This window comes from Ixodes scapularis, unplaced genomic scaffold (genome assembly GCF_016920785.2).
Source record: "Ixodes scapularis isolate PalLabHiFi unplaced genomic scaffold, ASM1692078v2 ptg000460l_1___fragment_1__unscaffolded, whole genome shotgun sequence".
Lineage (NCBI taxonomy): Eukaryota > Metazoa > Arthropoda > Arachnida > Ixodida > Ixodidae > Ixodes > Ixodes scapularis.
Genome location: NW_024609981.1, coordinates 1270684 through 1413487, shown reverse-complemented (window position 1 = coordinate 1413487; position 142804 = coordinate 1270684). Strand labels below are relative to the sequence as shown.

Below are 142804 nucleotides of genomic sequence, written 5' to 3'. Positions count from 1 at the left end.
GTAAAGAAGTGATGCTGGTTTCTCGTGAGTAAACAAAAAAAAAAATCTGAATGGGCGATTTCGAAGTGGCTCTATTTTATGTTATCAATGAATGTTGCCAAGGGGACCCGATGGATGACGCGTATTCAAGTTGCGATCTTACTAGTGTAGTGGAAGCTAGTTGTTTCACTGATGATGGTGCAAGTTTTTGATTCCGTCCTAGATAGCCAAGAGAGCGGTTAGCATTAGACAGCACGTGTGTGTATGCGTGCTCCATGAGAAATCGCCAGATAAGTGAATGCCAAGATATTTGTAAGATGGACACTTGGTAATTACCTCGCTTTACGGGGTGTAAGTAAAAGAGAGATGATTATGAGCAAGCGTAAAGCAGACGAGATTTGTTTTAGAAAAGTTAATTGTCCGTTTCCGCTGTTCGCACCAGTCGGCTATTAGGTTAAGGTCAGCTTGTAGGACTTTATTATCGTTCAGGTTAGATACAGATCGGTAAATTACGCAGTCGTCAGCAAAAAGTCGAAGACGAGATTTTATGTCATCTGGTAGGTCATTTAGAAATGTTTAAAAAAGCAGAGGTCCGAAAACGCTGCCTGGGGGACTCCGGATGACAAATGAGAACAAGGTGACGAGTGGTTGTTAATTACAGTATGCTGAGTACGACTGGTTAAAAATTGCCAGATAAGTGACGATTCATGACGTTACGAGTGGATGAATGTGAAGTTGATTAAGATTGTGCGTGAGTAAACATGGGATACCTTATCGAATGCTTTAGAAAGATCAATGTGTTTAGTATATTGCGTCTGTCTGTTTGTTATTATGGATGTTACTGTGTATTTCATGAACAAATTGTACTAGCTGTGTTTCGCAAAAATATGATTGTCTAAACCCGTGCTGGGTTGAAAAAAGGATGATAATATTTTCGAAATGGTTCATGACATTGGTATCTATTATGTGCTTAAGTAGCTTGCACGAAACACTGGTTAGAGATATAGGACGATAATTTGATGGTAAAGTTCGATCCCCCGATTTGTGTATGGGAACCACAGTGCCAATTTTCCAATCTGTAGGAAGCTCGCCAGAAGACAAAGATGGTTGAAAGATAATTAACAGAAAACGGGCTGAGTGTAATTTAGTGTTTTTCAGAAATTTGGAGTTAATTTTGTCTTCCCCAGAACTGGAAGACAACTGTAACCTTTCTATAGAGCGGGGGTGGCCAGGCTGGCCGGGCCTAAGAGCCGCAAACAAAACCACGGAACTTCTAAGAGCCGCGGAGGGGGGGGGGGGGGGGGGGTGAAGGGGTGAACCTAACTTTTGTTCACAGTCTGTCTGTACGTATGGGGACACAAGGCTGTACGAATGTACGTATGGGTGTACAAGGCTGTGAAACTGCAAGCCTGCAGTGTGCTTTATTCTGAAATCTTATCTTTTTTTTTATTTTCCTGGGGAAACGCGGAAAGGGGCGAAAGGGAGGGGGGGGGGGGGGGCGTCCCTTTACGAGGGATCCGCGAGCCGGACTTGGACCACCAAAGAGCCGCATCCGGCTCACGAGCCGCGGTTTGGCTACCCCTGCTATAGAGCTTATGATACTTGAATACATTACTTCAATGGCAGCCATGTCAGCCATGGGAGCATTCGATAATCTCGCTGGCGTATTTCGGCCTATGTGTTCTAACAGTGGTAGTGGCTCAAAACTCTGGTTCACAAGACGTAGTGTCGTTGCGGGATTCGTAAGCGAGCCCAAGGAGTACGGCGATATTAGGTCTGGGTCGTGCCAATGTCGGCCAAAAATCAACCTCACTATCGGCCGAATGTGCGATTTTGCACCACGTCCCGATATTGGGTACGTACTTGCGTGCTGTTTCGCTATCGGCCAACTTTTGGCGTGATATCGTGCGAGCACTGCCCAGACCAGATTAGACTGTCAGCCTGGTGTCGGCCAGATGTCGCATATGCTTCTGCTCTGTATTCGCCGTACGTCGCTTATGCGCCATCTTTGTATCCGTATTATCAGCAGCATAAGCTCACACATTATTTGCCGATGAATGGCGCACCTCGCTCTCATACACGAAGAAACAAAATTGTTTTAGATCGCTCCCTCAAGTTTATTAAACCAATATGGTTACACACAGCTTGTTCTAGACACATATACAAAAGTTCCACTTCATTGTGGAGACGAAAACAAAATATTAAATAGAAGTCCATATTAATGCCAAGCAAAACTGATAAATCAAACACGAAAGACCGTTCAAATTGATAGCTTTAGTAGATCGTTTCAATGATTCCAATAACAATACTCGATACTCCGCGCGTTTTCGCGTACATCGTATCGTTATCGGACGTACCGGAGGTATCAGAGCAATATACTAAAACTATCTATTGAAACGGAAGCAGGACTACCATCAGAATCCTGCTTGCAGTGTGCTTATGAATAAAACATAAATGTCTGGTAATCCTTTACAGATGCACAATCCAGCCGACCGGGGAAGCACAGAGCAACGTTAACATAAAGTAAAGGTAGAACTCCTCATTTGACGGAAGTCTCGCTGTCGCCGTTATAAATTTCTTGCTCCATGCGCGGTCAAGGAACACAGCACGAGAATTCTAAGGAACTCCGACGAAGAAAACGGTACAAAACTTGGAAGAATAAAACAGAAAGGACGAGGACGGGAAGAGGACATCTTTCATTTAGCGATATAGAATGGCACAACGAAAAAACCGCCCCCCAAGGTTCCACCGTTCTCAAAGAGGAAAAGGAGATACTAGTTATAAAGGAAAGGGAATACACTAAATATAAAAGTTCTAAAAGCGCATCACTAATCTAGTTATATCTGATCACTTAGAATTCGACCCTTGTCATTGTCAGTGATACTGCAGAATTATTCTTATTCGCGGTCCAAAAGGAAAATGCACTATAAATATAAGAGTTTAAAAAGCTGTAGCGTCACGACGAAATGTCAATAATCTAGCCATCTCTGGCGTTAAGAATTCGACCTCTGTCTTTGTCAATGATAATGAAAGTGCAGAAATGTTGTTGTTTACAGTCCCCATGACAAATGATTCAATGATCTCTCTTCCAAATCTGTTGTTGTGCCTTCCCAGTGTTTTAGTATCAGAAAAATGAGGAGTACAGTAATCGCATTTGCGGCTGTGAACGACAATGGGGTGATATGACTCATTTGAATCCTTTGATGCTTCCAAGTTGTGTTCTCTGAGTCGATGGTTGACGCATCTCCCAGTTTGTCCAATGTAGGTTGGACACACTGGGACAAAGGTCGAATTCTAAGGAATCAGATATAACTAGATTAGTGATGCGCTTTTAAAACTTTTATATTTAGTGTATCTCCTTTTCTTTATAACTAGTATCTCCTTTCCCTCTTTAAAAACGGTGTAACCTTGGGGGGCGGTTTTTTCGTTGTGCCATTCTATGTTGCTTGATGAAAGATGTCCTGGTCCCGTCCTCGTCCTCTTTGTTTTATTCTTTCAAGTTTTGTATCTATTAACCAATACGCTCGTTTTCAATTGTAAGAAAACGGTCATTACCAAAACGTTGTCGTGGACGTATTCCGGTCGCTCACAACAAAAAAAAATTGCGGTGGCTTAGCTCGGCTATGCCAGGATATACGTAGCCTGAGCTTATGCACACAAAATGAGAGGCGCTACCAAGCGGCTCCGGCGCGGCGTCAGACTTGGCTATTGCGCAACGGAGGTGCACAGCTGGGCACGCGGCGGCACCAGTACGTCTGCCGCGGCTATGACGTCACTCCTCTGGAATGTGCAGACCGGCGAGGCGCGCGCGGTGGCGGCAGAGAGCGCGGCAGCGGCGACTCCGGCGCGCCAGCTGTGCGCCGTGTGACGTCACTGCTCCTCGCGCTTGCGCAGCACGGCTCTTTGGGAGCCACGCGAAACTGCTCAACCTCGGCCAGTGTAGCTAACGCTACAAAAATGTCGGCCACGTCTGCCAGATGTAAAAAGAAGCAGACCACTGAAGATCGCATTTTGTAAACCGTTCCTTCGTGGTCCCCTACCCATCGCCATCGCCACTTGACAAAACGGCGAAGACTACGTCTCCAGTGAACCCATCAGCGCGTTAGAGTGAGCCACGAGAATACAAAAGAATTTGGGAGGGCTCGACAAAAGGCGAGGTCGAAGAGAGATGAACAGTGCAGCCAATTTCTCCCTGAGGCTTTGTGTCCTTCCTGGCTGGAAGTGAAGAAATTTAATTTTGCCTACATTTTTTTAAAACTAGGTTTCTAGTTATTCAGTGCATCGAAATACATCGCCAGCATAGCCGATTCACAAAGGATACTCTCGAAACTCAAACAAAAAGGGCGGCGGGAACCCTATATCAGGATGGCGTCGACGCGAACCAATATATACATCACAAATATCGGCTGGGTTAAATTGATATTGACACAATCTTTCCGATTTGACGCCAATATTGGCGCAATACTGCGTGCTGCCAGAGAAGGTGATGGACGGCTAATTGGTGTCCCAGTTCCCATGACTGACGAAACGTACATCGACAGCAGGGTTGGGCAGTATCGCGATACAAGCTTGTCGCAATAGTATATCAGAATACTTTTTGCGTCTTTTTATTTCTGTATCGCGATAAATTTTTTTCAATAAGTGTCTATATTTAAGCTTCGGAATACACTTTTCGTGTATTTGTTCTATTGATATAAAATCAAGGGCCAATCTATCACGTTAAATTTTTTTAGGAATAATTGACCTCCACGCGAAAGCTCGAGCGACAGTTTGCTTTGTACATGCGCTTCAACGGGGTGGCCCGTACTGTGAATAGGAACTTGATGCTATGCTGTCAAGCATACCATAATTTGTATCGAACATTACGTGCCGAATGTACAAATCTCACTCAAATTGAGGCACCACTCCACTTCCTCAAGGAAGGCGTGAGGGCCGACGCTGGGCCAATCGCAAGGACGGATAAGCAGCCTTGGCTGCCTATCCTTCGTCGCCTTTGGCCAGTGCCGGCCCTCGCACCTTCCTTGAGAAAGTGGAAAAGCGCCTCAATTGAAGTGAGGTTTGTGAATTCGGCGGTAAGTATCTGTAGGATTCGTGAACCCCTATTCTGCGAAGATAACATGTACTCCGCGGTACTTCACTTGGTCCACTATTCTGTTGGTTCAAAACGTTGAAGCCAGTGTGGGCACGAGTTTTACAAGCGTACATTGAACTCCCTATGCCCATCATTTCGATTAGGATAAATTTATGCCTTTATGACGTCAAGAAACGTGTTTATTTTAAGGCGACGTACCGAAATGACTACAAAAAAGGCACTTAAATCAAACTAGAGGGAGCTGATCTCTTGGGGTGCAAGATGTTTGAAGAAGAACTGTGCTCCAACCTCGACGGAATGTCCAACCTAGTAAAGACCCGTTTAGATGCCACAGCTCTATGTAAAAATCAAGCTCCCAATTCTATGCTAAAATTACTTGATGCTGAAGAACGTCCCTTTTTGATTCAAGTTAGATCTCACGGTTAGTACGTGATATTTTTTTTACTTGAGGGTTTACTTTTTGTATTCGAAGTGCAAACAGCGCCTACTGAACCTACGCTTTACTACACTCTAAAAAAAAACCGGGAGCGCGGCTTAGTCCCCGAGGGGAGCAAGTGCGTTGCCACAACCATTAAACCCCTCGGGTGCTAACGGGAAGGAAGTAAGAGTTGCACCCCTCCATTAGTCTCTCACACTAGCACCGGTGGGACTAACTGTTACAGCGTTTTAATTGCAACTCAAGGACCAACTGTTAGGCCCTTGCAATAGGTCCCCTGGGACCAACTGTTACACCGTTTTAATTGAACCCCGAGGATGAGCAGTTAGGCCCTTGCACTTGGACCCGTGGACTAACTGTTACACCGTTTCAAATAAACCCCGAGGACTAACTGGTATGCACTTGCACTTGGACTCCTGGGTCTAAACGTTGCGCCGTTGGATTTAGACCCCTGGGACTAAAGGTTTATCCTTTACATTTGATCCCGATCCACAAATCTTCGAAACGAAATTGTGCAGTTCAGGTTAAATGTAGCTTTATTGCCTCGTATTTACACATCGCATTTAAGGATGACTGAAGTCGAAGTTCCTGAGCGGTAAAATCCACGATAAGGCCAAATCCCGAAGAGTGCAGTTGCTTCGACGACGGCTTGAACACTTGGACGACTGTCCAAACCGGTCGTTGTCCAAGCACCGTTTATTGGGGCACCGGGAGCTTCTTGCCAGTTTGCGAGGAATTTGGACTATTACCAACAGGGGCAGCGTAAAATATCCGATCGCTCAACAAAAGTATGAGATATAAAACACACATAATATGATAACAAATAGGTGACAAGAGTGCTACAATGGTTTACATCTAACATGCGATCTGTTGACAGCAGACCAGCCCAATATTAGAATTTTAGTAGACCGTTCGCTGCGAATTACAGAACCAGCGCGTGCGTGCTCAAGATCGTGCCGTCAATGTGACGGCACGATCTCCCGCCATCAAGGCGAAAGTCTAGTGTAGAATTACAGTGTACTAGAATACTTGGGTAGTGTTGGGACCGGAGCGGCTCAGCAACGGGAGCTCGTGAGGGCGCGTGTATTGACAGTTCGTGGCGGCGCTGTAGTCGAGTTATCCGGAAAAAAATCGCGCAGCTTGAATTTTTCTTTTTTTTTTTCGCTTTGAGCGGTGCACGTGTCGGTACCATGATTTTATGCACTCCGTCTCACCTTATGTTGTACCGTAGCGAAGGCTAAAAGCGCGAGCTCATCGGGTTGGCAACTGCCCTTGGTGCACGAGAGCTTGTGCCGCCGAGATGTGCCCTAAAGCAAGGAGCTCGCGCTTGTAGCCTTTCCTGCCGTAGAACACAAGGTGAAACAGAATGTAGGTAGGGTTCCGTGTTTTCGGATAAAACCAAAAAACTCGGAAAAACACCTGCCGGTAAAATTTTGGTCCATTCGGATTTATTCGATAAACTCCGAATTCCAATTTGCCAAACTCTTCCTCTCCCCCCGCACCCCCCCCCCCCCCCCCCACACACACACACACACAAAAGCATTTTACAATTAATGGTTTAATCAGCGGCCCGTAGAGACAATGGTCCTGGGAGAAATGCCACCACACTTTTGTTTCAAATTTCGGTCAGGAAAACAGGTCATTGCACTTTCGGGTCACGATAAAAGTCACTGTTTATGTCTCCAGTTTGGGTCATACTCTTTGTGCTTTAGATGAAGGAGAGGTTGTGTTTTTGTAACAGTGAAAGCTATGGGCCATAGAGATTGCATGAAGTGGGGAAGGGGGACAGTTGAAACTTCTCTGTTACATACTTAGCCACTCTGCTTCGCGCGACCGCGCGGTAGGTTGATGGAATAGTATGCAACGAACCCAAGCTTCCCAGCGACTACCTCCAGGAGTTTATTGATTTAAGGTATCGACATTTATCGAAGCAACACTTGTGTCCAGCTTTTGTTGTAGCAGAAATTAGTATTGCCAGTAATATAATTGCACAAACGCCAAATACAACTGAAGAAAATATTAGTGAATACAATCGTGTTTTTCTTTTTCTCGAGCATACGTTTACACCCGGATATAATTTATTTATATTTAATAAAAACACTGCGAAATTAAACTCCGTATTTTGGAGAATTGGGAATCAAACAAAAATAAACTCCGATAAACTGCGAATTTTCGTCAAAAAATAAACTCCGAAAAGCACCCTCCGAATTTGACGAAAAATAAACTCCGAAAACACGGAACCCTAAGTATAGGGCACATAAAAAAAAAATCGGTATTTTCAAATCTTTTTTTTTAATGCGGTAGGCAAAGGGTTAATGAACGGTTTAATGGGCCATGTTGCAATTGCAGCTTTGAAGGGAGGCATTATTCAAGGCATGCACGCGAACAAACATCGAGCTTTGCGCGAAAGCAACAAGGCGCTCGTTTTTGTTGTGTTTGTACGTCCCTCCTCGTTTTCTTCCTCAAGCTTCATTATCTCTACCAACCCGCTCGTTCTATCCTGAGATATTCAACGCTCAAATTGTGCCTTTCTTCGCTTAATTAAAAAACCGCGCGCTGAAAGTGCGAATGAGGTTGTGCTGATATTGATCCGTAGAAGAATGACACAGTTATCTCTGTCCCGTAGTCACTAACTCGACAGCGTGTCTTCGGTGGACTCGCCGGCGCCACACATTAAGACGACCAAGTCACTATTTTACGTATTATTTTCATAATGCGGTTCCTGAATCAAGTGAAGAAAGGTAAACATTTACGATAAATTTCGCGAACCTCGCTGCTTTTTCGCGAATTGTCGAAATTGGGATTGCCTTTATTAATGACTCCTTTTAAAACTGGAATTGAACCATGGCCAATTAAGCCGTTAATAAACAAGGTAACTAACAGATTTTGGTTAATTATTCAACGATGCAATGGTTATTCGCCCATTTATTGTCCACGTAGCCCTAAAGATATAACGAAAGACGGCATCCACATATCTTCCACATCCTTTTTTCCTTGTAAAATCTGTAAAGTTCTGTAAAGGATAAAACAAAAACACCCTGTATGTCTGCGTGAACCAGATACGCCCCCTGAGGAAAAATGGGTCTTTCCCTTCGAATACCCAGCTCAGGCGAGACTTACCTGTTTGTCAGAAGGCAGCTGTCGGTTATATGTATTGTTATGAGCGTGTAGGTTTCAGATGGTTTACGCTCAAGAGGATAATGCTCTGCATATTGTAACCATGTATGCGCTGCACATTGTAACCATTATTTCAATGCCGTGCTGTAAACTATTACAACTTTTTCCTTGCCTGATCTACGTGTGCTCATGTTTTCTGCTCAAAATGATGTGGAATTGTTGCTTGTTTTCTTTGAATCTTATAAAGCATTACTTGTTCAGCCCACGTTGTCTCAGATTTTGGACTTCAGTTCAATGTTAAAACGCGTGATAAAATTGTCACGGCCTATAAGCCATATCTTACAAGTGAACGTCGGGTGGTCCTCGAATGGTTGCGGCAGCCATGAAGAAAGAAAAGATTCTGACCCCTTTGCGACCGTCGCTTGGCTGGTTCGTCGCATAAATGAACTCAAGAATGAGTGACAACTGAAGCGAGCTGATGAAGGTCAAGAAGAAGAAGACGGGCAGAAAACAAGACTGACAAGTTAACCTGGGGTATTAAAAACATACTAAAACAATCTCAGACTTTAGTATGTGCCGTTTCGTTTTATTATAAAATAAGATAGGAAAAAAAAAATATACTGCTTCCAAGTTTTAGACATCCCTTTCAAATATCTAATGTTCGGCCTTTGCGACCAAGAAACTGGGCATTTCATTTAAAATGCTCACCATCTGACAAACCGAAAGTCGCAGTTATTTCTGCGCTGAAACAACTTGCAATGCGCTTCTTCAAAGTCGCAATTGTTTTTATGTAAAGGAAGGGTAATGTAGCTTCTACCGCCGAATACATTGCAGCATCATGTTGCTAACGATTGGGCCGGAGCGTAATTGATGCCGCACTACGGCCGCTGGCAGGTCGTAGCTGTATCAGAAATCCTATGTGCACTCCACCAATGCGGCACCAAAGATTAATATTTTTGCGCGTACAGCGGCGCATGCGCACACCTTCTGGATAACGCGCCGGTGTCGACACCTGTCGCGATTAATACCACGCGCTTCAAGCGAGCCCCTCCGGTCCCAACACTACCCAAGTATTCTAGTACACTGTAGTAGAATCGAATAAATGTCTCCGTTAGTGTCAGTCCTCACACGCAGCGAAGCGCTGATGTAGCGCTGCTCACATGTCGTGAGCTACTTTTCGTCTGCCATGAGCAACAGTTTGACGGTGCGATACAAAGCTGGTGGTCGCTCCTGTCAGCACGCGCTTAGCGCAAGGTCAGCGCTATGATTGTAGCGCTCCGCTGCATGTGTGGACAGGCCTTTATGGTCAAGCTAGAGTTCCTGTATAAGGAGTATTCACTAAGCGCCATATTTGTAGGTGATGTCTAAAGCGCATGCTCTGAACGAGCCCACATTAATAGGCTGCTAAGACCGGCAATCTTGAGGGTGCGGAATGCACGTTGCGAAAGAACTGTGGAAGCTCGCCATCAGCACGCGCTCAGCAGCCGTGCACACAGCTATGGCCGCCATTGAATACTTCCTACAGACTCCCTACGGGAGCCAGAGTTGCGCATTCATGCATGGCATGTGGATACAGCTCCTCACGTGACTGAATTCGGCGAATAGCAGCGCCGCGCGTTCGAGGCGCGCGGCGCGCTCAAAAGCCGGGGAACGTATGCCGGGGCGCGTGCGACGTCTACTTTGCTGCACGACACTTGATACGGCTCCTCACTTGATCGGATAGCGGCGAATAGCGGCGAGGGTGGCACGCGACACGTGGAATCAAACGCGCCACTCTGGCTCCCGTAGGGAGCCTATACAGGAACTATTAGCGGCGAGATGTTACGGTGGCGCCCTCCTATGGTTCCCCCTTGTGACGTCATTACCTTGCGAACAACAAGTTCGATGATGTTTGTAAATAGCATGGTGGAAGCCTGAAATCATTGCGCTCTCAAAGCAACACTGCCAACACCGTCGAAATTAAAGTTCTTTCATTCCTCTTATTTCCGTCGATGGTATACCCTTTCCGACGTCATAGTCAGCTTTAGGGCCAATCGTGGAAGGCCGACCACAGCGACGCTTTCGGTCGCGCACGTCGCCAATACAGGGTTTGCAAAACACAAAAAAATAATCCTCCGGTAGAACTGGCGTTTCGCTCAATACGATTGAATATGAGGTCTCTCTGCTGCATAAAAAAAATCAGCAACCATGGTGCCAAAAACAAAAAAAAAAGAGCATGGCGCGCGCTTTGCAAGCTAGAGAACGCGCTGAAAATAAAACATTTTCTGAAGCCTCAATTAATGAATACGCCAGAAACAGAAGTGGTTCGACATATCTTAATGGAGTTCCCTTGACTTGTGACTTAAGAACAGATCAAGTGCAGTCCTTTAGCACCGCGAATCCAAACCGGATCCCGCCATTATTGGAGACGACACAAGGAGAAAAAAACGGCGACCAGCCTCCGACGAAGGCTGTATTTCAACTTTCAACTTACTATACACGAACTCAACTCTGTGACGTCACGGCTTGGTGGTGGCGCGTCGGGCGCACTTCCGGTCTGGGGCTGTGGGCAAAAGTTCCCATGCCAGACGTGTATCCCTGCGTTGTTTTGAAAGGAACCAGACAAAAATATGCCTTTCTTCAAAATGATGCGACTGGGGCTGTACCAAAAGTGTCGAGAAAGGTTTGAAGGTCAGTTTTCGTGCGCTCGGTTCGTCCGAGAATTTGGATATCTGCCGTGAAAAGGGAAAAAGCAGACGCCGTCGGAGAACGATTGCTTGGGCGGGAAGCACTTTGGGTTGAATTCACGGATACTTGTGGTCATCAGATTTATTTGTTTTGTTTCAACATGAACACCAGAAAACCGTCAAGTTGTGCGGACCACCTGCGGACTACGTTCAGTGCGTCTTCAGGTTCAAACGGCCGCCTGATCGTTCCAACTGTCGCGTGCTCTTTCAGACGTTTCTGTTGGTCGTCTGCTCTCTTAGACGACGCCGGCCTGTAGACAAAATGTTGGCTCGGTGCTTGTTATAAGAGGTAAGTGCAGGCCTCAAAAGACTTAAGTTTGAAAGTTGGTAAGCAGGCTCGATGTAAACAGTAAATACAAGTAGATGTTGATCATTGGTAGATACAAGGAGATGTTACCAGTGACCATCACTGACTTGCTATGCCTAATTGACTTGGTTCGATTCTGCTTGCGATTTTTAGTATCGACGTCGACCATCTCAGCTACGGTTCACGCTTTTGCAGCCTGAGTGGCGTCGCGACTGACAATCGCGAGCGAAATCTCCTCATGCGAATCAGGTCCTAGCCTACTTACTGCGGCGTCCACGCGGAATGAATCGCCACATGTCACATTATTCACGCGAAGTTTCGCGCTGTAACGAGCTTCGGTAATTTCGCTGACGCCGCTCAAGTAGTCAGACGTTCCCAGGACGACGTAGAATAAATGATTCGAACGCGAAAAAGAGCAGGGGGACTCGCACCGACGCCGACAACATCGCATTTCAATGGTTTGTTTATGGGCGACGGCGAGATTCTTGCCCACACCCCCGTCGCGCATGCGCGGCGACGGTGGCGTCCGCTAGGAGCTCTCCGGTTTGTTGGTAAACATTAGTTGGGGTTCTTTTCAAACAAAGACCCGTCCCATATTCCCGACGGACCCTCTCTACCCCATCTGCCCAACCCTCCGCGTGAGCGAGGAGCAGAAGAAAGAATTCGGGGTAGGGGGTTCGAGGAGGGGGAAAGGCGCGCACGTGAAAATCTCTTTTCCCCCTCCCACTACACACAACACACGGATGAAGCAATGCCCCAAGGACGGGAGAAGGTCGAAGGTCGCCACTTTCAACACGCCGGTCAAATGACGTACAAGCAAACACGTTTTTTTTCTCTCTCTCTCTTTTAAGTTTTCTCGGGGGCCTTTTTTTTTTTAGTTCGCATTTCTTTTGTATTAGCAGGGTGTTGCCATAGATGACGTTCCGGACGCGGTTTGTTCTTCGTTGTTCAGCTGGAATGTTATCTCAAACAGCGACGACGATCGCATGAAGGCGTCTAGATACTGCCCCATGAATGTGCTCTTTAAGTGGAAAGTGCCGTGCACCAAGTGTGTCGTTGCGGATTTTGAGTTCGACATTGGACTACCAAGAAAGGTTGGTTACGGGGAGGCACAGAGACGAAGCTCGACTTGTTCTCAGTAACTCAGTTTTAGCGATTAAAGTGGCCATTTATTCTGACAGCAAGACTCCGCTGTTGAAAGCGCGTCTTCTACAAACTCTTAAGTTTCATTTAGGAGATAAAAAGTGTTAGTATTTGAAGGTGTTGCGTTTGGATAAATGCTCATTTTTTGCGCGAATGCAAATTACGTGAATGGAACTTGTGAAATGTCAACAGATCATTTTTGACGAGATAGTTGGGCGAAGTAGAGTCAATACATTCGTTAACTCGCATTCGCACAACGCCGGAAGCTCCACCATGTAATGTCTGAACGTTCGTGGCACATTAAACCAATTCGCCAGTTTCGTCCGAGTTTTGTGAACACTTTCAGCCGTGCTGGGTTGAGACTCGCCGATACCAAGAGAAGCGAAATATTATCCGTCCTCCTGGCGAACATTCCGTTTGCCTTCGGGGACTAATCATACAGATGCACCCTGTCTGAGGGGGACTAGTGGGTACTTTTGTTCGCGCACGCCTATCAGTTAGTCCCAGTGGAGCAGAATTAGACTCCTGCACACGGTACCTAGCTTGAACCAGATGGTCCTTACGGGGAGCAACTGGGAGTTCAGAGGACCAAATGCTGCCGTTAGTCCCTTGACGCTAACTTTTTTCTTAGAGTGTACCTTCAAGCTAAAACCTTTATATGACTAGGCGACTAAAGAAATGACAGTATGCTCGTTTCAAATATTTCCCATTGTAAAGTTCCTCGTAATAGGAGCCGGTGTCATCGGCGCCTGTGCAAGCTTAAAGGAATACTTGAGCAAAATTTGACATATATTCGTCGCGTTAAAGTTAGGTTCAATATGGCCCACAATATCCGTAAATGACAATTGCACTTTTGTATTTTGAGCCTGGTGGCTGTATTTTTCGTTATAAACGGCCAGCACTGGCAAGCGCTCGGAGAGTAGCCAGCAGAAAGCACGTGACCTCCGACGCAATCGTGACGTACACTGTAAAAAAAAATCCCGTCAAATTACGAAAATTGCCAGTTAATTTTTGATGCCGGTACAATTTCCGTTGTTTTGCATAACGGTCACAGCATTACGTAGGTATTACGTGCATGACAGTAATGAGGCCCTACGGTTTTTGCCCGTAACTTGACCCGTAGAAGCATGGCAGAAAACCGTAACTCTCATGTACGTGATCCACAGATACGGGAATTGTTCCGGCATCGAAAATTAGCTGGCGTGTTGTCCGTAACTTGCGACGGCAAAAACCCGTAACAGTTAATAACTGAGCTTCACGTGATGTGCAACGACTGAAATTGTTCCGGCATCGAAAATTAGCTGGTGTGTTGTCCGTAACTTGCAGCGTCAAAAAACCGTAATTCTGAATCACCGAGCTGTACGTGATGTGTGAAAACAGGAATCGTTCCTGCATACAAAATTAGCAGGTGTGTTGTCCACACCTTGCAGCGTCGGCCACAGCCTGTTAAACTGCTAGCTGCAGTGACTTAACAAAATGGATGTCTAAGTGAACAATATAGCATTTTACTGCTTATTTATTGTTCACTGAGATATCGGTTTTGTTAAATCACTGCAGCTAACATTTTAACAGTCTCTGGCCATTGCTGCAATGTGCGGACAACACGCCAGCTAATTTTCAATGTCGGAACGATTCCCGTCGTCACTCATGATGTGCAGCTCAGTGATTGAGAGTTACAGCTTTCTGCCGCTGCAAGTTACAGACAACACGCAAACTAATTTTTGATGCGGGAACAATTCAAATAAAATATCTAATGGCCAGGGAATGTGACAAGGCTGCGGGTCCAAGTTCTTTCAGGAGTTAATGCCAGCTGCGCATCCCAGAGATTAACAGCTGCTTAAACACTGTGTTAGAAATTTCGAGGAAGTGCACACAAGATACAGTATTAAGTAAAACATGTTCATACCTTTATTCTTAAGAAATAATTAGTGGGCCATGTCCACCTTTCCTGTGAAAGGCAATCTCTAATTTTCTGAGCAATCAAGTCCATAGGAAGAATTACAGAACCTGGAAAACAAAACAAAAAATGTGGAATATGGTTAGGTTATGAACAGAATGTGATGACAGAATAAACCTCCCAATTTTCACAAACAATGAGTTACATGTAAGGGCATTGAAGGAGCCTCAGCTGAACTCTGGCGGGCACTAAACAGTGAAACCAACTTGTTACTTGTGATATGAAACCATTTTAACAAGGGAAGTTAGGAAAATTCCTTTGAAGACAGAATTTCCTTATTCAATAAGTTACTTCAAGTTTATTGTCACGAGCTAATTTCAGAAGTTACTGCCAGCTGTGCCTCCCAGACATAATTAAACACTGTGTATGTGGGGTTGTGCGAGTATTCGGAATTTCGAACTGTAGTTTCAAATAATACACTATTCTATATTCGCTTTGAGAAGAACTGTGCTGTTCGTGTTTTTTGAAGTGTTGGTTGCGTGCGGCGGGCTAGTCTCGTTGAGTGCGCTTCGTACCGAGCACCGTTGCACTGCGGACAAGCAATACCTGCGGAAGCGAGCTCCGCGGGTGTTGCTTCTCCGCAGTGGAACGGTGCTCAATAAGAAGCGCACTCAACAGGATAACCCACTAGGATAAACACTTGGGAAAATAGAAATATCGCAATTGCGTGGTTGGAAGAAAAGCATACATTGAACGCGGGGTGGTGCACGTGTGCCGGCTGTATTTGAAAATAAATGGAAACTTTGTGAACGTGCATATCTACTTTGTAGTAAAAGTTTTAAAATTAAACTGACTGTTATGCAAGAGTATACTATGTTAGGCAGAGATGCCCTTACAACCTGCGTTCCTCATGCGCGATTCATTCTTTTAGAGCACAGCTCTTAGGCGCCCGTTTCCGGCTTGAGCGGCGTCGCCGTAATCGCGCTTTGCATTATGGGAAGTTTCCCATTATGACGTCACGAAGGTTACCCTCGTGAGGGTTACGAGGGTTAGGGTCACGAGGGTTATCCTCACGAGGGTCACAAGCGTTACCCTCACAAGGGTTGCGAGAATTAGTTACCCTCGAAAGGGTTACCCTCACGAGGGTCACAAGGGTTACTCTCACGAGGATCACCCTCACAAGGGTCATGAGGGTTATGAGAGTTACCCTCACGAGGGTCACCCCCTGAAGTCCCGTGACCTGCCCCCACAAGGTCGCGCAACCTCAGGGGGTCACCTATCCCTCAGTACCCTTCCATCCTCCTCCCCAAGAGCTGCGCTCTTATCCGGTGTTACAGGGAGTCGTAAACGGCTTTCATTTTTTAACTCAAATTAACGAAAGATTATTTTATATAGCAAGATTTGTAAATTCACTCAATTGGACATTTCTATAGGATTCATTTTATGTCAAACCCATCGTTTACTTGCCATTCCAAGACATCAGAACTTCTGAAGTCACATTCATAAATATAGATAGATTAAACTTCGCGTATAAACAAACAAGTGGAACAATGTTCACAAGTTTAGCTGGGTTTTCGTCTAAGGATTATGCAGTGATAGTAAAAAGCATGGAAAAACTATTCGATATTCAAATCGAAAATATTCGGCCAATACCTCTATTCACTTCTAACTCAAAACCATCTATTCGCACAAGAATACGTGTTAGTAAGCAATTTCGAGGAAGTGCACGTAAGATGCAGTATGAAGTGAAACATGTTCATACCTTTATTCTTGAGAAATAGTTAGTGGGCCACGTCCAGCTTTCATTTGGAAGGCAATCTAACTTCCAGAGCAATCAAGTCCATATGGAGAACTACAGAACCTGGAAAACAAAAAATGTGGAATGTGTTAGGTTATGAACACAATGCGATCCCTACCGAAAAATCCGGTATAACTTTTCCCTATCCGGATTATGGAACCGGAAATTTGTTTCTGGAAACCCAAAATCCAGATTGTAGACAAAGGAATAATTTCTGAAAACCACTCCAGATAGAATCCGGATAGAGTCTAGATAGCTTTCCGGTTCCATAATCCGGATAGCGAAAAGTTATACCGGATTTTTAGGTAGGGATGACTTAATAAACCTCCCAATTTCAGCAAACTACGAGTTACATCTAAGCGCACTGCAGGAGCCTCATCTTAACTATGGCGAGCACTACAGTGAAACCAACTTGTAACTTATAATCCGAAACCATTTCTACAAGGGAGGTTAGAAAAATTCCTTTGAAGACAGAATTTCCACATCCAATAAAATACCTCAAGTTTGTTGTCACGAGTTAATTTCAGAAGTTACTGCCAACTGTGCCTTCCAGAGATAATTAAACACCGTGTTAGTAAGAAATTTCAAGCAAGTGCACATAAGATGCAGTACAAAGTAAAACATGTTCATACGTCTATTCTTAAAATAATTAGTGGGCTTGCTTTCCAGCTTTCACATGGAAAGCAATCTATAACTTCCTGAACAATCAAGCTCATAGGGAGAACTACAGAACCTGGAAAACAAAACAAAAAATGTGGTATGTGATTAGGTTCTGAACAGAATGTGATGACAGAACGAACCTCCCATTTCCTGCTAACTATGAGTTACACATAAGCAGAGCTTGAAGTCTCCCTTAGGTTGAGGGGGGTCCCTAAAAGAAGGGAGGAGGGCGGGAGGGGGGGTTCTGACGAAATGTATTAAATGCACATAAAATAACACCCACTGCTGACTCTGTCCCCACCGTACCTGCAACCCTCGAATTGCTAATCCCCAAATGTCACATTCCTGAAAAAAAGCTATTTTATTGCAAGATATGATTTTGATTTCACAAATGCTGGGGCTGTGGAGGAGGGTCCCAGACCATCCGTTAAAATCAGTGGGGGACCCCCTGAGACGACCCAGACTTTAAGCGCTGCACATAAGTGCAGTGCAGGAACCTCAGCTTAATTCTGGCAAACGTTAGACAGTGAAACTAACTTATGACTTATGCTAAGAAACCATTTTAGCAAGGGAAGTTTGAAAAATGCCTTCGAAGATAAAGTTGCCACATTCACGGAGTTTCTTCAAGCCTGCTGTCGTAAGTTAATTTCAGATGTTACTGCCAAGTGCACGTCCCAGAGATAAACAGGTGCTTGAAAACCATGTTAGTAAGAAATTTCGAGGAAGTGCACACAAGATGCAGTAGGAAGTGAAACACGTGCATACCTTCATTCTTGAAAATTAATAATTCATGGGTCATGTCCAGCTTTCATTGGGAAGGCAATCTTCATAACTTCCAGAGCAATCAAGTCCATATGAACAACTACAGAACCTGGAAAAAAAATGTGGAATGTGGTTAGGGTCTGAATAGAATGCGATGACAAACTAAACCTCCCGATATTCAAGCTATGAGTTACACATAAGTGCACTGCAGGTGCCAGTGTGATTTAAGAAAGTGCACCTCCCAGAGATAAACAGGTGCGTGAACACCGTGTTAGTAAGAAATTTCGAGGAAGTGCACACAAGATGCAGCAGGAAATAAAACACGTGCATACCTTTATTCCTGAGAATTAATTCGTGGGTCACGTCCAGCCTTCCTGTGGAAGGCAATCATCATAACTTCCAGAGCAATCCAGTCCATATAAACAACTACAGAACCTGAAAAAAAAATGCAGGATGTCGTTAGGTTCTGAATAGAATGCGATGACAAACTAAACCTCCCGATATCTGCAAACTATGAGTTACACGTAAGTGCACTGCAGGTGCCAGTGTGATTTAAGAAAGCTGTAAACCCCAAATGAAACTACTTGAAAGGGGCATGGACACAGAATTAGGCAAGTTAAAGTATTTGTTACATGACAGAACGGTAGCTTATCGCATATACACTACACAATTCAGAATATTTAAAACTCCAATAATTACAAAATTATTTTTTTTAATGTTCATCATGTTTGTCTGGGGACCAGGATACCTTGACACAACTCTTACTGTGGCGACGGCAGCTCGTCGATAAACCACGTGACTCTGATTAAGACGTTAAACAATCTCTCTTTCGTTGTTCTCTACCCGCGTTCGCCACGCCACGCCTGTCCGTTACACAGGCTCTGTACCTAAGCGACGTTGAATTCGAAGGAGCAAGCTGTGCCAGATATTCCAACTTCCCAAAAATTGGGAGGGAAAAGTGGGACAAAGGAGCTTAGTTGAGGCGAGGGACGCCTGCGCGCCTTCTGATCCATACCTGAAAGTGCATACAAGAGATCTACGAGTGGCACCGCCCCGCAGCTTGGGACTGACTAGAGACACTAAAGGGACAAGGCAGATGTCGTCACCAAGGCCTGGCTCGCTGAGTAGGTGGACCCAAGGGTCCCGCAACTAATTAGAATTTTTAGTGTGAAACTAATGCATTTTTTGATAAACTAATTTGGCAGCTTTATAGTAACATGTAATGGGCTTCGGTGACATACTTAGATTTCATTTTTTCCATTCCTGAAAAATCTAGAACCATTTGAATTCTAAAATAATACCTACAGCTGTTCCTTTGTTTTACACATACACGTAAACAATTGTTTGTGTGTACGTGAAATTAATGCTTAACCTATTTAGAATGTTGTTATTGCCACTACAAATTCTTGTTCCCCCCAATGCATTCCACGAGAATGCCCTTAAGGTAATGAACTTGAACTTGAGCTGAAGTAACTCCCATGAAACATAGCGTGGACTTTTATGGTACTCCAACAACCAAAACAGAGCCCAAGTGATCCTACTCGTCAATATAATTAGGATAAAAATGCATGGTGACTAAAATTGTAGACTGGCTTGTTGATACGTCACAAAGGAAACATAAAAAACAGGTACGGATAGAAGTGACTCGGCAAACAAAAGGATCTCTCAGTGGAGGTTGCTACCAGGAATTACAGATAAAACAAAACATAGAAGATAACTTAAATCATATGGCACCACCTACCGCCATGGATATCAGTTTGTGTATTGAACAGAGAAGAGGAGCAAAAAAAAAAAAACGTTGCAAGAGGAGACGCCAGGTGCATTGTATGGTAAGAACAATATGTGATCCACTTTTGCGTAGCCTATGCAGGTCAAGCAAAGCCCTATATAAAAGACAGCCCTCGGTGTCGTGTGAACATTTGGCAGTACAGTTACCAGATGCGGTTGCATGACCGAGTTCAATAAGATGAGATAACTGCAGGCTATCAGGATAGAATCGCAAGGATATGTGGAAGCTGGTGAAATTTTGGCTCGATACAACCACAACTGCTTCCTCATCCGGTCCATCCCTTAGTTAAAAAAGGAACTTATCACCTTCAACCAATAAACAAAAGCAAGCACCCTCAGCATTCAGATAAGGTAGGTGGCACAGGGTGATTCCTTGTTGTGTAGTATGTACTATAGAAATAAACCAGAGATGCAAATGGTGAACTGTGAGCTTAGAAATAATGTGTCACTTGTCTTTTTTTCTGTTTTTTTGGGAACCAAATTATTTACAATCGTTTCTTATCTGTGCCACTTATATATAATTGAAAATGGAGGGAACCAGATTTGTGAACATATGAAGAAAAACTATTTTCCTTGTACCGAATGACACTCCAAGTACAACTCTTAGCTACCGCAGAATACCATGCATCCGCCCATTCCACATTAAGTGCCGATATCCAAATTTTTAAGATCCGAGAAAATATGCATAGTACATTTATACGTAAAATTGATGACCAGGCAAACGCCCATTCTCCATTTTTTCGCGATTATCTCTAAATTTTGAGTGGGCGCTTGCCTGGTATTTTACAGTAATACAGTAGCCTACAATTGAAATAAAGTAGTGTTGTATCCTGCATGCCAAAGATACACAAAGGCTTGCCCAGTGTGATGCAGATGGACGCTGCGGGAAGCTCTTTGAGTTGAACATTGGAGATGCGTGTTACATTCTAAAAGTAAACAATGAAGCCCCCCCCCCCCCCCCCCACCCGGTTCAACTTCAAACCATATAATTATCTGAGCATGTTTCAAAGGCAAGAAAGCACAAGTGGCTAATTTTTCCATGCATTAACAGACAAAATGTAATCATCAGTGGTGAAGCTTACAAAAGAACTGCTTATAGCAGCTTCTGCAGCAAAAACATGGCTTTTGTAGCACATATTTCATTTAATTTATTTCACACTGCAAACTTAAGGACATGACGTCCCGAAACCAAGACCACACGCAACGAAAACAGCACAACCAAGCACCGGGGCAGGATACCACTAGCAGACAATAGTTGCTTGAACGACGGCAAGTTGAAGTATTCAAATAACGAACCTGCAGCAAAAAGATGTCCGAGCGTTCCTTCATGGCTGTGGTAGCGTGCCTCGAATGACTGGCGTGGGATAGCGGCTTCTGTAGAGGCATCGTAGCTGAAGACCAGTGCTGGCAGGCTCCTAATGCTCCCAACTTGAAACACACCAAGATGGGTCCCAGAAACCACTGTTTTCCCGTGGTCGGCTCGAGAACAATCAATTTCGTGGCGTCCTGTGGTTCGTCCAGCATATGGGCCCCGTCACTGCTGGCGATGCTCAGAAGTATAATCTGCAGCAAAAAGATGCGTGAGCGCTTCATCACGGCTGTGGTAGCGTGTCCCCCACATCAGAGCTTTTGGAGCAGGCGATTCCGGTTTATCACATTGTAAAAAGCGATGCAAGTACTATAGAAATTCCCGCAGTTCCTCACAGTGTCATAAAAACTATTATAATTGCAATTATGATACACAATTATTCACAGGGGATAGAAAGCAAAAACACAGAACTTTGGCAATGACCTCATTGCCTTTAAAGCTTGATGCAATAACTAAATCAGTCCCATCTTCGACAACTGCAAAGCAACAAAAGTATTTAAGCATAGCGAATAAACCACACGTCACAACAAGCATTTTTCCCTAAAATGAAAATAATGGGAGGAAGATTCATACGAGTGTTCCTCAAGTAATCGGTGCCACCGAAACAATGATTGACTCCGCTCTTCCTCCCACGCAAGGCATCAATAATCATTCCAGCCAAGGAGAAGCTACTACAAAAGGGAAACTAAGGGTTGGACACTCTTCTCGGAAAGTGGCCACGTTTTGCTTGAGCATATATTTTAATAGTTGCTTTTACGTAGGCAAATATAAGCGAGTAACTTGGGGTTCCTCAATTTCATGAAAGAAAAAAATTGTTTTCGTCTATGGAAGCTCACCGTGGGACGGAAGTGGTTTGTGTACCTTAGTCATATTTATTATCGAACGGTAATACATCATATCTACTGAAAGTATTTAATGAATCATAGCGGCCGAAGCAGGTGGCATGTCGTCATCTGCTTCCAGCCAGCATCTAATTAAGAGCCTCAAGTAAAAGTGTGTTCAACTGCTAGATCAAGGCATGTGTTCATGGGCACCATTAAAGTGCCAAATTTTGCTGTTGGTTACGGGAATACGGGTAGTTTTTCAACGTAAATCCGGTTAAAAACAGATGCTTGAAGATTTTATGTGAAGAATAAAATAACACTTTTCTATGGACACCATTTTTGTTCCAATAGTTTAAGCATTTTTTACACGCAGAAAACTGTATAATCTGTTATCTTTAATGCTGCCATTAAATTGCAAACACACTCCATGGTTTAAGTTGAATGCACTCTTACTTGAGGCTCTCTAGCGTCTTATGACGTCAGTGGTGCCACCCGTGGTGCCACCCGTGGTACCACCGACGTCATGCACGCACGACCGTCGTTCGCGCGGTAGGCCTACCTCACTGATCTCTAATATAGGGGCCTGGAAGGCGCTTAGCCTAGCTCGGAGTCGGGCACGAGTGAAGCCATCGGAAGTTCGATGCTTGTCCCAGAAATCGAGTGTTTGCTGGGTTTTATAATGGATTCAGTTAATGTTTTGGTTCATGCTTTCTTGCATTTTTACGTGGGTTTTAATAATACTTTTTAGGAATCAATCTTAAAAATGAGGCACTTGAACTTGGAGAGTGTACACTTAATCAACTAGAATCTCGAAATTCTCAGACATGAAATGGCTTCCAAGAAGACATCTCGGGCCTGCATGAACGCGACAAGCAGGCTCTATTGTTATAACAAAAGCAAATCAAGCGCCTTGGACACTGTTTCGACCACCGCTCGTAAGAGTAGGAAAGCCTGTCAAGCGCTCACTTCCGGGACAAGCTGCTTACTTCCGGTGGCTTTATACCTGTTCGCTCAATGCGCCATCCAACCCTCTAGTGGAGATTATTGGCCCACCTCAAAACAAACTGCCATAGACAAGAACTTTTTTTACACATAAACTCACTGATCTCTATGACAATTGTTCAATCGCGCATCCCCGCTCAGCGAGTGCGGCCACCAGACGGCAATGTTGCACGTCGAAAAATTGTGTTTTTGGAGCGTTGCCGAGGCTGGCTGCAGCGTGCTGAAGACACGTTTTCTACTTGTTCGTCGTCATTCGCCAGAAACGCTTTTTTAAAACCCTGCGTAAGCCGGATACTTGCTAATGAGAACATGTGTGAGTTTTTACGGAAGCGCAGTGCCGAGAGAAAAAAGCACAACTCGTCGAAAGCAAGTTTCGACGATCTTGTGGCATGATCAAAGCTTCCTTGGCATGCCGAAGCGCTGAGTCTCTGTGCCTTCGCACGCTAGATTTGTGAACATATGAAGAAAAACTATTTTCCTTGTACCGAACGACACTCCAAGTACAACTCTTAGCTACCGTAGAATACCATGCATCCGCCCATTCCACATGAAGTGCCGATATCCAAATTTCTAAGATCTGAGAAAATATGCACAGTACATTTATATGTAAATTTGATGACCAGGCAAGCGCCCATTCCCCCATTTTTTTCGCGATTATCTCTAAATTATGAGTGGGCGCTTGCCTGGTATTTTACGGTAATGCAGTAGCCTACAATTGAAATAAAGTAGTGTTGTATCCTGCATGCCAAAAGATGCACAAAGGCTTGCCTAGTGTGATGCAGATGGACGCTGCGGGAAGCTCGTTGAGTTGAACATTGGAGATGCGTGTTACATTCTAAAAGTAAACAATGAAGCCCCCGCACCCCCCCCCCCCCCCCAGTTCAACTTCAAACCATATAATTATCTGAGCATGTCTCAAAGGCAAGAAAGCACAAGTGGCTAATGTTTCCACGCATTAACAGACAAAATGGAATCATCAGTGGTGAAGCTTACAAAAGAACTGCTTGTAACAGCTTCTGCAGCAAAAACATGGCTTTTGTAGCACATATTTCATTTAATTTATTTCACACTGCAAACTTAAGGACGTGACGTCCCGAAACCAAGACCACACGCAACGAAAACAGCACAACCAAGCACCGGGGCAGGATACCACTAGCAGACAATAGTTGCTTGAACGACGGCAAGTTGAAGTATTCAAATAACGAACCTGCAGCAAAAAGATGTCCGAGCGTTCCTTCATGGCTGTGGTAGCGTGCCTCGAACGACTGGCGTTGGATAGCGGCTTCTGTAGAGGCATCGTAGCTGAAGACCAGTGCTGGCAGGCTCATAATGCTCTCAACTTGAAATCCACCAAGATGGGTCCCAGGAACCACCGTTTTCCCGTGGTTGGCTCGAGAACAATCAATTTCGTGGCGTCCTGTAGTTCGTCCAGCATATGGGCCCCGTCACTGCTGGCGATGCTCAGAAGTATAATCTGCAGCAAAAAGATGCGTGAATGCTTCATCACGGCTGTGATAGCGTGTCCCCCACATTTGAGCTTTCGGAGCAGAAATCACGGTTTATCGCATTGTAAAAAGCGATGCAAGAACTATAGGAATTCCCGCAGTTCCTCACAGTGTCATAAAAACTATCATAACTGCAATTATGACACACAGTTATTCACAGCAAAAAGAATTCTGTTGGAAATGGGGATAGAAAGCAAAAAGACAGAACTTTGGCAATGACCTACTAAATCAGTCCCACCTTCGACAACTGCAAAGCAACAAAACTATCTAAACATAGCGAATAAACCACACGTCAGAACAAGCATTTTTCCCTAAAATGAAAATAATGGGAGGAAGATTCATTCATACGAGTGTTTCTCAAGTAATCGGGGCCACCGAAACAATGATTGACACCGCTCTTCCCCCCACGCAAGGTATCAATAATCGTTCCAGCCAAGGAGAAGCTACTACAAAAGGGAAACTAAGGGTTGGACACACTTCTCGGAAAGTGGCCACTTTTTGCTTGAGCATATATTTTATTAGTCGCTTTTACGTAGGCAAATATAAGCGAGTAACATGTGTGAATTTTTACGGAAGCGCAGTGCCGCAAGAGAAAGGCACAACTCGTCGAAAGCAAGTTTCGACGGTCTTGCGGCATGATCAAAGCTTCCTTGGCATGCCGAAGCGCTGAGTCTCTGTGTCTTCGCACGCTAGGATACCGATCAAGAATTGGTGCCGCGAAAATGTTTTGAAGGTGTGTCGTGCACAGATGTGTTTGCATCTTATATCGGCTAAAGAGTTCTGGAGCATCCAGATGTCCAGGCGAGTTGCTATCAATAAAGGGGGGAAAGCAATCTGTATAGTTGCTCTTATGCACTATTAACCATGGCTGTGTTCCAAATCTACTCTAATAGATCACATAGCAGCACATATAGAGCAACGCTGTAGAGCAAGGAGGGTTTTCGAAGGCAAAAGTACAAGACGGCGAGAATGGAGATCTTTGAAGCGCGGTCCTTATGGTCGTGTGCAGTCTGTTGACCAATCACAATTAGGCGAGCCGTGCTCAAACGTCAAGTGAAATTAAGTAGGTTGATAATGAGACACCGCTGATCACTGATGAGGAGCTGTTGTGCGCGGTATTCTCTAAACCGTCTAGCAAAAAAAAAAAAAAAAAAACTTTTCCCCCCTTTTTTCGTCGCCACTTAGTTACAAATACAGTCGTCAGAGTAAAGTAAGCCGCTGCTCCAAAGGCACATACGGCTACAGGCACATTGCAGTCGCAAAACACATTCACACGGTGTCGATTCTTGACCGGCATCCAAGCGTGCGAAGGCATAGAGACGCAGCGCTTCGGGGTACCAAGGAAGCTTTGAACATGCCGCGAGACCGGCGAAACTTGCTTTCGACGAGTTGTGCCTTTTTTCTGCTGCACTGCGCTTCCGTAAACATTGTCACGTGTTTTCATCCGCAAGTCTCACGTCTTACATAGTTTTAAAGAACTTCTTCGGTGAATGACGACGAACGAGTAGAAACCGTGTCTTCAGCACGCTGCCACCAGCCTCCGCAACGCTCCAAAAGCGCGCTTTCTCAACATGCAAGATTGCCGTCCGGTGGCCGCACTCGGGCTGCAGCGATCAAGCGGGGGTACGCGATCCAGCAATTGTCCTAAACACCAGTGTATAAACTAGAGAAAACACGACATGCTCTTAAATTCAGTACGCGACAGCGCTCATTATGATTATTCAATGAGCGCGCTTCAGTCTTTCATGTTAAAATCTGATTTCTCCGGTTCTTACCGCGCCCGAAAGCGAAAGGGTGACGGCGCCCGAAAGCAAAAGGTACGAACAGAAGGAGTTCGGGAGAGCCCACTCACCCAGAGCAAACCAAACAGTCATGGCGATGAGCCCTGCGCCTGCACACGTCCATCAAGTCGAGTCTGATGCGTGGATAGGTTTCCCTCGCGCAACTGAGTCCGGAAGCTAAAGCAAAAAATATGGCGCGTTTTCTGACTCAGCCCGCGCCGTTGCGGTATGTAACGCGTCTTAGATTCCTTCTGCACTTCGGTTATCTCGCAAGGCGCATGCGAAAATGAGCTGGATTACCTTCTTAGTCCGGTTGAATGGTGAAAGATGATCGCGGCGACGACGAAGAGTGTTGCCGCCCTTCCCGCCCGTGGTGGTTCACGCGCGAGCGAGCATACAGACCGGGAAGTAAACATCACGTGATGGACGGCGCTCCTTGCTCGGTTGTCGTCGTCCGCGAGCTGAGTGCGCCGGCCTTTGGGTGGGTCTCCCTCCGCCGTTCGAAAGAGATTTTAGCATTGGCACGAATGGCACGTAACATGAGACATCTGCCAAAAAGAAAACTATCTCTAGAGCAAACGTGGCGTGTGTTATGTGTTTTTACTTAAAATAAAAGGGAACATAGACCTGAACTAAGAAATATGTGAAGCCGTACATTTACGGACTCGAGCCGTCATGTCGCTTCTACGGCGTTTTGTCCGTGCGCGCCTCTCACGGCGCTTTCCAGTTTTGAAAAAGGCTGTTAACTTACGGTTTTTTTTTACAGTGTAGTTCGTCTCGCGAAGAGCAAAGCTGCGGCGAGGCTGACGTCGACAGGATGGTCTAGTCGTTCCAGCCACCGAAGCGGCTGCTTTTGTACGAATTTGGAGTGACTGGTTAATCTTCTATAATCTTGAAGAGGGACAACAACAACTTCTGTTACACACAGAAGAGATTCTCGGGAAGCGGGGGGTTCCTCCTTCCCCTCTTCTCTCCTGGTGGCCGAAGGCGCGACAGTTATCGTCACTACTTGTCATGGTTCCTAGACGGGCATTGTAAACATGGCGTTAGTGACATCCCCCAGGTTCTCTTTGCTAATTGCTAATTGGTTTTAAAATTGATTTTCATGTCTTTTTTAACGAGATATTGGTGTGTTCGATGTGATACTGCTTCTTTGAGCACATATAGACAAAAAAATAAGCGCCTAAAGTTCGTTGTAGTATCCCTTTAATCGCGTGTGCTAAAGGCGATTTGCTTAAACCGGCAGCGCTGGACCAACAAGCTATCTGAAAAGCTACTCCTCTCAGGTGTACTGGAGTGTAGCAGCATTACGGTAGGTTTGTTTTTATCCCTACAATATTAAAGGTTATATTATGTAGCAGAACGAAATTTTATTGTCGCGTTATAAATAGCAACATATTAACGGTCTTACGATTGTTAACAACTTTAATATCTTTGCTTAAAAAAATGTTTTTCAGTATTTCTGTCTCGGCAAAATGTATTCGTGAATTTGTATTTAGAACTACTTTTTATTTCTTCAAAAGCATTTCTACAACCGTATCGCGATACACTTGCAGAAATGTATTTTCGTATCAGTATTTTCGATGTGTTTGCCATGTGTCTTAGTATTTGTATTTCCTAATACAATGTAGAGTATTTCTCACCAACCTGATCTACAGAACGTCCGCTATGGTTTGATTGCGGCGCTCTGTTAAACGATTTGTCTGAGTGTGAGAAGCACGATTTGTTTTATGGACAAATGAACAGAGAGATGTAGGATTTAATCGACCAATCGTGATGTAAATTAGCGTCCGCGGTCAGTTAGATTTTTCCTCGAATCACCTTGTTTCAGGTTCACCACTTATATAAAAAAAAGAAGCTGGGCAACATCGGCGGCTGCGGTTGTCTGATGAGCATTTGTGATGGCATAGTGATCAGTGCTAACAAGTTCAGCGATCCATCGGTTCCCGGCTGATGAAGAAGAGAAGAGGCCGAGATGGAGCTCAAAATTGTTGAAACGATATATCTGGAAGAGTTTAGGCTGCGGATCTTCCGCTGGCTGTTTGGGAGGCAGTTTACCGTCGTTGGCAAGTCATAAGATTACACAAATTCTCTTACACATCGGTACATTTCAGGCTAGTGCAGCGCAACTGATACTAGTCGCGCTACTTCGCTTTTGCGTGGGCCCAGAAACCACCTAGTGACTTGGAGATGGCGCACATGAAGATCTTCCAAAACCGTGCTCTTAAAATAGTTTGTGATAAAGGAGAGCCAAGGAAAGCATCAGATTGGAAATTTGGCGGTAGATGACATTGCCACGAATTGAAGAAAGTTACAAGGAAGCTTGCTCAGTTTGCAGTGACATTTGGTCAAATATTGTTCAGAGCATATGATCAACGTTTTTCTTGTCCTGTTGTTGAGAACAGAGATAAAAGGGGTAGAAATATCGGTGTCGTCAAAGGCTTGGTCGGATTGGACCCTTTGAACAACCTGTATAAACATGTATACAGGTTGACCAGTTTAATTCATATGTCGTTATGAGATACAGGACCGTATTCAAACTGGTATGCCCATATTCCTAGCGCACCTGTATTTACACAGGACCTGTAGACATACAGGACCTGTACGCGTACGGACCTGTATGCCTACAAGTTTTACTTTATGAAATCTGCTTCGCCTGTTCAAAGGATGGCAAAAAGCTACATAGGTGACACCACTTAAAGGGTTATTTCATGCAAATTTGAAATATACTCGTCGTGTTCAAAAATAGGTTGAATATGATCCGCGATATTCGTAAATAACAATCGCTCGTTTGTATCTTGAGCCCTGGTGACTATTATTAGTTATAAACGGCCCACTCTGGCAAGCGCTCGCAGAACAGCCAGCGGCGAGCACTTGACCTCCAACGCAATCGTGACGTAGTTCGTCTCGAGACGAGCAAAGCTACGGTGAGGCTGACGTTGAGAAGATGGCGTAGTCGTTCCAGCCACCGAAGCGGCTGGTTTAGTACGAATTTTGAGTGAAGGGTTAATCTTCTATAATTTTGTAGAGGGACAATAGAGACTTCTGGGACACACAAGAGGGATTCTCGGGAAAAGAGGAGTTTATCCTTTCCCTCTTTTCTCGCCGTGGACAGAGGCGGGACAGTTACCGTCACTGCCTCTCAAGGTTTCTAGACGGGCATCACAAACGAGGCGTTAGTGACATCCACCAAGTGCTCTTTGCTAATAGCTTAATTCGTTTTAAGTTTCCTTTTCGGCACTTTTGAAGAAGATATTGGAGTGTTCGATGTGATACTGCTCCTTTGAACACATATAGACCTTAAAATAAACACCGAAATTGTGTTGTAGTACCTCATTAAGAGGGTGATCTACAACCTACACAGAAACAAATGAGCCTATCAACAATAAAATGTCCAATAAAAATTAAAAGGTAAAACATAAAATCTACTTTTATTCTGTTTGATGAATATATCAAACCGGTATGCAACACCAAATTTTACGTAAGACTTGTCTTCTAGGTGCCTGCCAAGGCGCATATTTTGCAAATAGAGCCACACCTTCCTTTCCAAGAACTTTGGTATGCTGAAATACATCAAAACAATTAATGAAAACCCCGAGAAATCTTCAACTTGTAACGCGGGATCTGCCTTTCCAGAGCATCTAAACCTTCTTTTTCTTTTTTTGTGTGTGTTTTGCGTGCTCGCCCGTGTGTGTGTGTGTGTGTATGTTGGTTCGGCTTTAAAACTTTCACACTGCAATTGAACTCCCTCATCAAGTAGTCAGGGCCACGGCAAATGGGTACAGAGACATTGGCATACATTTATTCGCCCGTGTCTTTGTTTGAAAACCTTGAGCGTCTGGTCAGGAGTGCCAAAAATTTCGATAAGTCAGATTATATCTTAAATTCAATGACAAAAATGGTGGTGTACTTGCTCAAAGTAATGTAAATAACATGTTAACCTTTGATACGTGTATCTACTCTAGAAATTTATAAAACAAACTATAAACACGCGAGTTTATCTCTCAAGACATTGACATCCTGCTTTTTGTCGTAGTCTTTTGGTGGTAGAACTTCTGCTGTCGTGCCAGCAATTAAAAAAAAAAAAAAGAACAGACCGAGAAATCAAGTAGATTAGTGGTTAATCATACCTTTGTCAGAGTAGTATACATAAGTCCTAGCATTCCCCGAGATTTATTGCATCTGGATTTACAATATACAAAAATCTGTGCGTCTAAATGAAACTTTTTTTGATGTCGTCTGGAATCCCAGGCAAACCGTAACATTCACTCTCATTACACGTTTTCAGATTTTTGTTAGAGATTAGAACCGTTGATATGTTAGTTTTGTTTACCATATAGACTTTTTCATTTTTAAGTGCACATACAAATGGACATTGGCTGTGAGATACCAGCAAAGGAATTTCCAACTCAGATTTCAAAATGCTACATCGGTTTACCTGTATGACAAAACCGCCTGCCGGTACAGCTTACCAATACATGGTTATAGACTTATAGCCCATCTGCCCGTGGTTATAGGCCACCTTGTACGCAGTACACGTCAACAGTATAAAAACACTGGTACCGGTAGGGGATTGCGGCACTTAGCTATATAAGTTCGTCCACTCGTCACCTTTATTCGCGACAATATAGGAGGTTTAGGTTTCTTGTCCGCCATTGCCTACCCTCGCGTGTCGGGGCTAGATCTTTGGTGATGGCTTCCTTTTTACCAAGCAAACGAGGAGGACTCAAGCTTTTTGTTTTGATGAGTTTGAATATGACACGCAGCGTGAAAACGGCGACAAGCAACGTGAGGCACTGCATTTTGTAAAAACATAAGATCCAGAACTTGCATCAAAATGCTATTCCTCTTACCGTGTCTTCTCTAATTCCCAGTAAATTTTGATGCTCGAGCATTAATTAATTAGGAACATGTGCAGTGCCACGTAGCAATGATCATAAATTGGGATATCGGTATTTATACTGCAAAGTACCTGATATAATAAATACTTGCCCCGTATTTTTAAGTGCTCTAGGCAAGTTCTTATTCAAATACAAAGTTTGCGATTTGGATTAATTGAATTAGATGTTACCTTCCTTTCCCGCACCCAGGCCCGAACAACAAGCAGCGCCCGGTCACGGTATTCTAGAAGATTCGCGTTTATTCTTACTCGGGGTATAACTTTTACCATTTCGCCCTAGTTTCTTGTTCTCGAAAGTGCCTGCTCATTCTCACTCCGAACACTCAATGCGCAAACTTTCTAGGCCGACTTTTTGCGATGAGGACGTTCACTGCTAAGTAGTAAGCATCATTGATTGTGATGTCGTTATTTGAACTGCGAAGGTACATGATATTGGAAATACTTGCCCCGTCTTTTTAGGTGTTGTAGGGAAGTTTTAATTTACTAGACCGGATGCGAAAAAAATGCGATTTACACTTATTGAATTAGACGTTGCATACCCATGTCTCGGAAGTGGATAAAGTCGAAAATATTACCATGAATTTAATGACGGTCCTGCGGATCTACTGGCAGTGTCGCCGAAGGCTTGAATGCAAGGCACGCTCCCACATCATCAACGGTGAACATTCAAACGCACCCACCAGCTCTACTTGAACAAGAAAAAAAATTCGCCTACGCCGCCATGAAGAAAAGGTGTCGTCAGACGAAAGAAACCAACCATTGCGTCGTCGGCAATTTCGTGGAGGCAACGTCGGTGGAGTCACGGTGTTACCTACCTTGTCAAGCAACCATAAAAAAGCCTGAGGTGAGTTATATCTCGTCATCCTATCCTATAATAAAAGCATCGCCAGTCCTTTCACGTAAAATGAGCGTACACGTTTATTTCTTCTGGATAAATTAACCTTATATCAAATCAAAGCTTTATCCTCCCGAAACGAAGCAAAAAGCCCTTAAAGCATGTTGAGTTTACTGGGTCTGCTACCTTATTACATTGACCACCCCTTTATGTCAGATATTGAGAAGAAATACGTGTCCATTTGAGAAATACGTAAATATGGCTTCTCCTCTAATCATAAATAATATCTGCTAATTCAAGCGCTCCCACTAAAGGATCTTTTATTGTCATTGCTCTTATTCATCAGGAGACTACGGGCCCTCGAAACACGGCCTCGTCCGTTTCCCCCCCACTTGCAGGACGTAGTAATTCCATGCGAATACGCCACAAGCCAGGATGACGCTCGGTTCCTTCTTCATGACTCCGGTACAACCGACACTGAGCACTTCATTGTCTTCTGTAGCCCGGGCATGCTGGCGCTTCTCGGGTCTTTACAACAATGGTTTCCGGACGGAACATTCAAAGTGGTACCTGCGCTGTTCAACCGGCTCTATACAATTCACTGCAAAGTTCAGAGCGCAGTCATTCCTGCAGTGTATCTGTTGATAATACCTAGGACAGAAGCTGCATACACTGAGGTAATTCGGGTTTTGAAAAGCAAAAGTGCCGCTGCTGATGCCTCCGCCGTCTTAGTGGACTTGGAGCAAGCAACGTTTGATGCTATAAGGAGGGCGTTTCCCTGTTGTCAAACTCTTGGGGTTTTTTTTTTGTTTTTTTTCACCTGTGCGAATGCTTGTACCGAAGGTTGCAGCAGGAAGGTCTTTAAGAGTTGTATCGGCTTGAATGTTCATTCAACCTGATGGCACGTATGATCCCCCATAGCCGTTGCACCTGAAGGTGATGTCATCGATGCCTTCGAAGCGTTACGGAGGCGGCCCAAGTTTCCTCGGGTGCTGCTACCAAGTACTCGATTAGTTCGAGGACTATTTTTTGGGAAGGCTGAAAGCTCGAGGCCGAAGAGATCCAAGGTTTTCAGCCTCGCTATATAACCACCATGTGACAGTCCTCCGTGGTGATGCCAAGTCAACGAACTCCGTAGAAGCGTGGCACCGAAGTGTAGACTCACGTCAAATGTGATCAGCCGGGTCTGTGGACGTTCCTGGCTGTCTTCCCTACTGAAAAAAACCATTTGGCGCCCATATGAAAATAAACGGGTCCATACCGGTAACCGTTTAACCATACTGGTCACCAGTTTGTCAAAGGGGTCGCCCGTATGGCTCAAAGGGGTCCCCCGTATGAGCCATAACGGTCACCTATTTGGCAAACGGGTCGCTCGTCTGGGCAAATGGGCGACTCGTTTGGGCAAAATTGTCGCACGTTTGCTCAAACCGGCGACCATGTTGCAAACTGCACCGGTTTAATCAAACGGCTCTCCGGAGCCCGTTTGATAATGGACGTACATATCGGCGGCGTGGGCACGCCTAGCGTTTCAGCCGTGGCAGCCAATGTTTTCCGGAAGGCTGGGAGCGCCGGTTTATCGATTTCAGATCGTCCGCGTAATGCAAGTAATTATGTTTAAATTTCAATTGCGCTGATTTTCGATTATACTGCAACTAAAACTAACACCTTTTTTTTTTTTTACGTAAACGCGCGACGTTGGTGAGCCGATATTTTTGACAGACCTTTAATACTTTGTCCAACTTTGTTGCCTCAATTTACTTATTCAGCTCGAATCTCTCTCGCAGAAGACGCGACCGCGTGAAAGAATGTACGTCTAGACTCCGTTTCACTTTAATTCAAGACGCAGCGAAGGTAGCACGTGTACACACGGCTGCAAGAACATCGAGCATTGCGAGAGCACGCCCGCCATTGCAGCACTCAAACTACGAGCTTGCGCTGAGTTCTTTCTTCGCTCGGGTGCAAGCCGAGCTTCTGGCAGCCCCGCCGCCATTTCCAAAGTTCGAGCGCGCGCGCGCGCGCGCGTTTGTTCTTCGGGACTACAAAAACGCATCTCCCTGGAATGCCTGGGGAGAGGGAGAGGGGCTGTCCCGGTGGTCCCAGCGCCTTGACGTCGCCCCCTCCCTCCTCTCTTGTCACCCCTGTCACGTGACCCACAGCAGCGCGCGAGCTACACGCTGATAAGCATCGAGATCCGGAAGGGCGCGCCTTGCAGCCGCTTTTTTCTTTGTCTGCTTGTTGTCAGTTGCTGCTCGAAGTTCGCTCGTCCTACCTGCTTCAATCTGTCGCCTAACCCTGCGGTCTTATTGGGATGCCTCTCGACAACGTATTGGATGTGCACCAAAGCTATCAGTGTTCGAAAAGACCCACGTGTATGTCGGCAACGAGCGATTCTTCAAAGAAGTCGCAAATTCTCGCGGTTTGGTTGGGTTCGGCAAATGACAGCTTGTGCGCCGCATCGTGTTGAAACTTCCAAGGAGCCGTTCCCTCTCGTTTGTGTTTGTGTGGTTGTCCAGCTTTGTCCGTGTCGACAAATATGACGGATTACCTCTTTCAAGTCCGCTATTGTTATGGTAAGTGCACTGCAACCTACGTGTTGGCAACGATTGACCGTTCTTCTACGCGTACTCTTCTAAATTATCTAAAGAATTATGCAGCACCTATTCGCGCGGCAGCCAGGAGAATAATTTCCCCGAAAGTCTACCTGTATAGTGTTCACAGATCGCTTGCACGTTTGTACTTGTCTACAGAAGAGGTAATAAACTTCGAGGAGAATTGAAAACAATCTTTTGTGTCGGTTTTCCTGTCCACTTACAAGCACCTACGCGAGTGCATTTGTTCTTCGTGTTTTCTCCATGTTATAAATACGTTTATGAGTTTCGGGACGTCTTAAATATGTTTAAGATAACCAACCTCCCAGACGATACCCATTTAGGGCTAGCGCATAATTTGCCATTTCGAAGGGCACGTTCAAACGTGTGGTCACGTGCCATGTCGAACGGGTACTCGTACCATACGGCACCCGTATCAAACGGGCACCTGTATCAAACGGGTACCGTTTCAAACGGGTACCGTTTCCAAACGGGTACCCGTATCCCATAATCACGTTTGATCCAAACGGATCGACAGGTTTGATTCAAACGGGCGACCAGTTTGCCACCCGTTTGAATTTCAAATGGTTTTTTTCAGTAGGGTTACAAAAAGAAGACGCCCCGAACCTGCACCGCCTCGAACGTGCCGTCATTAAAGATGATGCAAAATCAGCAAAGAAATACAGATACTGTGCTGCTCGGCTTCAGACGCTTGCAGCGCGCTATACCAGTGCAGGCGTTATCGGGTATCTGAAAGGTGTGGGTAACAACATTTCGGTTTAGCGTACTATAGCACGGCGCAATCGTCCGTGTCAATAAATATTTGTGCCTCCATTGACTTGCATTGTGTTTTACCAGCCTAACTGATACTCTTTGTTGTGGGATAAGACTTGAACAAGACGTGGTTCAAGTATGGACTACTTCCACAAAATTCAATTCACCTTAGTCAAACCAATGAAAATCAGGTAATATTTGATACCAACTATTCAGTTTTTGCTGACATATTTCGGTAGTTATTGCCTGCTAAACGACCAAGATTTAAACTTAGAAACGCTCCAGCTCCCAAATAACAGAGAACACACTTATTTTTCCCATGGTATTACTGGGTGTTAATTTGAAGGGTTTGCCGACCTCAATTACTCAATTTCTAAGTGAGAGATAAAAAAAGGAAATAAACTGTTTCTCTCTACCTGCACCACCTGACGGTATAACAGGTTTGATCCAATATAATATAAAAAATGAGGGCCGTAATTGACCAAACGTTTCTTTAGTCCTTAAAGCCAATTGAAAAGAAAAACAGGGAGACAGCTGAACATTGGCATTGGAACGAACTTAGAGAATCTTGCGAGAAATTATGAGTAATTGTGTTTCGTTTTTTTCCTTTGGTATTAAGTTATTAATTATTGTTCCGCTTGGTCCTGCCTCTTGTCTTCTGTGTTCTTGACGACGAGGAAGTTGTCTTTTTTAAAATTTTCGTACCGACCTGTCATTATCGTAAAAATTGAAGCCGTCAGAATGTAAAACAGCTTTAGATCTTCTGCATTTTAAAATATATACTTTTGTAAGCTCGCCAAAGTTCCCTCTGTTGGAGAATCTCGATCATGGAAAGATGATGGAAAAGTCTCATACAAGCGTAACCGTAATAAGGGACATCCTATACCACCGAAAAAGCGGCTCCAGTATAGTGGATTAAGGCGGAACGAAACAGGCAGACGGATTTATACAAGCGTGTCGTATTATGAAACATACTATACCAGCGTAGTGGATCATGTCGGAACCATGTAGGCGGATGGCGCCAACAACCATAACGTAGTATGGGACATCCTATATCAGCGAAAAAGCGGCTCCAGTGTAGTGGATTAAGTCGGAACGACACAGACCTGGGGGAACCATACAAGCGTGTCGTATTATGGGACACCCTATACCAGCGTAGTGGATCATGTCGGAACCATGTAGGCGGATGGAGCCAACAACCATAACGTAGTATGGGACATCCTATATCAGCGAAAGAGCGGCTCCAGTGTAGTGGATTAAGTCGGAACGACACAGACCTGGGGGAACCATGCAAGCGTGTCGTATTATGGGACACCCTATACCAGCGTAGTGGATCATGTCGGAACCATGTAGGCGGATGGAGCCAACAACCATAACGTAGTATGGGACATCCTATACCAGCGAAAGAGCGGCTCCAGTATAGTGGATTAAGTCGGAACGACACAAACGGAGGGAACCATACAAGCGTGTCGTATTATGGGACATCCTATTCCAGCGTAGTGGATCATGTCGGAACCATGTAGGCGGATGGAGCCAACAACCATAACGTAGTATGGGACATCCTATACCACCGAAAAAGCGGCTCCAGTATAGTAGATTAAGGCGGAACGAAACAGGCAGACGGATCCATACAAGCGTGTCGTATTATGAAACATCCTATACCAGCGTAGTGGATCATGTCGGAACCATGTAGGTGGATGGAGCCAACAACCATAACCTAGTATGGGACATCCTATATCAGCGAAAAAGCGGCTCCAGTATAGTGGATTAAGTCGGAACGACACAGGCTGGGGGAACCATACAAGCGTGTCGTATTATGGGACACCCTATACCAGCGTAGTGGATCATGTCGGAACCATGTAGGCGGACGGAGCCAACAAACATAACGTAATATGGGACATCCTATACACGCGAAAAAGCGATACCAGCATGGGGAAGCCGTATGGCTCCATGATGGTATCGCCTTTTCACTCTTATACAGGGCGAATTTTTAATCCTGACATATTTGTTATAAAGGTAGTGAAAGCTACATTAATGCGGTTTGTGCAGACGAGTTATACGTCCAGGGGTACGTAGTCTAGGAGCCTAATCGTAACAATCAGTCGGATAATGAAATACAACTTGTAATTACTTTTAGATTAGTGAAAATAAACATATGATTTCAATTAGAAATTTGCCGAGTCATTTAAAACCTCTAAATCAACTCTTTTTAAAAGGGTATTATCCTGGTGTAGCATTTTACGCGTTCTGTAAAAATGCTTTGAATGAGTTTTTAGGTTGCGGTTTCTTATCGGAGCGTTCTTTGCGCCCATGGCCCTGTTCCCCAGAAGTTTAGACGCGGAACACACGTGCGACTTGCTTCCCTCCATCCTACAAAGGATGCGAGGGGGTGGCTTTGCACTGCGGCCAGCGAGCAGCAGCATCGCGGGCGCAAAGATGCCCGCTGATGAGAAACTGAAGTCTGGAAATCCGTCCACATTGAGAATTTTTTTAGAGCGCTGTAAAATATTGTTTTTATCTTATATCTTCACAAAAGTAGTTGACTTTTCGACTTGACTTTGGTTTTTCGATGATGCTAAGCAAGTTTCTAATTGAAACCATGGGTCTTTCACAAGTTAAAATTTTAAGAAACATATTATGCTTAAAGGGAAGCTGAAGCAGTTTTGTATTTGAGGAAACCCATTTAAATCTTCATTTGACCTCCAGAATCTCAAATATCAAACTTGTTTTGTAATTTGGAGAATCAAGGCTGCATAGAATCAGTTTCAAAACACCGCTGAAGGCACACTTTCCCGGAGAGTGACATCTTGCAAGGAGCTCCGCTCACGCATCTTCAGCGCCTATCGAAGGTATGCACGCACACGCTATTTTTAATAAAGTCAGAAAAAGACGCCACGACTGGTTGCAGTGTGAGAGAATATACCTAGAAAGCTTACGATTGCATGCGCGGCCCTCAAGCGAGACACGCTTGGTGGCCGAAAGATTTTTTTAGGATGTCACTTCTGGTCAGATGTTTATTTTTTTGTGTGTTTTCTCATGTCTAGGTATGTCTTTGGGGAAAACGAACGTAATATTCAGATTCACGTGACAAAACTACGCTAGAATGAACCTCCATCTAGTTTTCTGAAAGAAGTCTGGCACTTCTCTTTAATAAGCAGACTCATCATTACAATTAGCCCTTTATACTATGCCCCCTGGCCATATAGCTCACGTGCAGACTGCGTAACTGCAGTTTTTACGGCTTTTTAAAAAAAAAGAATGTAAATCATCCCAAAAAACACCCCGTAGAATGCCCCCTAATACAATCCGGTTGTAAGGCTCCTTCCCTGCTAGCATCGTTCAAGAAAAACTTCCGGACATCCAGCGTTCCAATGGAATGCTGGATGTCCACAAGTCACTACAATACCGAATGGTTTCAAATAAGCATGATGTTTGCACACAAAAAAGCACTTGTACGAGGTCTTCGAGGAACACTAATAGCAAATGCGAAATGTAGTGACGTAGTAAATTCGCTTGCAAGTATTTATTTCTAGAAGAATTGCATGCGGCAAAGCTTAACTTTGCTCAAAAGAAGATAATTATAAATTCAATACTGAACAAAGGTTTCCATTATGCTGTGAGACCAAACTCCCAGTCTTGCCGCTCAGGAGTTCCTAACTTGTGCGTAGAGGATCAGCTAAAATCAGATTTGTGCTGCGAGCGCACCTGCGGTATAAAAATTGAATAAACATAAAATGAAAAACGAAAGACGTTTACGATTCTCTGTAATTCGAAATTAGAGCGCAGATGTTAAGGAGGAGGAGGGGAGGGTATGCTACCCCCCCTCCCCTCCTCTTCTTCTGCTCCCTCCCATTTTGCAAGAAACTTCCCTTAATTTAGCGGGAAAATTTCCCCCTAAATTTAGTGGGTTAAGTTTCCCCACTATATTTAGCGGGGATATTGATGTCCCGTGACCTCAAAACCAATTCAGTTTTCCCGCTAAATGTTGCGGGAAAAATGACGTCGCATGACCGTGCCACATCACCCATAAACAAATTCAGTTCTCAGCTAGACTTAGCAGAAAAATTAACGTCACATGACCTCAACAGTCATTCAATTTGGTGCCAAGTTTGGTGGGGCAGTTATGCCGACCGCGACGCCGCAAAACGCAGAAACGGGTGCCTAAGAACTGCGCTCCAAGAAACTAAACGACTCATATGAAATAAAGTGACAAATTAGGAATAATACAAAGAAAAGAGGATCGAAGATACCGTTCTAATATCATTCCTTTCGTCCGTTCTCAAATGTTTACCTCTTTAATTATGCCTAGAGAACCCCACCCAGTTTCAGCATGGATGCCATAAATCAATGCAGACTAGATCTCGTAAACTATAATACACATAAAAATGAATGTTCACCACATAGTCATGTATGAGTCGGTGGCTCAGATCTCTAAATACATTTGTTGTGAGGAACATTCTTGAATAAAACTTCTAGGCTTCGAATTTGACAGTTTAAACATCCATAAGGAAGACTGTACGCCACTGAGGTTTTTGTCTTGAAAATTATGGTTTTCTCGGAAACGCTTAAGCGCATTTAACATCGTATCTAAGTAGTTGAAAGCAATTTGTACAATTAAATGGTCACTCCTTCGATATAAAACCAATTTTATCAGGTGTGCCGGAAGGGAGTATCCTGGGTCCGTTCTCATTTAACATATATTTGAACAATCAAATAAACTTCGATAACGTCGCCAAATATATTATTTTTGCAGGTGATATTAGATTGTTGTTCTCCGAAAAATGTCCCTCTGAACTAAATTTCCGAGCAAATGCAAGCTTTGTTATATTGGAAAGATGGACTCTAAATAACGCGCTAAAAATGAACACAACTAAAACTAAAGCTAACCTATTTCGCCCAAAAAACAAAAATGTATGCGTTTATGAAGATATTAGTTTGTACGATTCAGAAATAGAATGAGTCAGCGCCTTCAAAACCCTTGGCGTATTCTCCACGGAAGGGACGACTTGGGAAAAACATGCAAACTATGTCGTGTCGAAACTATTGAGTGTCGTAGTTTTAACTTATATTCATCTGCAAATTTGAGCTACTAGAGTTAAACGTCTCGTACATAACACAATATTTTATTCGCATATGAATTACTTTTATCTAGCATGAGGAAACACGACCCTCAAAACTTTTTTAGAAGACCTACTTATTGCAGAAGAATATGCTAAGAAATATAGATAACGTTTCGTATGATCACTCTTCTCTACCACTTTTTTAAAAACATGGCATAATGAACATACGTAGCACGTAAGCATTTCGCTTGAGTATAATCTATAAACAGAAAGCAAAGAACAACACGAACATTTTTACTCAGTTAGCTTGTTTATGTAAAAGAACAATTACATATCCCACACGTAGCATTGACGGGAAATATTCTTTCGTGTAAAACGAGTAATGGGGAGCCTGTGATGAAACGGAAACTTCCAGAATTACTCACTATCTGTAATAATTGCATTACACAACCAGAATCTACATAAAAAGATTTGATATCTTTCTTTTATAACACGAATTTGAAGTCATAAGTATCGAAATGTTATGATTTTGGAGTGTTTATAGTGGCGCCATGTGCTGTACTGCCTGTCTTCTTGTCTTTGTTTTCTACATTGTATAATTTCTGAGGAGGAGGGAAATCGTCAGGTTGTTTATTTATCTTTTCGTCCCACATTGCTCGGATGAAAAAAAAAGTCATTCTTAGATGTGAGTCCTTGGAATGTTCGCCATCGGAGCGCGTCGGACAGCTCATGAAAATAAATTGTTAGTTTTATCAAGATGCTTAGTAAAATATAAGCGCCTTCTGCAGAGTGGCAGTTTCTTGAGACTATCGAAACTGAAGAAATTAGAGACATAACTGTCTATTGAAAAACACCCAGACTTTCCTACGCTACCGTTGTTGAATAGGTACCAGATTTTATTCGCGTGAGCATAAGGCAATTTGGACTGATATTCCAGCCACTAGATGCCACTGAATTAGAGAAAGGGTCTCTTTCCTGCCATGACATCAATCATCTGTCTTTAAAGGGATACGGAATCGAAACTTGAAATATAGAGAAAACATCAAGAAATGAGTTCAATATGATCAGCTAAGCCTGTAATCAATAATCGCACTATCGTATTTTGAGCAGATGGCTATATTTTATGCTCTAAATGCCGCGATTTTGGCGAGCGCTTCAAAATCAGCCATGGAGGAGCGCGATGCATCTCGGGAGATCCGGCAGACGTCTTGACGTCATCATGCCTCGTACGACCAAGCGTTCCGTAGTGACGAGTTTTGCCACTTGGAGGCGTCAACGCGTTACAATCTCGCTTTGTCGAAGTATCCAAGGGCTGTAGATATCGCGGGGCCAGCACGCGCACCAAACCTGAGAACAACCGAAGCACGCGTTTGCACGTCGCGCGAGAGCTGAAACCAAGGTGGCTCACTTCGTTTTGGCTCTTTCCACCAAGACGCCTCTGTATTGCGTTCAGGCCTAGGCAATCTATACCAGTGAGCGGACATACCGTTGCGGCGCTGCTTTCAGAGGCATGTTGTCGTCACGACATTCCATTGAAGCTTCATAACCAACTACCAGGTGGTTTATGATTATCGTTTAATTCACCTTAAAATATGTTTTCTTGCGTTTTCTAGCGCAATATTTATGTTTCTGTGGTTGTGCTGCTACCTGCGTCGTGTTGAAACAAAGAAATGAGCTCCAGAATTTGGTTTCCGTACCCCTTTAACTTTAAGAGTTACCTAGAAAATATTCCTGTTTCGAAACTCGGGTATATATGAGGGTGAACTGGAAAAGTAAAACTAAGAGTTGTTAGTCTTCGCTTTCACATGTACGTCGTGTTCTTTGCCGAACTTTCGCCAGGTCTTTGGGGTATCTTTGATTGACTCTTTCGCATATCCCCCATCACCACCTGCGATCACCGTCAGTCGTCGTCATCGGTGATCGCCATCAGCTTCCACCATCACCTCCACTAATTCCTGCGCTTTCACCTTGCTTACTTAACGTACAAGGTAGAGGGAAATCAGGCGCATTTCGCGTGAGGGTTTTACTTCTTTGCCTTACCTGGCACACCGCCGGGTAAGCATTCGTTACTGTGCAGATAAATGAATTATTACTTATCCCTATGCCATATCACCTTATAGTTTACGTGCTTAATCACTGTAACACTCAGTTCAGTGCAGTTCAATATTCCGGGAATGGTTCGATATAATTAATCATAGTAAAACTGGTCTGATAATAAATGAGATTTAAATCACGATTTATATAAAGATTTAAATCGTCGGAATTTTTATTTCCCGCCTCCAAGATGAAGAAATTACGATTTTTAATATAAAATAAATCACATTTATTTGATTTAGATCACATTAATTTGATTTAAATCACTGAGGGTCCAAACTAATGATTGTAAAAAACCATACATTTTTAAACATAAATTAATTAAACAATTATTTCAATCACTAGTTAGAATGCCGAAGAAATCACTACTGCATCTTTAAAGTAGTTTACTTAGAAACACTTTATTGACACATTACAAAAAAGCATATTCATTTGCTTAGTATGCTAGAAAGCTCCATTTTCCTTTTTTCTTTCCCGTTCTGACTTGCTTGAGTAGGACAAAACGTTATTATTATTTTTTCTTATTTCTTTAGCGTTCTGATTTGCTTTAAGAAACTAAGTGGAAGGAAAAAATAACGCTCAGCGCCCTCATTGCTCATAAGACCAGTGCTCGCTCCCAGTGTCCAGATTGATATAAATATTTGTTCCTTGATTATTACTTTAATTAAATATAAAGACATTGATATAAAAAGAAATATTGTTATGTATTATTTATTTATCATTTGATTCTATCATCAAAAATATTTTTGCGCAAAAAAAATATGATTTAAATTATCAAACTTGTTGAATTTAGGCCACAATTTAAATAATGATTAAGTCGTCTTCATTCTTACTTTCCACCCTGGTTCAAACATTTTTTTTTACTTGTATAACAGCGAACGGAACAAGCTACCAAATGAGATTGTGTCCATGACCTCTACAGAACTGTTTTTTAATCACCTGTTGAATACAGGTGTTCAAATATATGTTGTTTCACGATTACGTTTTTCCCCTTTTACATATCAATGTAACTGAAACTTGTGCATGCTAATGTCAAACTATCCTATATTTGTATTCTTTTAAATGTATAAGCGTCCCATCCTCGAAATATTACATATTAGGCGCTGCATCGTAACCTCTATAAATAAATATACCAGAGCATACGTAGTACTTGATCTTACTTAATGTTTTAGAAGTGGCGCCACAAGACGAGATTAGAGAATTCCCAGACGGCGGAGTTTTATCAAGGTGAGCATAATCTTCTCAGATATGACTTTCCCTTAAGAGTATCTCTGTCGGATGACGGTAGGTATCAGAATTAAAACGACGCGGTATATTGTTAAGCGCACGTATCGCTCATCGGGGTCTGTTTGTGTTTTATATTCAGCTCCTATGGCTTGGGACGCCACATTTAAAGGAGTGCAGAATGAGAATTAGAAATACTCCCCACATCTTTCTGAGCACATCGGGCAACTCAATCATGTTTCCCAAGATAAGACCTACCAAGCAATACTTTATTGATAAATTATATATTTCTAACCGTAACCACAGTTACTCTTGCCTCTTCAAGGGTTTATGCCACTTTATAGAGTAATGACCTATCCGTCTGGGGGCACACCACACCCGTCCAGTGCAGTAACCTCTTTCCACTTTAGTACATGAAAGACTGGCGGGGAGAGAAGAAAGTTCCCCTCTCCCCTCTAGCCTTCCGTGTACACGAACCGCGCTGCACCGGTGTGATACGGGCCCAGATGAATTGGCCATGAGTGAGCATGCTCTTAGTAAATAGTTTTGCTTTATTACCATGAAATACGCAAAATTGCCACGTTTTAAGATTTTTTTAGCACCTCATGCTGTTTACACGACAGAGGACGAGACACCGGGAGAGCTTCTCCTAAAAAGCCAGTTCTAATTTGAGTCTTCATTATCATCATCGTGATCATCATCATCATTGTCTGTAGTGGTCGTCGTTGTTGGTGTGGTCGTTTCGGTTGTAGGCAAGGTCGGTAGCGGAGGCAGGTCAGTGCTGTATTTTCCACACTTGTCTCTGAAACATATCTGAAAAAAAAATTAGAATTCGAATTAGTAAATCAGCTCAAGCTTCGCTTTTGGAAGCAGTACATTGCATGCTCATTAAAAATTAAAAGAATGCAAAAGTGAATCTGTGTGAACAATAAGTAAGTGCTAAGCTTAGAAACCGTCTAAATTGTCGCGGAAAACTACTTGGCAACACGAACAGTTTTTTTATATGAGCATTTTGTTGTTTTAATTTTTTTTCATTTTAGTATCATATCACTTTTCAGCGTGGAGTATTTTTGCGTTAGGCTAAATCTCTTAGCCTAACGTTTGCAGGTGAGGCTAAAAAAACATACGGCCTTACTCAAATACTCGCCGCCGGGGCATATCGCCGCGCAATTGACGGACAGTGGATGCGCCCAGTTGTATACAAACATAGGGGATGTCAGGCGGTTTCGTAAGAAAACACGTGAAATATTGAAAGGTCAGGTCATCAGGGCGCCATCAGTGACCTTGTCATTGAGAAATCTACAGTACCGATATTATTTTTACTAAACTGATTTTTTCTGTCCATAATTTTAGTGTTTTGTGTCCATTTTTCTATTATATTTATAATGTTTAATGGATTACTATATTGAACAAATTTGAGAAAAAAAACTTAATCCAGATACATTTGCAACGATCTTCCTTCGAGATATTAATTTTGTCCTCGTGTTTTCTTTGTTTTCTTCTTTTTATTAAAACGTCAGTTGAGAGGAGAGCTTCCGTCCAGATTTCCACTCGTCTTTTGCCTTTCACGCTTACAACATTCGGGGCAAAAACGTCCTAAAATTAATTTTCGTTTCTATTAAATATCAACATGACTCATTAAGCACCCGTATTCAAGAAAGGAAGCAAGAAAAGAAGAGGACGACCTAAAGGTTAACTTCGATAATTGTCCCGGTTGGCTACCTTGTGCAGGGGGAGGGTAATGGGGAGATTGAAGGGGAAATTGAAAGAGTTAAAAGCTACTCGCGCCGTGAACACTATAGGCACGGTAACCAGGCCTGTTCCCATTAAACAAAAAGGAAAAAACAAAAGAAAAAAAGAAGTTTTGTGATTTTTGCGTTTTATGTGGCTCGTCCAAGGCACCAAGCACCTTTGCCACTGATAAGGGCAGGCTATCAAGGTATATCAATGTGGTTTTTAGTTTGCTTTTTTCTACATTCTAAACACCATAATCGCAAATACTATGCTGAATTGTTTAAATTAGATCACAACAGGCACACTGGCCTTGTGGCTTGATCTATTTGGTCAATGGACTTTTGTGCAAATGCTCTACCAAGTGTTAGTCAATGGATGACTGTCTCTCCACCTTAGCACGTCACGATGAAGGTGGAATCATATATTTCAACCTAAGGCATAGAGGGATGCGTACTGATGTGCAGCAGTATGCGATATATATTTTGTTTTATTAACAACGTGTTAATTGATGAACAAAAGCATTTCATTTTGGTAGTCTTTTACTTTGATATATGAAGTCAGGAAATTTTATGATTTTGCACCAGCATTTGCTTGGGCTTTATGAAATACGACTGATTCTGTTGTTTTAGAAGATATTTTGTGGCTAAGCTTAAAGAAACAAGTTGAACTATCAGAAGTTGTCGATCCATCGTCATAAACATTACTAGTTGAAGCGTGATTACACAATATGTTGCATCAGATAGGTTGCACAATCACAATTTTCGGCCTTGTTTTTTTTCTGCTTACATACATTTCATTTGTGACGTGTGGCACAGGAAGTCGCCATGGTGGCACATTTCATTCTTGGATGTCGCAAGTTGATATGGCAAATAGGGTCTAATTTAGATCATAGCTCTTGAGTATCTAGATTGTTGTCGTTTAAAGTCAATATTATAAAAAAGGGTGATTGAATGTTTTGTAATGTTTCTTAAATTACAATTCTTACTGTTTCTAACAATAGTGGGACTTCTACTGGTGGGGCGTGAGCCCATACCAGTGTAACCACAGTCGAAGTACAAGCCGGTAATCCAAGATAGCCAGAAAGAGAGCGTGCTTTTTATACTTTTCATTGTCTTGAGACGTGTTTAACAAGTGCATGAAGTATGAGGAGACTATACTGGAGGCCGACCTATGACTCAAACCTGATATAGCCGCAGCAGAGCCGGTAGTGTCGCGCCCTATGTAGTGCCACTAATAAGGCAAGAAAAGTAAAATAAATTTGTAGTTTCTTTTTAAGTAAGCAATATACAGTGTTCATGTCAATCCCGCGCCTATGTATACCCCAGGTAACACATGTCTAGTTACATAGGAAATTCTTAGGAATATCGATCTATATTACGTCAAGAAAATGCGATGGCAGCTTATTCGGTGTATCAAGGCCTCCGTGTCAAATGTATTTTAGAAGCAGCTTTAAGGAAATTTGTACTCTTGGCATTGCTTGGGGCACCCGAGTGGAGCCAGATGCCCATATGCAGATATAACATGAATACAATGACGCATTAATGTTGGATGGTGACACTCGGGCAAGTAGATTCAGAATTATGTAAAATAATGTTAGGCTTAAAGGGCAACTCCGCTCAATTCCGAAAAAATTAGGCTTACATGTGATCCTCAGATTCGCGAAATGTGGAATATTATTTGTGTAATCTAAATTTAAACATCAGCTGATACCGAAACCGAAACTTCGGTTGCGTCAGGCAACATTGGTCTCGTGTCGTCAGAGTCATAGCCACGTCACGTCGCACCACGTGGTCTTGGGACGTTTGTGGAGACGAGGGACAGGACACGCGACGCGGGCAGGTCGCTTCGCATGGCGTGGACGGTGGTGGCCGGGGGAGAGGGGGAAGGGGAGAAGGCGAAAGAGGAGAGGGTGAGCGGGGAAGCAGACCGATTAGCGCGAAGGGCAGCGCAAACTAGCGGATCGGCGTTACGGTGATCACGTGAACGCCGTTCAGCCAACACCGGGACGAGAAACTCATGACGTCATCGTTCAATTTCGCTCTGAGAAGTAAAAACAAACAAAATGTGCGAATGGCAGACGAGGAACTGCAGTTCCTTGTCTGCTAAATACGCAGGCTCTCGGCGTCGTCTGCTCGTTCGTTGGCGGCAGTTGGCGTCGCGACCGCTTGCGCCATCTCTTGTGTCCCGTACGAGACGGCGCCGTGTTGTTTGAAGACCGGTGGCGTCGCTGCGTTTTCATAGGAGCTAAGCCTTTTTATTTCTTTACTCTTTTCTCAGGTAAGTTTGCTCTTTGCAAATTTTACAAAAAAAAAATGCACCATCTGTGGGCAACGCTGCACAAAGTCGTAGCGTGATAGGTTAACAAACCGAATTTTGCGGTCGATTTAAAGAGCCTGCCGTCTCCTTGTTTCACTCTGTAGATTGTCGGTTCATAACTGTGTGTTCCATATAATAGAGTGCCTTCATACACACGCGCGCTTTTGCTTGAGTGGTAACATTTCAGCCATTTTTCCGCCCAATTTTTTTTATGCATTTTTATTGCGCGCAAATTGGTGTCCCTCAGCTCGTGCGCGTAGCTTTGGCCATTGCATACACGCCTTTTTACCGCCCAAGTCACACACCGAGTGAGCCAGAGCGTCACACGCTGGCACATTCAGGCCAAGAATGGATGTCTTCATCCTGAGACAAACAGACATGCAGGCACCCTAACATAGAATACGGTGGAACGCCATCTAGACGCCGCGATTCAAAACGTACGAATCCCATTAAATACAGTGCAGTTACCACAGCAGCCGTCCGGCGCATCGAATGACGGGAGGCTATTAGCGGCGAGATGTTTCGGCAGCGTCCTCATTCGGTTACCTTTCGTGACGTCATTACCTTGTGAACAACAAGTTTGATGGTGTTTGTAATGGGCATGGTGGAAGCCTGAAATCATAGTGCTCTCAAAGCAACACTGCCAACACCGTCCAAATTGAAGTTCTTACAATCCTCTTATTTCCTTCGACGAAACGTCCTTTGCTGACGTCATAGTCATCATTCGGCCCATTGTAGTGGGCCGACCACAGTAACGCTTTCGATCGCTCATGTCGCCAGTACTTCGTTTCACTTTATGTTGTACCGCAGCGAAGGCTAGAACCGCGAGCTCATAGCGTTGGCGTTGGCAGCTGCCCTTAATGCACGAGAGCTTGTGCCACTGAGACGTGTCCTAGAGCAAGGAGCTCGTGCTTGTAGCCTTTCCTGCGGTACATCACAAGGTGAAATAGAGTATAAGGAGTATTCACTGGGCGCCATATTTGTGGGTGCTGTCTAGAGCGCATGCTCAGAACGAGCCCACATTAATAGGCTGCTAAGACCGGCAATCTTGAGGGTGCGGAATGCACGTTACAAAAGAACTGTGGAATTTCGCCGTGAGAACGCGTTCAGCAGTCGCGCACGCAGCTATGGCCGCCAGTGAATGTAAGGGATGTACTGCTCGTGCAAGCGGCGTCTATGAGTAGTTCCGTAACTGAGCTATTCTAATAACGTTGCCTCTTTCTCACGCTCACGCACCTCACTTTTCTACCTGCGTCAAACGGTAAGACGCATTAGCGTCGCCGCCAGCGCATCTTTAATTAACAAGTGCGACACATACACGCGGCGACACCAAGACGCACTTGTCTGCAGGTTTGCATCATACTCTCGTCAAGCTTGAGCTCGTTTTCTGCTTTGGCCGGCTCAGAGATCCACTGTCGATGGCGTACTTCGCTGGGGCGTCTTCTAGTGCTATTGGATAGATGCATGCGGCTCAAATCCTTTAATCGGGCGGCGGCTTGCGCCACCCAGCTGAAGTTTTCAATTCGAACAATTAACTCCGAACTATTTCAAAGGCGAATGAAATTTAACGAAAAAAATTATTTTGCCACTTCACAGCAACTGTGGCCGTCTAGCGAACACTGCACGGGAATCATATCACAATTTTATTTACTGCACAAAAATCGTGTACAAAGATGAATGTCAAAACTAGGGTTCCTTCATGCGAGCTTGGGTTATACTCTGTTTCACGCTTATGCCCTTGTTATACGGGCACACGTAACTGCAGTTACGCTAAGCCACAGTTAGCGCACAATATTTGCCGACAACATTCTGCGGCTGTGCAGTCAAATCAATGTCAAAGCTATGAACGAACGTGCTCTTGAGCATCTTGATCATCCATCGAAGCAGTGCACGCGCGCTCTTCACTTCTTATGAAATAGGTTTCCGAGAGTACAGTGTAGTATCTGTGGTGCCGCGTAACAGCAGTTAAAGGGGCTGTGCAGCGAGATTGGGTAGGAATATTTCTTACTTTACACCAGCTTCCTGGCACTAGTGGGACCCAAGAATACTCCAACGCAACACCACTGACAAAGAAGCGTCCTCATCGCGGCGGAATTCAAAGGATAAAAGCGGAGCATTTCTTTCAGTCTCTCCTTCCAAAGCCGCCTTTTGCTCTCTCGCGAAACTTGATGACGAAGTTGCGGGGACAATGGCAACCGTATGATCCCCGGGAATGCGTCATCGAGCTTTGCGGTGACGATATTCAAATGCTGCTCACACAGTGGACGCGAAGACTGCGGACGCATTCGATCTGGGCTCGTGACAATCGATGCCTCGACATGCATTCGGGTAGTTGTCCGTGTCCAATCGCTGCAACGACGACAGCAGCCGATTCATAACAATGTATGGAACTCAGCGCGTGTCCTGTGCTTTGCCGACCCCAGCGCGTGGCTATGATCAGCAATGGTAGCATATAATCGGCTCCGGATCACGTGGCCGCTTGTTCTGGCTGCGAGTTGAGGGGGTTATCTTTGCTCGTTTTTCTTTAATTTTTTTCTGGAACTTCAATTACGTAGGGTGAAAAACAAACGCGTGTTTTATAGGTCATTAACGAATTCGTTCCAGGCGCTTCGTTTCTACGGCACTTTGGTGGATATTATCTCAACATTCGGTTGCATTCCGGTGTCTTTTAGAAGCGACTAATCCGCTGATTAAGTCGAGACGACCCTCGTTCCCTCACTCTGCCTTTATTTTGAGCATCACGAGGCCTCTTTGCTTCCTTGTCCCTAGACAAACGCTCTTCTTCCACTTCCGGCGTCTCATGGGCACGACCAACACGCTGAGCATCAGTGGCCGTTCCTTCTCTTTAGTGATGTTCACTACATTCCTCTCCTTTCACTCAAAAGGAATCTAGACGACTGCAGCACTTTTTTCAGGCGTATGAGCCCTGTCACAGTCCCCTTTCTGGGTTCTCATTTGAAAGCGTGTCCCTTGCTGAAAGCTGTGCAATCCCTGAACAAATGCGGACAAAGGCATGAGCTTCTTGAGCTTGATTGCGTCTCGGCTTCACGAGCCCTCGTGCTGTAAGAGAAAAATTCAAAGCTAGCCGCCCGCGTTATTTGCACAGTCCAAAAAATCGCCTGATAAAAAAAAAAAAAAGTTACAGAAGTTTAGTGAGCAACGGTTTACAGCCAATGAATCACAACCCCCCGGTCACGGTCAGGGTGTAAATATATGTAGGCGTGGACAACATGGGGTGCGCCGCCAGCTGCTAGAAAGAGTCGTCTCGTCACATTAGTCCCAAGCGGCGCCACCAGACGACTCCTCGAAACACGGCAAATAGCAGCCAGTGGCGGGCCTGGCTTCCCGTGCTCCTCTATGGCATACAAGCTTGTTTTTAAATGTATCTTCTGTGTGCGCCATGTCATGAAGAACTTGGCACGTGTGCTACGCGTGTTGCTTAGAGACGCTTCGTCACTCACACCAGTTTCGTGCATCAATGGCGGCAAGAACAGCTTTGTAAACGCGTTGACGCGGGCATATCTCTGGTGCGGTGTTCTAGTCAGTGTTCTTCAATGACAGAGCAGACGCTTCTAGTGGAAAAAAGCGCGCGCCTGGGAACGAGACACCTTTTTTTTCTGTTTTCCAGCACTTGTGTCGTCTAGATGGTGGAGACGCTGTTGGCTGGGGCTTTTCGGGGGCGCGCCAAGAAGACTTTCTGTGGTCGATCGCGTTGCAGCGCTCCATGCGCAGCCTATCCTCACCTATATGCCGGGTGTACCCCCCATAAAATTATAGGTTTTTTTTTGCTGCAAAACCTAAACTCCACGTCGTCAAACGCTGATTATCCGCTCAAAGGCAGCGCTGGTGGTCCAAACCAGATGCCAAAGTTCCAGCATTACCCATTATTAAGGCGGAGGCCTTGTATGTCTCATCGTTCAGTCAACCTTCAAAGTCCTTGAGCGAAAACACGTCGGCGACACGAAATGTACCAAAACGCTTGCGTGACCACTCAGCGGATTCCTAAGCGTATTAAGAGGATAACTGAGCACATCGAGAAAATTGACTTAGCAGATTCAGAAGCATGACTCAGCACAATAAAAAGGATGACTCAGAAGATTAAGAGGGACAAGTCAGCCAGTAAATCATGCGTCTGTCTTTAATGCATAGGCGCTTGGGCTTTCGCCTTCAAGTCGTATTAGGCTGGCATAAAAAAATCTCTAAATTTGTTTTCTTCAAACGTTATGTGATTTTCTGGAATTTTCAATCCGGAAACGACGGCCTACGGAACTCTCAAATACATGGTGCCTTTTGGCGCCAGCTACCGAAAATGGGCAAAACTGGGCCTAGTTTTCCCAATTAAATTTTCTGAAAATCACACAACAATTGAATAAGATAACGGCTCGTGCTGCACCTTTGGCCATTGATTCGAAAAGCTAGAACTACATTTGGGTGGCCAATGAGAGTTAGAGAGTGAGCAGTTTATTTTTGCAGTAAAAAAAGAGCTGGGCATTTTTGTTTTCGGTAGTGTGGTACATCTTACAGCATGGCAAATGTGTAGCCCTCCCTAAGTTCAATAAGAAAAAGTTACATGGTTGGGAGTCGTGCTTACGATCATGAGGTAACGGGTTAGATTTCCCAAGGGGTACGTTCGATCGGCCTTTTCTTCTATTTAATTTATTTGCTTATCATTCTCCTGCACATGCGCTTTCGTTTCAATTTACAAATCCAGTTTTGATTTTTCGGGGGCGGGGGTGTCGACAGGAACGTTATTGCATGTAATACAAATGCTTAGGACCAATTTGTTTTGTGAATACTTCCAGCGAAATTTAACTGTAGTCGCACATCTCAAGACCGGTTTGCATGTCATACCGGAACTCACACGAACAATTAAAAATAAATAGTTGTTGGGGCATCCAGTATTTATTTATACCCTTATTCAAAAAGAAATACCGCGAAAACTCGGAATGATACAGCAAAAGGAAAATTTAATCAGGAACCACACGCTTTCCGCTTTCCCTTTTTACGATGCCATGACGTCCGCCGCTGAGTTTGCACCCAGAGTCACATAGTCAAAAGTTCAAGGTCTACGATAATCTTAGAGCGTAATGCATTTAATTTATCGGCGTAAGCATTTCAAACATCGCGACTGAGGGTTATCTTGACAACCACAATTGTGCAACGAAGCAACATGTTTTTCTTTTTTTCTCATACCTAGTTTCGGTCATTCTGCGCTCTCACAAGTTTTTTAATTCTGAAGAACTCTTTCCCCTTCACCAGCAACAATTATATTCCTAAACTAAAGCTTGGAATTGCGACTAAAAGATCATTCATTTTGTTTTACAAAATGTACGAATGATAGTGAATAAAAAAAAAGTTGTCCTTTAGCTTTAAGTGAGAGAAGACTTCTTACTCTCTCCTGTAAATCTCCCATTCTTCTCCGTTCTGTAGAACTACACTTGAGATACACGAATTTCGCAAATAACATATGCATGTTTATGAAAAAAGAAGAATGATATGCAAGGCTAGACTATTCGTGAGTACAGGGCGAGATTCTAGAGGCCCTCTAAAGTTTGTGTAAGATCAATGTTCCTGACCGCCAAACGTCATTTTTTGAGCTTTTACTTGTTGACTAGGCTGCGCGACCGTCCCAATTAGACCTACCAAGCGTTCAAAGGTGTAGTAGCATAAAATACAATAATATTTCTTTATATAATTATATATGCCTGTAGAATTATCATGCAGAAAACAAATTTTTTCACTCATAACGAGGTAAGGAGTATTTAATTTTTATAAGGAATAACTCTTCAAAATAAAGGATCGTCAGCATAAAATGCCCAGTTCGCTTACCTTGTTATCGCCACAAGGCATTCCATCTACAAGGCGTTCAGTGAAGTAATGTATGAGATCGCCGACAATCGTGTAACACAGGAATTTGCACTTCTCGTTATATGTCGAATTCTGTTGAACAAAGATTTTGATCATTTAATGACACCTTAAATCAATTAAGATAAATAAGTCTTGCTTGGTTTGAAGTAAGGTCTAGACCTCCAAAAATACATATTGTTTTATTAAGAAACACGTAAAGCTTGCTGCAAAACATGTAAGCTCGATTATTCTTATAAAGGCGGTTAAGCACAAAATGTGTGTTAAGTTTTCCATTTATGGGCGTTCCTGACTTTGTATGAACCACGGCCACTGTGGAAGAAGAGAAGGGCGCCCGAACAGCACCGCCTACCAAAGGTTCGCTGCCATTTCTGACACACGCCGTGAATCAAAGTAGCGTAACCGGAAAGGCGTGCCGCGCCAATGCGTTCGCTTTTGCGTGTTAGCGACCACTGACCCTGAATAGCTTGACATTTAAGAAAAGAAAACCTGGATAGCTCAGTTGGTAAGTCACTTGGCTCACAATCTTAATGGTTCGAGTTCAAATCGTGCGGGGACTGAAATCTTTGATATGGTTTCCTATGGACTTAACGCTTTTCGGTGCATGGTTTTCATTACATCCGGCAGCGATGACTGGCCGTTACAACCGGCCGCTTTCACAAACGTCAAAGATCTCCATAAAAATCGGCTGATAGACCACGTTCTGTGTTATTAATGTATATGGCAGATGGGGCAGCGTAGGTGATGACCTGTTTCTGTGTTTGTTTTTTTACTGCGGACATAAAAGTTTCGGATAAAGGGCAAAAGACAGATACACTTTGACTATGCCCAGTCAGAGTAAGACACTGTCTCTACAGGCAATAAAAATACCACTGTTAAAGAGCAGCTAAAGAAATAAATCGGCAAAAAAGAAGAACACATTTTTCGACATCTTAATATATCCGCGATGAAAATTACTGGGCATATATTCTGCAGTGAATACGTTGAACGGGAACGACCGAACCAATTATGAAAACTATATTTTCTTTTGCTGTGCAGAATGTATGCGGGTACAGTTTGAATTACAGATCAAGGCGGGTAGTTAGGCCAGTCAATGACTAATCAAAATAAATAAAACAGTCGAAAAGAAACACAGCACAAGTTGAAAGCACGCACACTGCGCTGACGCTCATACCAAAACATAACTTTTTATCATAATAATATTAAAGTTACCAGTTGCAATGACTACCGTATATTTTGCTTTCCTATTTTTCAATGTAGAGTGTATTGCTTGTTTTCTCATTTCCATTGGAAAATGTGATAACGTAATTCTGGTGGCAAAAGTGGCATACACGCATATCGTGACAGATTGTGTTATGGAACAACTGATAACGGGTGGTGTGACGTAAGCATAGTGGATCCATGATGGATCATGCTGGATGGGATGACGCAAGCATGGTGAATCTATTATGGATCTACCAGGCTTACTCCCCCCCCCCCCCCCGTTGTGACATTTCCCATGATACGATATGTTACTACATGCATGTAGGCTTTCGCCATTATAATAATTATCCAGATTTTTCAATAGGAATCTTTCAGATTTCACTAAACGGGGACCAATAATCAATATCCACCGCACAAATTCTGAATCGTTAACCATTTCTGCACTAATTATGCACGCCAATCTCTTTCATAACTTGTCGACATTGTTTAACCACGTTCTCATCGACCACATAACCATCATTTTTTAACTAAAAGAGCGTACGCCTATTTTGTCTAGGTGATGGTGTTCTTGTTTTATTTAATAATGTTTAGAGTTTATGTACCAGGGCACTGAATGTAGTGTAGCTTTATATTAGAAGCTTCTTGTGCGGGGTCCTTGGCGGAAATTTGTTCTTATAAAGTTTGAAATTCGAAGTTCAATTGACTTTCGTTTTCTTTCATAAGCTACATCTGCATAAAAAAATGACGTAACATGAAACCGGACAGGACATCGCTGCCTTAAAACATTAAATACAGCGCCGGCAAAAAAGTTTGTCAGGCTGGTTAATAAGGGCCATTAACATGGGGAATAGGAACTGAGGTAATACCGACACAAACACGTGGCCAGTAATTAAGAAAGAAAAACACGTCATAAATTCCTCTAACACTCTTATCTAGATGTTTGGCCAAATTTGAATATTATTCAACTGGGAAAAACGGCCACACTTATTGCAGCACAGAGCATAGCGTTTTAATAGACCTCTCCATAAAGGCAAAGGGCTCGCAAGGCCCGTCAGTCTGGCCGTCATAAATTCTGCCACAGGAAAGAGGGATTTTGTAAACTATCAACTGTGCATGCAACATATTTGGATTGATGTGTTACCTCGCCTAAAAATCGGTTTCGTTCTACGTTTTATTTTGAAGTAAATAAGGGATTTAGGTTCAAAATTGCGGCAGGAACCACCGCTACAGTGAACCTGAAAGCAGCTTTTACGCTGCCATAAAATATTTGCAGGTACCTAATCACAGCTGGACGCGAGGTAGTCTAAGGCACACCTCCACAAATGAGTCTAGAGGAGTTCTTAATATCTTTACAGCGTCCTCCCCCACACCTAATATGAAATACTTTAAAAAGACTATTGACTACAGTCTTTCGTCTTGACTAAGAAATTGTTCGAGCTTTTGTGCATATAGGGCTTTGCTACAGAAGCTTTAAGATGTAATTTTTCAGTACCTTTCTTCCCAAACTTTCAGTGCGTGGAATCATTACTAACAAAATACATTGTAGCTTTTTTTATTACTAGGCTTTAAAAATTTACGTCCTGCGCTCTCTATGTCTTAAAACCTCCTTGTATTATCCTATTGCGCTAGCATCTTCTTGGACCTTGGACAGGCATGGCCTCTACGGATCTGTATTGTGCCGAAGGTTGTCGTGGCGTGCAATGTGGCGCGAGTGTAAGACGAATGGACGATTTGGTGCTCTGATTATTTTTTTTAGATCATTATTGTGTACGCGAATGCTTCAAATGGGGTGGAGGCCACGGCGAGCTTGGGAGCGACGGCAGCAGCTAGTACGTTTGAAGCCGGGATAAAATTAGAACCTAGGTGTTTCAGTAGCAGTGTTTTGTTGTATTGGTTGAACTTTGTCACAATGCCTGCACGCTAAAGGAAATGCTGTGTGCAATATTTTTTTATTCATGATTCATTTCTCATTAAGATTTTTTCTACATGAAACAGTTCTTTACTGAAGTTACACCGTCTTGGTCTCGTTCCTCACTCCTCCAAGCAATTCCGCCACTATGGCGTGGCGAGAAATCGACCGAGAAACAAAGCAATATATCTTAGAAACCATCGACACCCCCAAGCTCAAGAAGGTTGACTGTTTTTTTTTTCATCTGAATACGAACGCGCTTATTCCAATATTATGGTTTAATACAGGTCATACAAATAAAATATGACATTTATGAGCTATGATTCTTTCTAGAAAACAATATTTTCTATGAAAACGGAAAAAAAATTTTTTTTAGAACATTAATTTTAGCTATGTATCTTTGTGAATTTCTATCATTTAAGTTACGATATTGCAGGAAAAAATGCGCAGAACTAAATGACCTGAATATAATTATAGTGCTCCTTTTGGAGATTCCTTGCAGATCATAATTTTAAATATATCTTGGCAGGTTGCAGATTTCATTTATTTAAGACCCGAGACGGGTCTGAAATGAAAGTTATTCACCAGCTTTACTGTGTGTTTACCTACAATTAGCAGAAATCAACCTATCAATGTTCATACAAAATTAACGCAGGAGGTGAGTTCGACGATTTCTATAAACAAATAAAACTCCTTAAATTTAATTCCATGAAAACGATTTCACGATGTCCACAACGATCTAAACAAAAATGAAAAAAAAATCATAAAAACAAAGACATGAAGGAGAGAGAGTCAAACATGCTACATTGGGCAATCGGGAAAAGGGCTCTTTTCAACCGCGGTCATTTTCTCGCTTTATAAATGGAAAACAAAGAAGTATTCAAATTAGTGGCTTTCCTCTTTTTTCTAAATAGAGACTTGCCTAGAACATATATATGTTTGCTCAAAACTAGAAATTCGACCCTATCTTCCCTCTTAATTTGAAATAAAATAACGTATGTATAGATTGCTAGGTCTCTCCGAAATCTGGAAGATTTGATTTGCTGCAACTTACAGAGAAACATTTTATTCCAGGGGCGTGAGGATGTAGTTTCTTGCATAAATCTGTCATCTTCAGTCCCACGCCCGGAAGTTTACCTGGTGCTTCGAAGGCTTTCTTCGACTTCACTTCGTAACATTCTGCCGTCTGACGTCTGAAAATATTTGAACGTTGATTAGCATCAATGCTAAAAATAACTATACACAAATCAAATTATGCTGATGGGTAGTCTAACGATTCATAATAAAATTATTTTAATCTTATTGAAAAAGTCGAAAACAAAATCTGGCGTATATTTTAAAATCAGTTGCGTTTCTATTTACCGGTATTTCTGAGCAAGGGAGACTCGCAACACGCAGGTTTTCTCCCAAATGTTTTCGTAAAATGAAGGTTCATTTAAACATTTTCTGTGGCTACTCGTGGGTGCTCGTACCTTTTTTTTTTTATAAAAACAAAAAGAATAAATTGCAGTGTGCGGTCGAGCAAGTGAAAATTGTACATAATTAAAATCCTGAGACTCTGCTGTACAAAATTTAAGTAACTTGCGAGTCTAAGAAAAATACAACATAGGAGTATGACTCTGCCTTTATATAGGCGTCTATGACGACTCGTCGTCGGATGCAACCATGTGATCGCTTGGTAAAGTCACATGACTGCCGACTCCCTCTCGTTACGCGTATGTAGAAGTTGTAAAAACAGTGAGTGCGCAGGCGAGTTGGTGGATGTTGATCGTGATGTAGAAAACCCGAGACTGTGGTAAAAACAGGGCAACAAAATACGGGGGAAAGGAATTACGTCTCAAAGCGGGGAAACAGTGTCGAAGAAAAAAGACAGGGGAAAAGAACGTCTCAAGACGTTCTTTTCCCCTGTCTTTCTTCTTCGACACCGTTTCCCAGCTTTTACAACAGTCTCGGGTTTCCTACATCATGATCGAAGTTGTAAGAGCTTCCGGTCCCGTCGTCCAGCCAGTGAGGATGAACGACAAGCATCGGGCTGCAAACCGAGAGGGCTTCGATTCGGTTCGCATAGTAAGATGAGTACATTTTTTTTTAATTGATTTCTTATGAGTAAGATTTGAAATACTTATGTTAGTAATTTACATTGTTATGCTAATTCTGTGGCGGTTTTTCATGACTTTTTCGTAACGTTAGGCAGTTCTAATGAAAACCAGCTTTAAAACATATTTCTTGTTAAAATGGTACTGTGTGATGCCACGTATACATTAATGTGAAATAAACTTGTTTCTTTTTTTTTTTTATTATTCTTTGTGCCATGCTAACGAAGCCTATCTGGCGCGCCGAAGTAGAGGCCTGAGGAACAATTTCGACAACCCAAAAATTTTCTGACGCGTTTTTTTTTTTTTTTTTTTTTTTTTTTGCAAGCCGAAATTGCGTGTAACCGAGGTCTCGGTTACACGGCGCTTTTTCCGCAATGAGCCTCTATCAAATTGCGGGCACCTCGGCTGGGAATTCAACCAGCCACGTGGGGATCCGAATCCGGCGCTTTGCCTCGTAGCCATCGAGGTGGAAAAACATTTGAAACTTCTACTAGGGATATAGATATTTGTCGACTGGCACGTTCCCACTCGTCAAGTTCATGCAGGTGACCCTTTGAAGTCTCTCATGACTATTACATTTCTACGGACCTGCATCGCCTTTACATTCTGGGTGAGACACGTCATTGTAGCCTGGTTCTCCTCGTCACCAGCACTTCTCACCAATAAGTAGATAATGCACAGAGATGCCGGGAACCCCAATAAGTTCCCTTTCACCCAGGCGTGGTCTTGACACTTCTTGAGCATTCCGTAACACATTAAAGAGCTTTTTTATATTACCCCAACTCCTCCACATCTCCGTTGCCCCTCTCGGAGGTTGCACAAAGCACAGTGCCATCCGAGACGCACCGGGGGCACCTCCAGGTCTTTAAGGTGAGTTTCGGCAACCCCAAAGGTGGTCATGTCTTAGTCTTTAGCTGATAATATAATTTTTCCCACTTCTTCTTCCGCTTCGCATCTTGTTGGTTGAAAAAACCTGCCCTAGCTGTCATGGGCTTTAGGAGTTTTCTCCGCTCTCTCCTTTTTTTATCTTTGCTTCATAACTTCGTTGTCGAAACCACCTCGTCGGAGTACTAAGCCATGGGCCACTGACACAGCGTGACCAGCTGCTGTCGCACCATCTCCGCCACCAAGTCGCACAGCCGTGAGGAAGACATCACTGGTGGACACTTCTGGATCAAGTGCGAAGCCGTCGCTCCTTCCTGCCTGAAGGAGCTTCAGTTGTCCCAACTAAAGATCCTTCCTTTTGTTTTCACCTAGTCAGTGACTACGAATGCCCGAAAGGCCTGGGGATTGAGAAAGGGAAAGGGGAGGTTTGACCTTGACCACTCGGTTGTAGCCATGCCTCAATCTTAATGCTGTATCGTCTATATTTAATATGTAATCAGTGCGATGGTCCTACCTATGGCCAGTGCTCAGCCACATCTTGTTTCTATGATTTGTTTTTTTGTTGTTTTTATTGCATAAAAGTTCTACTTGTGTGGTTCTTTGTATTGCCCCCCCCCTTATGTAATGCCCCTGGCGGGGCCTTAAAGAGATAATAAATGAAATGAAAATGTCCGATCTAGTTTCAAAATAGATCAACGAATACAAGCAAACCATGTTTTTTTCGCTAGATGTCTTCATGATAATATGGCTCAAATTCTGGGCAGATATACTTTTGTTTCGGAGTGTGCGAAGAGCGGATAAGTCATAGGCATCACAATGCTAGTAAAACCCAAGGCATGCCAGATCTTTTTGCACTGTCAAAATTTACAATAACGCTGTGCTATGTGATTTTAACTATCATTCGTACACCCCAACTTCTGTTCATTTTGTGCTATCTTTTGACTTTCTATGTTATACTCCCCGCGTGTAACACGCTATCAAAGTGATGATTGCGTTTCCAATCTCTCTATACATCGTTTGACATTAGGTCAGAGCATAGTCGACGCCACTATCTCTAGGGGCAATTAAACAGTGCTAGAAGTGCAATGTCACCCCGTTCTTTCCCTTTTTGTGCGAAGTTCTTACTGGTTCAACTAATGGAGTTCGGGGACTTCGCAGTCAACTTGCCGGTTAAGCCTATACGCCTGTAGTTCCATGTATTCTAACCTTTGACTGCGCTCTAACCTGAGGATCAACGAAGTATAGATAGAAGGCTACATTTTATGATATCTAGACAGGGACAAAAAATTCAAATGGGTCTACATATTGTAGTAATGTTGAACTTTCTGCTAGTTGGAAGTTTAACATATTGAGATATTTAGCGCACAAAGAAGAGAGAAGAAGAACAGGTGAGAAAGCGGCTCTCTTCTGTCCTGTTCTCTCTGCTTTGTGGGCTAAATACCTCAATATGCGTAGACATCAGTTAGACTTTTTTTTTATCTGCCGCCCTAATGTTTGTGATAGGATATTGCATGTAAATTTTATTTTAATTTTTAACCAAAATAAAATCTTAGCCGTAGAGAAAAAATAGATTATCTAAAACATATCCAAATAAGAGAAACGTTACCTACCCTACAAAAACCTTCATGTGTTGCAGAGAACAGCGGGAGAAAAACCCTTCATATTTGCCGCCCAGTGAAGGTGCCATGAGATATCCCGATGTCGCCGAACATCGAAGCCATGTCACTCCAGGAACACTGTAGGATGGAATCTCCCCATCGTGAGACATTCCGAGTCTGTGAATGACAAATGCCGCTGAGGACTGTGAAGTGTGAACCACACAAATTCATACTCTCACAAGCAGATGCACGGAGGGAAGAATATGCTAGTAAATGCATTTCCATCGTACAAAAACGTATACCCCTTATATATTCTAAACAAATATTTATTGCCCTATTCTCATCAAGCATCAAGACGGCTGTGTTACGCCGTGGTGCATGGTAAAATTGTACTCTCTGTCACCCGATACTTTTTTTTTTCAGAAACTGCCGCCCAAATTTATATCTAATACTATCAATTACGCACGATTAAAACCAACTTGTTTTCTTTCAAACTCTCTCTCACCCCTTTTGTGCATATCGTCGTTGTATATCACACAATGCTCTTGGCTTGCTCCATTTCCAGTGTTCGTGTGTATTGCGCGTTATTTGCTCACTTTCCCAAGCGGCGAATATGCGCGTGTTGGGCTGAGGAGTTCGCACGATGGGATGAGTGCTCGTCGCTATTGACATGAAGATATCTTAATGAGGCGGGCGAGCTGGGTATGGTTGAACATTTCTAAAACCGAAGACGGAGGCTTCAAAGAGGGTACAAACACAAGACGTGTATAGGCTGATGATTGTTATAAACAACCCCGCCAGATGTGGGCAAAGTTGCAGATCCCAGAGATGTGTAGGAACTGCGCGTGCGCACACACCAGATTGCCGTGAAGTGGATCGCCTGCGCATGCGCTCTGCCAATATCAGTGCCACCGCAGCGGCGTAACGTCAGCGTCGAGTCTTGGCGTATGAACCCTTTTCACGGCAGACACCACCAGGCGATGCTCCAGACTTTGACGTCCCGGGGAACTTCCGGTTTATACAAAGAATGATTAAAGCCCGCCTAAACACCTCTGCTTGAAATCCCGGTGAAGCGTTAAACCACCAATTCTTCATCTGAACGCCAAAGAACGAAGAAGCGTGAGATTTGTAAAAACAAATTTCGAACATTCTTGTAAACCTTCGATATGTCAAATCATGCAGCCAAAGGTTCTGGTTAGATCTCCTCTAACTTTGTTGTCCGTTTAGAACTTATGATTTCTGGCATTGGTGACGTGAGCAAAATCAACGGGTTCACAAAAGACGGCGCGAGCGAAAGTCGCTTGGGACGCAAGCGGCAGTTCATGTCAGTAAACAACAGAAATAGTCTTGTAGTCATTAGCTAATGAAAACGCCACAGAGGTCCTTCGGTGGCCCCACCACTAGCGTGAGCTTTCTACCTTTGATCACAGCCATGTATAGAGAGAGTTTGGTCAATGAAATCGCGAAGTGCTCTCTTGGCCAACCAGAAGCCGAAAAGAATTTCCTAGAGGTGGTAGCGAGAAACAGTTTTAATAATAAGTCAATGGTTTTAAGGAGCGCGTAAGAGCTAAATGTAGTAACCCTTCACGGTTGAAAATAGGGCGTACGTGACGTTTCGATTATGATCATCCGGAAAGATGTAAGAAACGAATGTGCCGCTCGAACTCAGTTTTCCTCGCGCAGGGTGTGACCGCCCGGACGGCAGGTTCCGGGTCCTCGGCGCCTGGCGTACGGATTATGTCGATCGTTCCGCTAGTCACACTCTTCCACCTTAATTTTGGATGACCCTGATTGAAACATTACCTGCAGCATATTTTCAATCGCTGAGAGTTACTCCCACGCGCTTAATTTTATTTCTCGCGACCACTGCCAGGGTATTTCCGGCTTCTGGTTGGCCACATTCGAATTTGTGAAGACGCCCTGGAACACGCCCAACCCGCTTTAGGCCAATGGCGCCTCCTTATTTGTTTTCTATACTTCCCAATGAATGGCCGCACTCTCTACATATACGTATCTGCCTTAGTTAACCCTTGGGCGTCTCGTGAGCGTTGAGCGCGCATGCTCAGTCAAGTCACGGTGGAAGGCAAAGAGCGCGTGATGGAGTTCAGGCATTCGGAAGAGACATCCGGCGCAAGTTTATTGTTTGTACACACATTCCAGCAAGGAAGAAACGTTCGAGAGTCTCGCGCTCGCTATCGTACGTACACTTCACCTGAAGACCGCCTGTGACATAAAGGAGAGGAAAACAGTGACAGCATCCAAACGCAAAGTTAAGGGGTGAAGAAATTTGCTTACACATTGGCATTGCATATAGTTGCGCTACATCTATTATCAAATCGGAGAAATCAGTGTGCCAGAAGCATGTTTTTTTGTTGTTTTTTTTCAGCTTGAAGCAATTGCCTTTAATTGTGGCGGACGTATGCTCCAATGGCATTTCCAGTTCCGGGCTTTACTAATGTAAAGCTCGCAAGCGGAAATTTTGTTTTGTTATATTCGAGGAATAGCTGAAGGTATGTTTTTTAAAAACCGATCTCGCAAAGGTTTTCACGCATGCTGGACGTCGCGTTAACTGTAGTTCACAGGGGACAGGGAACAGCAAAATCAGTGTGTCGAACCGTAACCTAACTGAACCGAAAACCGGAACCGAATGGTTATATTTAGCCGAACCGGAACTGAACTGTAAAAAAATATGACGGTAACCGGTTCAAAACCGTTCGCGGTATGTTTTTTTTCCTTGTTAGTATCACAACATAAATATTTGTCAATAAAAAAGCGAAAGCCGTTTACAAATCCCTGTAACGCCCAATTGGAGCGCAGCTCTTGAGGAGGAGGAGTGAAGGGTACTAAGGGTAGACCCCTCCCCCTTCTCCTCCTCCTCCCCTCATTCTTTAGCATGCTCCGGGGGGGGGGGGGTCACGTGACCTCGGGGGGGGGGGGGGGGTGTCACGTGACTTCGGGGAGGGGGTCACGTGACCTCGGGGAGGCGTGACCTGGGGGTCACCTCAAGGTCACGTGACCCCCAAGGTGACCCCCACGTGACCTTGGGGGTCACGTGACCTGGAGGGGTCACGTGACCTCGGGGGGTCACGTGACCTGGGGGGTCACGTGGGGGTCACCTTGGGGTCACGTGACCTTGAGATGACCTTGGAAGGGGTCACGTGACCTTGGGGAGGAGACCACGTGACCTCGGGGGTCACGTGACCTCAGAGGGGTCACGTGACCTTCAAAGGGTCACGTGGGGTCATCTTGGGGTCACGTGACCTTGAGATGACCTTGGAAGGGGTCACGTGACCTCGAGGGGTCACGTGACCTTGGGGGTCACGTGATCCCAAGGTGACCCCCAAGGTCACGTGACCTTCAGGGGGTCACGCGGGGTCACGTGACCTTGAGATGACCTTGGGAGGGGTCACGTGACCCTGGGGGTCACGTGACCTTGGGATGACCTTGGTTACGCCGACGCCGACGCCGACGCCGACGGCGACGGCGACGCCGCTCAAGCCGGGAACGGGCCCCTAAGAGCTGCGCTCTAAAATTGAGAACCTTATATCTAACTATTGATCAAATCGCGATATACAGAATCGCAATTCAGTAGAAACTGGGTTTTCGTGGTGCTCTTTATTGGCAGTATGATTAACCATGTGTCACGTGGTCACGTGACGTCATGCTGTAAAACATGCCGTCAAGTGATGTCTTGTCACGTGGCCCCGTGATGTCACGTGTCTTACTGCATCAAGTCGGTTTAAATTGAGAACGTCACTGGATTCATTAACGTTTTTGACGCCGTGATGTCACATGACATCACTACTTTCCTCCGCGAGTCACAAGACATCGTGACGTAATCAATTGTCACGAGCCCGAGTCGATTGCTTGGGTTGTTCACAATCAGCATCGCCGAACATTGGGATGGGCTCGTGCCTAATGAAATGTGAGTATACCCGAACTCTAACAATGTCTGAAGCTCAGCCCATGTTCTATGCTTTGCCCACCCCAGCGCATGACTATGGTGACCACTCGCGGTATAATATTAGCCTCAGATTACGTGGCAGCTTGTTCTAATTGCGAGTCGAAGGGAAAGTTGTTTCTTTCCTTTATTTGTCATGCGTTTGCCATTGGGCGCAGAGAAGAACTAATGGGTCATTCTGCAAGCTATCAACGTGAGGAATTAGTTCTTAATGGTGTTTACCGAAAGTTAAAAAAAAATTGTTGCAAGGCCCATTTTATGTGTACACATCATTGAGGCAACCAATCATGTTTTCGTTCTTGCCAAACTGCCTCAGAAAGTTGTCCCCGAGAAAATAAACATTAAAAAAAGACTAAAGGTAATTTTTCACTCCGACGTTAAACAGAACAACTGTGCACGGGAAAGACAGCCTAAAAGAAAGATTCTAGTGGCCTCGGAGTAACAACCGAACGCTGACAGCCGCTCAGGGCTGTCGTTCTCAAATCGTCCGCCAAGCTTCGACCACCTCCGTATTTTGTTTGAACTTCACAGTTTTCGGACGCAAAGTAAAAGCAATGGAGGATTGCTGTTAATAAATGACACAAATATAATAGTAGAATAAACAACCCCAGAGGGAGAAGAGAGTCACTCGGGAATAAAAAGAATCCCCTAGAGGAGCAAAGAAAAAATGCAAAGAAAGGAGGGGGGGGGGAGGGGGGGGGGGGTTACAAACATACTCCGTTGCAAAGGCTCCTCTGGACCCCATCATTGTCACAGATAAGAAATCGTGGCAGCGGAAACTACAAGGTGCCCCCCCCCCCCCCCGCCCCTAAAAAGAAAAGATAAAAAATAAGTACAGTTTCTTTTTCACGGCAAATACAAACTACTCATTGCCGATCGGTCATTCTCCGCCCAAATGTAGCCCTAGATGTCCGAACCATATGCCAAAGCTTGTGCACCAACCGTTATATTATTCAAAAGTTATAAGCGATTTTTTTTACTTTTTAATTGGAAAATGGCGGCCTATGAACCACTTATAATGCACAGACCTCTACGGCGCCAGTTGCCGAAAACAGGCAGAAATGGGCCCCATCTTCCATTGAAGAATTGTGAACTCTCTTTTACGTTTAAATGAGATAAATGTTAGGGCTGAAAGTTTATAATTCAGTTCGGACCTCTAGCGGTACATTAGGGCGAAGAACTTCTTAAACCCGCTGCACCAAGGAAGAATAATTCGTGTCTCTAAATTACCTGGATTGCACTGAGCGCGAATCTTACGCAGCGTGCATTTTGCACCTGATTTAAATATCTCACCAAGAACAAATCGCAATAACGACCTGCATAAAGTACGATACCGTCGCGTTCAAAACATGTTAAACAGATCAATTTTCTGGTGAAATGCTATGCTCGTAACACGAGCGAAAGTTGGCGTCCAAAGTGTAAAACTGTGCAGTGTATATAGCAGTCTCGCGATAATATACGGCAGCCTAATAAAATGTTAAAGCACATGAATGATAAGTCACAAAGTTGTAAAGTGAGGGCCCAAGACATGTGCACGTTAAAGCGAATGTAGGATATCAGCCTCCCAATGCAGTTTTTTGCGAAGTTTCGAGTTCATGCAAGCTGATGCTTCAATTGTGATTTATGTTAGGATTAGATTCTCCGTGTGTCCTTCGCGCTATTTAAGTGTAATTATGGAAATCATTGGATCTCTATGTATTTCTTTTTGCAGTACACTTTAAAAAAAATGGGGACCAAAAAAAAGGTAACAGACCGCCTTTACCACCCTCACCCCGGCCAGGGGGGAAGCGCTCCGCTTGTTACCTCCTCAGGCGCAGCAGACACTAGCAATGCGTTGCTACAAGGTGAAGTTCGCCGCGAAGGAGCAGCAACGGGGTAAATATCACCTCCCAGAGGGTGCACCTATTTGGGCGCTGCCAGAGTCTGGGCGCTGCGATTGGCTGTGGAAAAGCGCAAACGAGTTCGCTAATCGGTCTCCTCGTATGACACGTCATTCTTCGCGCATGCGTGGGCGAGCGCCTGCCCGGTGCCGAGCGCGTTTCCCGCCGACGGACCCCTCCGGTTATAACGGTCTTTTTTCTCGAACGTTCGACGGAGGCGTCAAAGCGCAGGAACGTTCTTTATTCTTCTGTTCGGCTCAGTCCCTTCTTACGAAGTCACCGAGAGCGCTGCATTGACTGCAGTCGAAGGTGCACCGTATGCAGGTAGGAAACTGTTCTGCCCGGCGCGACACTTGGCTTCGGTTATGACGGCTTCGGGAAGGCGACCCTCGTCTTCTCTTGACAAAGGCGTGGGGGACATGTTTTTTACGTTTGAAGGCGTCGACCGTTCCATGAAAGTATTGTGTGGCGCGAACGCAGACACGGTTTAGACCACCGAAGTTCATAAAAAGCAAGAACTAGAATGACTGTCGCTTGCACTAGTGCATAATTAGAAGATTGGCATACGCTAACCAGTGGCGAAACACGGATCTTTTCCTGGTGTATGTGTGTGCGGGTGGAGGAAGGGGAAGAGCGGCGGCCCGGCGAGCCTGGAGCCGGGCGGCCGGGCGACAAGACGCCTTGTGAATCGGGGGTCGCCTACGTTTAAGCACGTTCACACCGGCGAAGCGATCTAGTCGTGCGATCACTTTCATCGCAAAAGCGACCATCGCGGGAAAAAAGCGACGCGATTTGAGCAGTCGCTTGCTGACCCGACTTTGTGCGATTCCATTTAGTCACAGAGCGGCTGAGCCAACCAGCAGCGTTCGGAGCGAGAGTTTTCGAGAAAGACTCGCCGACCAAGGCGTTGGACTCGCTCTTCGCGCACGCCAGTGTGACCATCTAATTATTTTGCGATGCGATGTATAAAATCTATAAGTCGCATCACTCGACTGCTTACATCGCCGGTGTGTATGCGCTTGTAAAGCGGGAGGAGGTAGGAGGTTTTCTCTTTTTGGGGTCGTTGGCGCTTCGCGTCCGACGTTAAATAGAGGATATGATAAAAGTTTTGAAAATCTCTTAAGGTTCTTTTTTTCGCAGAGCAGGGTCGCTAAACTCGTCAAGCACAACTTTGTGTCCGAAGTTTGCGGAACGCGCTGATTGCACTCTTGCGACGCTGACGTCGCGCACAGCGAGGTGTCAATCATTTGAACGCTCATTTCTTTGAGAGAGGCAGAATTTAGCAAAGTTCATCGAGGCGCGCGTGCGGCGCGTGTGGGGCGCGAGGAGCCCGCTGATTGAACGGCTTCGCTGATGACGTAGCGCACTTTGTCCCTACATCCCTACGCCAAGCTAAAATTAATGCTTTGCAGATTGTCCCTAGGCGACCTGCTGACGCTCAAAATCCCTCCGAAGTTTGTGTAAAAAAGAAACCTCGTTTGTCGAAGTTGTTGCTGACGTCAAAGTGACGTTTCCGAACTTTGCGAGAGCCGTTGTTTGACCTCGAGGTCTTCGCTTCGGATCGAGGCGAAGTTAAACTTTGTCAACATGCCGGTGCCGTCCGCTGCAGCCGAGCTTATCTTCCGCCACCGTGGGCGTCGCTACTGAGACCACCGGGGACGCCTTTCAACTCCCCGACGACAACTTTCGGCGACAGTACCGGCTATCAAAAGCCATTGTGCGTTGACTCTGCGACGAGCTTCGTTCGGCGCCCGGACTTCGAGGCGGCGGACAATCGCGTCTAACATGGCCGTGGAACAACAACAACAAGTTCTCTGCGCGCTCCGGTTCTTCGGAACCGGTAGCTTTCAAGGCATGGTGGCGACTAACGAGCACCTGTCAGTCTCCCACATGATTATGAGCCGGGCTGTCAGAGTTTTTGCGGCTGCCATCGTTTTCTTTTTTGTAATATCCGAAGAGGTACTAATAAGCTGGTATATGATTCAGAATGTTGGGAAACAAACAAGAACCGGGGTAATTCTTCGGTAGGGTCGAGTCTCCCGGCAGCCGGCAGAATTATTTCCCCCAAATTCTACTGGCAGTCGTCACTCATTGGCGGTCAAATGGGTTCATCGAACGACGTGTCAACAACTGATCGTTTCATCGGCACGCGATGTAATCACATGAAAGAGATTTTCTTCCGTTAGAGGTATATACACATTAAACATTTTCACACCTTTATACATGTAAGTGCGGTGTCCCATAACTAACACCCTAATAAGTGTAGTGATGAACCTTATAAAAGAAATGTAAACCTCACACCTTTAATAATGTGTGATTTTTTAAACACGTTTCTTAAAACGTGTAATAACGCACTGCACCTTTTTATAAAGATGTAAAACTACAATACCCCTTCTCGTCAGGCACGTAGCCAGGGGGGGGGGGGGCATAAGGCCCGGCCGCCCCCCCCCCCCCCCCCCGAAATCTTCCATTTTGCTGGGGCCTCCTCTACCCCCTCCCCCTCACAGAGCACTTTGTCATGGGCGCCCCCCCCCCCCCCCCCTTCTTAAACAAAAATCTGGCTACGTGCCTGCTTCTCCTCAAGGTGTAATTACCACAGTACATTTCTTTTTTGGGGTGTACACAGTGGCACGGGACCCATTATGATGACTGAACAAATAAATTACACAAACGAGTCGCCGAAACAGCACGTTGCTTCTTGGCGAGTGTCGAGGCAATATTGCCGCGCGCGCGTGGCCTAACGGTTATCGCGCTTGCTTCCCACGCTGAAAGCAAGGGTTCGATTCCTGGCCGCGGAGACGCATTTTTGTTGACACTGTAATGTAAGGTTCTGGTGAATTCGAGAACCGTCTTGCTGATTCGAGGTTAGAATGTTCCACGCGCCGAACCTTCTACGCCGAACGATCCAGAAACCCACGAGGGTACTATCGTGGACACTGTTAGCTATAACACGGCAGCCGCGGCCGCCCCGTACCCCCAGCGCCCCATAGCAGGCGCCGTCCGAAACTCCGCGCATGCGTTGTGTGGCGTACTCGCTCTTCCCGCCTGCAAGCACACCCTCGCTTTGCCGTCTGCTATAGGCACAGAGCAGACGACGCCACAGCGCTCGCCAATTTTCGCTGAACATGGTTCAGCGAACCACCGCCTATGAGGTGCCCACGGTTGATTCCCTGACTCCGCTGGCTAAGGATAATCATCGTACGATATACTAAATGTAACATCGCGGTAGATTAATTTTTTTATGAGACAAACTTGCATTTATCATCCGTTTCACTTTAGGTCTAAGTGCGGCGGGCGCTACGAGACGATATGACCCACCAAGCAGCGACAAAAGCACTTTTTGCACTTTATTGGGTCCCCCGGGGATGCACTCCGTGACGTTGCACCTTTGCCGCTATTCGATTGGCTCTGTCGTTTTGAAGCGTACGCTGCGGTCGGACTTAAGGTGAAATGGAGTATAACAGTCTATTTCTGTATCACGCCTGCTGCGCTCATACTGGTTTGCGAACGCATATCGGTAAAAAGGCTGTTTCTGACAAAGCAAAAAAAAAAATCTTAAACAGGGGTTATGCCCTAATGACCCTGCAATCTGCCCCAATACAAATCACCGGTTGAAAATGAGTTTGAGACCAGTTTGCTATAGCGAGGGTACCAGACGAGCAGCACTGTAGCATCGCCTGCTCTGCGCCTAGCAGATGGTAAAGCGAGGGTGTGCTCGCAAAAGGGAAGAGCGAGTCCGCCGCACGGCGCATGCGCGGAGTTTCGGACGGCGCCTGCTACGGGACGCTGGGGGTACGGGACCGCCGTCGCTGCCGTGTTATAGCTAACAGTGTCCACGATAGTACATAAGGGATTCCGCAAGGCGAGCGGAGTCAGTCTCGCCCCAGCGCTCGATTCTGCTGACACGCCGACTTCGACGCCCGCGACGCTCTACTTTCTTCTGTTTCCTTCATTATTTTTGGCACAAGTTCGCCACATTAAACGTTTATTTATTTCTGTTTATTTCTTGTTTATTGGTCACGACTCACCACCCGTGACAATATCGTCCGAAAACCGGCTTCAATATTGGCCGGATGTACGGTTTTGCGCCTCGTCCCTACATCCGGCAGGTATGGGAGTACCGATGCAAATAAACGATTTATGTCTAATAGCACTGGCACCGCTGATTTCTTAGGAGGCTAGAACGTGGATAGAGGCCTGTATTGCTGGGGTCGAGCGGCACCACCGGCAGTCATCGTTTGACACGATCTTATGCATGCTATAGGAGAAACGGGAAAACTCAATGTTATTACGTTAGTAGGTTGTTCTCTACCATGAAACTTCTATCGTTTCCGCAAATAACAGTTAATATTGTGGGCAAGAATATTAAACGCGTTAGAATACCAATCTTGTTTAACTAAATGTTGTGTGGTTGAGGGTCCAGGGCTACTTTGTTGGGCGTTAACTGTTATGTGTTTAATGAGACAAGGGCTACCGAGAGTTATTGTGGAGTCATCCGTGATTTCGGAGTCATCAAAGCTCAGCAAACGATAAGTTAGAATGCCTTTACTGGGGATTTTCGCATCGTTTTGACCGCTTGTACATAGTGCTTCATGGTGAAAGCTTTTTCTTTGAACTCCTGTGAGGGCTTCCGTGACAAACTGAAACTCGGAGCGTGCCGTTCAGTCGCTCGACGTGCCATTTATTTAGCAACCGAAGCAAGCGACGTCGGTAAAGTCAAGCGTGCTCCGACCAATTTTTTTTTAAATCGATGTTCAAACGCTTGACGAATGTCTATTTGATCTCCAAGAACCCGACATAAACATCGCAGCACGTCATAAAGTGCTGGCCCTCGAGCACCGCGTACAAGGTTCCAATTTTTGCATGTTTCTTCCTTAGACTTGCGTGTATTGCCTCATGGTGTAAAAGGCCAAAGCAACAAGGACGTAAACGAAGGGAGAACTAGACAGGACGGGGGATATTGCCTGTCGTCAAGCAATGGCCGCCGGCGAGGCCAGTGAAGGGCTCCCAATTCGCGATACATACTTGCACTAGGAGAGTTCTAATGCATTACACCCGCGGAGTGCTGCACGGAGAGCAGGCCCCGAACGAGCTTGCCGAATGCACCCAGTGCAGACTGATGCTGTCGCCATAGACGTTGTAGAAAAGTTTCGACCTCAAACCGAAACATGTAAAAAAGAGCGTGCGACAATTTTTGTACTTTAGCAATAGTATAAAGCGTTTCCCTACTGAAAAAAACCATTTGAAATTCAAACGGGTGGCAAACTGGTCGCCCGTTTGAAATCAAACCTGTCGATCCGTTTGGATCAAACGTGATTATGGGATACGGGTACCCGTTTGGAAACGGTACCCGTTCGAAACGGTACCCGTTTCATACAGGTGCCCGTTTGATACGGGTGCCGTATGGTACGAGTACCCGTTCGACATGGCACGTGACCACACGTTTGAACGTGCCCTTCGAAATGGCAAATTATGCGCTAGCCCTAAATGGGTATCGTCTGGGAGGTTGGTTATCTTAAACATATTTAAGACGTCCCGAAACTCATAAACGTATTTATAACATGGAGAAAACACGTAGAACAAATGCACTCGCGTAGGTGCTTGTAAGTGGACAGGAAAACCGACACAAAAGATTGTTTTCAATTCTCCTCGAAGTTTATTACTTCTTCTGTAGACAAGTACAAACGTGCAAGCGATCTGTGAACACTATACAGGTAGACTTTCGGGGAAATTATTCTCCTGGCTGCCGCGCGAATAGGCGCTGCATAATTCTTTAGATAATTTAGAGGAGTACGCGTAGAAGCACGGTGAATCGTTGCCAACACGTAGGTTGCAGTGCACTTACCATAACAATAGCGGACTTGAAAGAGGTAATCCGTGATATTTGTCGACACGGTCAAAGCAGGACAACCACACAAACACAAACGAGAGGGAACGGCTCCTTGGAAGTTTCAACACGATGCGGCGCACAAGCTGTCATTTGCCGAACCCAACCAAACCGCGAGAATTTGCGACTTCTTTGAAGAATCGCTCGTTGCCGACATACACGTGGGTCTTTTCGAACACTGATAGCTTTGGTGCACATCCAATACGTTGTCGAGAGACATCCCAATAAGACCGCAGGGTTAGGCGACAGATTGAAGCAGGTAGGACAAGCGAACTTCGACCAGCAACTGACAACAAGCAGACAAAGAAAAAAGCGGCTGCAAGGCGCGCCCTTCCGGATCTCGATGCTTATCAGCGTGTAGCTCGCGCGCTGCTGTGGGTCACGTGACAGGGGTGACAAGAGAGGAGGGAGGGGGCGAGGTCAAGGCGCTGGGACCACCGGGACAGCCCCTCTCCCTCTCCCCAGGCATTCCAGGGAGATGCGTAAGAACAAACGCGCGCGCGCGCGCGCGCTCGAACTTTGGAAATGGCGGCGGGGCTGCCAGAAGCTCGGCTTGCGCCCGAGCGAAGAAAGAACTCAGCGCAAGCTCGTAGTTTGAGTGCTGCAACGGCGGGCCTGCTCTCGCAATGCTCGATGTTCTTGCAGCCGCGTGTACGCGTGCTACCTTCGCTGCGTTTTGAATTAAAGTGAAACGGAGTCTAGATGTACATTCTTTCACGCGGTCGCGTCTTCTGCGAGAGAGATTCGAGCTGAATAAGTAAATTGAGGCAACAAAGATGGACAAAGTATTAAAGGTCTGTCAAAAATATCGGCTCACCAACGTCGCGCGTTTACGTAAAACAAAAGAAAAGGTGTTAGTTTTAGTTGCAGTATAATCGAAAATCAGCGCAAATGAAATATAAATATAATTACTTGCATTACGCGGACCATCTGAAATCGATGAACCGGCGCTCCCAGCCTTCCGGAAAACATTGGCTGCCACGGCTGAAACGCTAGGCGTGCCCACGCCGCCGATCTGTACGTTCAATATCAAACGGGCTCCGGAGAGCCGTTTGATTAAACCGGTGCAGTTTGCAACATGGTCGCCGGTTTGAGCAAACGTGCGACAACTTTGCCCAAACGAGTCGCCCATTTGCCCAGACGAGCGACCCGTTTGCCAAATAGGTGACCGTTTTGGCTCATACGGGAGACCCCTTTGAGCCATACGGGCGACCCCTTTGACAAACTGGTGACCAGTATGGTTAAACGGTTACCGGTATGGACCCGTTTATTTTCATATGGGCGCCAAATGGTTTTTTTCAGTAGGGTTATTTGAAACGCTTTAAGTGGTAGGAGGAGGGTAATAATTCAATGACATCCAGTCTTAGACTCGTGGTATGGGAGAAGGGAATTATATCTGCACTTCTATCCCTTTGCAGCCTTGTAATAGATGAACTACGTCGACCACATGTGGGGGGGGGGGGGGGGGGGGGCCTTGCAGTAAGAGCATGCCGGTGGTGTGCGCGCTTTTTTCCACGCTGCTTTTTTTTCGGCGTGAAGGCGGTACTATTTCTATTGCATCTCTTAGGGACACTGACACCTTCACAAAATGTTTTTTTTTTCGTCAGGCGATTTACTATGGTGTGAGAAGACTACCCAATCAATAATTTGCTACTGCGTCAGGTATATAGTAAGAAAACGCAACCGCTCGACACCGAAACCGAAACTGAACTGGGACGGAAGAAGGAATATAGAGGAGGAATAAGTTACCGAAAGTCCCGTGGCTGTGCAACTTTTTTTTCAATCAACGTATTTTCAGCTTCTTAGATCCGCAAAAAATGGGTATTATATATTTTGTTTATTTATTGTATTCAGTGCGGGCAGCTACGATGACCCACGACCTTTATTACATTTGGTGGCTGTTTCTAAACCATGGAAAACAACACGTGACCACGGAGAAGAGAATGAGCGCGACTCAAACCGGCCAGTTCTCAATTTGCGGTTTTCGGGCTGAAAGAAAACGAATTTCGAGCTGTAAATTGTGTTCGGCGTACTTTGAATCTCATATATCTTGTACGAATAAAACACTTGGCGCGCATAAATGCCCTGTCAGTGTCCGTTTAAGAGCACCCTCGTTCTCTGTCCAAAGCCTCGCGGCAGTGGGTTGGAGATGGGTGAAAGATGTTCCTTCAGTTCATTATCGGACGAAAGTCTGATATGCTCTTTAGCTTCGTCGGTGTCATAGTCGTTTTTTGTGTTCGGCATCTTCGGGTGAGGAAGATGCGTAGCCGCAATCACGGAGGTGACTGGGCTGCTTCAGTGTATCGCGTAACGTAGGTATTAGCGCGCGAGCTGCAGACTGTCCTTGCTCATCACCAGCTATGTCTGCGTCGGCCGGCGCCGAGGACAGCTGCACAGAAATTAAGCGCCGCTAAGAGTTATATTCGGATGTTGATAACCTGCCAGACAGCCAGTAGGTTTCCCCTTCGCGCAATGGCAAATGGAGAAAAAGAAAACGGCTTTCCCCCTCTGAACTCGCAATTAAAACACCATGTGATCTGACGATAATTATATACCATTAGTGTTCATCATAGCCATAAGCCCGGGGATGAAAAGGTATAGAGCATAGGGTAAGCTACATACATAGTTAGAGGCCGGCTATTCTCACCTTTAATTGAACTCGAGTCATTAACCGTATTTTTGCAGAGGGTGAATCTGAGCACTCGTCTCAGGCTCATGACAATCGATCGTGGTGTTGTAACATCAAGGTGTAAGAAACGCCAATAAATTTAGTGCCGTTCCCAATTTGAATCGACTTGACGCAGTGAGTCATTCGACCAGGTCACGTGACGACGTCACAGGAGACGGGACATGACATTACTCTACACCATGTCATGGCGCCGTAAATTCGCGTGAAGACGTGATACGTGAGAACACATTAATAATAATACTGCCTATACAAAAGCGCCACGAAAATCCACAATCCACAATTTTGTTTTATAGATTGCACATCTTCGCGACCCCCTTTCAAGAGCTACGTCTAATATCGCGTACCAAAGCAAAATGCTCGCGATGGATTTTTTTACTGACACGCCTACAGGGGTGTCTCTCAAAAGATTTAACATTGCCTCACGTGTGTTTTCACCGATCACAAACCGCTGCCCCCCCTAGACCGATTCGTGAGCCACCGTCAGGTCGTTTTTTTCATTTTGTAGAACGGCTTCAGCTAGATGTTCACCTTGCTTTCTTTCTTCGGCGAGCACGTGCTTGACAAACGACGGGGTTCTCAGTCATCGGGCATTGAAGTTCTGCGGTTGAAAAAAAATTGTCATCCAAGGTCTCCATGCCGAGAAGATACTCTTTCAGGTCTTGGGAAGACGCTTCTTGTGAAGCTGGTTGTGGTAACCTACCAAGGGCATCCTCAGTCAGATTCACCTCTTCCTTCCGGTATTTGATCTGGTATGAGCAGGAACTTAACAGCAAGACACAGCGTTGTACTTTTACGGCTGGCGTGTGGGGAACGGCCCGATTCAGATGAAACATGCCAACTAGCGGTTTGTGGTCAGTCAGATAGGCAAATTCACGGCCCCACAAGTACTCCTAAAGCTTAGTAACGCGGAACACTAGAGTCAAGTCCTCTTTTTTCAGGTGCGCGTAATTTCGCTCTGCCTTTGAAAAGGAGTGATTACCGAGGGGGGATTACCGACCCACCGGCCGGTAATCCTTTCCTACTTTTACTGATAGCGCCGCGCCGTCCATCCGGAGTGACTGCGCTGGCTTCGTGCCTTCAGTCCGCGGCGACTTTATGACCACAAAGTTATTGGTGGCCAATGGGCAGCCACAGCAATGGCCCCTGCTTCCTTCAGCTTCCCTTCATGTCAAAACAACTGCAGCTTGCCCATATCTCCACTGCAAACTCCGCAACCCACCCGATCACGAAGCATCCGATATAGCATATTTCCGAAATTGCACTTCTCTGCCTGTCGTCGAAGTTCCACGAGTAATTGCTGCACGGTTTTATCTTCCTCTTGTTGCAGGTTGAAGAATTTGAAATTTTCGGTGATATTGTTAGGAGCCGGAGAAAAGTACTCTCCAAGCGCTTTGACCACTTCCTGGTACGATATCTTGTTTGCGGTACAGAATGCGCAGGACGCTTCCAACACTTCAATTGTTCTTGTGCTTAGAACCAAAACAAGCAAAATTCGCTTTTTGTACTAGTCAGTCCCAGCGTCAACCTAAAACTGGCTTCACTCCTGGTGTAGTACGCCGGCCACTTATCTTTTTACTCTTTGAAGGGTTGAACAACGTAGGTCATGTTGACGGTCGTCGTAACGCAGCTTTGTTTATGCGTGCTTCCCGTTGACGAATGGCCGGCAAATTTGAAATCTATTCTCAACGCCACTGTAACAAAGTGAAAGCAACCGGCCGTAGGAAAGCATGGCAGAAACGGAGCTTTATTGCAACGATTCATGGCGCTAATACAATCGCGAATATAAACACCACCCAGAAAACACCAGAAAGTGTGGTCAGCGCCGTCATAGTACAGACGTGATTACGTCTGGCCCGTCAAGATTACTCGTTGACTCGTGACTTCCCAACAAGAACCATAAGTTATAATTTATTAATATCTCTCAATCGAACGCAGAAATTAATTTGATTTGAAAAACACAGACTAATAACACATGTGCGAATGAAGATGAACAGTAGAGTTATTTAAACTAGCATACGAAATTTAATGTTGCAAACGTAAATGCGTCATCCCTTCCCTTCCGTGTCCTCAAAGATCTCTAGAATGCGAAATAACACCATAAGAAAAAAAAAAGAAACCCAGCAGAAGTATCAGTCTTTTAAGGAAGAAGAGAAAACGTAGAACGTAAGAGAACGAACGGTTCGGTTAAGCAGGGAAAAAGAAAAGGAAGAAAGACAGAAGAGGGAAACAAAAAACTGTAAAAAAAAAAAAAAAACTAAAACAAAGGGAGCTGATTACTTTAGCTCCTGCGTTAGAAATTTCACGTCAGTCTCGGGTAACTTAAAGGAACGAGAGGCAAATTTTAAATCAACACCGGCCATCCGATAGGACTCAATTATTTATCTGTCAAGTCTGTAGTTGTGTTTCCTGATATCCCGGATTGCATGAAAGTGCGGTTGAAAGTTCGGAGAAATGCGGTTGTAGTCCACAATAGGGTCAAGAGAGTCACATTATGCTCAGGTTACTTTAAGTGTGTGCTTCCTGAGCCAAGTGTTGAGGCATCTGCCAGTTTGTCCAATACACTTTTCTCTGCAGCTTAAGGTAATTGGGTTCACCACTTGCTTTTTGCATGAGACAAACGCGCTGCCATGTTGGATGGAACAATCTTTGGGAGTACTGTTATTGTAGACTCTTTTGCAAAGTTGTTTCAGGCCCATCTTGCACGAGAATACAACTGAAGTATTCAAACATTTTGTGACGGCCTTCGAGACTACACGTGAGTCATTCTTTCTGGAAGGACGAGCGCTTCCGAACTCTAATATTAGACAAAATGGATGGAAGTTAGAAGATCGTCCGGATATCCAACCCTGAGGAGTCTGGAGCAAGGAATAAGTGGTGTACTCCATTCCCCTTAACCTGCGGAGATATATACATCGGACAGATTGGCAGATGCCTCAACACTCGTCTCAGAGAGCACTTTTTCAAAGTAAAATGTGTATCCAATGACATTCTTGTGCCTACTGTGAACCATAACCGCATTTGTGAGCCAAACTTCTATGCCAACCCGAGTTATCAAGACACACAAGAACAGACTTGGGAGATAAGTATATGAATCCTACCGGATGGCCGGTGATTATTTGAACTTTGCCTCGCCTTCTCTTCGGTTAAGCAAGACTGACATAAATTTCTGAGGAAGGAGTAAAGTGATCCCCTCCTTCTCCTCTTAGTTTCCTATTTCTTCTATTTCTAGAAATACATGAAAGCATAAAACATAGGCTCGGGGACAGAAACAGAGCTTATTTTACTTAGCAACAACATAAAATTACACAAAATATAAAAAAACACCTCCAGAAGGTTTCGAAGTTCTCCAAGGGGAAAAGTCGACAATTGGTTAAGTAACTTGTTACAGAAAGAAAAACAGAAAGGACGGACAAGGACGGACAAGGACTGTCCGTCCTTGTCCGTCCTTTCTGTTTTTCTTTCTGTAACAAGTCATCAAAACCAACGCGCTCACGTTTAACTATATCTTACTTTTGAGAGCCATGTGTTCGTCACGTCCAGAAGTGCCAGGCGTCGGGCCCTCGGACTTTGATCCTGTCACCTTCCTTCAAGCTTCATTATTCGTGTCAAAAATGTTCCTCCTTCGCCTACGCCTGAGGACTCTCGGTCTCTGCCTTCGCAAGAACATCACCCACCCTGCGATACATCAGGTATTTGGCTTCTCCTCGTCGCGTTGGGCGGCGAACTACAGAGTGATGCAGATTGCAAGACAGGAGGTGTCGCAGGAGATCCTGGTGATGCAGAGGTCCCTCCCATGTCTCATGACGGCTATTTTCGGTACTAACTTCGCCACTCATCCCTCCTATGTCTTCCTCAGCAAGTCTGCCCACCTCCTCCTGGAGTCTTCTTGGAAGCTTATCATCTCCTCCGCAACCGCAGAAAAGCGAGTTAATCAGAGCCCTGCGCTGGAACCTCCTCTCAACCTCTCCGACACCACCCTTTCGGCACATGCTGAGTCAGTTCTCTCAAGAGGCCCGAAGTTTGCCCCCGCGTATGAACCGTCGCGAATCGACCAGCTGGCTGCTGTTCACCAAGTCGCCTCAAAAATTCCTGAACCTGAACGACAGGATTTCCTCGCGACGGGTTCGCGGGTGGTGTGCAGATACGGGAGGGCTCCACCTTCAAAACTGGACTTTTTGGAGGTGGTTGACGAGCTCAGGCGCTCAGAGCTGAAACTCCTGGAGGCTGACAAGACGGGTGTGTTCGTTGTTATGACCGCCGGGGACTTCAACAACAGACTGGGTGCAGTTCTCGACAAAAAACTTCACGAAAATGAAGTCCAGACCATCGGGGTCTCTCCGCACAGAGGCTAAAACTCTCTGCAAAGCTAACGAGCTCACCTTTCTTCTCAACAAACTGTCAAAACCATCGGATCAGTACCTGCGGGTTTTCTTCACGGCAAAAACACACAAACAGAACACCCCTTTCAGAGGCATTGTATCCGAGAGCGGCTGCTGGCAGAGGCACCTGGCTCTCTTCCTTCAGAAACATTTGACAGCTGTCCCTCTAGATCAGCCTTTCCGGGTCGGATGTTCCCTCGAGGTTCTGCCATATCTCCGGGAACTGCACTCAGCTGGGCCGGACGTCGCCATGTTTTCCCTCGATGTCACCGACATGTTTTACAGCCTCGACGTGGTGGTTCTGATGGATTGCATTGAACGGGCTGTCACGCAATCCGGAGTGGCCAAGTTCCAAAACTCAACTGGCATCACACTCGAGGCGTTCCTACAGCTCGTCGACGTATACCTAAGATCCACCCTTGTGGAACACCAAGGGAACATCTACAGGCAGAAGTCAGGCGTTTGCATCGGTTCCTGCTTGGCCCCTGTTCTAAGCGAATTCTACATGTCATCGGTGGACTTGGCTGTGGAGAGGGAGCTCGGCGTCGAGGCGCCGGGAACCAAGGTATTTCGGTTCGTTGACGACTACCTCGTACTCCACACAGCCGGCACCACTTCCGCCTCCATCGAGCAGGTTTTCTCAACCCACTCTCAAGGCCTCAAGTTCACCAGTGAGGACCCTTCGGACGGGGAATTGCAGTTCCTCGATCTGCGCCTGCACACCAATCCCAATGGACTCTGCTGGGGTTTCCAGCAGCGGACCAAGAAGCACGTTCTACCGTTCGGAAGCAACCACTCAAAAACTGTGAAGTCCGGAATTGTAAGATCCCTCCTTTCCTCATCCCGTACCAAATCTTGCTCCCACTTTTCTCAAACCAGCTTAACCGCCCAAATCTGTCGCCTCCGAAAGGCGGGCTATCCACGCGACCTCCTTGTGACATCCCTAAAGTCTCTAATCTCCCAGCCTCACCCCGACCGCGCCAGACCGCCTCGACCAAAAAAGTTCGCGGTGATACCTTACCACCACAGCACATCACATCGCCTGAGGGCAGCGGCCCGCCGGTATGATGTCGATGTGGCCTTATCATGCCGGTTCCGATTAGGCTCCATGTGCCGCCTCGTGAACGACCCCCAGCGCCGTTCACGAGCAGGGTGTGCAAAGAAACACAAAACACCCTTCATTTCCTGCGCAACTGGACGCGTGTACTCCATTCCCCTGTCGTGCGGCGCCGAGTATATCGGTCAAACGGGCCGCTGCGTGAATGACAGGCTGGGCGAGCACGACAGAGAAATAAAAAAAGGGGACTTTGAGTCCCAGCATCCCTTTCTCCGCCATAGCGGCGCATGTTCTTCGTGTGAGCCCCGGTTTCACAACGCGCGGATCCTGGGCTCACATAGAGACCGCTACGGACGCGAGATAATTGAAGCGTACGCCATGCAGCAGGCATCTCAAAACATTTCGTCTCCCTCGCTTGTCCTTTCCGAGAGGGAGGCGGCTTATTTGCGCCCCCAACTTGCGGCCTTGACGCGGGCCCGGGGGGGCCCTTGCTCCCTGACAGTGCGGTGATGCGGCGCCGCTCTGTGTCTCGAGATGACCCCTCTTCTCCTTCCCCTCCTCCTAATCTTAACGGGCTAACAACTTCCCGACTTTCTCATGCCGACCCCCCTTCTTGTCCCACTGGGCTAACAATTCCTCGCTCCTCCGCTGCCCCGATTCTCTCTCCCCCTCTCCCTCCCTTGTTTCGCTTTCTCTTTCCTTCCCCCCTTTTACTCCTTTCCCTCTTCCCTCTCCCTCCCTTCTGTCACTTGTCCTTTCCTTCCCCCCCTTTTTCTCTAGGTTCACCGATCTCGATGCCAACTTCTAATAAAGACCGCTACATGTTGTTGAAAGTCGAAAGATGTCCGTCCTTGTCCGTCCTTTCTGTTTTTCTTTCTGTAACAAGTCATCAAAACCAACGCGCTCACGTTTAACTATATGGTTAAGTAAAGGTGTCAATAATCTCGTCATCTGTGGTTTTAGGAATTCAACTTGTGTCTGAGAGTCATAATAAAGGTGCAGAAATGTTCTTGATGACATCCCTCTCGCTGAATGAAAGAAGCTCTGTATTTCGTCCCCGTCCTCTATGTCTTTATCCTTTTATGTTAACGCATCTAATTCACCGACAAGCTCGTTTTCAATTACTATTTTTAAATATTTCTTCCGTTTTTCCTTTTAATTTTCTTTCGTTAAATGAGCAGTTCCCTTACATTCTTCTCTTTTTCCCCTTAAGATACTCTTTTTTATCCCGGTTTTCTTCTTTTTTCAGGGGGTTCTTTTCTTTTCTGAGGGGTTTTGGGGAGCAGGGAAGGAAGGGCTTACGTATTGAGGGTGGCATCATTAAATGTCGGTTGCTAGTTAAAAGAACTCTACTGTATGTTTTTTTTTCGTTTGTACATATTTTAGTCTTGAGTGTTTTTCAAATGATTTCTACTGACCCGCTCTAAGTTAATTTTTTTAATTTGATGTTTCTTTGTGATTTTTCTTCATAATTTACCCCTCTGCTGGCTCATTAATAACATTTATTCAACTATTATCTTTAATTAGCGATATTTCAGTTCAATATTTTATTAATGTTATAATTTTTATATATATATAAACTCGTGAAATATTGCGTGTACTATGCTTGCATGTGATAGTAATGATTGTCTTCAACTAAAACTACATGATTTTTATACTTTTATTCATAGAAGCCTGTCGCATGCAATGTCGACTATGAGACGCAGCGGTGCAGATAAATCGTTCGATAGGGGAGCTTCTACGCACCGTTTTAATTACGGTAACCTAAAGTTGGGTTCTGCCCCACTCGATTTTACATAAAGAACACGTAGATAAAACATTAATATAAAAGTGAAACATCATAGCGAATAATTGCCTTTATGCATCATTCAGAAAATGCTGTGTTTAGGAATGCCTTACCACTGAACGTAACTCTAAGATAACATTTGAAAAAATACTTACAGGTATCCCATTTCGTGAGCAGCAGTGGAAACCATGAAGTACGTATGAGCGTGATCTTCCACTATACCGAAACACGATTCTTCTGTGCAGAGTCCGTTAAGGTATGCAAGACCTGAGCAATAAAAAAACACACACACTTAGGTTTGATTAATTTTTTTTAATAGTCTCTGATACAAAACCTATTTCAGCAATCATCTTCATGACAAGTAAGAATAAATAGAGGGTGGTTTTTAAGCTTTACAGATTTGTTTACAAAAAGCCTTGAAAGCTACACTTACGCTGTATGCGCGGGTTAGTTATACAGCCATTGGGACAGAGTATTGTGGGCTAATCGTAAGAATCAGTCTGCTAATTAAGTATAGTTTGTACATTAACTTTATGAGGGGTGAAAATAGATATATGGTTCCAATTAAAAACTTGCTAAGCATCATCAGAAATTACTAAATCGAACATGATGATTGAACCTGAGATTGTGTTTTGAAAAAAAAAACGGAAACTTGTGAAGGAGGAAGAAAGAGGGACATACAAAGTCTCACGTCTCGTCTCTTGAGACGTTGTCCTCCCTCCTTCACGAGTTTCCGTTTTTCAAACTACTGCCTCAGGTTTCAATAATCATGTATAACCTACACCAGCTCGCCTGCACTTTAACAGTTTTTTTTCGCGAAATCACCCCTTTTAGAACGAAATAACACAGGGGCAGCATTTTAATGGTGTCCTAAAAAAACTCTTCATGTGGACGAGTTTCTAGGTTTCGGTTTCTTATCGGATCCCATCTTTGCGCCCGCGGCCCTGCTCACCGGTGATCGCGGCGCGAAACCTCCCCCTCGCCTCCCTCGTAGGATGGAGGGAAGGAAGGCACACCGATGCTGCGCGTCTCAGCCACTGGGGACGCTACGCGCTGCTGCCTGATTGAAACGGCGATAGACGTTGGCCTGGCAGTCGTGATTCAAAAACCTTCGCTCATCGCCCTGTACAGCGGCCGAGTGGCCGAGCTCGCAAAGGCAAAGCGTCAAGCCCCCCCCCCCCCTCCATACGGGGCACCCCACTCGCATTTCTTGTGCGGCGCCCACGTAGTTCTACGGCAATTTATGCAGCATAGTACACCTGTATTCCCCGGCATGTTTTTCTTTTCTTTTCATATCATGTTGTAATGCTTTTCGAGATATCTTATGTAACGGATATTGAAGTTTACAAATACCTGACTACGATACCCACTAACTTAGCCGCTGTTGTAAGAAGGGCGGAGGTGTATTATTGGAAATATTGCATACCTTATCCACCATTTCACCTCCGGAGCTTACCAAAAAAATCTGACGATTTCTTAATTTGAACCGTCACATTTAAATCTCTGTACTAACCAAATTGCCATGCCACACTCCATTCAAAGTGGTTCCACAACTTGATGTTTTATTACAAATATTGATACTCAGGAACTGCTCTCAAGAGTTATTGCCGATGACAACAGTGATTACCTGCGGATATTCCTGATAACAAATCAGAATACTCTTTCAAAACTCCGTTAGTGGATGTACAACATTTTTTCAAAGGCATGAATGCAGTTTACTAAAATGTATTTTAATACCTAAGATAATATTTCTTTTAAAATTATGTTACATACTTGTTTGAAGGAAGTATACACTAAAACAAAACTAGACGATGCCTATGATAAGTTCTTGGCTTCGTTCCAAACAGTCTATATAAATCATTTTGGTCACTAATAAGTGCGCCATAGAAGGTGTGGATGAGAAATTGAGGAATTGGAATGCTTCTCTAAAAAAGATGTGTCTCTTAAACGTTTTAAACGAGCAATCTAGACGATCTGAGTGCTTCTGAAGTGATTAGAAATAAAGACATATAATTTCTTTTAAACATGCAAAAATGAAGTGTCCTTATAACCTATTTAAGACGGAAATAGGGATACAAAATGACATTATGTGGCGAAGGGCAAATACCGTGCTTGGTCGTGGCTCTTAAGCGGCTCGACACTACCAGGAGTGCGAACTGCTAACTACTTCAATCATTGACCGTTTTCCCGTCTAATAGAACAAACGATCCACGTGATGTCGGCTACTTAATACACATATTGCGCGAGCGCATTTTGAAAGCCAACTAATGCCTGGGAAATTTATTGCACATTTCTTTAATTCCTCGATTGTTGCTGTTGTGATGCTTATTACCTAAAAATTCATGTGGTCAAACATGTCTTAGGATCTAATTTAACCTGTTTCTCAACACCTGCATAACCTTGCTTTTATGCATGACATATTTCCATCCCGTATGCAGCTAGCAAATGCAAGCGTCTTATTTAAAGGTCGTGAAAAGAAAGAACTATCAAATTATGAGCCGCTCTCAATTTTTCAAGTTTTTTTAAAGTGAATAAAAATAATTCATAAATTTATGATACAATTTTGTAACACGAATAACATAATACAGAATTTTATGTTTTGATTCAGAAGGGGTCGATAAGCAAATTGATCACTGTACACAAAAACTATTGATTTTAAATTCAATCCAACAGAAAATATAACCCTGGAAATATGCATACACATATCGAAAGCTTTTAAAAATAAACCGCGCAACTAAATTAAAAAAAATTAAAGTCTCATCTTGATTTATTTGAATTCGAGTAGCTACCTTGAGTTCTGCCGCAAGAAAGTTGTTATCTATAATCGAATTTCAGACATCAAGTCCATTCCATATGGGATTTATCAGGGTAGCATGATTTGACCTTTGTTTTTTAATATCTACAGAAATGCCAAAATAAACTTTGACAATAATACACAATGTAATTTATGCTAACACAAGTTTATTTTTACGTCTCCAGATGCTGAGGAATTACTGTACAGTGCAAATAACGGGTTGAGTAAGCTAAACACGTAGACAACACCAGTAAAATCAACACCAGTAAAACCAAGGCTGTACTTGTCAGGACTAAAATTCTAAACAAAATAATAAGGAATGCCAGATGCTTTCTGTACATATATATATATATATATATATATATATATATATATATATATATATATGTACATATATATATATATATATATATATATATATATATATATATATATATATATATATATATATATATATTATTACCCCTAGTGAAAAGCTTAAAGTTATTTTCTAAAATAATTTAATTTTGAGAAACATTATTATCGTGGCTAACAAAATGGCCGACGTTGTTGAAATGCTCTTTCAAGGTTACGTTTTTTTGTGGTTTTTTTTCTACCCACTAACATAAGGTTGGAAACTTAAATCTTGCCTTTTCTTTTGCACCTTAACTGAGGTCGTTTGGTCTGGAGGAACACTATTACATGTAGTATTAAAAAGCTGTTTCTACTACAAAAAAGCTGTGCCAGCTATTTTCAAATATAAATACGATGCCTAAATAAAACCAAACTTCAGAAAGCTTGGAATCAATTTTCTTATCCTCATATACAAGGACATTAACAAAGCAATATTGCATGAAAAAATATAAAATATATTGAACAATTAATAAACTTAACAAGAAACTTCAAGACATATATCACTCGTGAGAATTAAATATTGTTCATTTCTCACGCTCCCACTAACTATAGAAACGAATCTCTTTATTTCACATTTCATGTCTCACTTAGTGCTCGAAATTATTGGATTAAATCCTTGCTCTTTCTTCAGTTATCATCCAAATTCGCTTACGTTATTTGTTTCCTAAATGTATTTGCTCTGAATTTGACATTTTTTGTCTCATGTTTGCTGTGTAGATATCATAAGTGTTTTCCCAAATATAACTGTTTCATTAACTATTTTTGTCAAATTCTGGAGCGTGTAATCTGTGTGGGGGTTGGGGGAAGGTGGTGATGGTGCAAACCAAATCAAATAGTATTTTGGTGGCTTTTTGCCTATATCCTCCATATTTTTACATTAATATCAAATACATCTAAATTAAAATTTGATATAGACTGACTTATACTTTCTGTCAAATTCAATGAAGATGCAATAGCACTTGATGGGTTAGCTGGGATGGGACCTGCTCATGTTGATGGGAGGTGTCAGCGGTGTCACGTGACTTCAGGCGTAAAACTCACGTTAAAGCAGGTCACATGACGTCCGTTTTCTCACTAATTAACACGGAAACTAAATTGTCCTCTAGTTGAAGTGATATCAATTATATTTCTTTTGTAATTTGGCAGCAGAGGCATAAACGTAGATAAACGTAGAGGCATAAACGTAAAAAGCAACTCATGTTTTAAAACCCGTTATAGCCCCTAGAGTGGCCTGATGCGGCAATCACAGCCCCTGTGGTTTTCACGTGTTAGTTTTGCGCGAAGCTTCTTAATTGCGTGGCTGATGCCGCGCGGTGTATTTCAGGAAGGTGAATACTCACGCACATCTTTGCTAACTGAGAACTCATTACACACAAACATGTCTAACTTTATTTGTTAGTCTATGCAATAAAAATGTGCTTCATTGTTTTGTGGTGTTGAACTCAGAGAGGCAATAACTGATTTCACTAACCTTTTACATGCTCGGATACATGGGCACCACTTTTTTTGGCGAGCTCCAACCTGTTGGAAATTAAATTGATTTAAGGGTGCTCTTTACAAAATTAATTATCTAAACTTTCCTGCTATAAAAAGGCAATAATCATTAAAGAATACGCTTGAAATAAATAAGAATGTACAACTTACTGCCTGCACCACACTTTGACAGCGGCTGTATGACGCGATTTCAACCAATGGCTTGATTATGGTATATTAAGCTAGGTTAGCAAAACATTTTATTCTTGGTTCACAGGAACGGCACGCTCTCTAAAATTCACGACAGGAAACGTTTATGATATTGTATTGGTTCTTTTCAACCTATTAAAATATTATCGAATACACAAAAAAATGAAACCTAAATTCTTGCTAAATGAGCCACATTTCGAGTTGGGTGGAGCCGACTAGGAGCAGATTAGGTAGGTTAGATATGTTCGGTAAATAAATAATTTACAAAATTCTAGCGTTTAGACATCAGAAATGTAATAAGTAGTGTTCTGTTTTTTGTTTTTGTTTTTTTGTAGAATGCAGATAAATTTAAAACCTAAAATTAACCACCGAAACGGTTTCGACAAGATAATACAAAAGAAATTGAGATGTCATTGAATAAGAGCCCAAGCTTTGTGGTATGGAAACATTTATCTACAGCTTTATTTTGTGTGAACCTGGAACATGGCTCCACTGAACTCCCCCCGGGCCAGTCGTTTGTTTGGGAACCACGACACTTTTCTGGTTTCCTCTCTTCTCGGTGCCGAAACGTTTTCGAAGTATTCGAGTCACGCGCAGATTTCGTAGAGATCAAGGAATCTCATTTGTTGACCTATTTTTCTTAACATAAACCCTATAAGCGGCCATTGTTTTGTGCCACTTCAAATATTGACACTGAAAAACACCAAATATGCAAAAAAATATCCCCGCTCCTGAAAAAAAAAACAACAACTAGGTTTCAAGGCAATTGAATTCCCAAAACACGAAACCCTATAATAGGAAAACGTTGCAAATGTGGGCCGGTGGAGCTCTGAGAAGGTTTATTCACGCGATCAGATGCAGCACAGGACGAGGCTGAAACATAAATCTGCAGAATTAGTAAGATTCCTTCCATGAGCCACTCCTGTCGAGACAAGCCGTTGGATGCAAGGTTGGAGCGGGTCGTTGCGGTTTCACACGAGCCCAGTATTTACAGTGTTTGGAAGCTGCACTTTCGTGTGTAAATGTTGAAATTTCTCGGAGTGTTAGACGAATAGTTAGTTTCAGTGCGGAATTACGAAAATATTCCGCCCTTTATCTTTTCTTGTGTCGCTTTGGGCTAGTACAATTAAGATTCCGCAACAGCCGTAAAACAAAAAAAACAAAAAATCAAAACCAGTGAAACATCATACTACCATGTTTCCTCGGGAGGAGGTCAGTTCAAACCTTGCTCTTAGTGCGACAAATGCAATAGATGTTCAAGGCAGGCTCTTCAGGCTGTTATTGTTAACAGAAAACTCTCGCTCACTACCGAGTCTTAGGTTAAATCCGTCGATGGTAAACTTTTATAAATCACCCTATTATATACAGCACAACCACTTGGCACACAAACAGTTAAAAGCACAAAGGAGTGTTTTGCTTACCCTACAAATATTTTGGCCCTACACTAATGCGATTGGCGCTCTTTTGAGCTACGTTATATTTAGTTCTCTTTTACACACCACACGCAACTCCGGACAATATGAGGTGCGATATTGGATACGCTCTTAGTTTGGGGTGCGATTTCCACAAACTTAGTTTTTTTCTTGATTAGGGTGAAGCGTGGATACTTAACTAAAGTTTGCCATCAATTTTCTATCTGGACAAGACCTTTGTACGAAACCTGAGAGTACAATAGAGATTCAATACCTGATGTTCAGGCTGACATTTCTATCAATAGAACTTCGCTCACGACCAAGTTTTTGATTACATTTGTCGTTGACAAACGTTTAGAAACCATCCTAATGTATAGACGCATGACAGCAATTATAAGCACAAAGCAGTGCTTCGTTTACTTCAAAAATATTGCAAAATTTAAAATCGCCAGTTTGTAGGTTCATGACGGAGTGGTGCTTCTCTATTCTATTTCCCTTTTCAAATTATACAACTTCTCTTTACCAAAGTGTCCCAACCACCTAGTAGCAGCTACTTTAAAATGTATTATTCATGTATAGTTAACCAGAAGCAAGTACAATAAATTATTAAGGACGAAAACACTTATAATGCATTCAGGCTGGCTGTGTGCTCTATCATTACGACCAACTCTATCTATTCCGCCAGCAAGAAAAAAACTAAAAAAAATCTATATCATCGCTACTTATTTGTCGTTGACCTAATCCCGTATGAGCGCTGAAATATTTCCTTGTAAATTTGTGTTTCCAAATTTAGCTTTAACTTTAAAGCAGAAGAGCATTAGTGGTCCAATCTAAACTGATACAAAACTTGAAAGTATGAAACAGAGAGGACGAGGACGGGAACAGGACATCTTTCTTTGAGCAACAACATAGAATGGCACAACGATAAAACCGCCCCCCCCAAGGGTCTCAACGTTCTCAAAGAGGGAAAGGAGATACTAGTTATAATGGAAAGGGAATACACTAAAAGAAAAGTTTGAAAAGCGCATCAGTAATCTAGTTTTTTTCGATTACTTATAATTTAACTATTGTCATTGTCAGTGATAATGCAGAATTATTCTTGTTAGCAGTCCAAAAACGGAATTGTACTATAAATATAAGAACAGCAGAGGTTAGAAAAAGCAGACTGTCCTGCTAACCTACTTCGCTCGACCCTTAAGAGGTTCATTATCAAACCACAACTTCCGGAAGTTGTTTCAAAAAAGAAAGGTCGTTTCACTGTGATTCCCTACATGCACAATTCCGCGCACCGTTTAAGGTCTATCGGTTTTTTCTTGTTGTATGCGCCTCAAACAGATGTGCAAAACGGTTAATGGGAGCGACAGACCCCCGAGGGTGCAATGTTAAACATGCCAAAAAGTTTGTGGAATGCGAAGAAAGGAAGGTTTATTCGATTCCACTAAGCTGTGGCAGTCAGTACATTGGACAGACTAGGAGATGCGTCAACCACCGACTCAGAGAACTTAACTTGGAAGCAAAAAAGGCTTCAACTGAGTCGTATCACCCCATTGTCGTTCACAGTCGCACATGCGATGACTGTACTCCTCATTTTTCTGATACTAAAATACTGGGCGGGCACAACAACAGATTTGGGAGAGAAATCATCGAATCATTTGCCATAGGGACTGTTAACAACATTTCTGCACCTTCATTATCATTTGACAAAGACAGAGGTCGAATTCTTAACACCAGGGATGACTAGAATATTGACACCTCGTCGTGACGCTACAGCTTTTTAAACTCTTATATTTATAGTAAAATTCCCTTTTTGGACTGCAAACAAGAATAATTCTGCATTATCACTGACAATGACAAAGGTTGAATTCTAAGTAATCGAAAATAACTAGATTACTGATGCGCTTTTCAAACTTTTCTTTTAGTGTATTCCCTTTCCTTTATAACTAGTATCTCCTTTCCCTCTTTGAGAACGTTGAGACCCTTGGGGGGCGGTTTTATCGTTGTGCCATTCTATGTTGTTGCTAAATGAAAGATGTCCTGTTCCCGTTCTCGTCCTCTCTGTTTTATACTTTCAAGTTTTGTATCTATTAACCAACGCGCTCGTTTTCAATTGTAACTAAACTAATAAAATGTGATAATCTACCGACCTGTTTCTTCCTGCGAGTATTGAAAATGGCAGATTTTATTAACGTGTTCAATATTTTAAACCTTCGCTGCATAGTTTTTTTTGTTGTAGCATTATTTCTAAAGAACTTTTCGTGTTAATTTAATACATGTCTAACCGTTTACGTTTTTTGTTACTGTTTGAACTTCTGTGATGCTTTAAAGACTGGATAAAGGCTGTTGGTTGCAAACTGAGTATTAAAAGCCAAGCTTGCGCCGGACCTACTCAGAACAAAAATTAAAATAAGCCAAATCCTATGCTAATTATTAAAACAATACCGATTACTTATTTTATTCCGCACTAATTTAAACACACGTACAAATGCTAGACATAATTTGTTTCCAGCATTCACCCAATTTTTTAGCTTATATAGTTGACTTACTACAAACCAAGTGCAATCATAATTTAGAGCTGCAAATCCGCATGTTCTATTAGAATCCAAAATATTTCTGATATAATTTGTGTAATAAAAATTAAAAAAGTAAGCACATTGTAGTTCCTATATGATATGTCTTCGTATGTTTCTTGAACACATTCATATATTCTGCTAGTGTTCTTACCCTGTGACGAGCAACGCAACGTCGCACGTGGCGTCCCTGTATTTCTTAGCAAACTGGGGTAATGTTCTTTCATGAAGTGTAGAACTTGATTTGATTGTTACGGTCGTCTGGATTTGAAACTAAAATATGTCGCAGATAATCTGATTCCTAAAAATAATAAAAGATGCAATTAGATTTGATGAAAATAATCCCTGGAGAAGGGGAACAAGAGGGACAAAGGACAAACACGTTTTCATCATTATTGTCCAGCTCGCTTGCACCTTTGCATTTAATTGCATTATAACAATTAGATTTAACTCTTAGTGCTTTACAATTTAAAAGAATTGGTATAAAATGAAACATACCAGGTCCTTTGTAATATTTACGATGAGGAGTTGTACTTTTGGGTTATTGGCGTTCGAATATCTGACGTTCACCTTAACCAAGAAGACTTGTTTAATTTAGCTCTCACTTATTTTTGTTGCAAATGACACAAATACAGCGTTAACTTAATATAAAAGGCATTGCGGTTTATATACGTCTTTATTGTGCTCGCTCTTCTAACTTTATACAAAAAACAACATAGCGACTTCACACTACTTAATGCTTCTTTGCTTTTTCACGTCTGTAAGTCATAGTGTCGCGTGCCTAGCGCAATTGGCAAGCTTGCGTCTGCCGCGCGGCAGGTTGGGCTTCGAACCCCACTCAACATTGTCTTCATTATATTACCCCTTGCTTTGTAGGAATGTCCTAGTATATTCCTTGCCGTCATGAAGATCTTGTCCAAGAACTTCATGAAGGTTACCGCCTGCATAAAAGCAGCGGTAACGCGCTCCTTCCAGACAATGGCACTTCCATCGCCGTCGCGTGACGTGCGGTGTCTTTTTAACGTAGAACTACGTTTTTGTCCGCGCTTTTTTAGGGGGTGAAAAGTTGGGAGATTGATGCCATGAAAACTTGGTCACAGAAGTGACGTCAAACAGATAACACCGGAGCGCCGACCGCATTGCATCATCGCGCTCCCTCACAGCGCACCGGCTGCTGCCGAAAACCGCACACTGCGCACGCACGTCCTTTCTTATCTGCTGGCTTGCTCGCTTCAACCCGAAGCGCTCCTGTCAGATTTACGCGCTGATAGACGCCGCTACTGCAGCCGTGATTTCACACTCTTCGCTCATCGCTCTGGACAGCGGCCGAGCGGCCGAGCGCGCGTGCTCCGCAGTACGGACAGTTCACTCGGCACTCTTGAGCGACTCGGCGAAGCGTTGAAAAACAATCGCACGCAATTCTGCATATGAGCCTCGGAGATGGTGATGCGGGGGCCTAACATTTGTCTATTTCGGACTCCGAGCAACGGCACTCGCTTGAGCCCCCGGCATCATCGTGCTAAAGAAGCCCGTGGACGTTTCTTCAGCTGCGGCCACAGTTCTACGGAAATTTATGCAGCATAGTAAACCTACACCCGGACCAACTTTTTGTTTAGTTCAAGGCGCAAATGCTCAACATTAAACACCTATTTTACCATTGAATTATTATGCTATTTTCACGTTTAAGAACTTAAGGTTTGGTGGTCGAAAATATAGGTCCGTATGGATTGTTTAAGAAGTGCTAAACAGTAGAATGTCCGAGTAAGAAAGTTTGTGCTCGCTAGATTGCCCCACCTATATGTATTAGTTATATTATAAGCTAATATATATATAAAGAGTGCATTTTGAAATGGATCTATGTATTCATAGGAAACGCATTAAAATATCTATTTATTATTGTTTTCTTGTCCATTCTAACAAGTACTTGTTATGAAACAAGTATGAAATAAATCTAGAAAGTTTGGAAATTGATTGATTGGATTTTTGTGCCACAAAAGCGTCTATGGGTTTAATGCGCCAGGTACATAAACTATTGCTGAAAATAATTAGGGAGAAAGAAGAGCTAGCGTAGCAGGCTAGAGGAAACAACTCTGAAAATTAGGTGTGCATAGGTGTGTGAAAGGTATTAAAACGGGTTGAGGGATTTAAAATAAAATCACAGTCGGTATAGAAGACCCAGTTTTTTTAGGAAAATCGGAACACATGAGTGTAGAATAAGAGGTCCGTCGCCAAGTAAAAATCATGAGGCGTAGTGGCCTATGTTTGTTGTATAGGTGCGAAATATGGCCTCTTAATTCAACGCTTGAAGGGAAAAGCTCCGTTCGAAACGTAGGGATTCTGAACTTCTTATCTTACGCTAGCTCATCTCGGTATTTTCCCGAGTGCTGTTCTCACGTGTCCGAAATGTCCTGGCGAAATTTAGTATTTTTTCTTGAACACACCAATGAATATAAAAAGTGTATATATTGGTGCATCTCTCCGTCTTTTAAATTTGTCAAACGTTGGATTTTTTACTATTTTGTAACAATTCTGTAATTATACCACTTCATTTCAAATGGTTTCCTCAACAAACGTTACTAATCATCGTTGTTAGCCAGGTTAAAGGCAGCGTATGCTTGAGAAGCACCGCCAGTGACAGACAGCTTTTCATGGGGCCCTAAACATGTGCACCTTGGCCTATTGTTGTAAGGCTGCATAAAAATTTTAAAGTTTTATATCGTTTTGTCGTACATTTAGTCGACTGCCGGACTTCGTCATGCAAGGTTTTGGAGCCCAACTAATTTTACCGGTATCGCACAACTAACATCATCGTTGTTTACAGCTGTGATCAGAAGGATCTATTGGTTAAAATGATCTGTCCTAAATGTGTCTGTTAATCTTGAAATATCTTTCATGACTGACCACTGCACTCGCATACTTCAGTTTATTCACTGTGGTTCGCTTGGTGAGTCACTAAGGAATCGATAGAGTTGTTTGCTCTTTTCAGTTTAACTTTTACTACCTTCGGCAGGTTCGTAACTCAAAGTATTCGCATTCATTATCGTTAGATAACTACTGAGTCGTCGGAATACTTTGCTTTTCTTCTATAGCGATCAATTGTTCATATCACTCCTGCAGAGTTGAGGGACTGGGGCGGTTTGTTTAGGGCTACACTTTCGCGTTTTAGGCACCCATAAATGTTTCGAGTGCAACTTCGAAGCCTATAGTTTACAGGAGATATGCATGAAATATGCCTCACGATATGGGTAATAAATTGCAATACTTAAGTTTTAACTCCACCATATTTCGCTTATTTTTATGAAACAATTTTTTCCCGTCCTGAGTGCATCTTTGTTTTTGTGTCACTCATTTTGATTTTATACGTTAATAAAAGCACCTGAATTTAGTAGTCTCCAATTTTAAATAAGACAATCATTTTAATACTCTTTTGTAATGTAAGAAATGAATTCATAAAATAAAATTATAAAGCATTATTTCGCTAACGATTATTCTTACTTCGTTCATATTTAAAGCATGTCGTTGCACGTAATGTTTCTTTCACTATTTACTACGTGGTTGCACTGAATATACGGCCAGCCGATGGCTGGCTGTACAAAGGTAATACATAAAACAACAACGTGCCAGGCACTATTTATAGTCAAGTTTATTTCTAACCCAATTATAATGAATAAAGTTTTAAACGTTCTCATACACCTACGGCTGTTATGTGGGCAATGAGGATACCACAACATTGTTGTATTGGCTCGTCATTGCCTTTTATGGTGTCAAAAACAATTCATATCAAGACTGCCATAGTGATGCAAAGAGCTCAGTCTATAGACCCTTTCCGCAAGGGCGCCGCGATCTTGAATTATCGCCACTTCTAGTATGGGCGAAAACATTGTTTTGCCGTTGCCACGCCGATAAAGGCATTTAGGACATAAACGTAACCGTCACACATTCACGTTTTGCCTCCCCTTTATTATTTTACAATTTGCAGGTTGAAACGTTTTGATGTTTTTTCGTCGCCCATACCCGATATGCCTACTTGGCGGTGGGGGGCAAGAGTAAGCGAAAAAGGTCTATTAGAATTAAAGTGATCGATACAAATTGGCGCTTCAAAATACACTACCTGAGTAAAATGTAAAAAGGAACACACTAATGTTGTCGTCGCCCAAATAGTGTCGAGCGGTGTTTAATCTGCGGCAATGTAAGCTGACCCAATTTAGTGTTTGCCGAATAATGCAAAATCCTCTCGGGGGTGGCTCTGGCATACTAAGCTATGAAACGGACGTCAACATTACGACAATACAACGAATAGTAGTTCATTCGAATGTTTTTTAGCACCTTAACATAATAGGGGCACCCCACATGGCCTTTTTCCTTCCCGGACTGAAATACGCCCGTCAAGCTGATATTGCAGCGCTCTGTTCATTGCGCTGAATCGTACGATTCACACTCAGGTAAAAAACTCGAATAAGAGCGCATATTGGAAAATAAATCAAAACGCAGAGTACATACCGTTGCCATAGAAATGGCGATATATGTTACAAGCTGTGTATCGTTATCAAAGTTTTCGTAAAAGTACTTGTCGACGACAATCAGTGTTTCAATCAAAAATGGGTCTGGAACTTGTACTTGTCCCGGAGTGCCTGTAAAAGTAAACTTTGAAATGAGTGATACCAAATGTTGTGTACATGCCTGTCACTCATAGCACAAACTGCAGATAGAGAAATTGGGACAGACAAGTCAGTTTGAAGTAGTCTGTTCATCTGTGAAAATTCAAAACACGGCGTATTTTTCTTTTATACTACGCTTTTCGCTGCTTCAATTTCTGGAAGAGTAAGATATGGTTGGTTACATCACTGAATGTAGAAAAATGAATGTAAAAACAAAGTGCTTAGAAACTTGGTAGCAGTTTTAGGTGCTTATCTTAATATTTCTATCGAGGATATGGCTTGTATAATCAGTTATCTAGTAAATATATCCACTGGTTTCGCTGTACTCGTTTGCGAATGCGTACAAGTATACATTTTTTAGACATCATCGTGTCAAGGGTTCGAATATACAGGACATTCAATATATCTATCAAGTATGTTCGTCGAAGCATATGCATATATTTTATTTTTATGCAATATTCTTCTTTAAATGACCCTCCTTTCGACAGAAGCTGCATAACGCTATTGACTTTGAAGCAACATACATTTGTATACAACTTTCATTCCGAAGTTGGAAGCATTGTAAATTGTGTTCGCGAAATTAAAAAAAATCAAGTCTTCGTTTAATATCTTAAATGGGACAGCGGCATGCGGATACGTGGAGATATAGCAATCATAAAAATTGCTTTGCATTGTTTAGCTTTTTTAGATAATGATACTGTCTAATTTAGCGTACCCCAAGCACATTTGGACTCATTAAGTGTGTAACATTTTAAGTCCTAGACAATCACTTAACTACATCATAAAATTAACTTACTTAAATGATATCCATTAGATCGCCCTTCCAGTTGATTGTGAGTTGTTTCTGCAACATGAGTAACAAATTATTCTGTTAATATAAACTCTAGATGGTTACAACAAATTACTATGGCTGGGCACTTGATAGATTAATATACCGATGATTCTAGTATTATTGTAATCGCAAATATTCTTTCTAACTGGTTAATCGGTTAAATGATGAGAAAAATCACAAGTATAAATTCAACGCTTCCACTACGCAGATGTGGTCGAGTGCACCTATTGGAAAGCAAATTTCACGTGAAGTTTTGTTCTAATGTAAACTGTAGGGGTGAGATTTGTAATTCTAGTCAAGTGGAGAAGGCTGATGTGACTTAGACACTTTAACGCCGCGCGAGTGTCTCTTTACCACAGCAGAGGCTATTGTGAACAACCAAAGAAGTTCGATATTACCGCAGTGTATCAAGGAACAACCTCTTTGAATCTGCGGCTGAATTAATCATTTGTGAGTATGGCTGCCGTTTGACTGCTTGTGACTACACGTCAAGGTTGATTTAAAAATCCAAATTGTACATTGCGCCGTTCAACACATATTCTGCAAAAGCTAAGCAAACTGTAATTCTATTTTTCCTTTTGTCATTATGCACGGCAATAAAGGAAACACTTTATTCACTAATTAAGCAAATGAAGGGTGGCGATTAATCTGGTCGAATCTTTAAACGACGTCCGGTCCTATAAATGACTAAATGTTCGATTAGGTATTCGGAGCTTTGTGCTTTCCGTGTCGTTTTTTTCTAGTTCATGGGTTACCATACCAGTATAGAATAAGCTTGCAGGCACATTGGCTTTAGCTTCAATATGTGATAGAGAATTACTGCTCAGGTCTTTTTTATTATTCATTTTTTTATATTTTTGATGACATTTATGCGGATGGAAATGATATAAAATATTGGGCATGTTTTATTTAGTATCACAGTCGCATCGTTTTTATATTATTTATTGAGACTGGAGAAACGCAAATGCATTTATGTTATCAAGAATTGCTTCCCTGTGAAAATTGAGCATTCACAGACAGCTTTGGGAAACGCTCGGTCTAGTAACTTTTTTTGTCAACCCAGGCTTAGTGAGTTAATAAAGCGGGGGGAGGGTACACTGTGAAAGTGTATAGACAAAGGGCTGGTTGGAATTTGTTCTGCACATTAATCTTAAATATTTGGACTGTTGGGTTTTTCGGTTAATTTTGTATACCCTTAAGGCTGAGCCGCACGTAAGAGATTTAACGAGCGACGGCGACAGCGTCAAAAGCTAGCGACGAGTCTCGGAAATTTCTCACTGTCGCTCGTCGCGGGGCTTCGTTTTTGAACTTCTAAAAACGTAGTTTATTTCCTTGGTCGCTTGCTCCCGTCGCTTTTATGCGGTTTGCCTTTTCAGGCGACTGACCAAGCGACAGCGAAGCGGATCGCTGTCGCTTTTCTTGTCGCTCGCCAAATCGCTTACATGAGGTTTATACTTTATAAGCTTTTCGGGTGTGAAGTGACGCCCAACAATAAGAATGCCAAATACATAACGGAAGAGGTTCTTTCTCCTGAAATGGTCATAATCTTTCTATTCTATATTCAGCATACCTGCACAATTTCATATTGTTGTTGAGAACGGTTCGTGCAGTTCACGATGTCGATGTCTGAAAAGCTATTTGTTATTCCTGGTGTGCCTCAATATTATGTTCTTGGGCAGCTACTGCTCATCTTATATATCAGTAACATAGGTCAAAGATTTCTTGCGGATATCAAAATTAGGAAATTTTTTCCAATGGTAGTGAAGGTGGTATGTTCGAAAGCACCAGAGAGGAATTAGACGTCCGGAACATTGCTTCGATAAACGGCCTCTTTTTTTATTCTATTGCCTGGCTCGAAGGACATGCTATAGCTTGAGCTGGCGATAGCTCGGCGCTGCGCAGCTCGAATGGCTTTTGTTTAGGCACAGTGAGCCCAGTGTATTTTACAGCCTTTGCTACTCTGACACCAAAGTGGATAGGAGGGCTATTTGGTTCATAGTCTTTAAATAGTAATAGCGTCGAAAACACAAACAACAATGAAGACGAAGTGCTCGAACACAAGCGCCTTTTTTTTGTTCACTTCGTCTTTGTCCTTGTATGTGTTCTAGGTGCTATTACCTTTTAAAGACAGTGACACGTTTGGCTCTACTACAACGAAAATATATCTTCAGAGATATAGACGTCAAATTCTCAGAAGAAAATAAATGGTCGTTTACAGAAGTCAACAAGGTGGTGCTACGAATGGCAAATAAAAATCAACAAATGTACTAGTGTATATATTAATATAACGCAAGAAAATAACCAGCGCAGATAAACTATATTACTGGAGGATGGCCTATAAAACATGGAATGGAGGATAAATACCTAGGCGATTTTTTTAATCATATCGGAACAGGAATTTACAATTAGAAAATATTTCCAATACATCGCTAAGACAAAGTTTGGACACGTTGACGGCAGGTAACTTTTCCACTCCAGAGCATAAATCAATCGCATATAAGTAAGTGATATTACCAAACATTGAATATAGAAGCCCAGTGTGAGAACTATTCACGCAATAAAATTTACGAAGTAGACCGCACACAAAGTAAAGCTGTCTGATTTAACTTCAATCGCTATCGATCCACAGACTTTGTCTCCGTAATAAAGTTCAATGCGAACCTTCTTCACATAAGTGCCAGTATATAGTTAAGTAAAATTTAAAAAAAAAACTATAATTTCTACAAGGTGATTACTTTATGGACATTCAGCAATATATTACATACACAAACTTCAACAACCCCAACTAAAACAAATATAAGCATATTTTCGTGCCATATTGTTTTAATACTGACTCGGCTAAAATATTGGTTTTATATGTCGATCAATGGAACTGCCTAACCACGAATGCTGAAGGCTGTAAATAGTCAAAATATGTGCGCTTTTCTATAACTGTTTTTACGCTTAGCTGTGCTTGTTCTTTCAAATATGCCTACTCACCTGCTTTGGTCTCGCAACTTGCAGTATGGTAATATATAAACTAAATAAGTATGATTGGTATATTCAACGTTGGCTTCTTGAGCTATTCACAGACTAGTCATTCCTGTACTAGAATAAATTAAATGTTGAATATGTTCGTAAAAGATGACCTCACATATATATGCGCGGGTCCCCTAACTGTACTTTCGTGCAGTCATCCTCCCTCCAAAAAGAGCGGGACGATCATTCTCCAACGAACTTCCTCAAAGTAGATAAGACTGAATTCAGTTAAGCACTTAAAAACCTAAATCTTTGTACTTAATTTCAAAGGGGTGATTTTTGTTTTCGACTGGTGAAAATAATCGAATGCCATATTTTCAATAAACATGCTACACTATTAAGAAAAGCAATTGTTTATGTAAGTGAAGCACTGACATCTCATGAGAAAAATAGAGACTCTTTCCTTTAGGCGTTGCGGTGACATGCGAGACGCATCAGAAGAAAAATAAATTGATTTCATATCACACAATATACCTCTGGATAAAAAAAAGTATAATAATAATATTAAAATAATATGCTCATTTATGTGTGCTACAACCACCAAGATGGTCTTCACTTTGGCACCTTCGTCAACAGGCAATATAAACATAATAAATTGTAAAATAAGAATAAACTTTGGCCGAGCAACAAATCAAACAAATTAAGAGGCAGATAAGTGCTTATTGAATTGGCTACAGGACAATACAACAAAATGTCCAGAGGAGCTTAACCGGCGGTTTCATCCATCGACTGAACCCGAGAAAATCGTGAAGTTTTGCAGAGCGAGTGAACATAAAAACTAACAAAAGATCTGGTTACACGTAAAGGAACATAAATATTACCTTCCCCCAGAGGCTGCGCACAATATATTTTCCCATTTATAAGTTTATACGGCAATACAAAGTCACGAACAGTTCTTCTGGTAGACAAAAGTGGAAGTGGAAAGGTGCTACTATATATTCATAGTTTTAATTAAAGCGGCGCTCAGAGAATCTATCTGATACGATTTAAATAACATTTTTATGGAGATTTTTTTATATTCATAGCCTGCGCTTTAGATATCATCACGATGCTAAAATGCGTGACTCCGCATATTTCATAAAACTTTTCATCACACCACTTTACGTGATAAACTGTTAACTCCACCTTCTTATAGATCGTCACGGGTGGATCACCTTCATAAAGTAGGGGTAATTTCATGCAATACTAATCCCGTATACTTGTTTCTTGTTAGTGAGCGCGTTGGTACTGATGTAAGTTTAGAAAGAGTTATATGCGTGTAGCGACCAAGATTGAGCAAGCCAGCAGACCGCGCAAAAGCGCGCACATCTGGTAACGAGCCGAGAAGGAGCAAGGCTCGAGACACGAGCAACCCGACATTATCGCAGGTACGAAAGTACGTCGGTCGAGCTGCAGCAACCAGCCATGGATCTTCATTCCCTCAGACTGGCCCGTATTTAACTTTCAATGTAAATATGTAAATAATAATGTATATTTCATTTGTAACGACTACATACGTATATCTTTTATACGTAAATCTTTCATCCCACGCACCTCTAATGACGGGACCCGCCTTCCCTCTGTAATAGCCACTATTAATAATTTCGATCTGTTTCAACTTGCTTTGCAGGATATACCTGAAGGATTTCATGTAATTGTACTAGAATAAATCAGAGATATTTTACAGATATTGTTGTATATATGTCTGTGTGTAGGATAGCAAACTGTATATATTGAAGTGTCGGAGTCATTTGTATCCATTGTTGTTTTATTTCCTTGTGTATTGCTTCCCCAATTTTCATCCCATCCTTAGTTTTTGTTATTTGCTCTAGCACTCTCCTCTATAATGCTTATTCCTTGATTATATGTATTAATAAGTAAATAAAAAAAGACGCTGCCCAAACTTAGGGACATTTCACAAATATGTACCAAAACAGGAATTTTAAGTTTGTAGCATTCTTTGATAATAAAACTCGGCATACTACTCAAAAGCTTTGGTTTCATTTTCCAGAATCGTTTTGACAATTTCACCAATATCAACGCTCGAAGAAGACAACAAGTGCAGTCGGGTGAAGACGTAGTCCAGTGGGTTTTACATATCGCAGATTAAAAACAGCGCGAAAAAGACGGAGGACAAGAAAAGCGCCCTGTTTGTCTACATCTCCCCTTGTCCTTCGTCTTGTTCGCGCAGTTTTCAATCTTCAATAAGACACAGATTCATGAGAGTTTATCGTATTGGCCCCAGGCTGAAAAGCCTGATGGCCGATAGAGCAACACTTTAAAATAAGCAGCGAAAATATTTGCATCATCAGCAGGTGATGAATGATAAGCGGGAGCGTTGTCTGACTCATCATGCAAGCAGGTGCTTTGAGTAGCCTCACGTGTATGCTGCTTCACAAACTGCCAAACAATGTTAAGTCGACGGTTCGGACCATTTTGAATACCGACATGATGAAGCCGTTCCTTATGTTTCAAAAGTTGTTCAGATAGGAAACGATATATACTAAACTTCGCATACAAGAGAACAAAACCGGTTTTACAGCGAAGCTACATAGGACTGGTTGGTCGGGTTTTTTTTCGTCCGTCAACAAAACAGTAGCCGATAGAGTAGTCGACAGAAAACTGTCCTGCGAGCCTTACCATCTCTAGTGTGGTTTTGACACTTGTTTTAATAAAAAAATAAGAAAACCACAAAACAAGTGTCGAAACCACATGACAGCTGATAAGGCGCGCGAACAATGTGAAGCACGTAGCGCTACCCGCATGCGTTACTTGGTAAAGATTGCAGTTGCATAAGCTGCTGCGGCAACGGCAGCGTACGAAGTCCTTCATATCGACTTTTTTTGTTTTTACAGACATGAAGTGCCGATTGCGTCCCGAGCGACTTCCAATCGCTCCGTCATTGCAAGCATGTTGAGGTTGCTTATGTTGCCAGTGCTTGAAAGCATATATGCTACACGGACAACAAGGTTGCATATTCAACGAGGACATTCGGCTGTACGATTTAGCTTCTTGTAGGAGGCAAGTTGGTTTACAATCATATTCGAAACATTTGAACACATCTCCCGCTTCTTCGCTTTTTTTGGCGTTCGCATGGGGAATCGGTGGTTAAACGTTTCATCGACAATTCAGGCAGTGGTTTCAAGGTGAGCTTTGTTCATTCTTTTTATAAACCGGAAGTTCGCTGGGACGTCGTAGACTGGCTCACCACCTGGTGGCGTTTGCAAAGAAAAGGGTTTATATAAGGATGTTTTGGTAAAGTGCATTTACTTTTCTTTTGTCAGTCATTTGCTATAGTGCAGTGGAAAATCTTTGCAAGTGATACCACAGTTTTGCTGGCCAGCTACCTTCACAGCGTGGATTGAAGCCTCAGTTCTTGTGTTAAAGAATTTGTGAAAATGTCGCTTCTTTTTAACGCAAAATTTTTGTTCTTTGGAAACCAAACACGGAATTTCGATGTGACATATGAGAACTATGGAGCAAAACTGTCGATAGCACTTTTAACAGCTGAGGTAAGCGCCTCGCTAGCGTGATCAACTTTTGACAGAAAAAGAACATTGCCCATATCAACATTTCCTATGCGTCGATATAGGCGCATAGAAAATGCGCCTATATCGACGCATATAGGCGCATATAGTCGCCGGCTCAAATGATTACCTTTCGAAAATCAATAATTAGACGAATAACGCAACACGCGTGGCTTGAACGGAAGTGAAAACTCGAGAGTGAAAGCTGGATGAAAATCATGAGTCTGAACCCATTATCTGAACCAAAGAATGAGCAGACAAATTTAAACTTAAAATTAGCGTATTAAAGAGAACAAAACTAGAACATTTGCTACGCTATTTTTGATTGCAATAAGATGAGCTGGCGGGCTAGATGGTTCTTCATCATGAATAGCCTAAAACAACAAAGAAGGAAGGATTAGGTGGCCTCCAGTAACTCAGTTGTTGGAGGCCACAGAGCTTATTAAAATAAAACAATGAAATAGCCTTAAAACAAGTTATAGTGTTGCTATTCACAGTTCTTAAGGACCAATCTAGACCGGGGAAATTAAAATCGCCATATGTTTGAACTCGACACCATATTAAAATCAATTCGCTTATTGATTGCCTCAAAAATTGTTAATAAATACAGCCAGATCTAGCAGAGGCGGAAAGTAGTAGATGCCTATTAAATAATTGAAACCCTTCACTCGCTCTACTTTCTAAACACATTCCGGATAGGATTCAAGGCCGAGCCTTTGATGCGAGACAAGGGAAACTTTAGCAGCAATTAGGAAACCACCGTCTAGAACTAAAATGATTTGCGTCTGGGATTCCCTTACATAGCCACATTTCAGACGGACGGATGATATTGTGTTCTGCATTTATTAAATTGTATATGAACGGGTACGCTATGTAGAAGATTTCGTACACTTTGAGAGAACTATTCTAATCTTGTCCAACGTTTTCACAGTCTAGCGAAAGAACAGAAGGAACACAAGAGCAGTCATATAATCTCAAAAACTGATGAAAGGTGTTGCCCTCTGGCCACACGTCGCTATTGTTGAATAAATTAAATGGTGATTCATCGCCTGACAAGTAAAAAGTAGAGTACGTATCAAACTTCCTCGCGATTTTCCTGGAAACAACCGACCTTCCCTTCAAAAAGGGCTTGATTAGCGCGTGGACATCGGCGATACTCGTTTCAGGATGAAGCCGAGATACAAACAGCGCCAGACGGCGTGGCGTCCTAGGAATAGCAGTCACCTTGTTCGTTTTGGTGGTTTTAGGTGACGTCTTGCTTCTTCGCCGGGGTGTGACCGGTGCGTAACCCTCATCTCGTGTTCTGAGGTGAAGCACTGGCTTAATTAGCAGACGGCTAATCACGGTTCACGCCAGGATTCGGACGGGCGACCTCGCTGAGTGGAAATTTTCTCGAGGATGGCACAGCCGCTGGGTTTTGTACGGACGTCGATGTCGCGGGTGACTGTGATGCCGCGGATGCATACAGAGGCGATGAGAGGGACAGGGGTGACGGGAGCTGCACCCTTTCCACGACGTTTCTGCGTAGTTGGAGAACCTCAGAGCGAAGATAGGGGGGGGGGGGGTGTTCTCAGTCGTAAGCCACTTGACCTTTGCAGTTTATACATCCAGTTTGCCCGACGTCCCGTGAAAACGTTGTTGGGACGAGGGCATTATTCAGTCCAATTTTTGCTGACTTGTTCAGCGGCCCGGAAGACGGGACCATGACACCGGCATACACGTTCTGGCTGTTATTCTTAAATGGCATGCTGTTTATTCGTGTGCAGCCCGACCACTTAAAAGCGCTTTTTCCGCCTTCCATGTAGATGATGTATTCGATGTTTAGCCAGTTGGAGTGAAAACGCCGATTGGGGGAGCAGCCAGCCGACCAGAGAAGAAATTGCTGTTTCCCGTAGAAGCGGAGAGCGTATGAGGAACAAGCGTCTTATTGTGGAGTGCTATCAGACGCGACTTTCTTTGTCAGCTTCATTCCGTCGAATTGATTCAAAAAAATATTCAAAAATTCTGATAGCTGGAGACTAACGGTGGCGTTCAAAATGTTTTTAGGCCCGTACATGTGATGTACATGGCACAATAATTCACATGTTAATAGTATTATAAATGCCTACTTTCCATAACTGGGCGTCATCGCTAGAATTGGGCGCAGTTTTCCTACGCAATCCTGTGTATTCCGGTACTCTTTTTCACTAATACGAAACAAGCAGGAATTTCATTTTGTCTGGATTAGCATTGGCCACCCGTACAAAAAGAGAATAGAGAAGGGTCAGGAACGTTTATTTCGCATTTTAGGAACCTTACGTTCGTTATACATTTTACTACGAATATCAAAGACTTGTGGACAAACGAAGTTAGACTATTTCGTCCTCTCGGCGCTGCGACCTAGTTTTTCTTTTTTTCTTTGTATAAATATCTGCAAAGGATAATTGAATCCCCTGATCTAATGCCATCTTTTAACACTGGTGTTTCGAGGTGAGCTTTGCGAAGCTCTGCGACGTTTGATGAAAATCAAGGTATCGAAACTAGCTTCATATCTCGCATTCAAGTATTCTATAATAACCGTGCTGTAGCAGAGTTTGATAGTGCTGACCCATGTTTTATTGCGTTTCAATCGTTCTTTACTAGTACCCAATACACAAGCTGTGCATTAATACCACTGCTTCGGATGTTCGCGATCACATAACATAAATAAATTATTAAATGAATGAATTAAATAATTAATAGTCTCTTTTGGTGACACATTGAAACCTGCCTTTCTTATGTACAGGCTGCAGACCGTTAGCAAAGTGACTGTATTGAAACGCTTTCGCAATTTAGAATTACAATTAAATGCTCCAGGCACACGTTTCCATTCAATTGGACGCACACAAGAAAACATTTCAGTGCAGTTATATATTTCGTAAATCTTGATTATTCTTGAAACAACAAAATCTACATGAAGGGACATTTTCTCCCTGATACATCTGGTGGTTAGTACGTCAAATATATATTTATCTAAGTGGGTTGACCTATTCTATTATATCGGAGGCTAGAATTGTTTTAAATGGAGCGTTTAGCAGTGCAAAGAATATTTTGAACCGGTATTATCATGTTTTTTAGCCAATTTAATTGAGTGTTTGTTAACTTCTTGAAAAATCTGCTTTGCGTAACTCAAATGCGTGAACAAGACCTTATGATGCACTTTTCAAAGCAGTCATAATTATTTACTAATCTGCATATCTAAATTGGTTTCGCTACGTACCTAAAATAACAGTCGTTTAATACTTAACTTGAAGCTTCATGCCAACGTACTAAAGTTGCTGTCCTTAACGACATAAGTGAGTCTTAACAGACTTGTAGTAAGCATTACTAGACTCCCGCAAAATTCCAGTCTGCTGTGAATGCGAGCCCTAGACACCTGGAAGGTGAAAAGATAGTTGCTCGAGAACTCAAAGCATGATAGTTGGGTGGCGTCGCCTTATGGTCCTTCCCGGCTACGTGACATCCAGAACTTGCTCAAAATAATTGTGATCATCTCAACAATAAATAAAAAAAAACAAGATATCGCATAGAGTGTTTCAGAAGTCCAGTTGAAGCTAGAAATCATAGGACGCTTTTGGTCACGATATGTCGTCGACTGTTTCAGTCAAAGCCCGACGTGAGGTAAGTACGTTGTAAGTCATTTCACTACGCCAAGTACTCAATATAGCAGATTAGTCCAGATATGGTAATTTTATTTATGCACGCATAATTCAGTAGGTGCTTGATTATTTTTGTCACTTGACAGTGACATAACCAATAAAATGTCAAATTTAAAAAAATACATGTTAAACACATTTATATTTTAACACATGCACCCCAAGATATCTGCAGTTTATAAATGAATAGATTCGGCCCATTACCAACGTAGTCATGTGCACGGTGAACTGGTGCATCCACTTCGAAAATCTTGTGTGCGATAGACCCGTCTTCAGCTCGAGCCATAAGGCGAAGAGGAAGTATCCTCAGTGTGTCGCTGATGACACCACTCTGGAAAAAGAATTAGGCAAATCAATATTGTGTTAGTATTGGCTCATAAAGCGTCTCAAATAACGCAAATTCTAAAAAAAAAACAATTTCGTAATGATTGACCGAAATTAATTTAAGTATTTTTCTTCGAAAATGGTAACATTTCAGCGATAATGATAAGGGTACCAATACTTGAAAGGATAAAACGTCTAGGACGGCGACGGAAACAAGATTCTGAAAGATTTCCTGTTTCCGTCTCGGCCCTGATGTTTTATCCTTTCAAGTATTCGTAATTATTCACGAGCACGCTCGTTTTCAATCATTCATTAGGGTGTTAGGTTGATGCTTGCCCTACAATTGGCGTTCCAGACGCACTGAAATACCAATTACCCTGCAAGCTTCAGGCGGACTTCTTCAACTAATTAGTGAGTTCAAGAATTAAAAAAATAAACAAAATATACCTATCAAGCGAGTTTAATTTTGTTTGTTGAAGCAGAAATATCTAAATAAATTATTAATGGCGAATAATACCCAATGATATTGAACAGAAATATGAGGATTTATTTAATTATTTATTATGCATTGCTGCAGTCGTTTAAAAGACCCACAAATAGTGAAAATACAAAATAGTGACTTACATAACATATGATGTCTATCGCGAATAAAAGAACTTAAAAATAGGCAGACACAAGAGGTAGGCGATAGATCGGTGTTAGAACACGTACTTCCTTCTAAGCGCGCACAGACATTCGTTAGCAGAGTTTTCTCTTCGAGCAACATACGTAGGGAATTCTCGAATTTGACCTGGGCGCTAAAGGAAGAACGGTGCCGGGAAGTACATTTAAACAATCTATGAGCTGAACAAACCATGGTTACCTATCGATATTTATACGAACATTATTAGCAGTCCTTCCTTACAGGTGATGAACAATCCACTGAAAGATTGCTTTCCGTCTTCGTTTCTGTGGTTAGACTTACACTCCATGAAGCTGTTAGCACAAACCAGCCATCGCCGTGTGTTTTCTACTCTTAGACTTGAAAAACTCTCAATAAAATTATAGTTCTAAAAAGCAACGGCTATTTCAAAAGTTTCATCAACAGGATCCACAAGAAGCTACGCCACCCCATATGTGCAAGCTCCCGGCTCATTCCAGCAGTGTCTGCCTGTCGTACGTGAGGTACGTCAGGGAAGCCATCGGATGTCTCCTTTGTAAACATGGGATCGCGGTGACTCACAAGCCGGTGTCCACCATCCGTCACCGACTCCATCTCCCCAAAAAGAGACAGGGAAAGGATATGTCTCGATGCCTCGTCTACCACATCCCGTACGTGAACTGCCCTGCTATCCTACGTGGAGGAAACCAAATATTTCCCGAAACCGCCAAAAATACGACGTGAAAAAGTCTACGTTCAAGCTAAGCGCCCTCGCCGAACACGAAGCAAAATCAGGTCACTGCGAGTCTTTCGACACATTCGAAAACCCCTCATAGGGTGGCACTGGCGGAAATGTCTGCACCTGGAGTCCTGCTCAATCCAGAAAACAAAAGAAATCATGAACAGGTCTTCGGGAAGTCTCCGAGTCCTGTACGTCTCAGGACTCTGCCACATCATCAAAAACCAGAACTCAGCCTGCCTACATCAGCAGCACTTTTTCTGTGCACCTGACGGTCACCCGTGGACAAGGGACCGAGATGGTCCTAAAACGTCGGGAATTTTCTTTTTCTTAAAACTGTGCTGAAAGATTTTATTCTTCGTCAACGTACTTCGTTACAGCAGCAAAGCTCGGACTAAGAACACATATCTTCGCGCGCTAACGGAAGCACTACTGGGTATGTATATATATATATATATATATATATAAAACCCGTAGTGAAAACAGCAACAACGGACAATTTAATCTTCGACGTTTCGGCAGGACTCCGGCCGAAACGTCGAAGATTAAATCGTCCGTTGTTGCTGTTTTCACTAAGGGTTTTTTCTTGCCAGTTGTATACCTACGCCTTCGGCCTCCCGCCGCCATGCCCGTTGTATATATATATATATATATATATATATATATATATATATATATATATATATATATATATATATATACATATATCCACTCGTTGCGTTCGCTCGCCAACTAACAGAAAAAAGCGATTGTACAGATCGGCCAATTCATCATCAGACGATGCTCGTTGGGCCGCTTACAAACTGGCTTCTGATGAATACGTGGCGGCCATTAAAACAGCCAGAGAAAAATACCATAATACTACCTTACCATCCATGCTTGTAACCGACATTAAAAATTTTGGCGCGTGATAAATCCTGCTGATGATGATAATATTTCATTAGTTGACAGTTCAGGGAATCTCATTCCCCCTCATCAATGTCCGTTTATCTTCAATGAAATTTTTACGCGTAATTTTTCTGTAACTTCCGACATCTCACTACCAAATACCTATTCTTACGACTACCCTGCTATGTTCCCGATAATCATAGGTCCTTTAGGTGTCGAAAGCATAATTAGATCACTTAAACTTTCCTCCGCTCCTGGTTGTGACCTCATCAGCCCCAAATTTTTAAAATGTACGAGCGTTTATTGTTCAGTTATCCTGTCAAAAATTTTTCAACAGACCATCGATAATGGTTGTCTTCCAGCTGAGTGGACGGTCGGGAAGGTGATTCTACTTCATAAATCAGGTAACAAGCATTCTCCACTTAATTACCGACCAATATCACTAACCAGCATCCCATGTAAAATTTTCGAACATATACTATCTTCGAACCTCGCCAACTTCCTTGAATCTAATTCGTTTTTCACGTCGTCACAACATGGCTTTCGAAAAACCTACTCATGTGAAACACAATTGGTATCAGTCCTTCATAAACTAAATGTTATTCTTGACCATTCCTCATTAGTCGATTGCATCTTTTTAGATTTTTCAAAAGCTTTTGATAAGGTAAGCCATAAGCTATTACTCTATAAATTGCACCAACTTAACCTTGACCCAAAACTTCTTATCTGGCTTGAATGTTTTCTGGTTAACCGCTCGCAGTTCATTGTAGCGAATAATCACCTCTCTCAGCCGAGTGGCGTTCACTCCGGTGTGCCACAAGGCTCTGTGCTCGGACCTCTTCTTTTTCTTATATACATTAATGATCTACCCTCTTGTGTCTCTTCCCATATTCATTTGTTTGCCGATGATTGTGTTGTATTTAGGGAAATAACTTGTGAAAATGACATTAACACGCTCCAGTCCGATCTTAACGCTATTTCTGTTTGGTGCAAAACGTGGTGCATGCAATTGAACATTAACAAATGTAAATTTATGCGGGTGTCCAGGAAAAATCATAATCTACCTGTTTACCATCTTCATAACTCGCCCCTAGATGCTGTGACTAGTTATAAATATCTTGGTATTCACATCACATCAAATCTCACTTGGACAGTTCATATAACATATATAATTAATAACGCTAACCGTATGTTGGGATATCTTCGACGTAATTTTGCAAAAGTTCCCTCATCTCTAAAACTTTTACTTTACAAAACACTAATTCGTCCAAAACTTGAATATGCCGTTTCAGCCTGGGACCCTTGTCATGAAAATCTAATTCACTCACTCGAAATGGTCCAGAATAACTCTGTTCGCTTTATCTTGTCCAACTATAACAGAACTGCGAGCATAACCACAATGAAATTCAGCCTTGACTTACCGTCTTTGTCATCTCGTCGTAAAAACTTTCGTCTTTGCCTCTTTCACAAGTTATTTTATCACCCCCATCTCCGCACCGAACTTATATTACCTCCCCAATACGTTTCATCTCGATTAGATCACGTCCATAAGGTCGGTGTCCCATCGTGCAGGACTAATGCTTTTTTTCAGTCATTTCTCCCACGCACATCAGAAGAGTGGAATCGCCTTCCCGTACCAAAAGCTTCAATCGAAGACCTCCACCTGTTCAAGAACACCTTAACTAATATTGTATGAATAGACGCCATTTTTTTTTGTATTTCTAGTAACTGCTTTCTTTTACTCCAACACCATTTTTGTAACCACTCCCCTCTTCAATGCCAAAGGCCCTGAGGGTACATGTAATAAATAAATAAATAAATAAATAAATAGCCATTAGGACGCCTCGCTCGATGGAGAATACGGCTGCAGGATTCCGAGGTGACCATAGTCTACTAGTCATAGCAGAGCACTCTTCGAGTCAGCTCCCACCGCATCCAACGTCGAGGATGACGAGATCTTTCTGAGAGCAGTAAAAGTAAACAAAATTTTAAAACTTCAGTGACACGATATTGTACTGCGCGCTCTGATCAACCAATTCAGCGTACGAAAGAGCACAGTTCCCAGTATCTTCTGAAAAGCATTGCTAATCTTACCCATTCTACAGGGCGTATTTTACAAAAATAACTTCGGAGACAGCAACTCAAAGTGGTTCTTGGTGATTCCTTCCGGTGTTTAAGAGTATAGATCTTCCAAGCCTGGCCATGACTAGCCGACGTCCAGACACCTCGGTTGCAGTAGAACTCTTGATTGAATTCGCAAGAAGTGCTACTGGCATAAGCTCTTGAAAAGAGTTCTCCAGTACACAAGACTGTATCTTGAGTTCAAACGCCGCAAAAAAAAAAGTCTAACAAACTCATCAGGACCCCTGTGACCGAATGCGCCGCCTATTGCTCCTTTTCTGCAGATCGGAATCAGCATACCAGGACCTTTCCCAGCGTCGGCGTCATGGGACCGCTCCATAATCGTACCCACAGATTACCTGACACGATATGCCGAGAAAACAGCCTTTGCCTTTGGCACTGCTGCAAAGGCCGTCAACTGTTTCGTAGAATCCGTCGTTCTCCGGCACTGAACCCTCAAATTCCAGATAACTGACCGAGGGTCAGCGTTCATGGTCCAGCTGACTCAGCAGATCTTTTGGCTGAGCCACACTATCCATCGTCGAGCTACTGTACAATCCGCAAACCAAAGGACTGAGACAACGGCTCCACAAGACCATCGCCGAAATCATCTTGATGTAAGGGGACATAGCGCAAAAGATACGGGACGAGGTCCTACGTCACGTTTGCTTACAACACGGCGGTTCAAGAATCCACAGAAGTAACCCCGTTTCAGCTCGTGCAAGCTAGAAAGGTGCCGACGAAGCTCGACGCGATGCTGCTCCACTGTCCCGCAGGCGGCATCATCGACGAAGCCCAGGTGTCACCCAGCGGGCGGAAGAGGTACGCTTTCGGATTCAGACCCAGTAACATCTCGACGCCGCCGGATACAGCCTTCGTCGTCGCGACGCCCACTTCGAGCCCGGAGAGAGGGTCTGTGTGTGGACGCCCATTCGCTGCCGCGGCATCAGCGAGAAAAAGTTATGACGGTACTTTAGATCCTACAAGGTCATTCACCGCCTTGCCGACTTGAATTATGAGGTTATTTCCAACAGAAACCGACTATCAGGATGCCGGGAGTAACGACGTGAAGTAGTGCACGCCGTTCGCCTCAAGCCATAATATGCACGACAGGACTGAGGAATCGTCATGGTTCAGAAGCCCCGCACCTTACCATCTACTGTCATTTGGTGTAAGTTTGTGTTGATTTTTTTTTTAAGTTGAATCGAGATGATGCGTTCTTTTTAGGGGGGAGTAATGCCACGTCAATAGGCGGAAAGTCATTCCATAATTTTAAAATATTCGCGTTTACCCTTACCCCAAATGTTCGACCCTCGAAAATTCGAAGTAGAGACACCAGAAGTAATTGATAGAGAGGAGAACACAACCTTGCCAAGATAGTCGCCCGAGTGTTCGACGCTCGAGCATAGAGTAATATAGTAAACGTAAAGAGAGGACACAGAAGCCGATTCGCGGCCCTGATAGTGAGTGCGTTTAATGCCCTCCGCTACGTGGCGCTTTTCTCTAATTTGGCTAATATTAATTAGAGCTCTTTCTCCGAGAAGTATTTATTTTTTAAATTGTGATGCTCTATAATGATTTAAATACTTAAAACGACTAAATAGTTTCAATCAAATACGTCACAAAAACCACGTGATGAATAGCGCCTGCCATGGCCTGCACGCCTGCAAGCCGTCGCCTCTGCATTATTCTGCATGGCCTCTGCTCGTCCGTGCGTCGTTCGTCCGTGCCGTCCGTGCCGTCCGTCTGTGCTTTCTGCTGCGTCATGTTTGGTCAACGCTTTGCATTAATCAAGGTGACGCATGACCGCCCGCGTGCTCGCATGCTTGGCGTGAATTTGTGGAGCCGATCGGTTTAAGTTCCTTGCGCTGTTGTTTCCGCCGGGCTGTCGTGCTGCACTTGATCGTGTGTGCATCTTGATTTTCGATGAGATTGTTTTAAAAAAGGACTCAACTCACGACCCTGCACACGACATTTTTCATGGATTTACAGATGACGGTGTTGAACGAATCTCTAACATTGCAGATAGAGCCTTGGTTGTTGCGCTCTCTTGAATTTCTAGGAGGTGGGGTGGACTTAGCCCCTTATATCCACTGTTTGGCACTCTCCAACAACGTCTTCTGTTAAACGAAGTCTCCTCAGTTCTCTCATTCGGAACCTTAAGACTGTTGAATTCACAGTAAAGGCTCTGGTCTGTGACTATGGGTCTTCAAACGTAGGCTTGGCCAACCAACGGTGTGTGTGTTGATAAGCCATTTTCTGAATTTGACAACGAATATTTTTACTTTATCTTTGATGTTCCGCACCTACCCAAAACAACCTAGAGCAATCTCCAAGCACACAAGCTTTGCATTGGAAATGAGGTCATTGGGTGGTCCCATATTGTTGAACTTTATCGTCCTACCCATCAGATGAGGTTGCAATTGGCTCCGAAACGTACTGAGAGATAAATTTTTCAAAAACCTTTCAGAAACATGGAAGTAAATCGTGCCGCACAGGTACTGAATGCCTCACTCTTTCTTGCAATCATATATCTTGTTTATGCCAAGGAGCTTCCCGAGGCAGCCATGGCTACATCCTATTTCGGTGGTAGATACTTTTTGATTGTCTAAATAGCTCACAATTCAAGAAGACAGTGCAGAAGTTGCGTCATGCCAGTCTGGAGGGAGAATCTGAAATACTCGATTTCCTTCGCCAGCAACTCGGATGGATTTCAGCATGGCAGTTCCAAAGTAGGAGGTAACCACAAGCCATCATAGGGTGCAAGTTACTATAAAAACTGTCCTTATGCTCTGGGATGAGCTTACAAACAGCCATAACTTTAAATTCTTACTTACAGGACGCCTGCAGCAAGACCCACTTGAGAAAGTTTTTGGAGCTATATACGACAAATGCTGGGTTGCAAAAAACCCAAATGTGCATCAGTTCACCTTCGGACTAAAACCCATAGGTATAAAGAAACTGTTCAAGCTGTCAAACAATGTAAACGTAGAGGATGACAAAGCTGACCTCCTCAAGGAGTTGCCAATATCCTCGCACCATGAAAGTTCAATTTTAGACAATGTGGAATGTCCTCCAATTGATAACTTCCCACCATTAGAAGATATTTCTGAGCTGGCATCAGACATCAGGTCTAACACGATTAATGACTCGTCCACTTATTATGTTTGGGGCTATTTGATCAAGCTTGTGCTTGAACAGACAATGCACAGCTGTGGCTGTTCTCAGCTGCTATGGGATGAGTCTGATAACTTGATCAGGCCTCACAATAGTTTCTTGTGCTTAAAGCATGCCACGTGCCAGAAAAACTCTTCGGGAACTTAGTAATACCATCACAGGCTGCCTTTAATCTCATTCAGCAACTAAAAAGTGACTTTTTTTCTATAATAGAGAGTGTGGCACATGTTCGAGGAGTGTATGCCGCCTTGTATTGCACACCATCAGGTCTGGGTCTGGGTGGTTTTAGCTTTTGCTCAGAGGAGTGCCACAACAGGTTTTTAAAAATGTTTTACAGAATACGCTAGTGTTGGCATGTTCGTTTACTTAACCAGAATTTGGGCTAAGTTCCGTTGCACTCTTCAGTGGCTGGTAAGCAACTAGACAGGTTTAACTGCTAATTGTGTATTATAACGGGGGCGGTTGCCAAACCAAAAACAGAAGGTGCTTATTATTTGGGCGGTGCTGCTTGCACTCCAAGCATTTGTTTCCTTTTTTCCTAGCAAATGTGCATCACGGCTCCCTAACAAAAATATTTATTCACTTTCTACAGAATTTTTATAGAAAATAGTGTATAGAGGCTAAACATATTCGAAAGAAAATGTATCCACTTTTGCATCCACTGTGCATATTTTTTAGCCGCTTTTTCTGAAGCCATACTTCTTTCCTGAACAATTTCCGGAAATATTTATTCAAAATCTTATCAGATTTTGAATAGAGCTCTCATTGTTTGGTAACAGCTTGCCCGCAGTGAGTTTGAGGCTATGCAAATTGGTGTTTTTTTATATTAGCCGGAAATTGGGAATTTGTGCTATCCGGTGTGTACTATTCACTCTTATTGTACTCTTATGACTGGAAATGATAGCGATGCCTTATTTTTTTTCTGCACTTACTTCCCGTGCCCAAGTCGGCGTGGAAGTGAATGGATCATTCAGCATGTTCTCTGTAGAAAGTTTTTGTTAACTTGGTTCCGTAAGAATCTATTACGAAGTGTACGATAGGCCGAGCTCCTTTATATTAATTTTATTTTTGTGAGCATCTGGTTCGTATAAAACATACAGAGCTTCTGAAGTAAATTATGTATACACGAATGTGGTCTAATGAAATGTTTTCGAACCACTTACTGCAGTTGACCCCAAAATGCTCCACCAGCCAGGAGTGAATGTGCCGATTGTGTAACTTCAATGTTTTACAATAGGGAATGAACCAGAAATACACCTATGTTTTGTGAAGTAATTTAAAATATTGCTTGACACATTTTGCACGGATTCTAGCGTGAAAATTGAAATAAAAGTGCATCAATATTAGAAAAAAAAAAACAAAAAAAAACAGCGGCTTTGGGAGTCGAGGAGCTCCCGGGAGCCGAGCGAGGAGCGAGGTGGCGAGGAAAGAGGGAGAGAAGGGCACCGGAGAACCGGAGCAGAAACGCCCAAACTGAAACTGAAACTAACTTGACCGGAACCGGAATCCGATTATGCTAAATGCCGCTCGCTAGGAGCGCTACCTGTCACTCGTCTACCTGAGCCGCTGGGGCCTATGGTAGTGTCCGCTCTTTATCTTGTGTGCATTACTCTATGGCTCAAGCATTCTAGGCCGAATGTTTTTGTCAGCGATTGTAATGATAAGAATCCCAGCGTGGCCTTGCCGACTGATTATCGCACTATCGCGGTAGCGGGCTGTCACGTCGAGGCCCCTACCGTCAGTTCTGCTTTTTCGACGCTCGACCTTTCTTTTTGTTTCTGCAAACATTCGTCAGTGAAACCTTCATTTTCAGTTTTATACTTACCTACTATATTCCATCCGCGAGAATAAAATTATGTTAGAAAGTAAAAAAAAGTCGTATTTCAATATAAAAGTTATCTCACATCTTGATAACGATGAAAAGCACATTCAGGTAATTATACGCGAAGTGGAAACAGGAATAAATTTGACCCTCATGAATTCCATGTAAAAAATTGAATGTGTTATTAATGATACGTAAAAGCACTTTTGCGAATATACTTTGCCCTCATTTTTTTATTTTAACTCAAACACTTAATCAACCTTAAGAAATTAGATAAGGGATACAGGCGGCAAATGAAATAAGCATTACCAGACCTTATACATAGCATTTATTGTAAAGCTAGATATTTTCAATGACTGTTGTTAATAGATTTCGAGGATATCTAAGCAGTTCTTATTAGTTGTGAATGCGAAAGCATAAATGTCATCCTTCAACGTCCTTAGCTCGTCTGGGGTGTACTGGCGTGGACGGCCAGGTGTCGCTTCTGCCGAGGTTGCGGCCACCGGCGACATAGATGCCTCAGGCGTCGCCATGTTCCGCCGCGCCCAGAGAAGCAAAAGTGGATGCAGCTTCCCGCCCCCTTCCCTCCCCCCTCCCCCCTCCCCTCCGGCAACACCTGACACGAGCTGCCGAGCGTGCGCTCTCGTGAAGCGGCCGCGAATGGCTACCTAGGAGCCCTTTGGCACAGCCAATGGGAGAATGGGCATTTCTTTTATGTTCTTTCGTGGTTACATACGGCGGCGGCTCCACTCCATGGGATAGTTAACGCTTTCGCATTAAAAACTAAATTTTAGTTCAATAGGTAAATATAATTTCAGACTTCGACGTTTTATTTTGTATTGACAGTACACAAATCTGGTAGTTTCAAAAATCAATCGCTTGACAGTGTTGAATCGAATAACTGCATGTTATCAAGCTTCGGTACATGCATGTTGTGTATGCAGAAACCCACGCAAAGCGTCGAGGCAGAAGGGTTTCGGGGGTTCGCAGGACTTTGGATGCTCTGCAAGGAGTTGAAGAGTGTCTAGCCGAACCTGGACATTCTTGTGGCACATTCCCTGGTCGATGACGTTGCGCCGCAGTTCCAGGTCTCCGGCTTCAATGGGCGACCTGTCCAAAAGTAGGCACTTGAGAATGGCCGGCACAAAGTCACCCCTGCGTTCGGAGAGCTTCCCAAGCACAAACTGTGTCGTGCCCGGGTGAATGGTGATCAGGGCGGGGAGCACGTGCTGAAACAGGGGCACAGAGAGGTGCCTGAAGGGCTCCCGCATTGACTCGAGAAAAGGAGCGAGCCAGGCACGCTCAAACTCGGCAGCGGAGACTTCGCTCTTGTGCAGGAGCCGAGCTTCTGCACCAGGTCTTTTAGGTAAGAGCACATGGCCGGTTCTTCAGCCGCCGAGAGGAGTCCGCTGACTAACTGCGGCCTGAGCATCAGCAGGCGCTCGCAGCCCATGAGCTCGGCGATGTAACCCAGCGTGTCGTACTTGCCCTTCCGATGCCATGGGAGGTCCATCAGAAACAGCACCATTTCCGTCAGAAAAGGCACTGCTTCCGTCGCATCTCCGGAGAGAAGCACGTTCATGCTCACCACTCCCTTGAAGACGAGTCTCGTATGCTGGCTCACTGGGTCGATGTAATGCTCCCAGTAGGACCGGACGAATTCCAACAACGGGTCGGTAACCCGCGACCTTTCGACAAAACTCTACTGGAGGACTACCCAAATGTGTTCAAGCTTGGGTTAGGGAAGAGGACAGGTCCTCCGGTGCGGATTGAAGTGGAGGAGCAAGCCACACCCAAGTTCCACAAGTCGCGGCAAGTACCTTTCGCTCTTCTGCCGAAAGTGGACGAAGCCATCGAGAAGTTGGTGGAGCAAGGAATTTATGTTCCGGTCAACCATTCTCGTTGGGCGACGCCTATTGTTCCGTTTCTAAAGAAGAATGGAAAGATGAGGATTTGTGGAGACCACAAGGGAGCGCTCAACCCAGTCGTCAAGTGGGAGACTTACCCACTGCCCACTCCAAAGCAACTGCTCGCAAGACTGGGAGGTTGCTCGGTGTTTTCCCGGCTTGACTTGGATCAAGCTTACCAACAGCTCTGTGTCGACGAGGACACCGCCATGCTGCAGACCATGACTACACACAAGGGCCTGTTCAAGGTGACGCGATTGCAGTTTGGTGTGGCAGTGGCAGTAGCCATCTTCCAACGGTACATGGAAGGAGTACTAAACGGACTCGAAGGAGTTCAGTGTTTTCTGAATGACATCCTCATTGGTGGACGAACAGTCGCCGAGCACGACGAACGGTTGCGTAAGGTGCTGCAGCGTCTCCAAGACGATGGGCTTCGTCTGAATGCCGACAAGTGTGCATTCAGGGACAAGGAACTGACGTACCTGTATCATATGCTAGCGGGAGGATCACTGCGTGCACGCAGTGATCCTCCCGCTAGCATATGGTACAGTACCTGGGGTACCGTATCAACAAGGACGGAGTAAGCCCTTTGCTCCGGAACCAGTGAACAAGGAGGAGCTACAGTCGTTCTTGGGAGCCTTAAATTTCTATGGCCGTTTCCTGAAAGGAGCTTCACATGTGTTGGAGCCACTTTACCGCCTCCTGGACAAGGACAAGGCATGGATTTGGACAAAGACTGAAGCAAAGGCGTACCAGAGTGCCAAGAGCCTGCTGGAATGATCAGCCGTCTTAGCACACTATGATATGTCACGTCCCATAAGGCTGGCTTGTAACGCGTCTGCGTGCGGGCTGGGTGCTGTACTGAGCCAAGTGGGAGAAGACGGCGTTAAAAGACCAATGGCCTTTGCCTCAAGAACTTTGCCAAAAGCAGAACGTAACTATGCGCAGATAAACCGGGAGGCTCTGGCTTTGCTATTTGGTGTTCGGAAATTCCACCAGTACGCTTTTGGTCGGAAGTTTCAACTCTTGACAGACCATAAGCCGTTGCTGGGCCTCTTGCACCAGGCCAAACCTGTTCCTGCCATGTTGTCACCTCGGATGTTGCGCTGGAGTCTGCAACTTTCTGCATACAACTACGAACTGTTGTACGTATTTGGCTCCAAGCTGCGACATGCCGACGTTTTCAGTCGTCTTCCGCTTCCTGTCAAGAATGGGCACGAGCCACCATTGGGAGACATCTCGCTGCTGGAGGCAGCGCCGGAGGTTCCACTAGATTCTACCAAGATCGCAGCATTAACACGGGCTGACCCGGTTCTGTCGCGTGTGCAACGCTGGATTTTGCAAGGCTGGCCCTCAGGGAAGCTGCCAGAGGAATTCTGCCCCTTTGTGGCCAGGAAGAACGAACTGTCGAGCTACAGAAACTGTGTGCTCTGGGGATCTCGTGTTGTGATTCCAGAACCCGCACAGGCACAAGTCCTCGGGACCCTACGCACCACGCACGCTGGAGTAGTGCGGGTGAAAGCTCTTGCACGCAGCACAGTGTGGTGGCCGGGCATCGACAGTCACGTCGAACGCAAGGTAGCTGGCTGCCAAATGTGGCAAGAAACTCGACAAGCTCCCAGCAAGGCACCGGTGCACCCATGGGAGTTCACGAAGAACCCTTGGTCTCCTTTGCACATTAACTTTGCCGGTCCCTTCAAAGGGAAGGTTTTTCTGCTGGTCGTCGATTCGCATTCCAAGTGGTTGGAAGTTTCCTTGATGGAATCAGTGTCGGCCAGAGCACTACTCAAGGAACTTCGAGCGATATTAACGCGCTTTGGCATTCCCGAAGTTTTAGTGTCGGACAATGGAACTGCGTTCACGTCAGAAGAGTTTGCTGAGTTTGCAAACAAGAATCAGATCCGGCACATCACAGTCGCACTCTATCACCCGTCCTCCAATGGGCAGATTGAGAGGATGGTACGGGAAACAAAACAAGTGCTACGCAAGTTGTCTCAAGGAGATTGGGCAACAAAGCTCAAGGAGATAGGGCAACATGTTGTGCCCCCAGCACATCTTACCCAGTACAACTACGGGGAAGAGTCCGGCTGAACTTCTGATGGGGAGACGACTGCGATCTGCCATTTCATCCGGATGGATCTTCTCTGGAGCGTTACTTCCAAGACGGTTCTTAACGAGTTCGGGAATCCTGTCCCGGCGATACGGTGTATGCACGGAACTATCAAGGAAGCACCAAGTGTGTTCCCGGGTTCATCGCTTCAGTCACAGGACCCCTGTCGTACCAAGTTCGTCTGTCCGACGGTCGCGTTTGGCGAAGGCACTTGGATCAACTCCGCAACCGTGCCAGTCCACTAGACCTTGGTGAAGCTGCCAGTGACACTTGTGGTGACACGACCGATGGTGATCACTCCCCTGTGGTTGGCCAGGACCCACAACTACCGGGGGCGAATGAAGATTCTCCAAGTCCAAGTCTACCCGCCAGCCCCACCACCTCTCCTAGCCAATCTGCAACAACTTTAGCTTCTAGGTACCCCTAACGTGAGAGAAGACCCCCACAGCGTTACCAGGACTACGTTCCGTAGGGGGGAAGGGATGTTGTGTATGCAGCAGATCGGGCAACTGTGAGCGATGGCAGCGCCATTCTCCAGTAGGCGGACGTGGAAGGACTCACTGTTCGCCATTCCGTTTTCTACCTCTTCGACTCTTGTACGCGGCCAAAGTCGGCCTTGTAAATAAACCCGTGTTATGCATACCTAACAATTCATGATTTCGCTATGTTTAGATTTGGATGTATTCTGAGCACTACCAATTTTCAGTAGTAGGACTTTTCGATAAAAACACGGTTCATCCCACACAACCGGTAGGTTGAGAACATATCAGTTTGAGTTTTGAGCAGGGCATGTGAAATATCTCTAATATTAGATCTGGCCAATTTTATTAAGAAGACTGCTTGTTCAAGGTTGTGCACCATTGAAATCACTCTTAGAAGTATCTTACCAGTTCCACAGCTACATTCTTCTCCTTCACCTCAACCGCCGCCATTTTCTCTTTGTCATGGTACAGGTTACGTTCCATATATTTGCCGTTCATCTAAAAAAACACCCAACGCGAACTGAATGATGTATGACAAACTTTTGAGAAACGTTAAATGGTAAACAATTTAAGTTTTACAAAGATCTATTTTTCGCGAATTTCACGAATCGATTATGATTCGCGAAAAATAGGTCCCGCAAAGAACTCCAGTAAAATGTAAACACATTGGAATCTATATTCAGATCCCACCGCGTCGCCAAAATTAGAACCCGCGAATTATTTATTTTTTGTTCTTTCACCGTGTCACTCTCACGTACTTACTAATTCTACGCCGGAGCGCAAACACTGTCAGGTGTTTCGCGGGCAGAAAAATGAAAAGGACATCGTTTCATCCGTCATTTCGCTGACAAGCGCGCCTAATATCAAACAACAAAGTCGACGGCAGGGATGTTACACTGGCATACTATACTTCGTTTCAGCTTCGGTTCTAGCGCGGCAGATGTTATGAGCTGAAGGGCCAATCAAACAGCGTAAAAAGCGCAACGTCATGGCGTGCTCTCTGCGCTTGACTAGCCGGCGGAGGAGCGCGCACAGAGAGACGGCGAATACCGGCTGGTCCTATCAACTGCAGAGCACGCCATGACGTTGTGCCTCTTTCGCTGTTTGATTGGCCCTTCGGCTCATAACATCGGCCGCGCTCGGACCAAAGCTGAAACGAAGTATAGTCGAACATTGTAGAACACCAAACTGTTTTTGGTGGCGCCAAATATTGTCGTAGAAGATGGAACTGTTAGATGAAATGTGGTTTTAAAAAAAAAACACATTTCATCAATATAAAATTCATCAATACAAAGCAAAATATTTATTCGATTACATTTTGTAACAGTAAATTCTGAAGAAACAAATGTCTCAAAAGTTTGTTAAACAAAAGTAAATTACGCATTACTTCTCGTGAATTTTTTTCTTTTTTTAAAAATCTGAGTTGACACCTAAAAATACCAATTTTTATGCCCATAAACGCGAAAGTGTTTTTTTTATCATTTAATAACATCATGTCAAATAAGAAACACCAATCTATTGTTAAGTATGTGAAGTTTGCCTTCCCTAAAGTTTATCAGCACGTGTCACGGATCGTGAATCGCAACATGAAAGCTGAAGAACGGGGCATATGTTGATTATATGTTTTCCCGTATGAACGTAACTTTTTTTTTTAAACAGTCGTATGTTCATACTTGATGTAACGTTTTATAGCGTTTGCATCTTATACTAAAATGAAGCATGTAACGTTTTCAAGAAAATGACATTCCACGGATACAATAATAAAAAATGGGCTCTCCACGCGAACATAAATTACATAACTGCGCTAACACCTTCCGACAAAAAACGCGTTTGAGGTTATAAAATAAAATGTATGCTGTAAAATTTAAGCAAAATAATATTTCTAAACCAAGAAAACAATCCTCCCTATGTGTATGGTTGCACATTCCCGCAAACAAGCAAAGAACTTGAGCATTTTCAAGTTTCACAACACGCACCAAGAAACCCACAGAGCGCCGTCGGTCCTCATAGTTCGGCCTAATGTACGAACATTTAAGATTGCGCGGTTAAAGTTTGAACAAAATGCTTTTCGGCAAACGATTTAACGCCTACGAAGTTCCTTCTGATAGGCACAGCGGGCCGTTATTGATCTAAAATATATGTCATAAGGAAAAAACGGTTAAGTGCAGGTGAGCTGGTGTAAGTTATACATGAGGATTGAAACCGTTTTTTAAGCAACAGTCTCAGGTTTCAATCATCATGTATGCCATAAGAGGCGTTTTTTTTATCGTGGTATGCGATGCACTTTGAATATAAAGTATTTAGTAAATGCATGTAGCAACTTGTCATTCATGATAATGATTTACGAGGGACGTTTTGATGAAAATGCTTTGTTTTGCAAAAACATGCCTATTTCCGCAATTAGCTGGCACCTGTAATCGATGTGAAAGGAATTTTTGACAAGTGCCCCGAGGATTAAAATAAAACTGAAATAATAAACTTAGGGATGGACAGAACAGCACATATTTCGACTTTCAATGCAAACAGCTTTCTGTGTTGTAAGTCGAAAGATGTGAGGTCATGTTCGTCCCTACGTTTATTCTTTCAGTTTTATTTAATTTCACTGACGCGCTCCCGTCAAAATAAATACCCCGAGAACTTACTGCCCGATGTACAACTTCTTTAAATAAAGGATAATGGTTGTCACTACATCAGGCATTGCCGGATGATCAGTTTCTGCACAAATATAGCATACGCATATGAGAATATGTAAAATTCCTGAATTTACTGTAAACTGACAAAAATACATGGCTAGTGTTTCAGTTTACAATCAAGAAATGGGGCTCATTTCTCGTAGGTGATGCCATTTATATCTATGTATTTGCCGGGTTTTTCTGGCCGCTATTGTTTTTCTGCAGAGTTCCGAAAATCGCTTCGAACTTTGGAATCAAAGGTCTGTAAGCCTTGAAACTTTTTTCAGCTTGACTCAAAATCTGGTGCTACCTTTGGACAAAGACCGGGCGCTCATAGTTGCAGAGTTTATGTTTGGAGTGAGAAAGCACGGTTTTCGTTTGCATTGAGAAAACCGGTTTTAGCTTCCTCAGTACGTTTTTGATTTGTGAGTACCTCTAGGAGTCAGTTGCATATGTCGCCTCTGCTTAGTTTCACCTCATTTGTTATACATAACAAATGTGACCGCGATGTTCTTCTATATTTGAAATAAGTAAGCATTATTGTAGCTAGGTAGTTTTTGCATATTGTGTAAATTGCGAACGCTGTTCGAGCTTCCGTGGCAGTTGATAGAGAACACAAATTATACAGTACAGAAATAACTGGCACTACTGAGTGTTAACAGCAGTGGTTCTCAAATGGGGGTCTTCGGACCTTTTGGGGTCCGCGAAGGCATTCTATGGGTCCGCGAAGCCCTGCCTCAGCAGTTAAGCTCGGCACTAAAAGTTTTATCTCTTTTGAGATTGAGATGAAGCGTTCCAATTTTCGGGAGAGTTTTCTCGTCTGTATGTCAATTAGAAAATTCTACTTCATACTAAACATTAGTCATATCCATTTAATAAATCATTATCATAATTAACCTGCGCCTTTCCCTTTCCCTCGCCACGAACGGGGTGCTCCACCATCTCCGCCGATCCACAAGGGGTCCGCGAAACATCGTTGGTTGGGGAACCACTGCTTTACAGCAATGAGCTCTACAGGTGGCCTACAGGGTGCGGCTGTGATGACTAACACAATTGACCGGCCTTGCGAAATTCGGCTTCCAAACTTACAAACCTAAAATGGGCACGCGAAACAGGGTTTAAAGTCTGGGGGGTCTCAGGGGGTCTCAGACCCCCCACCGATTTTAACGGATGGTCTGGGCCCCTCCTCTACAGCCCCAGCATTAGTGAAATCATAATCATATCTTGCAATAAAATAGTTTGTTTTCAGGAATGTGGCATTTGAGAAATAGCAATTTGAGGGTTGCAGGCACAGCGTGAGCAGAGCCAGCAGTGGGGTTTATTTTATGTGCATCTAATAAATCTCGTCAGAACACCACCCCTCCTTCCCCCTTCCCCCCCCCCCCCCCCCCCACACACACACACACACAGACACCTTTCTTGTAGAGACCCTCCTCAACCTACGGGAGAGTTTAAGCACTGACCCGAACGCAGTTTCGGTTGGAGATTTACTACTTAAGGTCTGAGGTAGTGAAATATTAAAGATAAAACACTCGGAGCCCGCGCATTTTCCTTGTCCCATTCACGCCCATTTGTCATCTGCACACTGGTTTATGAGCTCGCATTCGAATGGCTTGCGAAGCGCGAAAACGCTAAAAACCAGGAGCAGAGCTGTATTGAGCAAAATAATCGGGGGGAATAATAATTTGAACAAAACATATGAGCAACGACCACCTGGGATTATGCTCCTAAACCACTGTGCAGAAGACGAAAATCTAGTGCAGGGCATAGTAAATTCAGGACCGCCGTTTTTGCTGTTTGTTTAATGTTTTAGCACATCTGGTTTCAGCTCTAAAAAAAATACGCATTGCACTTCTTGCGAAACTACGTTTGCGTACCCCAATTCAGGTTTGTATATATTTGGAATTTGAATTTTGCGAATAGTGTTGAATGTCTATGAGGAAACAGCTTGAAACTGAAAACTTAAAGACCAAATGTGATAGTGCTTAATGACGCAATATCTAAAAACGATATACGGGAAGTACTTGCGTACTCGGGAATCGAAGAATACTTCCGTACGTATTTTTTTAATTAACTGTTTTTTTTTTGTATCTAAATAAATCTAGTGACACGCGTTCCTTCTTGTTAGACAAACGGGGCATTAATCAAGATTACGGTCTTGTCAAAGATAACCCTGATTCTGAATCATTCACTGTATGTCACACAACACAAACTTAGGTGCATCAAGTATTTTTTTCATCGCTTAGAGCTGATGTACCCGAACATTAAAGTTAGATTAATATGGTTTATGATATGCATTTAATGGTGCTTTCTGAAGTACAGTTCATGAGAAGAATGCGGACACTATTCTAATTGCTAATGAGATGTTTAACCCTGATAGTGCAGTCCTATGCTTCGAACTTTTATATTTATCTGGTCTTTAGGGACTCTGCAGCCAAGAGATGTCAAAGTTGATGTAAAAATAAACATGATAATTTTTGTCCCGATTCTGAGCATTCTGGCGCCAAAACCAGAATGCTCAGTGCCCAAATTGGACCTCACTGCCTGGCCATTCAGTTGTTCACCCGTATATTTTGGCCTCAATCACCGAACAGGGACTAGAGTTAAGGCTCATTACTTGCGGTTTTGTATTCATCTGGCTGTTTGGCCTACGCATGTTACATTATCGCTCCTAAGGCAAACCAGTGAAAAGTCCATTTTTGGCTTTCCTCCGGTTAGGGAGGGCCAATGCAAAGTACCCATGCCCTGTCTGGCTTCTTGGAGCAAAACACAATTGGACCCAATTTATGTCCTTTGATATGCCAAACTTGAGTCAAGCTAGCTTTTTCCTTCCGCGCTGTTTGGGGCAGCGGAACGGGATGGGAAAAGGATGTCATAAAAGTAATTTAGGAGGGAATTTACAACAAATATTTTTAGAGCTATATTTACTACTCGAAACGAATATGTCGTAAGCGCCAGCGAGAGCTTGCGGAAAAGTGGCCGCTATAGTCACGTGACTGGCCGCTATAGTCACGTGGTGCTTGCGCTCTTTCGACAGCTTCGTATGAAATCTCAAAGTTAATTATTACACTTCGTTTGAAATGCAACAAAAGAACAAAAAAAAAACATATTTAGAGATCATAGGAAGCTCCCGAAAGATCGCAAGCACCACGTGATAGACCTGTGCGCAGGTCAGAAATTGACGGTGGCGGTGCGCCGCAGTGTACAGAGGCGTTCAGCCGGCGGTCCACAACTAAAGTGTGGCGGCGACGCCGGGGTTCCGGTGACTTCACCGGCGGCGCTGAACGACTCCGGCGTACAGCAGGGGACACATGACTCATGAGCAGTGAAAACGGGCACCAGCAGCTATGGCAACAGGTGCTGGCGTCACTACGTCACTGTAACGTGCGCACCTCGCGGCGTGGTGCCACTCCGATCTGGTCGGCCGGATGTTAGCGCGCGGTGCGCCTAGCCGCGAGCGCCGGAGAAGCAAATATGGCGGCCGCTTGTTTGATCGGTTCGTTCGGGCTTTGGTGCTGTGTGCGTCGCAAACTTTCTCGTGAGAACGGTCTAGTGGCCTGCGAAGTTATTTGCACTCCCAGGGGTGACACGGAAGGTCTTGTGAAATCCCCATCTCAACTAGCAACAGACGAACCTTCACGAACGACAACGACGGAGTCGAGAAGCGGCGGTTTGACTCCCAGTGAGATTGGTTTGGTGCTGGTGGCTTGAGTTGAAGGTGGGGAATCAGCGTGCCGGCATGGAACTGCCACAGCCGATGGAGGAGGCAACACAAGGGGTATAAAAAGGAATGCCTACACGATGCACTTTGTACAGGAAAGACCTCTTGCGTTGTCAGGTTTGTCGAGCCAGCCATTCGGTGCCGCCGGGAAACGAAGAAACGTCTTGTGTGGTTCAGGAGTTCTCTGCTGCGTGAGTACTTTGGAGTGCGTTGGTAGGTACTTATTCTCATGCATGATGTTTTTATGATGCTCGGGGATAACGCTTTGCAACTGTTCATTTGACTGTCACTGTCATAACACCTGATAATTATTGCGTTCGGTGTGACTTCCTTGGCTTAAAGTCAATGAAGCCTCTCCGTGTACTTTCAAACGAAAGCTCCAAGACTCTAATGAAAACTGGTCGTGTCTCATACAAGCGATTTGCGCTAGCCTTTTGTGTTCAATGTGGGCCTCTTCGGACCCCTGAATGCCTTCGTAGCGGCGTTCTGGGGTCCGTATACCTTCTGCGGTGTATTTTCTTCAAGACTGACCCGCCCTTCGCCTCCAGTTGTCTCAGCGAAGTGGGACACGTTGCCATCAATTTTGAAATATATGTTTATGCAGTCTACACAATTATCAATTAGAACGATTCCCGATTTTAATTTTTTTTTTAATTTGAAGTGTATCGGGTAAAAAACAAAAAGCAAACACGACGGTGGTAGCGCTGTGAACGTACATTTTGCGGTAATGTTTTCTTCGACATTATTGCTCTAATACTGATATAATGGTAGCACAACAACGTTTATGCCGTGTTTTTTTAATTTTTAATCTGAATACTTTAATTTACGTTTTGAGCATAAATAATGTGTTAGGGACGAAACTCCTTAGGGTCTAGCCTTGTCCGTTTGTCCGTTCGGACGGCGTCCGTGCTCACATAAAAAGAAAAAATGTTTGCGCCGTCGACAGGATTCAAACCTGTGCGGGGAGACCCGAATGGATTTCTAGTCCATCGCCTTAACCACTCGGCCACGACTACGGGATAAGTTGGGGGCTCTGAGATGTGGTAGTAACTCAAGAGCTGGGGAAGTCATGGATGAAATGTTGCATGTAGCCGCTCAACGTCTATACAGGAGAGGGCGCTGCGGTCAAGTGCGTATTTAATAGCGTTAAACTTTGCACGCATTGGCTCAAAGTTTATAGACTAGACGGCGCTGCGGTCAAGTGCTCAAATGCGTATATAACCACGTTCCATACCACACATTCTCTTTCTGACATGGACCGTTGAGTTAAGCGGGGGAGATGCGTTCCCACGACTTCGAGCGGATCCAAGCTGATCCGCTCGAATAACCACTGGCTCTGCATTTCACCGACCATAAAGCGGTAAAATTGAAGTCGAAACGCAACCCGGAACTCAGCACTACCTATGAGCAATAAAAAATAATCAGCACCATCAGCACTACAGATCAACAATAAAATCAGTATCATCATCACCACCAGAGCTTCGCCCCAATCAACATCATTCACCACGTGGAGACGAGGTCAATTTGTTTTAAACCGACGTACTGCCAGTCGCTCTACGATCGGTGACAATGGTGGCCCAGCAATTGTGTGCCGATCGCGCGACGGGCTTTTACGCGCATGGGTCCTGGGGACACATATATCCCCGTGTGTCGCCAGGTACTGCGCCATGCGTAGCGCCGCGCTACGTCCAGTTTCTCCGCTTATGTGTCCCATGGAAGGAAAAACAGCGATAAAAAGTTAAAAATGGTCGCCGCGCGGCAGCGCACTGCTGTATCCATAGCAACCGGTGCCGGCGTCCCTACGTAACTTTCGCGCGGCGCCGCGGCGCTCGGATCTGGTCGATACAGATAAAGCTGCTCGGTGCGCATGTGGTGCGCCTAGCGGCGAGCGGCGCGTGCTGCCCTGCGCCCAGTTTCAGCGCTCGTGTGCTCCATGCTTAACTTGAGGCGGCGGTGGCGCAGAGCGGCGGCGCACAGGTCTACCACGTGACTTGTGGCGGCTCCAGCGGGCGCCAACTACAAATTCCTTCGCGCTGTAAATATAGCTTTATACATTTTTTTGTTCGTTGTAAATTAAATGATTACATCCTTTTCCCATGCAGGCTGCTTAAAATTGTTTTCTCCTTTGCTTTTCTTCTATTGTTCTATTGCAGAGCATAAAATTAAGCATGCGTCTTCTTAAGCGCACTGTGTTACCTAAGCGAAGCGCGTGCAGTGCACCGCCTGCAAAGTGTGGTAATCCTTTTTTTAGACGTGCACTTATGATTGACAGCTCTATTTTATTTGTAGGGCATGTTTAATAGTAATGCTTACCGGAGTTACAACTGGCTCCTTGCCACTGAGGTCTGTTAGAACCAAGTTTTCCGAGAGAATTGAACTTTTTTCTAAGTGAAGTATTAGGCCTTCTTTAATGTGGATCACTTTTTCACTCGAAAGGCCTCTGGTTTCAAGAAGCTTTGGATAAGCAACTTCAAAGTATCGGGATTCACCTGTAAAAACATTAATAAAGCTGAACTTAATAGTCAAATACGAAACCTCTTTACGTCCTACAGCAATAGTGACATAAAGATTCCGGTGAATATATTTAATACATGGTATTCGGGTAACTCCGGGGCGCCATGAAATGTTGCAGGGGACACTTCCGCTACATCAAACGTATTTAAACACGTATTAATCCTGTCCGAAATGGTATGTATTTACAGGGTGTCTATGTAACTTGCACCAAACGTTACAAACAAAAACAAAAAACCGGAGAGTTCTGCGATAGTGAAATCAACGTATGTTGTTTGAATACGTTTTGTGAAAGTGCACGATTTTTCTTAGTGCGCCTAGTGTTTTAGTTAATTAAGACTATGTAATTATTTTCTTAAAATATTCATATGGGAGCCAAGGTGTGAATAGGAAAGTTCTAGAGCGCACAGAGAAATACCCAATCAAGGTTTTTCTCAGCTGCAATTGCTGCAATCTCGACGCGCACGCGCTTTGCGATTGCAGCGCTTTTAGACGTGCACCGAAAAAACGAAGACCCCCGTATAACTGCTGCTCTGTCCGAGACAGGGCTTCGTGTTAGCGTAGGCCCCGAGATCGGCGCATTGATTGTGCAAAGGTAGCGCGCGCTACTTCTCCCTACAATGACTGGCGCACGAAAGCCAACGTTGTTCTTCGCTCATCGTAGAAACTCATTGTCATGGGGAGGATCCAAGATCATTGCACAGCCGTAGTATTAAATAATTGTTTTAGCCCTCAGCGTAATACCGAGGGGAGATATAGCCTAGCTTATGGAAGGGCTTGGATGTCGTAGTTCAATTTCCGTCTTGCACGTCGCGCTTAAGCGCGTGTCTTCGTGCGAGTAATTTATTTGATTTGTGTCGTGTTGCTATCAACTTGTGCCAAGGTGTCCATTTGTTCTTCGACACGCCAACGATGCCTTTTTTGAATGAGCAAAAGGCGAATATGGTCCTTGCCTTGGGAGCGGAGGGGGGTTGTTAGAAAAAGGCTGCCAGGGTGCATCGAACATGGCACAGTAGGCCTCGACCAAACCCATCCACAATCATCAGAAACTACGATAAATTGAATCAGACTGGAAGCTTCAGGAAGAAGCGGCAGAGACCTCGTTTTTTAGCGAAGTCCTCCGCACAGAACTGTTGGCTTACATGGCAGCCCGTGCTCACGCTAGCGTGCGTGACGTGAGCGCTGAGGTAGCTGTACTAAAACCGTCCGTCTGCAGGATTCTGAAGGAATCTAAGCTTCACCCTCCCACGTTCAGCTGCATCAAAATTTGCATGCTAGTGACTTTAAAAGCAGTGTTGACTTCGCTAAACGAATTACGATCAAATTTGAAGAAGAACCAAACTTTTTCAAGAACGCGTGCTTTGGACAATTTGGAGCAAACTTTTCGCGAAACAACCAAGTAAACCTCCGCAACGCCCATTGCTGGAGCGAGAAAAATCCCCACTGGCTGGCGCAGTCGTGGCATCAGTACCAGTTGTCCCTTAACGTCCAGTGTGGGATCACCGACGGCAGCATCGCTTCTCTCGTCTTTTTGACCTGACGCCAACTGGAAACCCCCGTAAGAACGAGATCCTTGCAGGTGAGTGGATGATTTTTCCTGTAGTCTTCCATTGGCACACCTTCTGCACACTGTTTCAGCACGACGGTGTCGCCGCTCACAGCTGTAGCCAGCCTCGAGCCTGGGTCAACGGAGTCTTGCAGGAACAGTGTGTCGGGAAGTACGGGTCCGTGGCATTGCCTCCTACGTCACCGAACGTGACCCCCCTCGATATCTCCTTGTAGAGGTACGTGAATGACCGTGTCTACAGCACCAAGCCCACAGCGCCAAGCGCATTGAAGGTAACAATTACGTAAATTTGCAGCGATATTCCCGGGTGTATTTTTAAGAGTGCAACAGCGGACGTGTTAAAAAATATGTAAGTGCTACATTACTTCAGGTGGACATAAATTCAGGCACATTCTGTAGGCAGCCAACAGTGTTTAAGAAAAAACTGTTTTGAACCGTTGTCAGTTTAACGTTAAAACTGGAGACTCCTTCATGAAGCGGTCTTGATGCCATTATGACTAAATCTCGGCGTGAGGACGATGTCAACATCCAGGACGGCGCTTCTTCTTCGTCTTTCTAGTCAGGTGAGCCTTACATGTCGCATCGTTCAGGCGACGTTCAAAAAGTCTTTGAGCGAAAACACATCGACGACACGGAAACGACGAAAACACGCCCAAACTGTATAAAAACTGCGTCGTCACAGAGCGTGCTGTCTTGGGAGGTTCGCTATCACGTTAACATCGGCGCGTGGGCTTTCGCTTCCAAGTCGTCTTAGGGATAACATAATAAATAGTCCCCGTGACTTTTTCCGGTGAGACGCGTTGCGCTTCCGGTGAGACGCGTTGCCTCCAGTATGGTGGCTAGAAGGGGAAGTGTGACGGGCGCCGTATGCGCGCCATGTCAGAGAAAGGCGCGAGCTGCGATGAAAATCTTCGCCACCGCGAGGGGCGCTGCAGTCTGCAGGAGAGTCAGCGGTCTCGGGTGATCTGTTGGTTCGCGGGCGCCGGCGATCTTCTGAGGCTGCTACAAGCTCTGATGTTATGGCTGTTCTGCTGTTTTGTCTGTGAGTAATCATAACATACATTAGGCTCATAATAAATAAGTGTATTAAGATAAGCTCAAAGTAATCAAGAGTCGTCCTAATGCCATTTCGGTCTAATTCAAGTCCACTGGGTTAAAAGTAACTTAAAGAAATGAAAAGAGTAATAATAATGTCAACTCAGTTTATTATAGATCATTTGGAGGTTTAATAACGCGAAGTAATCGAACGAGTAACCAAAATGTCAATTAGGCCGAATTAAAGTTTATTTGGTCAATAGTAACTCAAAGTAATAAAAAGTAATTGCAATGTCAATTGAGCGAATAATAAATAATTTACAAAATATTAGCCTCAAAAATATAACAGTCATCGCAATATAAATGAGGCCGAATTAAGGTACCCTGGATCAAAAGTAACTCGAAGTAATCAAAAGACTAATAATAATGACTGACTGAGCTCACAACCGATAAATTGGCGCTATAACTACAGAAAGTAAACAAAAGTCACCAAATGTCACTTAGACCGATTAAAGTCAATTGAATTGGGAGTAACTCAAAGTAATCAAGAGTAATCATAATGTCAATATTAATCACATAAAAATTCAATTTGTTGAATATTAGCTGAAAGTAATGAACACTCATTACAATGACGTTTAATTCGAATTTATGGCCAATGGATCAAAAGTAGCTCGAAGTAATCAAAAGGGGAATAATAATGTCAACTGAGTTTAGAATAGATCAATGGGAGCAATAATAGCATGAAGTAATCAAAAGAGTAATCATAAAACTGCAGAAGCGTATGCACTTGAGCTAGTTGGTGACCCATGGTTTTGAGGGTAAAAGCGCTCAAAAAAACGTACAAGTAAACGAAACGAACAACATAGAGCGCTCCGCGTTACTCGTTTCTTTTACTTGTACGTTGTTTTCAGCGCTTTTACCCTCTCAAACGAGTAATCATAAATTGCAGTTGTGCTTATATCATCTGAATTGTATCAATGATAAGTCGAGTAATAAAAAAAATATTAAACAAAACGTCCATTCAACAAAATTTAAATTTGAGTGCGCCATAATAACTCCAGGTTACAAAAAGAGTAATAAACCTATCAATTACGCCTCGTCAAAAGTGAGACTAGAAACTCCAAGTAGTCACAATAGTGATCAAATGATCAGTTGTCCCCCAAAAGATCTAAGTGTATAAACAATTTTTCTAAATTACCAAATGTGTAAGCAAAACATGACCATTGAGGCAATTAGTGCATATACTATATATATTGTGGATTAAATTGACTGACTCCGGAATTAAAGTGGGTAGCGCAAGGATTAAATTGTGTGGCATTTGGATTAAATTCGGTGCTACTGGGATTAAATTGGACGTCGCTTGGATTAAAATCAGCGAGAAAATTTGTAGCTCAGTGTGTGGCATCTCCGGATCAAGCGGCAATCAAACATTTATCTGCATGCGCACTTTTCCTGGACATTTTTTGCTGACTTATTAAAATAAAATACTCGTCGCGCTTGCTAACGCCTGTCCATGCACTCTTCCGAGAAAGAAAAAAACTCTCAAAACAAAGGCTGCTTCAGAAGCAAGTAGTTTCTTCCTTTGCCTTGAATTCTTGACGCAATATCCGTAAGAGAAAATAAAAGTGAGTTCTACATTCTATGTCTTGTTCGTAACATTTTTTTCTGCTGCACTCTGAAGCATATGAGGTGTCCACGATTCATTAAGTTATCAAGTAAAAAAAAGTCAAATTTCCCCAGTAGAAAACATATATGCGACAGAGTGGACGTTCACCTGATCCAGCGTATTTGTTCTAAATGTAAATCAAAAATATTTTTTTTCTTTCTTTTTTATTGTGTAACAAGGCGTCAGTAGATTCAGCTCTCGAAGAAAACGTCTAGTTATTTCTTGTTTGCGTATTAATTATTTTACAGTATTCGTAACAAAGGGAAAATATCGCGCAGCGCTCCATTCCTATGCTCCGCACGCCAGCGCTAACTCGCCTGCTGCGCGCAGCGCCCTCTGTGATTTTCATCGCAGCTCTGTGCAGCCCTTCACTCCTGGCCGCCACACTTCCCCTTCCAGCCACCATACCTCCAGTGAACACGCTATCGCGGGTAGAACTCGCGCACGCTCTCTTTCTACCCTTTCCACATTGCGGCAGCAGGTGCTGAAGCACATGTTGGGGCCCACACAAACACGAACCCCTGTCTCGTACAGCGCGACAGTGATAAGGTGGGCTTCGTTTCTTCAGAGCGCGTATGAGAGCGCTGCAATCGCGACGCGCGGGCACCTTGTCACAAGGTCCCTTTTTTTTAATTTCGCGGGCTTTCTTTTTAGGTTAAGAAATACAAGCGCCCAATGTATATCATTTAGAGAAACACCCTCATTGAGTGTTCCTCAGTGGGCTCTACAGGTTTCCAAACCACACCTTGGCTCTTAAACGAGTAATTATAAATTAGCTAAATATTCCTAATAAACTCAAACACTAGTCGCACTAAAAAAATGTGGACTTTCCCAAAAAGTTTTTAACAACATATACAGTTAATTTAACACTCGCCAAGCGCTCCTTTTTTTTTGCAAAGTGTGGTCCAAGTTATCGGGGACACTTTTTATACACTCCGTAATTGAGAAAAAGGAAGACAAAAACGTTTGTTATGTGAATACACCGCACTATATATGTTGCACCTGCAGTCGGTGTGGTTTACACAATCTCTCTTTCCTGTGGATGTATCTATACAGACACTTTGCAGCAGCTGTGCATAGGCGCCGCCATAACCGACTTTCCGTGTTTCCTTTTACTTTTTGCGTTTGCTTCACTTCATCGTTACCACAGCAGAGAAGGTTATTGCCACGTTAGTTTCTCCTTTGCTGTCCTCCCAAACCTTGGCCTTTGCGAAGGCTCGTCCACGCCCGCTTCCATGGCTACGCATCTCCGTAAAACGAAAGAAGGTCAGCAATGGCGGCTGTCTTCTCTACAGGACAACCGGGCAGATGTGTTAACGACCGGGCTCGTAAGCACTCTCTTTTTTGACGGAGCGCTGCATCGGGACTCCTCGCTGTACATTGTAATGGATATGGTTGTATTCCGCAGTTATATAATATTGAAACACTGTCCAAATATCACAGAAAGACAGCTCGAGTAATTTAGGTTGCTTTTTGAACCTGTCTTCTGTGGAAGTGTAGAATTCTGGACGTGAGGTTTGTGCCGGTGTTGAATCAATTAACCCTTCTGGTGGTGACTTATCTCTTATTAATCAGACTGACACATTTTTGTGACCGTGACTGTAATAAAATAAATCTCTGTACAGTTTTTTTTTTTTAATTGTCCTTCTTTTTTGTGGAAATCTATTTTGTTCTGAAAGAAAACGACAGTTTTGTTAGTCAGGGCTGTATTTGTTTTTCTTCTCGTCCTTGTGTTCATTTTTGCTCTGTTTTTACTTCTTCGAACATGCACCGACTCGACCATCTTCGTCCCTTACTACAGTTCCTTTAAAAAAAATATTCTCGAGTTAAAATAAAACACCCCGAATATCAGGCGTGGAAAATTCTAATCAGTAAAAGCTTGCAGATTCCAATAGGAGTAGGCAAGAATGCTGCTCGCTTCAGTGATAAGGCTTTTCTCCTTGGCAAACATAATTAGGTGTTACTTAAACACGACCTCTAACCCTACAGAAATAGCAGGCTGGCGTCTTTATCTAGCTAACATAAACTAGCACCCGATTTATAAAAATTCTCGTATATTGCGTCTTTATTTTAGTAGACGAATCGATTAAAATGATTGAGTAAACTATATTTTTATTCGGGAACGATATGCACATGATAACGAAATTCTCAAAAATTAGTAACGAGAGGACCAGGAATCAGTAAGAAACTAAAATATAGACTACCGTATTCTGCCGTAATTGGGGTAAGGCTACGAAAGGCACAGATAGGACTATTTTTAGACAAGTATAGTGTCATAATATGAATAAATTTGAAAGATCCCAGATTCAAATTCTAGCTAATTTTATCCTAACACCTTGAGTGAACAATATGCCATAAACATATTTGTAAAGTACACAATTAGCCGGCCATTTTATTATCCTGCCATGAGCTGACCAGGGGAAAATTCTAGCGCAGACCCATTACAGGTTTCCAGGAAAACAAAATGTGCACGGTAGCTTTACTTAGTTTTACTAAATTTGCAATTTATGATGTTGGTGTTAGAGCTAGGCCTGTCGACTGCTTAGAAGTCTCCGTAGTATCACTAAAAAGGCTTAGCGTGTAATCAACAACACTTATTTTGTAAAATCTGTATGCGAGAAACAGTGTAAAAAAACTCTATATCCTTTCAACATTACTGAAGCGTAATAAAATTTTAGTGTCCTTCCATAAATGAAATAAAAACAGACACTTGGAAAACACGGAGTTCAAAGTGCAGCTAGAGATATTATGGACGTTGTAATTACTGTAAGAAACAATAGCGTTTCATCATCCGGTTATTGAAAATCGAGCTCACTTAATCGCTAACACCTTCTGGATAGGGAAACCGTAGAGCTGATATTTCTACGCCGCCCACCAAAAGCCGTCGCTGACCAGAGATAGAAACGATGATTGAACACGATTACCAGCTGAACGCCGACGCAGCCTTTCTGCCCAATCTGTTTTGCGCTGGCCATCAGTAAGTTATGAGGAAAAATCAGTACGACGACCATATTATCAGGAGTTGTTGACATCGTCTCATATTCACAGCTCGTCTTCATTGATTCGATTATCAAAAGTTCCTTTTTCGGTTGTGTCAATACTAGAAAAGTGGTACTTGCATCTTCGAATAGATTTTAAACAGCTTAGGTTTTAATATTATGCGCTCATTTGTTGAGTACATTCCAACATGCTATCTAGCACGCAAGCGTCCAATTACAAAAGTATCGTGTGAATATGTCTGACTAAGTTACGTCGAGCTAAAGCTGTGCATTGACGAACATTTGCGGGTCGTATGCTGTGCGACAAGTTACACCTTGGATAGGTTGGCAAGCCTCACAGAAATCACGGTTGTCCCGGTAACACACATTTGTTTCTTCATGTAAATATCCGCATTACTACGATATTGAACCTTAGATTACCAAAAGTGTCATACAATATTTAAAAACACTCCAAATGCTGTCTGTATAACAAAGTTTAGTACATTTTGTCATGGCGTATAATATTTTGTACTCAGTTCCAACAAGCTATTTGGGGCACAAAGCGCAATGGTGGTTCTGCAAAATTGCTTTGACAAATAGGGAAGCACGTGTATGCACTAGCATATATGATATTAGCTTAACTTAAAACTGTTCTAAATTAAGTGGTTTGTCAGGAACAAACCAATCAATTGTACTAAAAATTATACATACCTCTCGCAGTGGCATTTTGGATTAAAGCTTGCAAAGCGCATAGAAAAATATACTTCATCATTTTCTTCTCTACGAGGTGTTAGCTGTTTTACCATGAGCTTTTATAGAAAATGAACATCCTGGTAGTTCAATACATTGACCCCTTCAGTATTGACATTTTTATTTTCTGGTTCTAAAGGGCACTGGAAAATTAAGTGAAAGTGCTGAAAGAGCACAGAGTGCGTTCTGTAATGGTCAACTGCGGTTGTTGCGTTCTTGAAAGTCTTTTTACAATAGATTTGGATTTAGTTGACGCACTATAAGATATTTGCTTTAGAAGCGTTGATTTTGTAGTGTGGTTTCATTTGAAATCGAAGATGCGTGTCGAAGTGGGTGTTTTGATTCGCTTAAAAATATATATTTAGCCCCATTTCGCCTATAAATTAACCTACTCCGGTTATTTTTTTTTTTATTTCTTCACACATATTTTGGACTAAAGCTAGGTAAAACGCTTCGCTTAGGCCGTTTTTTTTTTTATTCAGTTCTGGCAGTTCTGATAAAAGGGTAAAATATATCACTCACAGTAATTATTCTTGTTATTATAAGTTGCATGGCTGTTTGACCAAACCGCTTTAGCGTATTTTTTGCCGAAAATGAAAAAGAAAAAAAAAAACATTTTTGGCCATTTGCTGCCAAATCTGGAGCCTTGAATCTTCGGATTCATTGTAAATTTTGCTTACTAAAAACCATATGCCTTTAGTCCTATACATATGCTATCGACAGTTACCATTTTAGTTCAATTTATTTAAGGAAATAATAGCTACACATTTTTATATTTTATCGAAAAGTTAATGCAGCCATAGTATGAGCCCATATTCAGTAAAAAATAACTCTTTTATTTCTGCGGGTAATCTTTTTGTGCAGGTAATCCAAATTACCCCTTTTTCATTGTATTTTAGTTCATGTTCCAAAACACACATTCAGCCGAATCGGCTGTAGGATAGTTTCGCAAGTTGGCTTTAGTGCAAGGCTTTTAGCCTTAGGGTGCTAAGGGAAGGGGTTCGGAAGTGTTTTAGAGGTGAAGGGGCCACAGACTGAGTGAGCTTAAACATGTCTTTTTTTTTATCCAATAATATCCTGCCTTGGCCGAGTTTTTTTGTTAAGCTTAAGGAACTACAAGGGTTGATTAGGTGATTAGATGAGGAGATGACTACCATATCTTATGTAATCCATCAATAAAATGAGAAATCCTTTCTCCCGTTGCGACGAGCCCATGGGTTGCAATGCGCCTACTCCTGCGTCCTTAGTTTGTCTGTTTTTTTTTAATTGTGATGGAGATCGGCCGACGTGCCCCTAATACCAGAGCACGTCTGCCCCTACTCCGGCGCTGTTCTGACGGCACTGGAAAACCATGTTTTTTAATGATGATGATGCTGATGATGGTGATCACAATGATGGTGATGATTATGATGATGGTTATCATTATTATTATTATTATTATTATTATTATTTTTATTATTATTATTATTATTCAAGTTAGGACACATGAATCGGGGTGCATATTTACGTATCTTTGTTTATCTCAGACTAGCATTTATATTATTTCTCTTCCACCATCGTGTTTGTATTTTTTTATGTGTTCTGTTCATTACCTTCCAAAGAGCGCTCGGACTCAATCCTAACGGTTGTTATAACCAGATGATATATTCGTACGGTAGACCTGTTGTTTTCGTTAGCACTGCAGACTCCTATCTGCTCCAGCTCCTTATAATCGAAGTTGTATAAAGTTTCAGCAATGTGTGAAGTTCATAGGTATGGTCGGGTCTCAATACGATGGCCGGCATAAAATAATATGTCAGAATAAGCGTTTTCTTATTATGAAACAACTCAACATGACTATACTAAGGTCAGCTTTGTAAAAGACTAATGGAAAACAGCTTTTGCTTTGTCTTCTTATCCTTCAGCGAGTACAGAAACAAAAATAAATTGATACAGCACACGTGTACACACGATGTTTGCTTTGAGCTGATCTTTATTCATTTTAGACGGAGTGAATAAAACGTTGTAATATCCATTTTCAATCTCAAAAATATCAGGTCGGTCTCCTAAATAGACCTTATCAACGATATTCTAATTACGAATTCCTTATAGCAATTCTTAATTATTTTCACGGCATGTTTAAGTGCGGAATCTAGATAAAGCAACCAGGATTATCCTTGTCCAGTTCTCGGCGGCTATGCTCATTATCTAAAGGCTAACCTTCCCCGTACTGTAAAAATGGCACACATTTTTCACACCAAAGTGGGTCTGCAGTTCTGTCCATTTCCACAGCAGGTGCTTTTATCATTCGCGGATTCATTGAGAATTACTGTAACGCTTACAGAAGTAAACATCAGGGCCCGTTTGCTCGAAGAACTAACCGCGGCTAAAGTTAGCCGCAGTACCTAGGAGAGGGATTTTGAAATCACGTGATTGGAGGGCCCGGTAGGGATGCGGGGAAACATGGCGGTGCCCCGGCGAGTGAGCGCTGCTCGCTTTAAAACTAATAGGGAGTTTTAGCGAGTCGTTTTTCAAGCACACGGTTCCGAAATCACGAACGGTACAGCTGGTCCGTTTCGTGAAACCGTATGTCAAATTTGACATACTTTAGCGAATCGTGAAAGTGGCGCGACCGTGTAAACGATGATGATGATCTTGCTTAACGGTGGCGCAATCTTCTAGTAAACATGTGAAACACTCTGCCTCTATCTGCCGGCCGATAGAGGCGCCCTAACGGAGCTGCGGATCGAACCGCCACCTACAGCGTCTTCCAAGGAGCGGCCGTCCCCGATGCATGGTGGAGCCTACGCCAGTGGCGGTTTGTGTTTCCGGCGTACGACTGATGTAAACAAGACGGCCGACGTAACATTTGCCGGTCGGAATTTCAAGAACTGCGAAGTTAGATAGAGTAAAAAGTGTCTGAACGACCGTAAAGGTATGTGGTGTGTCTCCGTTATCTTCAACTTGAACGATAGTTCACGTTGTGTGCCATCGAACCAAATCATTTCGTCTGCTCGCTGTCGTCATGGCAGCTAGTCTGCCCGCAGATCGCTAACATTTACTAGCATACGCAGTTTACAGCATTCACGATCGCTTACGATTGCGAGCAGTCCTCGAAACGATTTGGTTAAACCTCTCAAATGAAGCAGACTAACAGGACGGCAAATCGCCTCCCGCTGTCCCTAGGCCTAACGCTCGGCTGGGTCGGCGAAGGCGGTCGCCGAACCGACCGCCATCTTTTTTTTACCCGAGTCGTGAACGGTGCTGGCTGCGTTCCGGTGACGACTCCAGCGGCCGGAAAGGGAGAAACGAACGAGAAGAGCCCCTCGATTCCCTGAACGACTCGCGCGCGCATCCGTTCGAGGGCGAACCGTTCATGTGGAAACGACCTGCAATGTCGTAGCTGCAATATCGGGCGCGTTAGTCCGCAACGAATGGTGCAGGAGGCTTTCGCGTTGCCTTAACTCACCTAAATCGCAATGCATGAGCAATGACCTCACCGCATTTTTAGAGCGCAGCTCTTAGGGGCCCGTTTCCGGCTTGAGCGGCGTCGGCGTCGCCGTCGGCGTCGCCGTCGGCGTCGCCGTTGGCGTCGCCTTTGGCGTCGGCGTCGGCGTAACCGCGAGCTCACGTGACACCCCGAGGTCACGTGACCCCCCCGAGGTCACGTGACCCACCCAGGTCACGTGACACCCCTAGGTCACGTGACCCCCAGAAGTCACGTGACCCCCATAGGTCACGTGACCCCCAGAAGTCGTGACCCCCTAAGGTAACGTGACCCCCTGAAGTCACGTGACCCCCAAGGTCATGTGACCCTTCAGGTCACGTGAGCCCCTGAGGTCACGTGACCCATGAGGTCGCGTGACCTAAGGGGTCACGTGACCCCAGAGGTCACGTGACCCTCAGAAGTCACGTGACCCCCTTAGGTCACGTGACCCCCAGAAGTCACGTGACCGCCTTGAGGTCACGTGACCCCCTAAGGTCATGTGACCCCCAAAGGTCACGTGAACCCCTGAGGTCACGTGAACCCCTGAGGTCACGTGACCCCATGAGGTCACGTGACCCCCTGAAGTCACGTGACCTCAAGGAGTCACCTATCCCTCAGTACGCTTCCATCTTCCTCCTCAAGAGCTGCGCTCTAACCGGCGTTACAGGGAATTGTAAACGGCTTTCATTTTTTAGAAAGTCTTTCGATTCTGGCCATTCCTAAGCCTAAATGAACGCGATAATTGTCGGCATGGCAACGTCTTTGGAAAGTGGATTGTCTTGACT

The 142804-nt window shown here is 43.6% G+C and overlaps 1 protein-coding gene across 1 annotated transcript; it reads right to left on the bottom strand.

Moving 5' to 3' along the window:
* Positions 1-44324: 44324 nt before the first annotated feature.
* On the bottom strand, positions 44325-138575 carry LOC115315959 (A disintegrin and metalloproteinase with thrombospondin motifs 7-like). The gene is given in 15 exon segments (XM_040213691.1): positions 44325-44474; positions 53541-53651; positions 57743-57881; positions 61280-61444; positions 83062-83173; positions 87565-87614; positions 91910-91981; positions 91983-92056; positions 92254-92325; positions 96256-96386; positions 97210-97257; positions 107648-107774; positions 122059-122151; positions 130360-130535; positions 138515-138575. Coding segments are annotated over 15 exon segments (1581 nt in total).
* Between the last annotated feature and the right edge of the window lie 4229 nt (positions 138576-142804).